General features: G+C 38.6%; 16 protein-coding genes, 1 long non-coding RNA gene, 2 other non-coding genes and 3 pseudogenes across 27 annotated transcripts; 14 read left to right on the top strand and 8 right to left on the bottom strand.

Moving 5' to 3' along the window:
• Positions 1-3,006: 3,006 nt before the first annotated feature.
• LOC147926953 (small nucleolar RNA R71) lies at positions 3,007-3,113 on the top strand. Its single transcript, XR_015583097.1, has one exon. It is a non-coding gene; the product is annotated as a small nucleolar RNA R71 (small nucleolar RNA).
• Positions 3,114-5,667: 2,554 nt separating this feature from the next.
• LOC147926952 (small nucleolar RNA R71) lies at positions 5,668-5,774 on the bottom strand. The gene has a single exon (XR_015583194.1). It is a non-coding gene; the product is annotated as a small nucleolar RNA R71 (small nucleolar RNA).
• Positions 5,775-13,693: 7,919 nt separating this feature from the next.
• On the bottom strand, positions 13,694-14,629 carry LOC109129135 (uncharacterized). Its single transcript, XM_019236778.1, has 2 exons — positions 14,368-14,629; positions 13,694-14,223 (listed from the first exon to the last, which is right to left on the bottom strand). The coding sequence occupies exons 1-2, from the start codon at positions 14,627-14,629 to the stop codon at positions 13,694-13,696; spliced, it is 792 nt and encodes a 263-aa protein (XP_019092323.1).
• Positions 14,630-25,807: 11,178 nt separating this feature from the next.
• Positions 25,808-26,617, top strand: LOC147926951 (uncharacterized). The gene is made up of 2 exons (XR_015581349.1): positions 25,808-26,039; positions 26,171-26,617. It is a non-coding gene; the product is annotated as an uncharacterized LOC147926951 (long non-coding RNA).
• Positions 26,618-38,843: 12,226 nt separating this feature from the next.
• Positions 38,844-44,503, top strand: LOC104748646 (uncharacterized). 3 transcript variants are annotated; one of them, XM_087488736.1, is made up of 13 exons: positions 38,844-39,201; positions 39,293-39,423; positions 39,501-39,592; positions 40,070-40,183; positions 40,425-40,755; positions 40,999-41,178; positions 41,930-42,010; positions 42,346-42,564; positions 42,653-42,795; positions 43,071-43,237; positions 43,532-43,755; positions 43,847-43,939; positions 44,025-44,503. In XM_087488736.1, exons 1-13 carry the CDS (start codon positions 38,997-38,999, stop codon positions 44,220-44,222), a joined length of 2,178 nt encoding a protein of 725 aa, XP_087344862.1. In that variant the 5' UTR covers positions 38,844-38,996; the 3' UTR covers positions 44,223-44,503. The 3 variants fall into 3 exon arrangements, 2 of the variants coding, with proteins under 2 accessions (XP_087344862.1, XP_087344863.1); XR_015582366.1 differs by having other exon boundaries at positions 38,849-39,201; positions 43,031-43,237; XM_087488737.1 differs by lacking the exons at positions 38,844-39,201; positions 39,293-39,423 and having other exon boundaries at positions 39,506-39,592; positions 40,065-40,183.
• On the top strand, positions 44,475-46,425 carry LOC147926950 (pentatricopeptide repeat-containing protein At2g13420, mitochondrial pseudogene; annotated as a pseudogene). The gene has a single exon (XR_015582367.1). The product of XR_015582367.1 is annotated as a pentatricopeptide repeat-containing protein At2g13420, mitochondrial pseudogene (transcript).
• A 7,629-nt stretch (positions 46,426-54,054) lies between these two features.
• On the bottom strand, positions 54,055-54,468 carry LOC147926949 (uncharacterized). Its single transcript, XM_087487248.1, has one exon. The coding sequence runs from the start codon at positions 54,466-54,468 to the stop codon at positions 54,055-54,057; it is 414 nt and encodes a 137-aa protein (XP_087343374.1).
• Positions 54,469-57,120: 2,652 nt separating this feature from the next.
• LOC104748645 (uncharacterized) lies at positions 57,121-58,431 on the bottom strand. Its single transcript, XM_010470253.2, has one exon. It carries the CDS (start codon positions 58,429-58,431, stop codon positions 57,121-57,123), a length of 1,311 nt encoding a protein of 436 aa, XP_010468555.2.
• A 5,857-nt stretch (positions 58,432-64,288) lies between these two features.
• Positions 64,289-76,381, top strand: LOC104748643 (protein CHROMATIN REMODELING 5). 5 transcript variants are annotated; one of them, XR_015582645.1, is made up of 31 exons: positions 64,289-64,661; positions 65,344-66,162; positions 66,306-66,373; positions 66,580-66,999; positions 67,083-67,307; positions 67,416-67,499; positions 67,794-67,853; positions 67,981-68,084; positions 68,249-68,300; positions 68,666-68,729; positions 69,154-69,247; positions 69,333-69,420; positions 69,530-69,664; positions 69,884-70,075; positions 70,163-70,230; positions 70,593-70,686; positions 70,783-70,907; positions 71,001-71,064; positions 71,234-71,440; positions 72,021-72,263; positions 72,347-72,457; positions 72,698-72,784; positions 72,873-73,052; positions 73,365-73,445; positions 73,554-73,795; positions 74,029-74,184; positions 74,290-74,467; positions 74,555-74,736; positions 74,831-75,175; positions 75,276-75,369; positions 75,549-76,381. XR_015582645.1 is itself a non-coding variant. In XM_087489271.1 (31 exons), the coding sequence occupies exons 2-31, from the start codon at positions 65,433-65,435 to the stop codon at positions 75,938-75,940; spliced, it is 5,166 nt and encodes a 1,721-aa protein (XP_087345397.1). In that variant the 5' UTR covers positions 64,289-64,661; positions 65,344-65,432; the 3' UTR covers positions 75,941-76,381. The 5 variants fall into 5 exon arrangements, 4 of the variants coding, with proteins under 4 accessions (XP_087345397.1, XP_087345396.1, XP_087345398.1 ...); XM_087489271.1 differs by having other exon boundaries at positions 66,309-66,373; positions 73,550-73,795; XM_087489270.1 differs by having other exon boundaries at positions 73,550-73,795.
• Positions 76,382-77,557: 1,176 nt separating this feature from the next.
• On the top strand, positions 77,558-80,457 carry LOC104747267 (serine--glyoxylate aminotransferase-like). 2 transcript variants are annotated; one of them, XM_010468876.3, is made up of 5 exons: positions 77,558-78,329; positions 78,691-79,215; positions 79,291-79,657; positions 79,841-80,051; positions 80,136-80,457. In XM_010468876.3, exons 2-5 carry the CDS (start codon positions 78,726-78,728, stop codon positions 80,271-80,273), a joined length of 1,206 nt encoding a protein of 401 aa, XP_010467178.2. In that variant the 5' UTR covers positions 77,558-78,329; positions 78,691-78,725; the 3' UTR covers positions 80,274-80,457. The 2 variants fall into 2 exon arrangements, with proteins under 2 accessions (XP_010467178.2, XP_019092489.2); XM_019236944.2 differs by having other exon boundaries at positions 78,142-78,329; positions 78,696-79,215.
• On the top strand, positions 80,265-83,937 carry LOC147926948 (uncharacterized). The gene is made up of 3 exons (XM_087489269.1): positions 80,265-80,895; positions 81,114-81,200; positions 81,527-83,937. Exons 2-3 carry the CDS (start codon positions 81,195-81,197, stop codon positions 83,852-83,854), a joined length of 2,334 nt encoding a protein of 777 aa, XP_087345395.1. The 5' UTR covers positions 80,265-80,895; positions 81,114-81,194; the 3' UTR covers positions 83,855-83,937.
• Positions 83,938-84,539: 602 nt separating this feature from the next.
• LOC147926947 (uncharacterized) lies at positions 84,540-85,312 on the top strand. Its single transcript, XM_087486817.1, has 2 exons — positions 84,540-84,839; positions 84,910-85,312. Exons 1-2 carry the CDS (start codon positions 84,648-84,650, stop codon positions 85,147-85,149), a joined length of 432 nt encoding a protein of 143 aa, XP_087342943.1. The 5' UTR covers positions 84,540-84,647; the 3' UTR covers positions 85,150-85,312.
• Positions 85,313-85,541: 229 nt separating this feature from the next.
• On the bottom strand, positions 85,542-88,158 carry LOC147926946 (uncharacterized protein At3g43530-like; annotated as a pseudogene).
• An 857-nt stretch (positions 88,159-89,015) lies between these two features.
• Positions 89,016-90,614, top strand: LOC104747266 (uncharacterized). Its single transcript, XM_010468874.2, has one exon. The coding sequence runs from the start codon at positions 89,222-89,224 to the stop codon at positions 90,431-90,433; it is 1,212 nt and encodes a 403-aa protein (XP_010467176.2). The 5' UTR covers positions 89,016-89,221; the 3' UTR covers positions 90,434-90,614.
• Positions 90,615-91,089: 475 nt separating this feature from the next.
• Positions 91,090-91,737, top strand: LOC147926945 (uncharacterized). The gene has a single exon (XM_087487247.1). It carries the CDS (start codon positions 91,090-91,092, stop codon positions 91,735-91,737), a length of 648 nt encoding a protein of 215 aa, XP_087343373.1.
• Positions 91,738-92,420: 683 nt separating this feature from the next.
• Positions 92,421-94,696, top strand: LOC147926944 (uncharacterized). The gene is made up of 2 exons (XM_087487246.1): positions 92,421-92,811; positions 93,240-94,696. The coding sequence occupies exons 1-2, from the start codon at positions 92,421-92,423 to the stop codon at positions 94,694-94,696; spliced, it is 1,848 nt and encodes a 615-aa protein (XP_087343372.1).
• Positions 94,697-96,215: 1,519 nt separating this feature from the next.
• On the top strand, positions 96,216-96,825 carry LOC104748642 (uncharacterized). The gene is made up of 2 exons (XM_010470250.2): positions 96,216-96,565; positions 96,658-96,825. The coding sequence occupies exons 1-2, from the start codon at positions 96,247-96,249 to the stop codon at positions 96,717-96,719; spliced, it is 381 nt and encodes a 126-aa protein (XP_010468552.1). The 5' UTR covers positions 96,216-96,246; the 3' UTR covers positions 96,720-96,825.
• A 452-nt stretch (positions 96,826-97,277) lies between these two features.
• On the bottom strand, positions 97,278-99,003 carry LOC104747265 (uncharacterized). Its single transcript, XM_010468872.3, has 2 exons — positions 98,770-99,003; positions 97,278-98,518 (listed from the first exon to the last, which is right to left on the bottom strand). The coding sequence occupies exon 2, from the start codon at positions 98,455-98,457 to the stop codon at positions 97,369-97,371; it is 1,089 nt and encodes a 362-aa protein (XP_010467174.1). The 5' UTR covers positions 98,458-98,518; positions 98,770-99,003; the 3' UTR covers positions 97,278-97,368.
• Positions 99,004-101,943: 2,940 nt separating this feature from the next.
• On the top strand, positions 101,944-104,314 carry LOC147926943 (uncharacterized). Its single transcript, XM_087487245.1, has 5 exons — positions 101,944-102,297; positions 102,381-102,578; positions 102,727-103,146; positions 103,204-103,749; positions 103,958-104,314. Exons 1-5 carry the CDS (start codon positions 101,944-101,946, stop codon positions 104,312-104,314), a joined length of 1,875 nt encoding a protein of 624 aa, XP_087343371.1.
• Positions 104,315-115,001: 10,687 nt separating this feature from the next.
• Positions 115,002-116,040, top strand: LOC147926942 (uncharacterized; annotated as a pseudogene).
• Positions 116,041-118,458: 2,418 nt separating this feature from the next.
• Positions 118,459-118,821, bottom strand: LOC147926941 (uncharacterized). The gene has a single exon (XM_087487244.1). The coding sequence runs from the start codon at positions 118,819-118,821 to the stop codon at positions 118,459-118,461; it is 363 nt and encodes a 120-aa protein (XP_087343370.1).
• Positions 118,822-118,896: 75 nt separating this feature from the next.
• LOC147926940 (uncharacterized) lies at positions 118,897-119,424 on the bottom strand. Its single transcript, XM_087487243.1, has one exon. It carries the CDS (start codon positions 119,422-119,424, stop codon positions 118,897-118,899), a length of 528 nt encoding a protein of 175 aa, XP_087343369.1.
• Positions 119,425-140,718: the final 21,294 nt, after the last annotated feature.

Raw genomic sequence — 140,718 nt, 5'->3', positions numbered from 1 at the left:
ATTAGAGTTTACTTGCATTGCATTTGCATCTTTTCATGCATAAACAGGTGATTTTGGAGCTTAAGGAGCATGGAAGCAATGCTGAGGAGAAGTGAAGCAATCATGAAGGGAAGCCAAGAGAATTAAGGCTGAAACAACAAGGTCCGGAGTCCAACTCGACCGCACACTCGACCAGACACTCGACCGTGTGCTGAGGAGGACTCCACCGAGTGGAGAATGCACGAGAGAAGCCAGCTCGACCTGCCACTCGATCGAGCACAGGTCGAGTTGACCGAGCCGTTTACTATTTTGTCTTTTAGTATTTTTAGGGCTTCCACTCCCTCTCCTATATAAAGCCTTGTACCTGCAGCCACCAAAAGAGTCCAGCTTTTTTAGATATTCTCTAAACCTAGTTTTTACCCTTTTGGGAATTATTCTTTTTGCACTTTTATTTTTCTTAGATCTTGTACTTGTTTTAAGAGAGAAAAGACTAGATTATTGTATTTTGTTGGTTTCATAACTTTCAAGATATAAAGATTTCGAGTTTTATTTCTTCATCAATATTGTAGATCTCTGGCTCATGGTCCATGCTCATGATCACAAAATCAGTTGGGATTCTAGCTTCTCCTATCTTGACTGGAAAGTTTCCAACATAAACAAGAGCGAAAGCACACAAGTCAGATTGTGAACCAATTTAAACAAAAGAACTTGATCTAGCTAGTGCTGAAATCCTAGACGTAGCAAAATGAAATCAACCAAATGGCAACGGCGCCAAATTGATAGACAGGTTTTCACCCAGGGTATCAATTCCCTATGCAGTTGTAGTACAAAGGGTTATCAATCCAAATGGTTGTTTATTGCTAGCAGGAAGGATATAATCAGAACAGTGAAAATCAAGCCAAGCAAATAGGGTTTTAGACTAACAATCCTAAAGTGATAAAAGAAAAGAAAGTAAACAAAGAACCACACAACCTAAGCACTCGATGCAAGCATTCGAGTACAGGATCGGGTGGAGTGATCGAGTACGCAAATGAAATATGAACAACTCGAGGGGTTACTCGATGCAGGTTATCGTGTACCTGATCGGGTAAGAGATCAAGTGATGAAAGAAAATGCAAGCAATTGAAATACGAAAGCTTCTAAGGATGGGGTAATCGATTCCTAAGTATCCTTGACCAGTACAGATGCCTTACATGCCTCAAGCAAATATTTCCTAGACAATGAATCTCTAAAATCTTGTTAACACACTTCGCACTAGAAACAATCAACCTTGATCACTACCCTACCCAACTCTCGTTGGAGAAACATGACCAAGCAGGCATTAAGATCCGATTCATTATTGTCAGTAAACCCCTTACTCATCTAATCTCTTAGGCTAAGTGAGTAAACCTCTAGCATTCGTTGATTCAAGCATCTCATCTACACCTCTCGGTGGTAAAACGCCCTAGATCTAATCTCAACCTCTCGGTCTGTTGACAGCATTAAGAACACCAATCTAGAAGTAAATCTATTAAACATACACAATCAACTAAGACATCCTAACCGATCAAGAACACAAAATCATCTATCCCATCCCTAGAAACTTTACTACACTACTCGGACATAGTAACAAGAAACAAAACAACAAGTGAGAACGAAAATTGCAGTATAATAAACGGTAGAGTAGAGTAGAGAGAATACAGGATAGAAATCTAAAGAAATGATAAAAATTTATGAAATAAAATCTAAAACAAAAGGGAGAAGTGTTTGAGTCGCTCAGTTCTCTCACAGAAGCTCTCGCTCTCTGGTTTGAGGGTATGCGGCGTCCTCGTTTGTGAGCTACGAGAGGAGGGATTTATATATGGAAACCCCTTTGACCTAGCTTCCCAGACCTGCCCGATAGTCTACTCGATGGCGTACACGAGGGTGAAGTCGGGTTACTCCTCGGGTAGATCTTCGGGTTGTTCTTCCGACTCTTGGATCCTCCTCGATCGTGTTGGGGTTTGGACTTGTTCTTCCAGCTCGATGGCTCCTTCGGGTACATGCTCGGGTTTGTCCTTGTTTTTCCCCATTTTAGGCTCTTTAGCACCTGTTTTCATCCAAAACATGCAAATGCAAAAATGCAACACCCTAAATGGTCTAAAAGTGAATTCCTACAGTTAATGACCTAAAAATGCTAAGTTAAGGGTATGAACAATGCAAAATATGGACAAAAAGGGATGCTAAAAACATGCAAATTAGAGAGTTATCAACTCCCTTGGGCTTTGAACTGCTTTTCCAGGGAGTTGATTAGGCTTTGGAGCTAAAGTAGAAGCAAGGGTGCTCTCCATATACTTCACTCTAGAGTTGAGACCTTCAAACTTCATGTTGAGATCAGTATACTGGGAAGTCAGCTTTTGATTCAGCTCAGAAAACTTCTTTGCATCCTCAATCTGCCCATTGGCTTGCCCAAGCAAAATTTGTTGCATCATAGCTCTCAAATATGGTTCTTGGCCTTGGGAGGCCTGAAACCCTGGAGGGGGACACAATTGAGGCTGGAACCCTTGGTGTTGTTGCTTGGGTGCATAGTTGTTTTTCTGTTGGGGCTGTTGAGGTGGATAGACTTGATCTTGAGGATTGGCTACATTGGTGCTTCTATAGGAGATGTTGTTGTGCTTGAATCCTCCTCCTTGATTGTAACCCTTGAAGCCTTCTTGGTTTTGCATGTAGCACAACTCAGCAAACTCCCTGTCTCCTTTTTGAACTTGAGAGTCTTCTTCACCAATGAAATTAATGGTCTTTTTTTGGCTGAGTAGAATTCTATCTAGCTTCTCATTGACTACTTTCAACTCCTTCTTGTACTTCTCCTCTTGATCATTGGAGACAAACCTTACTGTTCTGTCATAGTCTTTAGTATAATTCCCATCTGATTGAGCTAGATTCTCTACCAACTCCCAGCCTTCTTCCACATTTTTTTTGAGGAAGTTACCATTGGAGGCTGTATCAAGAAGCATCCTTATCTTAGGTAGAACTCCTTTATACAAGGTGCTGAGAAAAGACTCATTGCTGAAGCCATGGTGAGGACATTGAGTTTGGAAGCCCTTGAACCTTTCCCATTCTTCACAAAAGCTCTCATTATTCCTTTGGGCAAAACCAGAAATCTCATTCCTCAACCTTGCAGTTCTAGCATTGGAGAAGAACTTAGCTAGAAAGGCCTTCTTGCAAGCATCCCATGTGGTGATTGCTCCAGTTGGAAGTGTCTTCTCTCAAGGATGAGCTTTGTCTCCAAGTGAGAAAGGAAACAGCCTAAGCTTGAAGCCATCTTCACTAACACCATTGATCTTGGTGAGACCACAAATCCTGTCAAACTCATCAAGGAGGTCTAGGGGATCTTCCATTGGCAAACCATGGAACTTATTTGCTTGAAACATAGAGATCAATCCACTCTTGATCTCATAGTTGTTGTTGGCAACTGCAGGAGGCACAATACCATCTCTTTCGTTATGTGTGTTTGGTGCATCTCCAGCACCAATGTTCCTTGGCCTTTGAGGTTGTTGGAAGGAGAAAAAGTAGAAGTTACCTTGATGATTCGGAGGATTGTACAGAGGATCTAGAGAGAGAGAGGATTCAGAGGTTACTAATAGCCATTGGATTCGATGATTCTTCCCGATCCTCTGTACTATTGGCCATTGGATTCGATCGATTGTAGGAGGTGAAGTTACAGTTTTGAGAGAGAAAGAGATGATGCTTTAGGTTCGTCGGTTGGGTTGTGTTATCTTGTTTTTTTTTTAAAGAAATCCTCAGAAATTCTACCTCATAACATAGGATTTTGGTACTCAAATTTTTCAACTAAAAACAAAACAAAAGTGTTGTAAAATCATTCAAAGTAGTATTTAAAAAAAATGTTGTGATATTTTGAATAACAGTGGATTTCAAATAAGTTTTGTAAATCATTGATTGAATAACAAGAGATTGTAAATTATTTTAAATGATTTTACATAGATTCCAAGTTGAATAACATAGAATTTTAAAAGATTATTGAAAATCATTAACTGAAAACAAGAGATTTTAAGAATATTGTAAAATCTTCTTAAATACAAGTTTAATACCCCCTCTTATTCTACGCTTTCTTTCTGCAACATGAGACTTTTTGTAAGTCACTCTTTTGGGATTCTAGAGATTCATCCTTACTGACAATTTGGAAAAGATTTCTTAACCCTTTCTTATTATTTCCGCAATTTAATCATGTTTTCTTCATATATGATTTTTCTTTTCTCTTTTGCTATGTGTGAGTAGTTCTTCAATTGGGATTTAGGGTTCCAACTAGGATATTCAATGAATTGATGTTTTAATTATTGTTTGGAGTTCTTAATCCTTAGGTTCTTTGATTCACATCATCTTAATGCTAAAGTAGGATTGATCACCTTGTTTTAGACTCTAGGTTTTTCTATGCATCACAAGTTTTCAATAGAATGCCTGAATAAGTGTGAATTGAATGTATTTCTAGACTCCGAAAGTTGATGTTAGGACGCATTGTGAACTTAATGAACTTGATTGTAATGCAAATTTGGCTAGGAGGTTGCAATTGAAAGTTTAGCAAACTAATAGTCAAGTTTAGTTTCTAATGCCTTGAAAGAGGGTTAGTCTTTTCTTGTGTTCATGTTCTAGAATGGTTCTTAATTATTGAATTCAATATTTAATTTTCTCATTAGTCATTGATCTCTGAAATACCCTATGACTCAATGTTTTAATCCCATAAGTTTAATCGTTTTATTTCTTGCATTTTATTTACAATTTTTCAAAACCAAACAAACTATCTTTCGTTCCTTTAGCTATTTACGACTCTTGGAAATCTTTAGTGTACCATTGGTCCTTGTGGATTCGACCCTGTATATACTTCCTTGCGTTTAAGTGTATCGGGTAATTACTCGAGCAATCAAGTCGGTGCCATTACCGAGGACCAATTGCGTTACCTAGAGATTTAGGATTAGTTTATAGTCTAGAGTATTTTTATTTACAGTTGGTAACTAGGGTTTTTTTTTTCTCTTTTTGGTGTTTTCAAGTGTATGACCCGCAGTGGCTCTTTACACCTAGAACAATACCACAAGGACTTGGGTAAGTTTGAGAGAGAGAATAGGAGAAAAAAATACTTGCTGAAATGGCTGATGATTTAGCTGGTCGAAATGTTGGTAATGTGGATGATGAACATCATGAAGATGAACATAATGGAGAGTTTGAGGATTTCCCTTCTGCTGGGAACGTTAATCTGCTGGTGGAGAGGCTGCCCGTGCAGCTACGCAAAGAGAAGCGGTGCGCCGCGAAGCTGCTTGTTTAGCTGCTTTTAATCAAAAACCGGTAAATGTTCGACATACTTTGAGGGAACATGATTCTCCCAACAGTGAGATGTACCGCGGAGGTGTCCAACATCCTCCAATCGCCAGAAATGAATTTGAGATTAAGCCAGCACTGTTAGCTCTTGTAAAGCAAAATCAGTTTCATGATCTACCGTCAGAGAACCCAGTTTATCATTTGGAGTACTTTGAGGATATATGTGGTACGACGAGAATAAATGGAGTGCCTGATGATGCTGTAAAATGCAGATTGTTCTCATTTTCTTTGAGTGATAAAGCTCATTGATGGTTAAAGTCGTTGAAGGGAGATAATGTTTGAACATGGGATGAGTACAAGGCTGCTTTCTTGCTGCAGTATTTCACCTAGGCGAGGACTACTCTTCTCGGGAACAAGATTTCAAGCTTTCAGCAGAGTGCTAATGATTCATTCAATGAGGCTTGGGAAAGGTTCAAAGACTACAAAAGAGAATGTCCTCACCATGGTTTCACTCTATAATCACTCATCAACACTTTCTATAGAGGAGTTGATGAGAGGTATAAGATGGCATTATATACAGCCATCAATGGGGATTTCATGACCAAAACTGAAGGAGAGACTCAGGTTTTAGTCGAGAACCTAGCTGCTAGTAACAGTAATCATTGTGTTGATTATGATAGGACAGTGACACGCAATGGAGGAGGAGAATCAAAACAGATTGCTGAGTTGACTGCAAAAGTGGAGAAGCTTTTAAGAAGAGATCAGAGGAGTTTGAATTTCTGTGATGATTCTGGTAATGGTAAGGTTTATCAGGAAGATGTTGGGGATAGTTCTGAGGAACTACAAGCTGAGCTGAATTACATAAACCAAGGCTATCAGAACAATGGTTTCAACCAGGGCTACAGGAATCACCATAATCTGTCTTACCGAAGCACAAACGTTGAGAACCCGCAGGATAGGGTTTATCCACCATAGCAGTTTCAGCAGAAGAAATTTGCTCCGGGTCAAGGAAACTACAAGCAGCCATTTGTTCCCAACGGACAATGAAATGGGTATAGTCAAGGGGTTTTTCAGCATTGTTATGCTGTAATGATTCAAGAAGAACCTGCAGAAGTTGCTGAGAGAGGTCTTCAAGAAGCTGAAAATGAGAGTATTATTTCAGAGATGGAAGTTCTTGTTGTTGATGTTGCTGTAGATGGTGAGATTGCAGGAGATGCTGAGCCACCATACTGATATCTTGTGTTTTTGTTGGACGTTAAGCCTTGTTTTTGCATAGTTTTGTTGCATAATCTTGTCATTCTAGGTTGTTTTAGGAGCATATGCATCTAGTGTGTTATCTCTCAGGTTCTTGGGGTAATATCATCATATTTTGAGCATTTGGACTTGTTTTGGTACAAAGAAGCAAAGAAGAGTGAAGTTGGAGAAGTGACAAGGAATTAGGAGCTATGAGTGACCAGGCCAATCGGCCAAACCATGGCCGTATGACTTCAATTGGCCATCCCCCATCGGCCAAGTGATGACCGATGACACTCCTCGACGTCAAAGGATCAGGAAGTATATGCAGCCATGCCAATCGGCCAAACGATGGCCGGTTGAACCGATAGGTTGAACCAATCGGTTGAGCTCTAGCCGATGGAGCTCAACATGATAAAGATCAGGAGGTGTAATCGGCCAAGTGATGACCGATGGAGCCACGCAACCTAACCAATCGGCCAAGACGACCCTGTAGCCGAATAAGTTCACACTTGTATTAGCCTTAACCCGGGTTTGACACAGTTTGTTTTGGGATGACCCGGGTTCCCTTCTATTTTCTTATAAATACGTTTACCCTATTAAGGGAAGACTTATCTTTTGTTTAGCAGCTTTTTAGGGTTCTTAAACTTGTTTACTCTTGGTTTGTTGAAGGATTGAGTACTTTTAAGTCTTTAATAGCAATTTCTTCTTCAAATCTCTTAATCTATAATCTCTTATTAGGATTTCACAAAGATCAAACTCTTTCCTTTGTGTGATCATGATGATGAGTTAGTAGATCTTTAGAACTTTGGGCTAGGTAGATTAGGGAGATAGATGATTGATTTTTGATGGATAAGGCTTTATTTATGTGTTTCATATCTTGTTTAGTGTTAATAATGCTAGATAGCCTTGATAAAGCTTAAATCTAGACATTAGGATTTCCATGCCCAGAAGGTGTTTGATAAAATTCCTGAACCAAACTATTCAAGAGCTTTGCATTCCTATCCAATGGAAATTGATGATTAGGGTGCTTAGTGGTATTTAGACTTGTTTATAATGCATGCTTACCTTTTGATTGCCTTTGGAAATTTTTGATTATCACTTGATTAGCATAAGATCTCTATCATGGAAATGGATTGATTTGCATAAGTGTTCTTAGCCTTAGGATTGTTCTTGAATTTTGCTTAGAAATCTAGGATTGGTTAGCTATCTCCCAAGTCAATTACCTTGCCAAGGTTAACTTGTTTAATCTTGATTTTAAATCTGTTTTTAGTTGTGTTCTGTTTCTTTGAGTTTGCATTGCTTTGAGTTATCTAGTTTTCTTTCTTTGAATCAGTTTGTTAGTTAAGATTGTTAAAAAAGAACTGATACCTGTTTAAGTTTAGATTAAGTATCTTGTGCATTCTTAGTGAGTTGATTAATGCAAATTGTAGATTGATAATTTAATTGAAGTAAAAGTACTACACCAATTTGGCGCTATTGCCCGTCTGCATTTAATTTGACCATTAGGATTTCAATTTTGTTTGAGCCTATTCATTTGCTTTACATTGTTATTTACTTTGTTTACTTTGGTTTTTTGAATTCTCTTTTGCAAGGTGTATGAACTTGAGAATTCAAGGCCAAGCAGACTTGATTGAGCGTGTTGATGACATCTACCGTTTGGAGCGAGAGAATTGGCGATTAGCAAGACAAGCTATGGACAACAAACCTCCTTCTGCTGCAGGTCATAATGGAAATGACCAACCCAATGATGATAGAGTTCCAAACCATGTAACAAGACAAGCCCCTTTCATTGGAGCTTATGATGCACCAGATGTCAAAGGACACCACACTGATATTAGAGCTCCACCAGTTGAGAAAAATCACTTTGAGATCAAAGCCAGTCTTATCAACATGGTGCAGGGATCAAAGTTTCATGGTTTGGCAATGGAGGACACCCTTAATCACTTGGATCAGTTTGATGGTTTTTGTGGGACTCTTAAGATCAATGGTATCTCTGAAGATGCTTTCAAGCTACGTGTAAGACCCCGACCCTAGAAACCATACTTGGACTTAACAGGCCGATAAAAAATTTTCTAACGCCGACGAACTCTATGCTCATATTTAACAAGTACAACGACAATTATGAACAACAGGTGACATAACTTAAAGCTTGCAAATTCATTAAGTAAAAGAGGTTCAATTCAGCCTTAAAATAAAAAAGGTCTCATGCATGAAAATAACAAGACTAATAAAGATAAACGCCATGAATATTTCTACCGAAAGCCACACCATCCTTCCTCCTCCCTTGCCTTCGTCACACGAGCTAGTCAGCCACTAAATTCTCGATCATCGGACCTATCTTTTCCTGCGTCCAATAAAAGGAGGCGTAAGTAAACAAAGTTTACTTAGTGGAGCGGTCATCCTGTCTCACTAGGCTCAGTTCAACGATCTAAATCTAACACAGGGAATATTCCAATCAGGTCACGCAAGTCAATCAAATACCATGGATAGTCGCCTAAATCTCTTAGACCAACCATCATTCATATTGGAATAGAAACCATAACCATAAGACAAGCAATCAACAAGACTAAATAAACCACGGGTCAAGAGAATCAACCATGGAACTCGGCCACAGTCATGCACTCACCTTCGGTATCGACCTAAGGTGTTGATCTCTCGGTTTCTATGCTCGGATCTGATCCCCGCTTCTACACGGACAGATCGATACCATTAGTATCCGAGATATATCCCATAACCATAACCATAACCATCGACGGATCAAGGTGGAAGGACACTTACCGTTTCTTTCTCGACTTGGACGTAGGATCTCTCTCTCTCTCTCTCGGGTAAGCTCGATGGAAACTCTCCTCTTTCTCTCTTGCGGCGGCTCTCGGATTCTTATGCGAAACTAGAGAAATTTCTGAGGGTTTTATCCCTTATATAGGATCCACGAACCGCCCTAAGTTGCCTTAGAACGATAAGTCTCACCGCCCATAACTTCCCATAATTCTCGCATCCATCCTTATCCGATCACCTTTCCATTACCGCGAGTTTCCATTTCTCTCGGGTTTCCTTGCCCGTGAGTCGGCTTAAATCTCCGCGAGATTTTCCCGAGTCCTTTAGACCCTCTATCGGCCCTTCGTCCAATCGATCCACTCTCGTCCCTCGGCCCGGTCCATCGATCGCCGATACAACCATTTCCGGATAGTCTACTTCACTATCACTTCATTATCACTATCACTTCACTATACTATCACTATCACTATCACTAGGACTTCCATTCCTATTTTACTCGGATTGTCTCTCGGACTAAGTACCGAAACCTCCCATCCCAATTCTCGGCAATTTACAAACCTGTTCGTCCGAACCAATTTTCATCCAGAAACTTGCAAGCCTGAATGATCTGATCACTGTAAACTTGGGATTCCATTTCCTCAGTTCAAACGTCTGTTCACTACTTCAGTAGTCTCGAACTCTCCATTTCCATCGCCCAATCCCCATAACTTATCGAATTCTATCGTCAGATTCTGTCGACGCCGGCTACCGCATTTTATCGGCAATTCTCGATACCAAGTATTGGCAACTCTCGGCAATCCTTGATACCCATTTCTCGACTTTCTCGACTCTGAGTTCTTGACTTTCTCGACTCTGAGTTCTCGACTTTCTCAACTTTGAGTTCTCGACTATCTCGACTCGGATTTCTCGACTATCTTGACTCGGATTTCTTGACTATCTCGACTCGGATTTCTCGACTATCTCGACTCGGATTTCTCGACTATCTCGACTCGGATTTCTCGACTATCTCGACTCGGATTTCTTGACTATCTCGACTCAGATTTCTCGACTATCTGCTACCGAGGTTCCGGGTCGTTACATTCTTCCCCTACTTAGGACCCCTGTTCTAAAAATCGGTCAAGGCGGCCGATTCCTCGCCGGAAAGGCGTTCGGCGGTGCCCGGCCGCCGGGATTTTGTTCTAATCGGAAGAAAAATTGGAAGTTGAAAAAAAAAATTGCTCTTTAAACTTAAGAAATCAAATGCATTTGAGTAGATCTATTGATTTTAAGTAAAATTTTAAAGAAAAAGAAAGAGAAAAGTGAACAAAATGAAGGAAAAAATTCGGCCACCAGCTAGGGTTGTAGAGAAACAAGGAAGAAGACGATAGTAAAATGACCTTTATACCCTCTATTAAGACTTAAAATAAAAAACCAACCGAAACTATGTATCTTGGACTCGAACTCAAGACCTTTTAAGTCATATCAACAGTCAGAACCACTAGACTAACTCTAGTTTATGTAATTTATATCTAAAAAACTAAGATATATACATAAAATGGAGAAAACCCTAAAACTAGTCTCCGATTAATCCCCGTTTAATCTCCGATTTTCTCGCTAGTCGCTAGGCCCACCCAACCGCCCGACTAGCGCCTAGCGATTTCTAAAACAGGGCTTAGGACTGATAAGTCCTCGAATCTTTGCTCTCCTTACGAGGAATCTCTCTCTTATCGAACCACTTATTGAAGTTCACTTTCATAACTTCTTATGGTTCCCAAGTCGTCTCTTCTATCCCCTCACAATCCCATACGACTTGAATTAACTTCGTCTTCTTGTTCTTATGCGGACCTCTCATCTTTGTACCAGTTATCCGAACTGGCCGACCGATGATGGTCATATTCAAGTGTAGGTCAGGAGGGGGTTCGGAGATCACATTCTCCCGTCCCGTGATGCACTTCCTTAGCATCGACACGTGAAACACTGGATGAAAAGCTGACATAGCCGGAGGTAACTCCAACTTGTAGGCCATCGGACCAATCCTTTCCAGGATTCAGTATGGTCCCATGTATCTAGGCGTCAACTTAGTGTTCAGTGCTACCCGATCCTTACCCTTATAAGTCACGGTTTTGAGATAAACCATATCTCCAACCTGAAACTCCAACTCCCTTCGGCACTTATCCGCATAACTTTTCTATCTATCTTGAGCTTCCTTCATCTCCAGCTTCAAGATTTTGGATCTTCTCGGTCGTTTCGTCCACAAAATCTCGACCGTAAACACTTCGCTCCCCTACTTGTGTCCAGCACAAGGGTGTTCTGCAAGGTCGACCGTATAAAGCCTCGTACGGTGACATGCCTATGCTCGCGTGGTAGCTAGGTGAATTACGCTAACGGTAGACGCCTAACCCAATTTTCATTCCAAACTAGCACGCTGGCTCGCAAAAGATCCTCCAATGTCAGTATGGTACGCTCGGACTGCCCGTCCGTTTGCGGATGGTTGGCCGTACTCATATCCATTCGTGTCCCAAACCGGTTTTGCAAGGCCTTATGTATTCCTGAGGTAAACTTCGAGTCTCTGTCTGATACTATGCTCGCCGGAACACCATGCAACCGTACTATCTCTTGTACGTACACCTCGGCCAATTTCTCGGCCCCGTCCTTTTTATTGATGGCCAAGAAGTGCGCCGACTTGGTCAGTCGATCAACGACGAACCATATAGCATCCTTCTTATCACACGGTGGCAAACTCTTAACGAAGTCCATGGTTATCATGTCCCATTTCCACTCGGGTATCGGTAAATTTTGCAGCAAACCGCCTGGGACCTGATTTTCCGCTTTAACTTTCTGACATGTCGGACAAGCTGCGACACATTCTGCTACTTCTCTCTTCATGCCCGACCAATGGTAGTATCTCTTCAAGTCTTGGTACATTTTGGTGGATCCAGGGTGGATCGCCAACTGTGACTGATGCGCCTCCCTAAGGATTTCAGCACGAAGATCTCTATCCGAAGGAACGCACACTCGTCCCCTAACCAAAATAGTACCGTTATTCGCTGTCTCATACTCGGTTCCGTCCACCTTGGACAATCGTATCAGTTCTGCTTTCTCCTGTGCTAACCGTACCTGTGTTAGCAAATCTGCCTGGTTCGCGGCCCCAAGGCCTAACGGTTTCAACTGTTCTGTCAATGCATTCAACCGCACTGTTCTGATCATACCAACTAAGTTCTCAACTTCTTTCTCCGCACTGATAGCCGACCCTCTCCTACTCAAGGCGTCCGCTACTAGGTTAGCTTTACCCGGATGGTAACTCATCTCTAAGTCGTAGTCTGCGACTAGTTCCATATATTTCCGCTGGCGTAGGTTCAGCTCTGACTGAGTAAAGATGTACTGTAGGCTCTTGTGATCCGTGTATATTTGCACCTTCCCACCATACAGGTAGGACCTCCAAATCTTTAGTGTGAATACTACGGCTGCCATCTCTAGATCATGAGTTGGGTAATTCGCTTCATGCTTCCTCAATTGTCTAGAAGCATAAGCTATCACCTTCCCATTCTGCATAAGTACACATCCCAAACCTCGGCCCGACGCGTCCGTGTACACTACGTACGGCTCGTCCGGATCTGGTTGTGCTAACACAGGTGCACTAGTCAGCATATCCTTAAGTCTTGAGAAACTCTTCTCGCATTCAGCCGACCACACATACAGTTCGTCTTTTCTCGTTAGCTTGGTCAGCGGCTGCGCCATGCTTGCGAACCCTTTCACAAACCGTCGATAGTATCCGGCCAGTCCTAGGAAGCTTCTAATCTCTGAGGCGTTCCACGGTCTAGGCCACTCTGCTATGGATCGAATCTTCTCCTGATCCACGGACACTCCTTTATCCGATACTACATGTGCTAAGATCCCAATCTCGCGCTTTCAAAAGCTACACTTGCTTAGTTTGGCGAAAAGCTTCTGCTCCTTCAACTTCTCTAGCACTATCTCCTCTTTACTCTTCGAGTAAACCAAAATGTCGTCTATGAACACAATCACAAACTCGTCCAGGTGCTCTCGGAAAACATTATTCATGAGCTTCATGAATGCTGCTGGGGCGTTCGTTAACCCAAACGGCATGACCACAAACTCGTAATGTTTGTACCTTGTCCTAAAGGCTGTTTTCCAAATGTCCGACTCCTCTATAGGGATTTATTGATATCCCGAAGCCAAATCAATCTTCGAGAAATATATGGCTCCTCGAAGTTGATCTAACAACTCGTCGATCCTCGGTAAAGGATACCGATTCTTCACCGTAACCTTATTCAGTCCTCGGTAATCGATGCAAAGTCGAAAGGTACCGTCCTTCTTCTTTACAAAGAGTACAGGTGCACCCCATGGTGAGCTACTCGGTCTTACGAATCCCTTCTCCCAACTGTTTCTTTAACTCGGCCATCTCTACCGGTGTCATGCGTTACGGAGCTTTCGATATCGGAGCCGTACCAGGTTCCAACTCGATAGTGAACGGATCTGACCATGATGGTGGTAACTCGGACAAAGGTCCGAACACGCTTTCAAACTCCCATACCACTAGTATCTCTGATAATTCTGCACCCGTGCCTACTTCCTCTATCATGATCGAAGCCAAGTAAGCTTCGTACCCATTACTGATTAACTGCTCGGCCTGCGTCGGTGAGACTAACAAGTTCCCCGGCAATGGCCTGATGCCCTGATATACTACCATTTCCTTCGCAGTTTCAAACAATACTCGCCCGCGGTAGCAGTCCAAGTGAGCTCGGTGTTTACTTAGCCAATCCATACCCAATATCACGTCGTGTGCCTTTACTCGACATTTGACTAAGTCTGCCGGTAAATCCATGCCGCATACCATGACTGAGATGTTACGTACCACTCCATACGTAAACATCACATGACCGCCCGCTGCTTGTACTAAACCAAAATGATCTCCGGGTTCCTTCCGGAAACCACCTTTACCAATCATATCTGGACTCACAAAACAATGCGTAGCCCATGAGTAAAGTCCCTACATAATTCTACTTGCTAAGAACCTATCCACACACAAACAAACACACGAACACACACACAATATTCACGCAAGAAATTCACTAAGGTGAGTATCCAACTTACCAGTGATCTGCTGTGAAGTGCTTGCTTCCACCTGCCCGTACGCAATCGAATACACCCTAGGCGTAATCGCCGGCCGTTTCAGCGGTGGTGGCAACGGCAGCACCTCGCTGGCCCGTTTCTGCCCTTGCGTTCCCAACTGCGGACAATCTGGCTGAATGTGACCCGGTTTTCCACATTGGTAGCACACTCGTGTGTCGCTCCCCTTCTTCGGACAGCTGCTTGCCATGTGACCCTTCTCACCGCAATTGAGACAAGTGCCCATCGACTGTCGGCACTGACCCGAGTGTCTCTTACGGCAAGTCGGAAACAAGCGCACACTGCCCTTACCCGTAGGCTTCCAACTCCCAGTCTACTTACTCCCATTTCCCGGTTCAGATTTCCCCACCGGCGCCTGTTGCACCATGATTCCTCCAGGATGCTACTGAGCCTCCTCAACCAGTCTGTCCTCCAACATGGCCGCATTTTCCACCAGCTCAGCCAGACTCCCGAAATTCCAAATCATACACCGGTTGCGGACATCCACTTCATGCCCCTCAAGAACCGACGAATCTGAATTTGCTCATCCCCCATCTCATTTCCACCGTATCTCCTGAGTCGGCTGAACTCGGTCTCATACTCTCGCATGGTCCGGTTCCCTTGTCTCAAATCTAAAAATTCCGACTCAAGACGGTCGATAGCTTCTTGCGGAAAATATTTCGCAAGAAACAACCCGCGAAAAGTCTCCCATGAACAATTCGGTTGACCATATGGTTTGCCTTGCCTGTCCACCACGCATGGGCTTCCCCGGACAGGTAGTGGGTAGCGATGTCCTTCTGATACTCCATCGGACAACGCACCGAGTCAAAATTCCTCTCGGGGCGACTCTTCCATTGGTCAGCCTCGGTCGGATTCGCTCCTCCACTAAAATACTACGTACCCAACTTAAGCATGTGGTCCATGATAGTCAGGTACGAAGGAGCTGCCACCACTGGCACCACATTAGGTACAGGTGGGTTTGCGGCCTGAGGTGGTGTCATTTGGTTCAGTATTTGGACCAAAGTCTCCAATACTTGCCCCATCCCCACGTTCGCAGTCGCATTAGCGCCCGTACCCCCTACTGGTATCGCTCTCGTACTGACTCCCTAGGTTCCATGCCCTCCGGTTTCCGTCCCGGTCCTCGCCCCCACTTGCTCAAGATTCACCGCAGCAGTATTCGGTGCTTCCTCAGTTTTCCATCCGATTCCTGGTCTAGCCGAGGTATTAGCCGAGTTGCGAGTGTTAGGTGCCATCTGAAATACCATAACCGATTTTAAGTTAGCGTCCAAACCAACTTAGCCTATCACCCTATAATCTATACATGACCAGTCTTACCGTGAGACGTTATTGGTAAGGAAGGGATGGCTTTTTAGTAATAATAACCCATGCACCCATTATATGACATGTCCTAGAACTATAACCGTGCTCTGATACCAAATGTAAGACCCCGACCCTAGAAACCATACTCGGACTTAACAAGCCGATAAATTTTTTTCTAAGGCCGACGAATTCTATGCGCATATTTAACAAGTACAACGACAATTATGAACAACAGGTGACATAACTTAAAGATTGCGAATTCATTAAGTAAAATAGGTTCAATTCAAGCACCTTAAGTCACTCGACCGAGTGGTACCAAGTCACCCAAAATGCCCAGACTTCATCCCCAAGCTTCACCAACAACAAGAGCCAAGAAACCCCTTCTCTGATGGTTTGTCTGAGCTTCAAACTATCAACATTCTACATGATTCAGTGAGGGAATTAACAACTAAGGATGAGGAGATAAGTGGGCAAATCAAAAAGCTTCATGGTAAAGTTAGAAGTTCTTCTCCAAAGAAAGCAAGGGAAGGTCTGAGTATTATCAGCAGACACAACTCTTTAGCATTGACCCAGGAATAAGAGGAGCAATACAATCTTTAAGAACTGAGGGAACTTCATCACCTCTATATGAACCTTCCAAAGCATAAGAAGTATGCAAAGACAAGCTTAGAGACTTTAAACAAGCTCACTTGGGAGGAAGTCCCAAAGGTATCCATGTACATATTGGTTTAAGCTTCTTGTTATTTTGATCTTGCTTTCTTTAGTGTTATGGTTGGGCAGGTAGCATGAAGGTCCTTTAAGCACTTGGTGATATCCCAACAAATGAATCCCACCCTTAGCCCATCCCAAGTAATACTCCAACTCTATCTTTGTGTATACCATTGCATTTCTTGTTCTGAGTTGTTTCTTGATTCTTGAGTCCATTTCCAAATTTTTCTTACACAAGGGTTAATTTAAGTTTGGGGGAGGGTTTGAGATAGCATTTGACATTGTGTTTTGTTTTCTTATTTCAAATTTTTAGCATAATCATGTTAGTATTTGCATATCATCTAAGACATAGAAAAACCCTAAAAATTTGAAAATTTTTTGCAAAAATCTTTATAAAAAAAAAGAGTGTTCATGTAGTTTGCATTGCATATTAGGATCTTCTTTAGCATGTTTCATGTAGGACTGTTAAATATTTGCATTAGGGATCTATGATGAGTTTTGCCTTGTTAGCTTGCTAAATTCACCAAACTAGGATCAATGCCGAAGTTAATAGTACTTTGATGCTAGTTGAGTGGTTAGAAGCATAAGATTGAACCAAGCCTTGAATTCCTGCATTGCATTTGGTCTAAATTAAAGCATGTTGTGATTTGATGCCATTTCTTACTCATAAGAACCTAATATTGACTTTTAATTATCAGTTTGTGCATTGCTTTAAACTCATGGATACCATAAACATATTTGGATCATCTTTCTCCTTTGCACCACTCTTGTTGATCCAAGTAGCTGATTAAAACACTAAAATCAGTTTCCCCTACCCATTAACCAACCCTTATTTCAAGCCATGTTTATTCTTGTGTGTGTGAGGCCTATTTTTGGGATTGAGCTTGGTAGAAAGTGTTAGGTTTGAACTGACAAGAGTAAAGCTTTGTGTAGTTCTAGTTTGCAATTTTCAAACTAGATAGGACTAGGTGGTTTACTTGTTGGGTTTGGGACTTGGTTGTTTTGAAAAGGAAAAGAAAAGAAAAGAGGAAAAGGAGAAAGAAAATGTAAGAGTCTTTAGGAGGGGAATGTGTTTAAGAAAATGTAAGCTCTACTGAAAGAATGGGAAGGGAAAAATTTTGTTGAAGATGGTTCTAGTTAAAGAAAAGAAGAGTCTAGCAAAATGCATGTATGTCTTAAGAATAAGAAAAGAAAACCATAGCAAAATAGTAAGAATCCCCCATCCCACTAGAAAGATCAAATAAGAAACCTCTCCTAAGACTTTAAAATCAAAAGAGAAAAGGGTATAAGAGAAGTGAATAAGATAAAGGGTATAATAGGATCATTTGGGTTTAGAGTGATAGGATAAATACTTTGGGTACCTTTGGGTAGACAAAGTTTTGTTCTCGTATGTGTCTAAGTGTTCTTACCTTTAGCCTTCTTCTAAAGCTCAATCCATTTTTTATGAGAGAACCTTGATATTGATAAGCCCCACTCTAAAGAGAGACCATCATTGTCTCTAAACCTTTTATTACCAAGCCAAATGAGTTTAAGCATTGCATAAGTTGATTCATGTTCTTGTTTAATGAATGTTAAAGGAAATGGTTGATTTGAATGCATGTGGATGTCTAAGGCTTGAATCAGTTAAGGTTGTGATAGGCTTGTCTAAAATCTTTAAGTACAGCTCATTCACCTTGCATCATAGTACTAGTAACTTGGACATTGATTCTAGCTAGTTTATTAACAAGCTTTAGGCTTTGATATCCCATTTTCAAACCTCACTTTCCTCTTTTGTCTTGTTTGTTTGCTTGAGGGCAAGCAAAGACTAAGTTTGGGAGTGTTGATGTTCATATATTTTACCCTATTTAAGGCCTTGTTTAGTTCATGTTTTGCATCATATAGAAGTGATTCCTTAGGTTTTATAGCCATTTATGTCCAAATATGCACTTAGAATGTTTAGAAGCATGGATTGCATACATTTGTGCATTTGGAGTGTTATTAGGTGTTATGGAGCTCTAAAAGGGTAAGGAAGGACTTGGTGTTATTTCTGGAACTAAACGGGAGGATTGGAAGTATCAGGAAGGGAAAAGAAGGCACTCGACCATACCACTCGAGCAGGTACACGGTCGAGTAAATGGTCGGATTCATAATGAGCTTCTCAAAGATCGATCCGAATGTAGATTTTCCGTTGCGATTCAGCTTCGGCGTCTTTCATGAGAGTTGTAGGAAATTGAGTTAACTTTCCAATGCCGGTAGTTGCAAAGCAATCGGAGCTGTCGTTCAAGAGTTATTCCTGTTTTACTGAACCGATATCATTCTTGATCGAAGACTGGAGTTACTTGACGGACCAACTACTCGTCCATGCACTCGACCGAGCATGGTCGAGCACTTGCAGCCAACTCTCTATTTTGTCCTCTAGCTAACTAGGGATTCTCCCTATTTACTATATATATGTGCTGGCACTTGTGGCCGAAAAGAGAGACCCTGTAGACACCTCATAACCTAGTTTTTGCCATTTTTAGCTATTTTTACATTATTGCATCATCTTTTATATTTTTTTCTAGATTTTCATGGATTTGTAACCTTCATAACTTTGAATATATTGAGTATTTTCTTTCACTTCTTTGTATTAAATTGTTCATCTCATTATTATCTATCTATCCATGTCTATATCATCATTTTCTGGGTTTGTGTTCTTCATGATGATTTTTAGATTTGATTAGTGGCTTAGGATCTTAGAGATGGGATAGGTTGGTAAAGAGTTATGTTTATCTATATTGTTTAATCTTGATTGTTTATAGATCCCTTCTAGATTAGATGTGCTTTATGTTGTTCTTATACTGAGAAGGTAAAGATAGATCTTAAGCTTCTTAGCATCACACCAATGTCTAAGTTGTTAGATAAGGCTAATACTAGAGATTATCATGAAGCATGCTCAGAGATTAGATGTTTAATATGATTTTTGACATTGATGATCTGAGTTTATTGCCTGTTTAGTATGGTTTCACCAATGAGAGTTGGGTTAGGATGTTACTAAACTTTATTGCTATTGTCATGAGAATGGATTAGCAATTATTAGAAGATCATTGTCTAGGGATAGCTTTTATGAAGTTTGTTAAACAATCTGGGTAAGCTTAGCTTGTTACCAACCAATTAACCTCATCTCTAGGACCTATTTGCTCATTCTTTATTACTGCTTTCTCTGTTTAATCGTTTTTCATCGTTTATTTCGCATCTCTGCTCTTTATTTTGCTTTTGTTCTTCTGTTATGCATCACTCGGCCAAGTGCTCGACCACCCACTCGACCATGCACTCGACCGAGTGCTAGGTCGAGCTCCTATCTACTTACTTGTTTATGCATTGTTCTGTTTCATTTCAGTTTGCTCTTAGTTGCATATGTTAGTTTTCTATTGCTTAGCATAGTTTATTGCACTTTTCTACTGTTTAATTATGCAATAGTACTGTCTTAAGTTGCCTTAGTTCATTGCATTTCATTATTGTCATTAGGATGTTAGAAACAAATCAACTTGATATTTGGCTTAACTTGAATGCATTGATCACATCTTGACTGCTTACATATAACACTCTTTATGGATTGACATCCTTTATGCTACAACATCATAAGGGTATTGAAACACCTTGCATCCCATTCATCACCATCTCTGCTTATGTCTTTGTTTGCATGTTCTCATACATTCATTGCATAAGTAGAAAACCTACAAAAAGTCCTTGTTTCAAACAATTACCGTAGAGGGTTGACTCCGGTAAATGGAACTAAGTTTTGGGAAGAGATAGGAGGAAGACGAATTTGTGGACCTCCTTACAAGCGCCCTCCAGGGAGACCTAAGGGAAAAGCAAGGATCAAAGGTTTACATGAATCACCAACCAAGAAAAATAAGTTTAAGGTTGGTAGAAAAGGAAGAGTAGCCCATTGTGGTTTATGTGGTGGGGATGGACATAATTCAAGAAAATGTCCTAATGAGGTATTTCCTATCATTAACTGGTGAATACATCATTACCATCTCTATTTTATTTAGGTTTTAACTAAATTTTTGACTTACATGGTAGTCTGACGAGAGCCGAGCAAAGAGAAGGAGGCTTAATGAAGAAGCTCGAAATGCAGCTCAACTTCAAGCACATGATGAAGCAGAAATGGAACTTGCCATGATAGCTCAAGAGGAAGCTGCACTAATGGAAGCTGGAACATCGGCTCAAGGGGAATGATGTTCATATATTTTACCTTGTTTTCTCTTAGTATTTTCACTTTTTTGCAATCATTTACCATCTAGTTTAGTCCTTTTTGCATAGCTTTAGGACTGTTTATGCATTAGTGTGTAGTTGCATTGCATTTGCATATTTTCTTGCATAAACAGGTGATTTTGGAGCCTAAGGAGCATGGAAGCAATGCTAAAGAAGATTGGAGCTAAGAAGAGAAGAAAACAAGGGAGTTAGAGCTGAAGAATCAAGGCCCGGAGTTCCACTCGACCGACTACTCGACCATACACTCGACCGTGTGTGGAGGAGGACTCGACCGAGTGGAGGGAGCAGTCAAGAGGTCAACTCGACTGGTCACTCGACCGAGTACCTGGTCGAGTTGACCGAACCGCCCTTCTATTTTGTCTTTTAGCATTTTTAGGGCTTCCACTCCTTTTCTATATAAAGCCTTGTACCCTCAGCCACCAAAGAGAGCAGACTTTTAGAGAATCCAGAAACCTAGTATTTACCTTTTTGGGAATTATTGCTTTTCACTTTTTTATTCCTTAAAGATCTTTTTCTTTTTCTTTTGAAGGAAAGAGAGATTCTTTGATATTTGTTGGTTCCATAACTTTCAAAATATTAAGAATCCGAGTTTGATTCCTTCTTCAATATTGTAGATCTCTGTTTTATCTATCTAATCATGCAAGTTTCATCATTTTCTGGGTTTATTACTTTGTTGTTCATCATGTGTGACTGTGAGTAGTTTGCTTAGTTCTTAGGCATGATTTAGGCTGGATGATGGTTGTGGTTGTTTGATCTGGTCAAGCTTGATTATTTTAGATTTCTTCTAGGCTAGATATTCTCTATGCTGATCTTATAACCGAGAGGGTAGGGTTTGATCTTAATCTTCTTAGCATCATACCAATGTCTAGGTTGCTAGATAAGGCTAGATCTAGATATTATCATTGAGCATGCTAAGAGATTAGATGTTTATATGGTTTTTTGACATGAATGATCTGTAGTTTAATGCTTGCTTTTATATGTTCTTTGCTATGTGAGAACTAGCCTAGATCTGTATAAGCCTGATTGTTTTTGCCATGAGAGTGGATTAAAATGTTATTTGAGATCATTGTCTAGAGATTAGCTCATGTTGATTGAGGTTTGTTGACCAAGTTAGATAACCACAATCCAGAGTCCAGCCCATTAATCCATCCCTAAGACCTTGCTTTTCCAATTGATTTCCTAGTTTAAATCCTGCTGTTTGTTTGATGTTTGATTCGCTTTTGTATTGCTCTGTTTTATTTGTTCTGCTCTGTTTTCCCGATTTCACCAACTCGACCTAGTACTCGATCTACACTCGATGGAGTGCTTGCTCGAGCTCAACACCAGATTTTCTTATTTCTGCTTTGCATTTGTCCTGTTTCATTCTAGTTATATTTCTATTGCATTCATTTAGTTTCTGTTCATCTTGTTCATCATTTGTCTTGCATTAGTTCATTAGTAATCTGTTATCTCTAGTTTGTTTCTGTTTAGTCTCATCATATTGATCATACTGTTCCATTTGCATTTAGCATCTTGTCCTTTACATTTTACATCTTGCATTTCATACTTGTCATTAGGATCTTAGTTCAAAATCATCCTTACAATTGGCTCAACTTAGATGAATGTGCATGTTCTAATTGCTTGCAACCTACTCAGATTTGGATAGACACCTCTTATACTACAACTGCATAAAAGGAATTGAAACCCTCTGTACTCCATCCATCCATCCATATCATCTTTCATATCATCCATCATTTCACCCCCATATAAAGATGTGTTTCAGGGAAGCAGAAGTCCAAGATGATTCAAGATGTTTCTTCGACTGCACCATAAGGATGCCATTATCTTTGGTGATGAAAACAATGTGAAAATTAGAACTCTATTCTGTGTCACTTGTTGTTTGTCCCTTTTTGGAAGGATTTGTGACAAAGAATAGAGTTTTCGGTTATGTATTTTGGTTGGTGCTTTTGTGATGACAAAACAAACTCGATATGTATTTTGGAACTCGACTAGGTTATGTATTTTGGTTGATGCTTATGTGACTAATATAACAAACTTGGATTAGGTTATGATTTGGGTTGATGATGCCTTTGGTTTTTGCAGGAAACCGTTAATGACTTTAAAAATATGGATTCAAGTTAAAAGTTGGAACCATACCAATACAAACGACCTAACCACATACATACTTCTAAGCACATACAACTGAGCCAAGATGCCCAAATACTAACAATACTTCTAAGGCCTTGATTGGAAGAGCATATCAGGAAGTTTTTTTAATTTTATCATCCAATCAACATTTATTAGGAAAGAATACAAGGGAGCATTTAGAAGCTGCAGATGCTCTCATATGCTCTCTTCCTATATGTTCTCATTTGAAGCATTTCTCAAGCATTTAACCCTAAAATATTAATATATATATAAATAATTTTAAAATAGAAAATTATGATTTTATAAAAGATAAATTTATTTTTTATAAGACAATATATATGAGAAACTACTTATGTTATTATTTAAAATAATATAATAATTTATTTAATACATTAAAATATTAATGTGGATATAACGTTTATAATATATATTATTGTTTTATTTTAGTTTAATGTATTATATTATATATATATATATATTATTGAAATTAAAAATGTAAATATAGATATAAATTTTTTTAAAAATTATAATATATATTAATTATTTGTAATTAATGTGTTACATTATAAATATATACTAGGATCGGAGCCGCGCTACAGCGCGGGGGAATATTTCAATTTATTATATCTGATTACATTTTTTTAAAGTGTTATAGTTTGTATTCATTATAGTGTCGTTGTTCAGAATACACTTTTATTTCTATAATAATTTTGTCTGTAATAATGGTATTAAAAACATTCTAATGGTATTTTTGGAGAAAAACTAAAGTGTGATATTTATGATAATTGTCATAATTTTTTTATGTTTTATAAATTGTTTGTTAGTAAACACAAATCATTAGAACAATTAGAGATCGTTTTTTTAAATTAGTTAGTACTGAGTAAAGTCCATGTTGTATCATTTTGGTTAAATATGTAATATTTAAAATTCTGAATAATTTTTGGTATTATGAAATATAAAAAACATTGGGCAACATTTTTGGCGGAGTTTTTAATCAAATCCATCTCTGATTTTAAGCTGAGTTTTTAATCAAATATGTTTGTTGATCATTCTTGTTAATTGATCTAGTACGACTTGTTATATTTAGATTTCTGTAATTTGATTTATTAGAGTCCATGTATCATATTGTTCTTGCAGTGATTACTGAATAGAATAGTACGACTTGTGGATTAGACTGATCCAATATTTTTGGGTTTTACTACAGCTCCTAGTACTAGCCTCCTATTACAAATAAATTTTCGGAAAAGAAGATAATCAAAGATAAGACTCTGTTATGATTCACATTTCCACAATACGTTTACAAAATTTGTTCATATATCTAAGTTCATAACATTGTATTGTGTTTGCCAACAAAAAAAACACATTGTATTATGTTTCGGAAAATCCTTATTATGAATAAAAAATGGCTATTTAATTTTTGAGCTGGATTTTTTAGAAGTTATATACTGGAAAAGGTTAGTGATTCCTAAGATGTAAGTTTTTGTTCAAGTAGTTTTTTTTTGTGTTTTTCTAATAATGAAATGTATGTTTGAATACGTAAGAATTGAATTTAATCAATCGTGGCTTTTTAATCTGTTCTTCTCCGGTAAAATCCTCTAAGATAGATAGTCCACCTTTTCCCTTTACTTCGTTTTTTAAAAAAAAAAAAATCTGAAAATGCAGTTTAGTTAGAAAATGTGAACGGCATAGTATATACTATACTAGATTTATAACCCGCACATTGTGCGGGACTATAATTCTTTTAATTATTAATACAAACTGTTGAATATAATTATAATTTTTCAATATAAAAATATAAATCTATACAGATGTCAACTTTATTTTATTAAGTGATATATAACTTATCTATTTATTTTAACATGTTTTCACAATTAATTTTTTCTTTATTTTTTGGTATACATTCGTCATATATTGCATCTACTCTTTTTCACATTCTAGAAATATTGATTATGAAGACATATCATAACTATTTTTCATCTTCCAATATTTTTTTTATCGGTTGAGTGATTATTATTTACTAACATAGACATAATTTTTTTAAGATAATATAACCACTCTTTCTTGCAAAGTTTTTTTGAGTGTTATATACTACTACATGTAAGCTTTGCTTCGTAGTAATAAAACTCATAATTGGACTCACTTTTTATCCGTAAACATCATATTATAACATCAAATATTACATTTTACCTTAACTGTTTGACAAAAGAAAAATTATGTTCACATATATAATTTTTTTACTTTAAAGTATGTATAGTCTACGATGGTTTATACAATATTCTTTTATTTTGATTCTCCTAATCTACAAAATCATAAGATTACTCTAACTTTTAAATATGTGTATTTATCCAAATATGTATTTATCCAAATATAGAATTTTTTAAATTTTTAATTAAAATTTTACAATCTACCACTACCATCTTAACTATTTTTTTTTTTTTACAAATAACTTTTTCAAATTCCTTCTTAGTATTTTTCACTATTTTTTTCTGTGTGTGTGATGTTTAGAATAAGTTATATTTAATATGTTTTATTTCAAATAACCTTTTACATTTCTCTTAAATATATACATTATTTTTATTTTTGATCACTTGATTAATATTTTCTCTTTTTTTATATATAATTGTTTAATCATTATTCATTATTCATATTTTACTTTGATATTTTTTTGTTGTATTTTTTTTTAATTTTGTTTTTGGTTTATATTTAAGTTTTGAATTATTTAAAATGATTGTTTTTAATAATAATAAAAATATTACACAATATGTAATCATTATTCATATTTTATTTTGATATTTTTTGTTGTATTTTTTCAATTTGTTTTTGGTTTATATTTTAGTTTTGAATTATTTAAAATGATTATTTTAAATAATAATAAATATATTATACAAATAAGTGAATTAATTGATACATTAACTTTAGATTTAATGTTCTTTGATGGTGAATTAATTTATTAAAAATAAAGTGATGAGGTGGAGGAAGAAGAAGAGAGAAAAGCCAACTTTATATATATAGATACTGAGTGGATGTAGGCATATAGGATGGTATACCTGATAAAGAAGAGTTTTCTTCATATAAAATTGAAATAAATATTTTGAAATACTTCAAACATCACATTAACTGTCTCCTTCTGTTGTTTTGCTTCTTTGCCCAATATCAATACTTTTTAGAGCTTTCTTTGAAGTAACTCTTGAAGCTGTTACATAGAGCTGACCATAATAGGATCAAAAATGATGATAGAAGAGAGAGGTGAGATGGTCTGAAAGGTATGATGATTGTTTGTTCATTACGTATGCCATTAAATTGACTTTTGAACATGTGAGACCCATTAAAGGTTTTAAACGGAAATGATTTTTGCGCTAAGCCCATTAAGTTGATTTTTAACGTACCCACTTAGGTTGCGGACGGAGAAGAGCGGACGTGGGAACTCGGGTGGGGGTGCAGCGTAACTAAGAGAGCCAGATTGCTCGGGGTTGGATAATCTACTAAATGGTGTCCAAAGGACCAAAAGGCCATTCTTCATATACCTCAGCTCCCTTTGTGGAGACGGAGATGGAACTCCTGATGATGCGCACCCGAAGCTTTGAGCGCGAGGACCTCCAGGTCCGTACCTACCAAGTTCGGGATGGATTGGTGTTGTTCCTCTACGCCTAGGTCCGACTTATCTTTTGTTTTGTTATAATCGTTGTAGCAACTATCCAATTACCAATTTCCGGGTTATTGCTAAAATGTAATCCGATTTATTTTTGTTAAATGTCTTATTTAACTTTACTTACATTGTTTTCTTGTTTTTGTCGTTGGGGCATTTTCGTCCAAAATAGAAGTTATACTTTTCTTTTACTAATACAGTAAAACCTCTATAAATTAATAATGTTGGGACCAAGACATTTTATTAATTTATAGTGATATTAATTTACCTATAAAATAATAATTATTAATTTACACTGTAAAATAATAATTATTAATTTATAGATATATTATTAATAGTTTGAATTTTTAAAATTATGAATTGAGACAATTTTAGCAGAATAAAATTATACTTTTGGATTTTGTAAATTTTATGATATTGGAATTGAATTTGTAATATATAGAAAACTTTATTAACAATAAATTACAAATACAATAAACAAACTCACTTATACACATGACATACATAAATTCAAATTTAATGTTATCAATTGTTGTAATTAAACTATCAAAATGTAAAATATCTAGAAATTGAAAACTAAAAAAAAATTAGCTATTTTTATGACATGTTACAGAATATTTTATATCATTATAGTTTGAAAATACAACATAATAATTGTTTTATAGATATGAGCTTTAAGAAAAACATACATTATATATATATATATATGTAAATTTACATGATTATTAATTTATGATATTATTGGGACCATATTTTACTTGGAGATTTCAAAAAAACTTATTATCTTATTATCTTATCGAATTTTGTTATTTTTACACTGGCCCGACTTGGGACTAGCAAAATTTATTAATTTATAGTGTTTATTAATTTATAGAGTATTAATTTATAGAGGTTTTACTGTATAGGGATAATTAAAAATTATTAAATTACACATTTATATATATATAACAATTTATAAAATTTATTAAATGTAAGATAAATTTTTAAAAAATTATATAGTAATGAGTGATAATTAATTTTTTTAATGAAACACATTTAAATTATATTTTTTGATTAATATAATATATTAAATATAAATATAATATATAATACTCCACTGCTATATCAATACACTAAATGTGTTATATTAATCAGAGCATACAGCTTATGCACCTTAATGCTTATGCTGCATAATGCTAATGCTCTAGTATATGTGGTTCCAATCAAGCCCTAAGCAAGCAAACACAAATGTCATTTTAAAGATTTTCCATCAGCCAAAAATAATGGCTCCTACAACACATACAAGCAATCCACTTAAAGCTGTGATGATCAATTGTTGCCTATAGATGACCTTTCCCGAATCTTCTATATGCTTCTCCAGATCATTACAAAGTTCCACAATTGTTATCTGGAGTTGATCTATGACCTTTTCCTTCTCACGATTTTCAGCTACAGCTTGAATTAAAGCGTTTCACGGCCACCCTTTGTCCTCTTCTTGATCGAACCACTTAAAGTATTTGCAGTGCTCAATTCCATCATCCTACAAAGATTATAACCACTCAAAAGTTGCAAATGTTATTCATTTGACATAAATACACACACATAACTTGTATAATTGATATCCGAAAAATCTTCTACCATGATTCTTTTGAGTCTTTGATGTGAAGATCTTTGCTGGCAATCCGCAATCACATTTCTTCAAACTTCCAGAAGATCTACTCAGACTAGATGAAACTGTGCTTAAATCCATCTCTATCCTCAAATCAAGTTTACTCAGAAGAATCCTAAGATAAAGGGGAAAAAAAAATTTAAGTTAACTCGGAAATGAAAGAATCGGTTTTTTCCTTTCGGCTATGTGTTTAAATTTAACTATGTTATGTATAATTTAAAACCGGAAAATTGGGTCTGGTTAGGTAAAAAAAAATCCGGGTCGAAATCTTTTTAATTGGGTCATAATGGAACAAATCACCGGTACCGGATTATGTCGCCCCGTACACCGGATTTTATGGTTATGGTGCTCCACACATAACTTGTGTTAGTTTATTCATGTCTTTATGTAATACCAATAGATCAAGTAGTTTAGAGAACATTTATTTTGTTTGTATGTATGCGCATGTGTTGGACGATAGTTCAAATAGCTGGCAAACATTTTTCCATAAGATACCATCTTTTACTTAGATGAATCAAACAGACACAATATTTTAGGTTTATATATCTTTTTTTTGGGTTTTCATAGCTATGTATCTAAAAGTTATTGGGCCTTTCATTAAGACCGCATAGTATTAATATTAGTCTTTGGGCCAATACATAACTCGGTTAGTAATAAAAGAAAAATATTAGACCTCTCAAGTTCCACTCAACCCGATAACTTTTCGAATTTGCATGAGAGTTACTGGTTGAACTAATAAACTTGTCACTTGATAGTAACTAGGGATTGGACCCGCACATACGTGCGGGGTTAATTTCAAAAAAACTAAGTTTGTTATTAAGTTTGGATTATTCGGAGTTACATTTGTAATTAGAAATGTTATTAACTTTCATGATATAACTTTGTACCAATTTATTTTCAGTTTGGTTTGGAAAAAAAATGATTAGATTTAAGTACATTAAAAAATAGTAAGAAAAAGATAGTATATCTGTTTATGTGTTTCTGGAACCTGTCCCATCCCATATACGGTATGTCCCTTTTTTATCTTATAAACGTACTTTTAATAATATTTTATCAATTTGAGATTGTATATTCTAGTTCAACAAATAAGGAAGTAGGTAAAAGATTCACATCCACATAAACTTATATTGGTTTACCTTCATCAAATTTCTAAACGTTTGAAATAATAACCACTTCACCATAAATTTTGGATTCACATAAAATTTAATTTAACTATTGTAATTTTATAATCTCATCTTGATATATTTATTTCTTGTTCTTTTTTCTTTGAATATAGTTTATATAATGTTTTACTTTTTAAAAAAGATTACCCGCGTCTCGTATCTGATCTTCCCTCTACATTAGATTTTTTTAATTAATTATGTATTAGTAAAACTAAAATTATTTGGGGTTAATTTATGTGAAGTAAACCTATTGCAGGGTTTTTAATTTTTTTAAAATTTGTTTAAATTGTTTATATTAGACAATTTATTTAAAATAGTGAGAAGACCTATAATATATACATTTTGACAGAAAACATAAATTTGTCTAATTTAATTCAACCCAAAGTCTTTAGGAGCCATAATTATAGAAGTTCATTATAATAAGTATTGATAAAATAAAAATGAAGTTAAAAATATTTAAAAACTAATATTATTATTAGTTTGGTAAAAATAAAAGAAAAATAAAAAATAATGAATCAAAACAGTATATGCAATTCAATTTGATCATGTAGAAGTAATAAAAAACTTTTTCAAAGTTGTAAAGGTTGCATTCATAAAAATTACAGATTCAAAATATAACTTTGTAATTAATTATTTTAAATGAAGCTTTCTGATTGTTTGTTTAAATGGTGGATATATGTCATGTTTTTTTGGTTTTTTGTATCCCTAATTAATATTATAGTTATATAATTATTTATTTCTATCTAGTTGTATTAAATTGATATGTTATTTCCGTAAATATCTCACAAATAAAAATTAAATCAAATATGTTTACATATATATATATATATATATAATTTTCTATTTAAATTCTTTGATTTTTATGGAAGCAAACTTTAAACTTTAAACCATTTCCAAAAATATAGGGTAATTTTTATTTTATAATTAATTTCGTAATTATTGTTTCCATAAATATTAGATTTTTGACTAACAGTTTTTGTTTACCATATATTGTTTATTTTTTATTTTTAATTATATGAACCTGTTTGGCAACATGGATATATGTCATGTTTTTTTGTTTTTTTATCTTTAAGTGTGTTCCCCAATTAATAGTATAGATAACTAATAACTATATATTATACTACAGATGATGTTCTGTATATCAAAGAAATAATTTTAAGTATATTAAAATTGAAATTGTGTTATCTATGGTATACACATCATGATACATTTGAAACAATCGTATAATATCAATTTCATATTAGCAAATATACCATTTCTTTAAAGAATTTTCGATTAAATTTGTAATATGTTTATAAGTCTCGAATAATTTGACAGCGAAAAGATGACCATTACAATATAAGATTTCATCTTTTTCTTATATGAAACAAATGAACACATTATTTTACATTTATATTCTTTCGTTTCTAGGATTTTTTTATATGCCTTTTCAAGTTAATTGGATCTTTTACTTAGACCACATAATTGATAATACTAATATTAACGTTTGGGCGCAGTCATGGAGCCGTGCCTAGAGAAATGGAGGCCAAAGGGGATATCCTAAAAAAAACTCGAAATAATAATTACCAAATCTAATTAACAAAAAAGATAGAATACAAGTAAAATCTTATTTTTGAAACATAATTTTCATTTTATATTTAAGATTTAAGAAAGAAAAATCAATATTTCATAACTATTTGTGATTAAACAATCAAAACATCAACTATATACATAATTTTAAACCTATATTTAATAAAGGTTTTGATTGGTTACATGAATTATCATTAAGTTAAATTGAGTAATGGACATAACTTATAAATTGCTCAAAAATTTTACCCATCATAAACTAATTTGAATTATTAAGTGACTTTGTATCACCAAATTGAGGGGGAAGGGTATTGAAACCATGATTTTGAAAATTTTTATGGGATTTGGAAATTTTGAATTTTGATAGATTTTAGGAAAGTTGATATGATTTATGAAAAAATTCTTTCAAATACCACCTAAAACCATGAGATTTGGATTTCTGTATTTTTAATTAAATAAATCATATAAAATCCTGAAAACTTATTAAAATCTAAATCCACAAACTTTTTTGAATAACTATGAATTATAAAGTAGTTTTTTAAATCATCAGTTCAATAACAACGAATTTTAATGAACTTTTTAAAATCCATGATTGGATAACATAGGATTTGTAAATTTTACACAAATCATTTAAAATGTCAAGTTGAATACACCCTCCTGAATTTAGTTCAATTTTTTTTTCCTTTTTTATTACTAATAAAAATTACTAATTTCAAACAAAAAAAATTAGTAACTCAGTTTATAAAACATCACGTTTAAAAGTTAAGGAAGAAAAAAAAAGGAAGATTCTCAAAAATAGCACCAAATTAGGTTTTTCTTCCAAAGTTAGCATACAATCTCATATTTTCTAGCACACATCTTCTAATTTAATATTAAAACACTAAAATTATTAACTAATATAAATAATAAAAGTCTCCATCTTTCTCGATGGCTCTTCGTTATCTCTACATAAACTGGATCTCATTTTCCGATCTGAAACTTTTGAGATCTTGTTTTTACTGGCGATGAGCTCTAATCGGAAAAAGATTAAGCGGTTTCAAAAGCAAATGAGCCAAACTTTTCTGGGCAACTCCGATTTGTCACCGCCTCTTGATGCCATCATCATCGAGATTACAAGACCTAGGCATCTTCAAGACGACGAAGTGAGTGGTTCTTGTGACACATGGACATAGCACGTGGAATGAAGAAGGGAGGATTCAAAGAATCTGATTTCTCTGTTTTGACAAAGAAAGGCGTGTCTCGGGATGAAACTTCTCGCCAAATTCTCATCGATGACTCATTCAATGTCTGCCTCACCTGGTCATGCTTTTTCTTAGGTCTATGGAATCAAATAGGTAGATGAAATAGTGTTGTTGATGTTGGATAATTGAGAGAATTATGTGTGCGGATTTGTTTTGTAAATTAGATGATTGAATTTTATTTTAGATTAATATTTTTCACTGTCTTTTGTGCTCTTAGCTTGATAGTTAGATATCATATTCCTGGGTTCTTTGGAGATTGGTTGCATTTGTGTGTTTAGTCCATTGAAGAGATCCAAGAAAAAAGCTGAAATCATATGGGAAAGTCGAGAAAGTGAGATGATTTTTGACTACTCTTAGAATGATGAATTGTTGTGTCATTCTTATTGGGCTTAATTGGAGGAGTTATATGCTTGATTTGAAAATTTAGGAAGAACTTCATAATTTTGTGGACGACCTCCCTAAATCAAACATTCAGGAAGAATGCCAAAAGTTTTAAGAAGGATTTCTTAAATTTCAGGAAGACTTTTATAAAAAAAAAAAAAAAAAAAAACAAAGCATACAACCCCTAGAAAAATTCAAAAGCATGAGCATTGAGTATTGTATTAGACCAAGGTAAGCTTACAATACTTTATTTAAATTCATTGAGTATTGTATTAGACCAAGGTAAGCTTACAGTACTTTATTTAAATTCATGAAGGATTCCCATTAAACATATAAAAGAGATTATAAGAACATTTATTTAAATTCATGAAGGATTCCCATATCTTTAGGAAAAATTTCTCGAGTTTCAGGAAAACCTTCATGAAAAAAGATTACCCCTTACTAATAATTTAGGAAGAACTCATTGAAATTTTGGAATGCCTTCATAAAGTTAGGACATTGGTGGGTCTTTGATACATTACCCTTTTTAATGGAGTAATATGTGATACATTAAGAAAAAAGATAAATAAAGAGATTTTAAAACATGTTTTTCTAAGTTTAGGAAATATTTCATAATGTTTAGGAAGACGATCTTGAATTTTATGAAGGCCTTCATAAATATATGAAACCAATATTTACTTGAGCAACTTTGGATTTGCAAGTTGTATGTTTAGTGAAAAATTGTAAGCATTAGATGCATAAAGAGTTGAGAAACGAAAGAAAATAAGCTTGAGTGGTCTTAGTCAAATCAATCTTTCTAATCTCCATCTCTTATGGTTAAAAAAAGTTCACATTGCATCCCATAAAACTTTTTTTGTCTGCAACAACAACAAGTCAACACCAATAGCATCATCTTCTGTTTTATTTGCTTAATGAATAATCTGTTCTAGTTAGAAAGAAGAATCAAAGGAAGAGTTGAGATACTAAAGAAGTTGAGCTTGAGAAGTCTTAATCAAATCAATCCTTCTACTCTCCATCTATTTACAAAGCTTCATTGTCTCCATCACATATTTAATCTTCTTCTTCTCCGTTACCATAACTCTCTCAGCAAAAGCTCTAATCTCCGTTGCTATGGCTCTCGCTCATTTCCTCCGTCTCTCACCACCATCTCCATCGCTATTCCTCTTCCTCTTCAATGATCTCCCTTTTTTCAATCTTATGCCTACACTAAGTAGATGACTGGTCAATGTTGAAACGAGCTGAGACGGCGATGGTGGTCTCTTCCCAGTGGGTTGATTTGAGAGGACCACTATCAATTCCATACCCTTTCTCTTTGTATGATTCGATTAGGAGGAGAGTCTCGTCGTGAGTCTGGAGTATATGTCGGGTTATTCTTGCGACGACGGAGGTTGTAGCGGCTAAAGCGGTGGAGTACGGTGAATTGAACAAACAAATTGTTCCGGCACGTCTCTTAGAAATTGATGAGGATGAACTTAGAAATTGAGATCTCAGATCGAAGGACTCAACAAAAAGTTTGCCGGAAAATTTTAAAATCATGAATTAGATTTTTAGGATCATGAATTTTAGTATTTAAGTTAATAAGTTAATACTCAATATCACAAATGCTACATTTGCAAAAATTGAATGTGTGTGCTAAATTTGGAAGAAAAACCTAAATTAGTGTTATTTTAGGGTGTTTCTCAAAAAAAAGTATCAAAGCGTTTATTCAATTTATTCAAATATCACTTGTGCAAATGCCCCTTTACGTTTCTATAGTAAAATGTTCTCTTTTTTTTTTTGGTAGTGTACGGGGAGACAAGATCTCTCCTATATTATTACAACAATAAAGAAAAGATATTACAGAGGATATGCCTTAGAAATGCAGTTTCTCGAACATCATCCCCATCCCCAAGTATCCTTTCTACAACATTTGGAATATAATCCAACAATTGAAAACGCATAATTAGCTAACCTATCAGCCAGACGATTAGCTTCCCTATACACATGCGAAATCCGGACTAACTAATCAGTCCCTTGATAAAAAAGTCATGGCACAAGCATACCAGAAATGACAAAGGATGAGAATCACTAACCCCTGTCAATAGAAACCTGACTACTAACTCCGAGTCCACCTCCACCTCCAGCTTCTGAATGTTCTTCTCCCAAGCTATATATAAACCGTAGTAGACACCCCATAATTCTACTAACAGGGCCAAGCATATCCCAATATTTAGTACAAATCCACCACACCAACACCCTTTAAAGTCTCTTATCACACCACATGTTGTAGCCAACCTCGGATTGTCATGCGATGCCCCGTCTGTGTTTAGTTTCATCCATTCCTGCCCAGGAGGTTTCCAAGCTATCATTCGTTCAACACGCGAAGGTTTCCCAACTCCATCACGAGCCAACATATGCGCTTTACAAACTTTCTGCGCTAGACCTCTCACAAACACTTTAACTCGACATCGACCAACCTCCCCAAAGATAGACCCACCCTGCCATTTCCAAATCCACCACAATCCCATGGCAAACAACATTGACCAAGCACCCTCTGCTGATCCATCATCAAATCTAAATTTTTCATACAACCATTCAAGTACGGAACCTTTGAAGAAAGCTTGCCTTATCCGACTGGATACAACACACATCCAAAGGCCACCAACAGAAGGAAAATCTCTCAGCACATGCATTATGGTCTCTTCACCCCCATTACATATATGACAAACACTCGTATTACTCAGATGACGATGATACCTCTCTGAATTGGTCATAGTTACTTGATTAGCAACCAGCCAGAGGAAAACCTTGACCCTCTCTGGCGCAACAACACGACATACACGATGATAAAACCTTGCCATACTCTGCTTAAAAGAAGGATCTCCAACCAACATGGAATATGCAGATTTGACTGTAAATTCCCTGTCCGAGGTTTCACCCAGGACAACCTATCTCGTGCCCCCGTGAAGTAAGATATTCTCTTAGAATTACACTAAAAGTAATGTAATAAGTTATTGAATGTTTTTCTAAAGATGGGGCCGGAGGCGAAGGCTTCATATTGCCTAACGTAGGCACAAATTTGGACGCAGATGGATAACTCGATTAGTAATAAATATTATGAATTTTATCTTCTTCTTTTTTTTACAACATTATGAATTTTATCTATCTAGTATTTTTGTAAAGTGTTTTGAGAATTAAACATGTTATGGAAACTATCAGTATTGAATGCCATTAATTGTTTAAATCTATATACAAACATCTTTAATTAACTTTCTCTACTATTCTTGTAACCAAACACAATTAAAATATTTTGAATATGCATATATATCTATATAAACATTTTGAACATTGATGTGTGTGGTTTTTCACTTCAAAATCTTTTACCTTAAAAGACCACAGAACTGCTGAAAGTGCACAGCTAATCGGTAGTAGTATTTAAGGATTGATCCCACAGAGAGAGTTGTTGTTTAATGGAATCCGTCGGAAGTAAGTAAGGCTAGGACTCAGTAAAAATGGAGTTTTGGTTGTCACGATCGTAGTAAGCAATACACGTAAATAAAAGTGCAAGTAAATAAATAAAACAATCGTTGCGCATCAAGGGAAATCGCAGAGGTTCAATGATCTATCTATCTAGGAAAGTTTAGGATTGGTTTATTTATCTAAATCTCGGACTACGAAACACGAATGAACCGTTAACTTATAGCTCACAAGCTAACCGTCTAAGATCACTATACTCCGAGACTCAACTATCGCAGGCAACGACGCATAGATCAAAGCATTTAAAACAGTTTCGATTCTAATCCATGAAATTCCATAGGTAAGGGGTATGTGCTTCCTATGACTCCTCACACATCTAAGCTAGGTCAAGCACATGTGCAAACTTTTGGCAAAGCACACACACTTTAGATCACAGTTAGTTCATGAGGCTAACTTAAATCATTAAGCAAAGACTTAAAATTAAAACATAGAATAAACAGAATTTAAATCTAACAAACCCTAAAAATTGCCACCTAAACTAAGATCATTTCCCCCCCCTTTGATTATCTCTTTAAACCCAACTAGAAAACTACTCTAGCATATTTAAGGGAATCATCAAAGCAAGGTTTAATAAACTCATAAACATAAAAGAATAAATACTAAGAATAAGGTTTAAAGATTACTTTTAGAATCAAGTACAAGATGTAAAGACTTCTCCTTTATGAAAACTAGTGTATCAAAAGAACAAGAGGAAGAGAAAGAGTTTGGTGAACTTCAAAGCTTCAAGGAGAGGGACGAGAGAGAGAGCTGCTGGTCGTGGCTGTTCTTCTGGTCATGTCTCTTAGCTGCTTGGTTAAGGCACTTTGAAGGCACACTCTAAACCCTAGGGCTTAGAAGAGTATTTATATGGTTTTGTCTAGGTTTAGGATTTTGTAAGGGTAGAAACGTCTTTTCTTCTTGAGTGCAGAACAAGGGGCAGCATAGGAGGCTTCTAGAACGTGGTGAAGACTTGGACTGGGCCGCCGGGGTGGTCGCTGGTCAGACCTTCAATAAAAGCCCATTGGCTGAATGATTCTCCTTACGTCGGTTTGTAACACGTCTCGGTAAATCGGGCATAACTTCCGGATGATTGAATGGATTGACATGATTCCACTTCGGGGAGAAAGATGACTCTCTCAGCTTTCCATAGACACCAAGTACGTCGAAATGTGAGTTGTAGAAGTTCTTCAAAAGTTACCCGTACTATAAAGTTCTCAATCTTTCCTGAAATCGTATTTTCCTTGTCATTTGGTCCTTTTTGCTATAAAACCTGTAAACACTTCTTGAAAACTAAAATACTTGATAATAGACATTAAAGCATTGAAATCATACTAAATTCTTTCTAAATGCATACTAAAACTATAGCTAAAAGGATAAAACAATAATGTTATCAAACATTATATATAATTAATTAATGATATTTAATTTTTTATTATTATTATTGATTTAAAATCATCCTGTCATATATAGAACTCGTCATGTAATATAACTCGTCTTTGTTATTTAAAAAATTTAATACTTTTAAATATTCATATTTAAACTTTTTATTAAGCTTAGATATATTAGTTATATATTTTAAACTTCTTAAAATGTAAATATTTACTACGGTAAATTTACTATGTGTATACTGAATACACATTTTTATATTAATTGAGTAATATGTGTCCGTTTTTAAAAAAAAAAAAAATCAAATAATATTATATATGCAGTAAAAGATATATTTTTAGTAACTTTATTTATTATATGATGATTCACAACAATGGCAAAGTGTGTTAAACAAATATAATTCTACGGTATATTAAGAGTTTAATTCGGATTTTTAGTTGAACTGTTTAATTTAACTATATGTAGTAAACTAGATATTCACCCGCGGTACACCGCGGGACTATATTTTTTGTTTAGAAATACAAAATAAAATTTCTTTATTATATTAACTATAGATGTATATAATATATTTTGTATTTTTTAATCTACTATAGTTTTACATCAATACATTATGTAGTGTATAATTTTCATTGTCTACATGTAGTGGTTTATTATATACAAGTTAGGATATCATTATTATTCATTAAATTCAATTTAGTCAACAAATATATTTTTTTGTGATTTTTCTTTTTCATTTACAATGTAGAGCTAATAGTATTACATAATATATTCTATTTTTATAATTATATGAGTATACTATAATTTGACTTTGTAATTTTGGTTGTTTTATTTCTATATCATTTAACACTTTTGTATTTATAGTTGTGCAAGTCGATTAAAATGGTGGAGTGTTTTTTTTTTTGTAAAGTTTGATTTATATCAATGGTTTCTTATTAGTATAGATAAAAAATCTATATATTAATATATTAGCTACTGAAAAACATTTCGGTGAAGAAGTAATTTTTTTCAACAATTTGTGTCAGTTCGGGCCCTAAATTTTCAAAAAATTAAAGTTATTATCAACAGTTTAATGACTTGACTTTCAAACACATGAAAATAAGTTATTATCAAAAAAATTTTAGAGAATGGATTAGTTAAATATAAAATATTTAATGTTTATGGGTGTTGGTATGATATTTTTAGAAATTTTAATTAGAGAAAATCTTCTCAAGTTAGATTCTAAATTTAATATTATTTAAAATAAAAAAATAGTTGTAAAATTAATGTTAATGACATGATTGTAAATAAGTTCCAACTCCAGGATTTATTTCATAAATGTCTCCAAAAATATATATATATAAATTTTAAATTGTGAAAAAGTTTAAAATATTATAATTGATAAATATAAAATTAATAGAAATTTTAAAATTATGAATATTTTTTTTTTTTGTCATCACTGAATCGACAAGGCCCGATTTTAAAATTATGAATATTTAAACATATTAAATTTAAAAATAACCAGTGATAGTTTTGTAAATATATCTCTTGAATGTTTTACTAGTTCTTTAATAAAAAGTTAAAATCATTTCTGAAAGAAAAAAAGAAGTTAAATATCAATTTTACCACAAACGTTTTTAACTCTTGAGAAACACCACCACAAACCCCTTTGGTCCGCTCTCTGACACTCGTCCACAAGTCGCAACCTCCGCCTTAAGATGAGAGCCGCCGTCACCGCCTCCGCCTCCGCCTCAGTCAGTCTTCGCCATCTCTACGGCGGCTTCCCTTGTATTGTCCCTTCTCGTTCTTTTTCCTCCTTACCTTTTCGCTCTCCTCGTCTCTGCATCTTCCTCCGCCGCAACATCCGCCCTCGCCAACTCTTCCTTAGCCGTACATACGCCGCAAGCTTCAGTTCTTGTTCAGGTTACAACCACTTCACTCTCATCATCTCCAATTTTTAGGCGAACTTATCCAGTTTTGTACATTTGCTTAGACGGGTGGTAGTAATCTGTAGGTGCTGATTCGACCTACGACGTTATTGTGGTTGGTGCGGGACATGCTGGGTGTGAAGCGGCCCTAGCCTCTGCTCGATTGGGTGCTAGTACTCTGCTTCTCACATTGAACCTCGATCGAATAGCTTGGCAGGTTCGGAATTTTAATCGTAATTGTGTGTACATACACTTGTTAGAATTATGCTGAGATATTGTTTGTTACCTGTGAAGCCTTGTAATCCAGCAGTAGGCGGACCAGCAAAATCACAATTGGTACATGAAGTTGATGCACTTGGTGGTGATATTGGGAAAGTTGCTGATAGGTAATTGTTTCTAATTTCTTTTCTCAGTGATACTCTTGCTCTGTGCGGTGATTGTTGGGCTAATCTTTTGGCAGCATATGTATGGATACGCATATGCTTTATATCGTCCTAGGTGAGGTTTGGGGATTAGCTTTAGAGCTTTGTTTTAATCAAAAGAATTTGTTTGGCTTGTATCCGGGATAGCATGAGGAATCAGAAGGAGATCAAATTGAACGTTTATGACTCTGTCTCAGTGCAATGTCTCTGATGTGGTTTCACTTATCTTCTCGAGCAGTGGTCATGTCTCATTTTCCTATACTATACAGGCCCCTATTGTTTTATACAGTTTAGAAAAAAAGAACACCCACCCTCCTTTAATTTGTTAACTTATAGGTGTAAATTGAATTACAGATACTGTTTCTTATTTGTCACTGTCGCTCAACACCTTATGATATGTGTTCAAATTTTTACCGCTGATGTTGTATCTTAACAGTGCAGATGTTATTTACAGAAGCGTATTCTAAATGTCTCAAGAGGCCCTGCTGTAAGATCGTTACGTGCTCAGACCGACAAAAGAGAATATGCCATGGAGATGAAAAAGATAGTGGAAAGGTTCGCTGAAGTTTTACCTGTTGTTTACAGATCTTTTTGGGGTCACAAATTTGACTATTGGGGTATGCTTTCAAAATTAATTGTTAAGCAGACATAAGATGCCGAAAATTTAGAAGTTACTCATAACAAGTTATGGCAAGAATACAATCTTGAATTTGAAGGTCTATATGTTTCTTCTTCCCAATTATTTATGATTTCTTCTATTCTGCCTAATAACTGTAAAATTTCCTTGGTATGCCAGCACTGAAAATCTCTCTATTAGAGAGGCAATGGTAACAGATATCCTAGTTGGGAAGAATGACAATGTGGCAGGCGTAGCCACATTTTTCGGGATGGACTTTTATGCACCTTCCGTTATTCTCACCACCGGAACCTTTATGAGTGGGAAGATTTGGGTCGGTAAAAAGTCTATGCCAGCTGGAAGAGCTGGCGAGTCAGTTTCACAAGGATTGACAGAGAATTTGCAAAAACTTGGATTTGAAACAGATCGCTTAAAGACTGGTACTCCAGCGCGTGTGGATCGCCGGACTATAGACTTTTCCAATTTGGAGGCTCAACATGGAGACGAAGAGGTATCACTATGCAATTATAAAGTTAGGCTATTCAGGATCAATATTGCATGGTTACATGGTTTGAAGCATCTCAGTCGGCGAGTAGTAGCCAGCACACAAAAGTCTTTTAAACTTTCTTCCGAGATCAGTTTGACCGAATTCATTGGGCGCTTTAAAAATAATTTTCTCACCAGTGGAACAGTATTTTATTTCTTTCTCTCCTTTTTAATTTGAAGATGCTGAACATTATTTTTCTTTTCCCAGGTCAGCTGGTTTAGTTTTGACCCAGAATTTCATGTCGAGAGAGAGCAAATGTGCTGCTACCTAACTCGTACGACAAACTTAACACACCAATTAATCCGAGATAATTTGCATGAGACCCCAACTTATGGTGGATGGGTTGAAGCAAAAGGGCCTAGGTATTGCCCTTCCATTGAGGACAAGGTAAATTCTTTACGTCTTTTGCTTTGTATTATCTCTGTCTTGGACCAAGGGGAAGTTACATAAGACATAGTTGGTAATGTTTGAGCCACATACTAGAATCTAACCGTGAGCAGGACCATGGAAATCCAAATTTGCTACACAAAAGTAATTCTAAGACTTGTTCCTGATCCAACATGCAAACATATATTAGTAAGTCTTTATAAGTAGACGAGAGTTCAGCTGCTACATAATGGATAGCAAAATAGTGAAAGCCTTGGAAGCATGAGTAATCAATAGGGGATGGAACAGATCAGTGGGACTGTTGAATGTTTGGTTGGTTTTGAGGCCTTTGGAAAGACATTGGGAGAGTTTAGGTTCTCTAGAACAAACCCATTGGTTCTTTGGATTTTTTTTTTACTTGGTTCAGTAAATGTAAGTCATTTCTCAAGGAGTAAATAAAGCAGTAATCCAAAAAATTTCTCAGTTCTTTGATATTTCTTTGTTTCTACCGTGGATGATGTCTAGCAAATTACATATGCTGATGTCCTGTAAATTGCTCTACATTTTGTTAATTTTCATTTGCAAAGTCCTGAAGGTCCTTTCTATTCTCTTTTCTTGACGGTGATTCTTCTAATTCCTAAAATCAATCTTGCATTTTCTGTTTCTGCAGTGCACATAGAATTTGTTGAACTCTACCTCGTAAACTGCTTTGGATGAACTTTATAAATTCTTATATGACTTTGCTAGTCCTAAAATTCTTATTTTGTTTCAGATTGTTAGGTTCAAAGACAAAGAGTCCCATCAAATATTCCTCGAACCAGAGGGCCGAGACGTTCCTGAGATCTATGTGCAGGTTGATGCATACCTTAATTATGATTTCTCTAGTTGTTATTGTCTTCGGTAGTGAAGCCTAAGGATGAGACAGGAACCTAGTTTGTCTCTAAATGTTAAATATCTACAACATTTGCTTGTCCAGTAATTTTCTTTACGTATAGTTAGAGCAAGCCTGAAGTTCTTTACTGCTCAGTAGTTTAATGTGAGGTTTTGTAAGTCGAGTTTTCAAGACTAGAGCAAATATATCTTAGCTTGGTTGCTATTTATTAAGTCTTTCAAGGCGTCGTATATATCTTCTTATGGGTGTAATGTCTTTGTTATAACTATCTTTTTCATTGGTTGGTAATTTCATAGGGATTTTCAACTGGCCTGCCAGAAAATCTCCAGCTGCCGCTTCTAAGAAGCTTGCCAGGACTTGAAAATTGCTCCATGCTTAGGCCTGCCTATGCTGTTGAGTATGATTATTTGCCAGCTCATCAGTGTTCCAGGTCCCTTATGACGAAGAAAATTGAAGGTCTTTTTTTCTCTGGTCAGATCAATGGCACAACTGGTTATGAAGAGGCTGCCGCACAGGTGACTGATCTGTACGAGATTTCGATTTCCTTAATGATGGACGTTGTAAATATGGTGGAACCAATCTCTGTTATTTATTTCATATTAGGGTATTTTATCTGGAATCAATGCTGCCAGACACTCGGATGGTAAGAAACACATTGTACTTGAGAGGGAAAGCAGTTATATAGGTACATTGATTGACGATTTAGTCACAAAGGATCTCAGAGAGCCATACCGCATGCTAACAAGGTAAGTTCCATTTCATTTTCTTGCTCATAATCCTAATATCTCCTCCATTCTTTATATGTTTCTGAAGTTTTCATTTAAATTTAATGTCATCTTAACTTTTCTTGATATACTGTTCTATGGGGTTGACTTTTACAACTTCCTTTTTTTATTTGTCTGTTCACATGAACATTTTTAGTCTTGTACTTATAGTCTATTACCACTAAAGTTCTTGATCAGTACATATGTATGTTCACAGTGCAGGATAGTCATATATGTTTTCTTTTTCTCAATGACAGCCGTTCAGAACATCGTCTTCTTCTTCGATTCGATAATGCGGATAGTCGACTCACACCTCTAGGGCGTGAACTAGGATTGATAGATGATAGGCGATGGAAGTTGTACCAAGAGAAGCAAGCAAAGATTTCAGAAGAGAAGAAGAGACTGAAAACTGTTAAGATTTCAGGTTGTCTACCTACTCTACCTATTTTACCTATTCCATTCCCCCAACCAGCTAAGTTTTATTTTTAGAACGAGTTTATGCTGTTGATCCTTGCATCCATTTTAACATGGGATAGTTCTTTAGAAAAGCTATGTGGAATGAGAGTATTTACGCACAAGAAGTTTGACAAAACTCCCTAACTTTTTTGTACCGACTGTACTAACACATGGAGCTGACTATCTCTCTCTTCAAGCAAACGTACTAAGACTTAAAACTGAAGTTTGTACATTGCATAAGTTGATGATGTATTGCTTGCAGTTGCAGGAGGTGATTTGGCTGCTGAAGTTTCTAATGTGTCTTCTCAGCCAGTCAAAGAATCTGCAACACTAGAGAGTCTACTAAAGAAACCTCATGTCCACTACAAGCTTCTTGAGAAGCATGGCTTTGGAAATGAAACATTATCTAGAATGGAGAAAGAGTGTGTAGAGATCGATATAAAATATGAAGGTTTCATTGTGCGCCAGCAAAACCAACTCCAGCAGGTATGTTCTGTCTGCTACATTGCTCCTTTAAATACATACTCCTTGCCTGCTTGGAGATATGGACATGAATTGAAAAATGCATCCTTAATAGATGGTCCACCAACAACATAGACGACTTCCAGCGGATTTGGATTACTATTCGCTGACAACTCTATCTCATGAAGGGCGTGAAAAACTTTCAAAGGTGTGTTTAAAGTAGTTTTTTTAGTATAATGAGTGTGGTTTATATATAGCTTATCTTCTTATGATGTGAACGATTATAAATTCAGGTGAGACCAGAGACAATCGGGCAGGCAAGTAGAGTAGGCGGAGTCAGTCCTGCTGACATAACAGCTTTGCTCATAACACTAGAATCAAACCGAAGGAGAACTCAAGAGGTAAAGAGAGGAAAAATACTAGAGCATGCCTTGGCAGAATCGAGTCCACAATGGGTAGAAGATAGAGAGCATATGGTTAATACTGATTAAGAAGTTGTACAGGTTAGCATCAACAACTCTCCAAGATTGTACAACCTTGATAATGATTTTGATCTACCGCCATTCTCTCGAATGGCCAAGAAAGATTTACTTTTTTTACTTTTGTGTAACCTCATGGCTGATTTTTTTTGTATGATTCTTTCTGCTTATACGGTTCAAACTCCTCATCATTATCATCAACGTACTTATAAAATAAAGGGCACGAAAAAAAGATTAAAGAGGACGATCTTGTATGAAAATTGTTAATGGAAGATGATGAATTAAATTTTAAATTTGAACTCTTTCATTACTTCAGTACTTTTTTCTAATTTTTTGTTTCCCATCTCTAGCCTACACACAACCCTTCTTCACCTTCGATCGAATCATTTTGGGGTTAAATGGGCCAAGCACTGGAGGGTTCAGCCCAGCTCGATAAACCCGACCCGAATCCATAATCTTAAAAATACCCGACCCAACTTGGAAAAAATCTCCCACATGGCATAATCTGCAAATTTTTTGTTAACACAGTCGCCAAAATGATGCTGCTGAAGCAAATATCACCGGCGTTTCAACTTCGCCGCCGTATCTCCACCCTCTCCTCCGACGGTTTCACTCTCAATCTCCCAAAACTCGAACCCTCCTCCGACGCCGAATTAATCTCCCAAATGCTTATAACAAATCACAACCCATTCCACTTGATGGAATCATCTCTACAGCTCAACGGCATCTCACTCTCTCCCGACCTAATCCACCAAACCCTCCTCCGTCTCCGTCACAATTCCAAAATCGCCCTCTCCTTCTTCCAGTATCTACGCTCCTTACCTTGTCCTTCAACACCAACGCCAACCTCCTTCAATCTCATCATCGATATCCTTGGACGCGTTCGTCAATTCGACGTCGTTCGACAACTCATCGTGGAGATGGATCAAACCTCTCCTGAGACGTTTCTAATCCTAACCAAACGGTTAATCGCCGCGGGGCTTACGCGTCAAGCGGTTCGTGCTTTCGACGATGCGCCTTGTTTCCTCGAGAACCGTCGTTTCGGTGTTGTCGAGTTCGGGTTTCTTCTCGATACGCTTTGTAAGTACGGTTACACGAAGATGGCTGTTGGGGTTTTTAATGAAAGGAAAGAAGAGTTTGGGTGTGATGAGAAGATTTATACGATTTTGATTGCTGGTTGGTGTAAGCTTAGGAGGATTGATATGGCGGAGAAGTTTTTAGCGGAGATGATTGAGTCTGGGATTGAACCGAACGTTGTCACGTATAATGTTTTGCTCAATGGGATTTGTCGGACGGCGAGTTTGCATCCGGAAGAAAGGTTCGAGAGGAATGTGAGGACTGCAGAGAAGATGTTCGATGAAATGCGTCAGAGAGGGATTGAGCCTGATGTTACGAGTTTTTCCATCGTGCTTCATATGTATAGCCGAGCTCATAAGTCCGAGCTGACGCTGGACAAGTTGAAGCTGATGAAGGCGAAAGGGATTAGTCCGACGATTGAAACATACACATCGGTTGTTAAATGTCTCTGTTCTTGTGGGAGATTGGAGGAAGCGGAAGAGTTGCTTGAAACAATGGTGGAAACTGGGATAAGCCCGTCTTCTGCGACATACAATTGTTTTTTCAAAGAATACAAAGGGAGGAAAGATGCTAATGGGGCAATGAATCTGTATAGGAAGATGAAGACTGGATTGTGTAAACCAAGCACGCAGACGTATAATGTATTGTTGGGGACGTTTATCAATTTGGGGAAGATGGAGACTGTGAAAGAGATATGGGATGATCTGAAAGCAAGTGAAACTGGTCCGGATTTGGACTCGTATACGTCATTGATTCATGGGTTGTGTAGTAAGGAGAAATGGAAGGAGGCTTGTGGGTATTTTGTGGAGATGATAGAGAAGGGTTACTTGCCGCAAAAGCTAACGTTTGAGACATTGTATAAAGGATTAATACAGTCTAATAAGATGAAGACTTGGAGGAGGTTGAAGAAGAAACTCGACGAGGAATCTATCACATTCGGCTCTGAGTTTCAGAGATATCCTTTTGAGCCTTACAAGAGATGAAGTATACTGGCAAATGTAAAAGACATTGAGTCAAAATCTGATTTCTTGTCTTTCTCATTTGTAGTAAAAAAAAAAAAAAAACAGATTGAGTTTCTTTAGTAGGAGGATGTTACCGTGTAATCTATATTTTGGTGTATTTGCAATTAATTAATTAATAGTAGTTTTGCAAAAAAAAAAAAAAAAAAAATAGGTATGTGTATTTTTAAAAATAAAACGTACTATAATTAAACTCAGAAAGGACTGGGCATTCGGGTTATCCGTTTGGGTTCGGGTATTATCCGTTCGGGTTCGGGTTAATGGGTAATGGAAAATAGAACCCATTCGGGTATTTTACTATGTTTGGGTTCGGTTCGGTTCGGGTAGTACTGGGTTCGGGTCGGTTTGGGTTACAATTTTCAGAACCCAATTAGTACCCGAACTACCGGGTACCCGAAAAAATATAATTAAAATTAATTAAATTTAAATAAATTTAGTTAAAGTTTGACTTATGTGACAATATATTTTAGATATTTTGATTATTTTTGATATTTAGGTATAAAACTAAATGAAATATTCAAAATTATAATCATAACTTTAGGGTAATTGCATTATATTAATGATAAATATTATAAATATGTTTATATGTTCGGGTTTATTGGGTACCCAAACGGGTACCGGGTATTATCCGATCCTAACCCAAACCCACAGGTATTAGAAAATAGAACCCAATAGGGTTTTATAGGCAAACCCGAACCCAACCCGAACCTGGTTTTTCGAGTCGGGTTCCGGATTGAGTATTCGGGTACGGTTTTTATGCCCAGGCCTACTCAGAATTTCTCAAATAATTATATAAATTCCAGAAATTTCTCCGATGTCTAATGGTGTTAATGATTTTTTTGGTCTATGTTCTTGAAGAGAACAAATTGCAAAGACAACGACCTAAGCTACAAATTTCCGGAGCATAGGAGACATGTACGTCTTTCCTCTTCTGGGTCTACTTGATTAATTCATTCCAACTGCTAAAACCACTCGATGTCAACTTTTCAGTCTTTGGAGAGCTAGGTTCCAGATGACAACATTGAAATCACAAGCCAGCAGAAGACGATCTCTTGCTTTTGTAAATTCTTGACACAACGGATAAATCTGTTGGGGCAACTAATCTCGATCGTGTGGGGCAGTCTATCCAGCTGGGAAACCCACAAGTTAAACGCATTTCGAGGTGTTGCACCCTTGAACCAACAAAACGAAGAAGCTTTCTCCACTGTAGAAACTAGGTTTCCACAATGAATTTGTTTAAGAAGGGAAACAAATTCAATAAGATAATCTCTCTAGAAAATAGATCTAAACCTTGAAATTAGAAGTAAAGAAGAAGAACTCAAAGAAGTTAGGGTTTATTGCTAGGAATGAAAAGAGAACTCGGTTATTGTATTAGATTCTAGATGATTTACAATGGAGAAGTCTCCCCTTATTTATACATGTTCGCAGATCACATAATATATTAACTTTCCTTTAACGAACGAAGTGAGATATGGAAAACTGCCTTATTGCTTGAGTCGGCCGCCGCACCGAAGTGGACGTCGGTTCCTTCTTCTCCAAGACTACGCTTCATCCGAACTGATTCCTGGTGACCTAATTGATCCCTTAACCGGATTCCCGGTTAAATAATCAATTAATATTTCTGGTTTAACTCGGTATGTCGGGGGTGCTGAATCCCGCACCAACAATTAGTCCCCCCCCCCAGTTCAGTATATTCGAGATTTAATTCGAATATTTTGAACTATGGAAAGAGAATATCCGATCTAATCCATAAAGACTTAATTGATTTTACTCAGATCTCCAGATCATCTCGCCGCGTATTGTCCGGATGACACGTGTCGCTTGCGTCACATCCGCTAACTCGGAATTCGAAGAGTCGCGTAGGTCATCATTACTTTTCGTAGGGTTGCCGCCCATTCGACTCTATAAATACGCCTCTGCTCTCGTCATTTCTCATTTTTCGCCAACAGCAACAGGTAATCTGCTCCGATCTCTCTTCCATTTCATTTTGTTATTTTTCTTCCACACTCTCCGAACTCAAGATATGGCGAGCACATCATAACCTGCCTCTTCGCCAGAAATTGAAAGCGAGCAATTAATTCGTCGTACTTCCAGACGAAGAACTCTCAATCCTGAACGCTCCGCGCAGATCGGGGAGTCAAGTAGATCGGCCTCCGAAGTCCCGCTACACCTGGTCCGCTGTTCAACAGGAGCCTCTTCTTCACAGGTGGACCCAACCTTGCCGTCATCAGTTCGTCACGAAGAGGAAGATCGGTTCGTACCCTTAGGATTTTTGATCGAGGATATCGACCCCTTGTTTGACCACGAAGGACGGATTGGAGGCGAAAAGAGTTCGAGTTCGACCGAAACTGTGAACGAAATGCTAAACTCGTGTGGTTTATTCAATAGCAACGTTACAATTTTGATTCCTCGAGAAGACCAACGCCCCTGGAGCCCCCCAGAAGGGTATGTATGCTTGTACGAGGGTTACTTTACCAATTGTCGCCTCCTATTCCCAGTCCCGGAGTTGATTTCAATCTATGCCGAAAGACGGAGGCTAGCGATCTCGCAGTTCGTTCCCGGAGCCATTTGTAACTTTATGGCTGCTCTAACCGTAGCAGCCGAAGTTGGAGTCAACATTGGAGTTCAATGTTTTGAACAACTCTCAAATTACAAGCTATCAAAGAGTTCGAATCGGTGGGAAGTGAACATGAGGCCGGCTCATAATTTTCTTGTCGGTAAAAGAGTGAATAAATTCAAGAAGTATACGAACCAGTACTTCTTCGTCCGCGTCGACCAGTACTCATTTGCTAACCCGCTGGGTTTTCACCGGAGAGTGTGGAATGAAAATCCTGGTAGATTTATATTTCTAGTATTTTAATTGACTTCGGCACCTCTGACCAGTTTTAACTTTTTCGTGTCTCTGCTTCCAGATCGTCCGTTTTGTGCAACGCGCCTAGCTCCGAACTATCTCCTTGTCAGAGACGCTCTGCTAACCGGGAACAACCGTCAGTGGGATTCTATCACTCGTATCCGTATCGAAACAGCAATGGGCAAAGCTAGGACAAATTTTCCAAGTTTCGCCAGTTCGCTAGGACGATCTGCCGGATGCCGTGTCATGGAACCCAAAGATGTCCAGATTGTTCGCCGAGACACTCAATCTGCCATTAAAGCCGAGATCGGTCCATCCCAGGGTCTAACCGAAGTTGATCCTACCCCAGACCAGACCGTCGCCGACCCTATTCAGGCACCCGGAGAAGATATCGAGCCATCCAACGTTGCAGAGGGAGAAACCCTTCCCTTGGCTTTAGAGAACGCCGATCCTCCAAACGAAAAACAAGACGTTCCTCAACTTGAAGCTGGATCTAAAAGGAGGAAGAAGAAGAAGAAGAAGCAAACCGGAGATAACCCAGCCACGGAGCCGCAAGCGGTAGTAAACCGCAAGCGCTCGGCCGAAGAAGCTGGACTGGAATATTCTGATCGGTTCCGTCTAGAAAGGAGGAATGATAAGACTGATCGCTTCTCCTATCACTACTTCAGCGACTACCCTCTGGTGACCAATCGTGAGGCTTCAGGCGAGCTCTTCCGAAACTTGAAGACCTCCAGTCGAATCCTTCCGTCAGCAGACGAACTGGAGTTCAAACAGGCGTTCCTTGATGTCGCCGAGTCCCACCTAAGGGTATGCCTTCCTTTTAACTTTCTTAGAATTTTAGCAGGTGAACTGATATACGCTTCTTGAATTTACAGACTGCCGCCAAGATGAACACGCTAACTCAATTATACGATAGGTGTGCCAAGTCCAGCAAAAATTCGGGATTGGAGCTCGAAAAAGTGAAGGAATGCGTAGAGCAGATCCGAGCTGCCAGTGATGCTAAGGACGCGAGGATCAAGGAACTCGAGGCGCTCGTTGCCGAAAAAGATGGCATCATTGCCAACACCGAACTGAGGGTTAGCGAACTGAACTCCCGAGCGCTTACTCTAGAAGAAGAGAAAGTCGAACTGCAAGAATCATGCGACGGGTTGAAGGTTCAGCTTGCTTTCGAAGTTAGAAGACTTCGGACGGATCGATGGGAGAAAGTGGAGCGAACAGCGAAGAAAGCGCAGACACGATTAGACAAGGTCAAGGCCTATCTAGTCGAACAGGTGAAGGTTCGCCCCTTGGAAGATCTGCTGAACCAAGCCACCGCAGTACAGGAAGCTGTACAATATCTGATTGAGAATGGGGCCATCATTCCATGTCCCTGGACCAGCTTAGTTATGGATTTCCCCCCCCCCCCCCGGGGACGACGGCTCCGGAATCCGTTGGACATCCATTCGGCTCGAACGCCGAGAGTTTGCAAGCAAATCTGTCCGGTGCCTTGGACATTGAAAATTGAATTCGTTTTCTTTTTTTTTTATTGTCAACCCTTATGGGTCCGAGTACCTTTGTAAAACATTGCCGATTTGTTTGGCCCATTTTCTTTTTGGGGACTTAATTACCGGAATTTTTCCTTTTTATCACTAAAGGAAAATTGATAAAGTAAGAAAATTTGCATTCTTACCATTTTGCATGGAAAGTTTCCAATTTTCTTAAGGGGTTTACCTCCCAAGACTTGTATAAATCTATCCAGTGCTGCCTGCGGATTAAACATCCAAGAAAACTTTCGATCTGGACAATGTCAGGCTCGATTAGCAGTGTAGAATCCCCGTTGGTTGGCAACGATGTGCCGACGTTTTCGAATGCCGAAGCTATCGAAAGAGGGATGGCGTACTTCCCGAACATCCGAGCTCCCTGGATGTTGATGTTCCGCGTTAAACCGGAAGAAAGGCGCGAACTGGTCGAATTTCTTCACGAGGTGGAAGATCGCCACGCGGAATATTCCAATCGTCTTGCCGCATCAGAACAAGTACAACGAGATCTGTTGCTCAAACTCGAGATGCTGGAGTCTCACCCAAAAGATTGGATTAAGAATGGGTTTGACAAGATAGCTGATTTACCGCCATGTCTTGTTACGTACTGCAATGAATGCCGAAGGGAATCAGATCGGACACCGATTCACATGGATCCTGCCTTGATTGGCGACTTCATTCCGGGCAACGTTAAGCCGTTCTACATTAACCGGCGCGCAACCGATGCCGAGCTTGCTGAGCCTGATGCCTTTTTCCGTCAGGTAGCCATTTTTTTTTTTTTTTTCCTTATGAACGACCGAAATTCGTACTAACCTGTCATTGACTTTGCGTATGCAGATTGAAGGTACGCACCAAGAACTGACTCAAGATCTTCAGTACTTTCATATGAAGAAAGGCAGGATCGATCGACGGCTGAGGACTCTGGAATCCGAAATCGCCATACTCAAGGCAAAAAGGAAAAGAACTACCGAGCTGCTCGATGAATCCGAACAGAAGGCAAGAGCATTGGAGACTCGTTCTGAGGACTGGGAAAAGACTGGGTTGCAACTGCTATGGCCAATGCCGAAACGACTCAAGACGAGCATTCGTGAGATTGCTGCGAATGGCGCACCAGTTTGGAATTAGGATGTTTTATTTGATTATTTAATGAGACCTAGCTGCAATGTAACGGGCGAACTTGAATCTCGCTTAGAATAAAACTTTTATAATAATAAGAGATTTGTTTTGCTGCTCTATTCTGTACTTAGTCATTGTTTTACTACTTAAAAAATGTGTCAGAGGCGAGACGTCTCCCGGCTTACAACAGACAATTTTTATTAATTGATGGTAGAAAACATCGACTCGAGCCTCAAAAGTTGGCGATGAAGTGTTAACAAAGTGTGTTTAATCGGAGAGCGAGATACTGGGCTCGGCTTATCTCCTTTGCTTTAGTTCGGATTCTGGACTGCGAAAATATTCTCTGGGTTCGGCTAACCGTTCTGTCCAAACTAAAGTTTGGGTGCGAAATAAACACTCTGGGTTCGGCTTACCCCAAAAATAGAAAGCGGGTGCGGAATAAATACTCTGGGTCCGGCTTATCCCTACATAGGAAAGTCAGGCGCGAAGTAATAACTCTGGGTTCGGCTTATCCTGAAAAATAGTGGGTAGTTTTATTAGCTGATCACCTGGCAGGGTGTCAACGATGGGTGAGTTCGGTACGGACTAATAAATACGTAGTCCGGGTCGGGCTAAGGTATGTATAGTTTTTTTTTTTTTTTTTTTTTTTTTTTTTTTAAGGAAAATTTCCCCTTTTCTCTTTTGGAAATAGTGAAAGCGCTTTATTAAATGCGTTGCGCGGTCTTTGAGAATTATTCTCGGGACCTCGCGAAAATCACGCTGCATCCTGATTGGTGGATTCAGCGGCGGTTACTTCCCATAATCCTGTATAAATAGGATTGAGGGTTTGAGAGATCATTCTAACAACCTCCACAACTTCCGAAAGTGTTGAGAGAAAGAGATGGTGACTACTCGATCTACGTGGTTGAGACGGGCTCGGGAAAGGTTGGTCGCTTCGTCGAGCGGTTCCAACCAAGCCGAATCGTCGGATAATCCTCCCACCCAGGAAGGCGTGGAGACTTACCGAATTCGCGCACCTGTCCCACATGTTGACATGGCGGGTGCAGAAGGGAGCCTCGTGTGTCAAGAACTCCAAAGGTACCGGGCTCGCCGCTATAGACTGGGGGCTCACCTTATGGCGAGACGCCGCAGATTGGCCGAAGTCTGCCGGCTTTATCGTTTGGACGGGACTATTCGGGTCCTGAACGAAATAATCACCGAAGGCTTCTTGTTGGAGAGGTGGCGTATGACCGGACTGCTTGCCGCGCATGCGGCGTGCCAAGAGCTGGTGGCGAGTATGGAGGTGCCTGTCCTTTTTGAGGACGATTGTCAGCCCCTCGGAGACACCGCGCACCTGTTTACCGTGGATATCAGGGCCTACCGGGCTTCCATAGAAAGGCTAAGGCGGTATGCCAATTTCCTGGAGTCGACCAGCCCGATTTTCCGTGAGAGGCACCTGGTGGAGGGCCCGTGTTCTTTCTTGGAAGACCTGTTGTCAAGAGGCGTCGAAGTGCCGAGGGAGAGACTGGAGACCCTGAGGCAATCTCGTCAATTCTGGCGAACTGAACTAGACAAGATAACAGTGGAAGAACCGTTGGCAGACGATCTGACGGTGATGGCGGTCTTTTTCTTTTCTCATCTAGGACCCTGAGTCGTCGAAGGGATTTTCTCCCTTTGCGTCTCTTTTCTCTTTTTTTCTTTATTATTAGTCAAAACATCCAAAGCATGTAATGGGGATTGACCTGGTTATTGAAACTTTAATTTTATTGGAATTATCAAACCGTGTAAAGGAGATTTAAATGCAAGTGAAATTTTGAATATAGTCGATATGTTGCACACTGGCTTGTCGCCGGTCTGAATGTGTTCAGAAGTCAGAAGAAGTTTTTTAGCCGGAAAAAGCTTTATTAATATATTAGCTGCATTCGCTTAATCTTCTTAAAAGATAAGGAATTGCCTATGTACCCCGAAGTGGGGATCAAGCCAACCGTAGTTCGTATTACAAGTGAGAGATAATGGGAGTTCGGATTCCCGAAAACTCCTAGATAGAGTCGTAACAACGACTTAGCTGTAGTAACGTTTCAAGTGGGCCGCGTTCCACGAGTTTTTGATCCGTTACCCAGCCATGGTTACGAGTTCGTAAACTCCCGGACGAACTGCTCTACACACGAGATATGGACCTTCCCATCGAGCGCCGAGTTTACCGGTGTTTACTTCCTTGGTGTTCTCGAAGACTTCTCGCAGAACCAGATCGCCTTCGTTGAAACGCCGCTGACGAACAGTCTTATTTAGTATCGAGCCGCTGCGTCTTGGTAATGTTGCATCCGAACTAGAGCTTTGTCGCGCAATTCTTCGGCAAGATCGTTGTGGTCGACCAGCATCTCATCGTTAAGTTTGGGATTGTCGACCATCATAGTGCGACGAAGTGTCGGGACTCCTGCTTCAGCCGGGGCAAGTGCTTCGAGACCATATGCGAGGGAGAAAGGGGACTGTCCCGTGCTCCGCCGCGGGGTTGTGCGGTATGACCACAGCACGCCATCCAGGTGATCTGCCCACGCTCCTTTCCTTCGACCGAGTCGTTTCTTGAGCCCATCGACGATCGACTTATTCGTGGCTTCAGCTTGACCATTGCCTTGCGGGTATCGAGGAGTCGAAGTGCTAAGACGGATTTGCCATTTTGTCAGGAAGCGTCTGGTGATCATCGAAGTGAATTGGGTACCGTTGTCGGTGACAATCTCGTATGGGAGTCCGTGGCGACATATGATGTTCTTCCATATGAAATGGTCACGTCTAAGGATTGGATCCTTGTGAAAGATTCTGCCTCCACCCACTTGGTGAAGGAATCGGTCAGCACCAGGACATACTTCTTGGATTTGGATGCCGGCAAAGGTCGTATGGCAACCATGGCCCAGCGCATAAAGGGATAAGGGGCAGTGACGGTGTTTAGTAGTTCGGGCGGGACGTGCCGCATTGGCCCATGGCGCTGACAAGCTTCGCATTTGGCCGTGAAAGTTTCGCAATCGGCCATCATGGTAGGCCAATAATGTCCTTCCTTTTTGATTTTGAGAGCAAGTGCGCGTCCGCCAGAATGGTTGCCACCCTCGCCTTCATGCACTTCCATCATGATGCATTCTGCCTCGTCCCGAGTAACACAGGTAAGAAACACTCCCGACGCACTCCGGCGAAATAGTTCCCCGTCCAACAGGATATACTTGGCACTTCGAGCCTTCAGTCGTCGAGCCGCCCATCGGTCTGCCGGGACGGTGCCATCGGAGATGTAAAGTTTGATCTCGAGTTGCCAATCCTCGGGAGGCTCGACAATGTCCGCCATATCTTATATTGGCTCGTCGACTTCCATCGGGATTGGATCATCGTTGATGAGGGCGATCTGGCTGTCCGGATCAATGCTGGGAGCTTCGATGCATTCAATTGGAATGGTACGCTGTAACTCGGGGTTGGAGCGGTTCGCCAGAGCTGCGAGGGCGTCGGCTGATGCGTTCTCGTTACGTGGGACCTTTGTCAGAGAGAAAGACATAAATTCGCCGGATAACGTGCGGACCAACTGTCGATATGCTCCCATTCGCTTGTTTTTGGCGTCGAATTCACCGCTGAACTGGCTGACTACGAGCTGGGAGTCACAGAAGACCTGCAGGTGTTTGACTCCAAGCCCCTGGGCTAGCCGGATTCCTGCAAGAACGGCCTCGTACTCGGTTTCATTGTTCGACGCTTTGAAATTGAGCTTTAACGCCTGCTCGAGGATTTCTCCGGTAGGGGATCGGAGTATGAGTCCGACCCCGGATCCTTGATTTGTTGACGAACCGTCGACGAACATTGTCCATTGCTCCACCGCGGGGGTGGGGTCGTCAAGCTCGGGCGACAGTTCGGTGATGAAGTCAGCTAGAACTTGTGACTTCAGACTTGGGCGAGAACGGTATTCGATGTCGTACTCGCTGAGCTCGACCGCCCATTTCGCCATGCGTCCGGATTGGAGGGGGCTATGAAGGATGGTTTGGAGTGGTTGATCAGTAAACACGACGACAGAGTGTGACTGAAAATAGGGTCGCAGTTTCCGTGCTGCGACGATCACTGCAAGGGCCAGTTTTTCCAGCGTGGGGTATCGCGATTCCGCGATCGTCTTGGACTAGCACCCCGCTAACTGCCGAACTGGAAACCGAGACATAGAGATATAGTGTTTCGCCGTCCTCCGGTTTGACCAAAACTGGGTGACAGGTCAGATACTCCTACAACTGGCGAAAGGCGATCTCGCATTCCTCGTCCCAATGGAAATCCTTATTCCCGCGAAGAAGTTGGTAAAAGAGGAGGCACTTGTTCGTTGAGCGGGCGATGAAACGGTTAAGAGCAGCGATCCGGCCGGTCAGGCGTTGTACTTCTCGCTTGTTGGTCGGTGACGGGAGTCATAATATAGCTTCGATCTGCTTAGGATTTGCCTCTATTCCTCGTTCAGTGACGATGTACCCCAAGAATTCCTCGGAAGTTACTCTGAATGTACACTTCGTCGGGTTTAGTTTCATCCGGAATTGATCCAAGATGTCGAAACACTCTGCCAGATGTTGGACGTGCTGTTCTGCGATCAGAGATTTGACCAGCATATCGTCTAAATAGATCTCCATGGTTTTGCCGAGCAGATCCGCGAACATCATGTTTACAAAGCGCTGGTAGGTTGCTCCGGCGTTTTTCAATCCGAACGGCATCACTTTGTAGCAGTAGGTCCCCCTATCTGTGATGAACGCCGTTTTCTCGCGGTCGGCTGAACTCATGGCGATCTGGTTGTAGCCTGAGAAAGCATTCATAAATGACAGCAACTGGTTTCCAGCCGTGGCTTCGACGAGACGATCTATGTGCGGCAGAGGAAAGCTGTCCTTAGGGCAAGCTTTGTTGAGATCGGTGAAGTCAACGCAAACTCTCCACTTCCCGTTTTTCTTTTTGACCACCACCGGGTTAGCCAGCCAATCAGGGTACTGGACTTCCATGATTTGATCCGCCTTGAGTAGTCGTTCAACTTCGTCCTGGACCGCCTTGGCTCGATCTGGGCCCAAGCGCATGCGCTTCTGTCTGATCGGCTTGAACGTGGGGTCGATATTGAGCTTGTGGCACATGACTTCGGGGCTTATCCCGACCATGTCCTTTGTTGACCAGGCGAATGTGGAAGCCCGAGATTGCAGGAAAGCGATCAGCTTAGTCTTTATGTTTTCATCGAGTTCGGCCCCGATACCGACAGTTCGCGAGGGGTCGGAGGGGTCAATATTCGCCTGTAGGATCCGACACTCCGGAGACTTGAGGCGATCCCGCTCCGGCTTTCGGGGACCGGTGAGATAGTCCCCGCTTTGTAACTGCTATGTGGCCTCCGTCTTCCTCTGTTTCTTTTCGATAACAGAGCAGACTCTGGCCACCCTCTGGTCGCCGTAAAGAGTGCAAATTCCTGTGGTAGTTGGGAATTTGAGGCAGAGGTGGTAGGTCGATGGTACGGCCTGCATCGCGTATATCCACGGTACCCCCAAAATAGCGTTGTAGATTGGTGGTGCATCAACGACTACAAACTTCGTCTTCCGGGTCACTCCGCCGGCTCGTACTTGTAGCTTTACGTCACCCATTGACATCTTGGCAACCCCATCATAGCCCGTCAGCGTTCGAGTTTCGGGTTTCAGTTGGTCTGGTGTGACGCCTATTTTTTCTAGCGTTTGCCAGCAGAGTACATTGACAGTGCTCCCAGTGTCAATCAGGACTCGTTCGACGTCGAAGTCGCCCATCGAGACTTCGATAACCAAAGGGTCTGAATGGGGGTGTTGGATCCCTTTGGCGTCCTCCGAAGTGAATGATATCGGGTCCAAACAGAGTGAAGGCTCGGTCGGAGCAGTTTGAAGGGCGCAAACTTGTCGTGCCCTCTTCTTCAGTGCGCGAACGGAGTCTGCGCAGTCCTCTGGAGGACCAAGTATCATGGTTATTCGTCCACGAGGAGGGGAATTGACCCGCTCCGGGTTTTGCCCCCTCTGTCGCTTGGGAGGGCCAGGCAGTTCGTCTACCTGGGGTGCCTCTTCCTGGTGATTCACGGGTGCTTGGTTGGCCGGCTGTTGGACTGCGTTGGGTGGTCCATCGTAGCCCCGTCCGCCGCCTGCACCACAGCCTCGGTTAGATCGTCCTCCATGCCATCCCCCTCGGCGACCTCTGCCTCCACGGGCGCTTTTTGGCTGATAGGTAGCTTCGACTTCGCCAGAGAGATACTTGGCGTACAGGTAGTTCTTCAGGTGGACGCACTCATGTGTGGAATGACCGGGGTACATGTGAAAATCGCAGTAGAGTTCCTTCGGGTCGGATGGCTGCTTCTCTTGATCGTCCACCTCGGAGACTGCGTGGATGACGCCCTTTTTGCGATCCTGAGGTTCATGGTGCTTGCGGGGTTCGTGGTGTTCGACCCGGTTTTTAACCTTAGGGGGATGCGATGGTTGTTCGTCATTGGTTTTTGCGGCTATTTGGGCTTCCTCCTCCTCGTCCAGTGCGAATTTGGAGGCTCGATGCAGCGCGTCATCGAGGTCCTTGGGTTCCCGGATGTTGAGGTCCTTTCGTAACGGTGATCCAGGGATCAGGCCCTTTCTGAAGGCTGCCATTGCTGCATCCTCCGGGACGATTACCTTTGTCATGGAAGACATTATTGCAAGGCTTTTTAAGGAGAGTTTCCTAGAGAGTAACTTTTCTAGAGACGATTTGCGTCCCCACAGACGGCGCCAATTGTAGAAACTAGGTTTCCACAATGAATTTGTTTAAGAAGGGAAACAAATTCAATAAGATAATCTCTCTAGAAAATAGATCTAAACCTTGAAATTAGAAGTAAAGAAGAAGAACTCAAAGAAGTTAGGGTTTATTGCTAGGAATGAAAAGAGAACTCGGTTATTGTATTAGATTCTAGATGATTTACAATGGAGAAGTCTCCCCTTATTTATACATGTTCGCAGATCACAATATATATTAACTTTCCTTTAACGAACGAAGTGAGATATGGAAAACTGCCTTATTGCTTGAGTCGGCCGCCGCACCGAAGTGGATGTCGGTTCCTTCTTCTCCAAGACTACGCTTCATCCGAACTGATTCCTGGTGACCTAATTGATCCCTTAATATTTCTGGTTTAGCTCGGTATGTCGGGGGTGCTGAATCCCGCACCAACATCCACGTCTTTATGCCTTAGCACATTCCAAGTATCGAGGACAAGGGGCCCCGTCGCGGTTATAGTTTTATTTCGGTTGCGGCATTGGCAAGGGTTTAGCAACTAGTTTCCACTCTCCCACTTTAGTTCGACAAAGTTTCACCGCATTATGTACTGCACCTAGTCCGTAAAAGTAAATTAAAGCCCGACTGCAACAAAGAGGAAAAGAAATAAGAAAGCTGAGAAACAAAAATACACAAATAATTGGAGGAAGAAGCCACAAACAAACCTTTTGAGAACAAAAACATCAGTGATGATCAGTCCACATGAAGAGAAATGGTTCATCAAAGCGCTCTTGACATCATCATCACGAAGCGAAGGACCTGCCGAAGGTTCATATCCAGTACCGGAAATGCCATGGCTACTGTCATAGTTAAATTGCACAATATATATATATATATATATTATCATCAAATTACAGATGCAAGTCTCCCAAAAAAAAAAGAAAACGAAAGAAAAGAACCAATATAATTTACTCGTGTCTGCGAAAGTGTGCGACCCTAGTAGCAGCCAGTTCATCAATATTTTGCTGAACTAGATTAGGACCCGCGGTACACCGCGGGGCAAGTTTTTTTTTGATTTTTTTATTAATGTATTATTTTAATAATAATTTTGCTAATGTACTCTTTTATTAATTTTAGTGATTTTGTATATAATTCGTGGTATACCGCACAAAATTTTTTGTTTAATATAATTTTAATTAAAACAGTTTGATTCGATATTTTTTGTATTGGTATTGTTAAAATAGTAAAATAAAAATTTAACCCGTATCGAAGTATCATATTAATGATATTTTCTTTTTTAGTATTATTAATTCAATCATGTAATATTATATAACCCGTCATGTAATATAATTCGTTTATGTTATTATAAAAATTTAATATGTTTAAATATTCATAATTATAAACTTATTATTAAGTTAAGATATATCAGTTATAAATTATAAACTTCTTAAAATTCTATAATTTACTATATATGGTAAATTTACTATATATGTATGTTGAACACACAGTTTTATATTAATTGAGTAATATATGTTTGATTTAAAAAATTTAAATCACAATATATGCAGGAAAAATACACATTTTTATTAACTTTATTATTATATGATGATTCACTACATTTACATTTTAAAACAAAAAAAAAAATAGGAGAATATTTTTTTTTTAATATGGAATAAATCTTCTAAATATCTATATTAATTATAGAATATTATATATATGGATATTTAAAATATTTTAATTTTGTTTGGTTATAAGGATAGTAGAGAGAATTAACTAAACTTGTTTGGATATGAATATAAGCATTAAATGGCATTCAATGATAATTGTTTCCATAAACATATTTTTGAGCAAAAACTGTTGTAAAAATACTAGTATAGATTCTCCTGGTAAAACCTTAAGAGCTAATTTTCTTCCTCCCATGTAGGTTAATATTATTTATTAATATTTAACAGGACATATATAACGTTTCATTCACATTTTTTTTCTAAATAGTATTTGGTTGACAAAAAAAAAGTTTCATTCACTTTTTTTTTTAAATCAAATGTAAAACTTGTTGCATATATATTAAAAATAGTATTAGTATTTTCATTGAATTTTGATTTATATAACTAATATATTTTTAAAGATATTGTTATTGTTTAGTTACCATTTATTACTCTGTTCCTTCATCTTTTTCTTTCATTCCACAAAAATTGTTTATTCCGTTCGGTATTGCTCTTTTTATTTATTTTACGTGTAGTACATTTTAGTATTTTTATTTGTGTTGTCAACTTACTCAATTGATGGAAAGTTTATTACAATTGTAAATTCTTTTTTCAGGGATATTACAAAATATAGATCCAAAAAAACCTTAAACCTGCATGACTATTCATTCATTTTACTATTTGAGATGAGTAAGTTGAAAAACTGATGCAACTTGTAATTTATATGGTTAAAATTATGCCTAACAGTGCCAGCCCACCCCTAAAGCAGGCAAAGCAGCTGCTTTAGGCCACATCATATAGTAAATTTTTGGTGACACATATTTGAGAAATTAGGCAGGTTTGTTTGGTCTGCATCATGTTATTATGTGGTAAGTCATGAGTTCAAGCCTTCAACTCTGCAAGTTCGTTTACAATTTTTTTTTCTTTTTCTTTTGCTTTTTATTTACAGGTTTTGTTTTTTTTTTCTTTGGTTGGAATAGTCGAACATTTTTAAAAATTTATTTATTACTTTTTAGTTTCATTTTCATTTTTAACATTAAAATCTACAAAAATTTGAATTAACTTGACTACAAAATATTATAATATTCAAACAAAACTAAAATTTTATATAAAAACATCAAAATTACTTTTTTCTCCTTAATCTTTATTTTTTTATAATAATACATTATTACCAACTACTTTTGATTAGCATGTCTACCGAGTATTTGCTATAATAAAAGTTAGAAAAAATTAAATTTTAGATTGTTATTATATTTTTCCATATTTTTTAATTATATTTTAGCATTGTAGTGAATAAAATATAATTAACAAAATTATTTTTCTATGCTTTAGGCCACCAAACTTCAATGACCGGCCCTGATGCCTAACACAACTCATTCAACTAAAAAATTGGGGACAATGAAGAAATTATAATAAAAACTTGTTCATCTCATATTTTACAAAAGAATGAGTTGAATGCTATTCACTTTTTCTTTGCAACCAAAATTTTTCAATCGTTCATTTGCATGCAGCCATTTGCACCATATATCTATCAATCTACCAAATACTGACCATAAATCCCACTAGAACAAATATTGATTCATCATTATGAACCTCCATTTTGATAATCTTTTTGGCTAATGGTCGAAGCCCATGAACCCATGGTAGTTCGTTTAACCAAAGCAAAACCGACTTGGAGTTTTTGATTGTTTTTCAGTGATCACTAAAATTAATCGATTTGGTTTATTTTAGTTATTGGAATTTTTCTGAACTGAACAATTTTTTAGGTTTTTCCGGTTAAAATCAGTTATATCTGGTTATATAGGGTAAAATAGAATGTACTTTGGATGTAGATTTTAGCTTGCATGCAAAACAAAAATTTTTTAAGAACAATGTATTCCAACGAAACCTTATAACCAAATCAAGATTGCTTATTTCTTTTTGATTCAAACGTATGAAAATAAATTGAATTAAACTCTAGCAAAAACTGCTTCTTTTTAGGTCATGTTCGTTTGTTTGCTGTTCGATCCAACGACAACGGGTAGCAATAACGTATGTTGTTTGTATCCCAGTCGATGTGTTGTTCATTTGTCTATCCTCAAGAAAAATCATAATATTTTTACAAAAATTTATAATTATATTTTTAACAATAATTAATTTAAAATACAGTTTTAAAAATAATTAATTTAAAATTTTTTCTTTTTATTTTATTACTTTATATTTTATAATGTTCATTTGATTATAGTTGATTTATTTGAATCTAAGTTTATTTAATTAGCAATGAATTTAATTTAACTAGATTTCGTTTGTTTTTTATGACTTCATTTACTTAATATTTTTTATTATGTTAAGTAATATTAATTTATATTTATTTTATCTATTTTTAAATTAATGATTCTTCTACCACTAATTTAATCTATTTTTATTCTTTTACATATATTAAGAAAACACATAAAAATTTCATTATAATTGCTTCAATTTTCGTGATTTACAATTTTCTATAACTTTAAATCAATAATATTTAGTTATTTTTCTTGAAATTTACAATTTATCATTAGTAACTATTAAAAAGTGCATTGGTAACTTAAAAGATACATCTTTTTGAAACAATTATTTTTTCTAGCAAAAGGATTAATAAGGAAAAAAGTTAGTATATATTTTTACCGCTATGTTGTTCGTTTGTATGTCGCTAGATCCATCAACCAATCACAGCGACTGATCACTGATAATTACTGATAATTGCGATCGTTGGTCATCGGCGACTGGTCAACAAACATTGTTAGGTCGTTGTCGCTGGTTTATGTCACTAGCGACAGAAAAACGAACAAGACCTTACTTGATTTCGTAGAGTAAATGGAGTCAACACCTTTGATTTAAATTAAATTTATTCTGTGTAGGATGTAATTAATTAAAAAGGCAGAAACACAATTAATAAGTTAAATTGTCTTTTATTTTTTATTGTGGGTTAATAAAATTGTGTTAACCTTGTTTTTTTGTTTTTTTGGATTTAAGTTGGATATTCCATTGAGTTGGATTGTGTTTTCCATTCAACTTAAATCACATTTCTATTTTATATACTTTATTTTTAACCTAAATTCACATGTTAAATTAAACTATTAAACATAATCCTCAAAAAATTACCGAAAATGTATTTTTACTATATATTTTTTGTTTATCTTTCTTGGTGTGACTATATATATGAACATTTCTTTATGGTCGAAGATAGGGAGATCAAGCCTCCCATATGTTATTAAAGAACATAAATTAGGTACAAACTTGTCTGGAAGCACAGCACCCCTGGCATCTTTCGACGAAATTGGAGCAAACACAACTAGAATTCTTTTCTAACAAATGAACTTTAGAGTTAAGAAAAATCACAGTTTGCTAATCCGTCGACCAGACGATTAGCTTCTCTATACACGTGAGAAACACAAATTATTCAGTCCCTTGATATGAAGCTATGGCACAACCATAACGACAACATATGAACGTTACTAATCTCTATCTTAAGAAATCCCACCATTATTTCCGAATCCACTTCCAACTCCAACGCTATATATATGCCATAATAAACACCCCATACTTCTGCTATTGATGTCGAGCATATCCCTAAATTTAGTTTAAAACCTACTCCCCAAACCCAGGAAGCATCCCGAATCACACCCTTACCCGTAGCCATTCCCGAGTTCCGATGGGATGCCCATCCGTGTTAAGTTTCATCCACCCCTGCCTTGTGACAATCCACGATACCATCTATTCCACTCTCACTAGGTTTGACCTCGTTGAGTCAAGTTAGCCTCTAATACTTCTTTGACAAACTGTATTCTATCTTGACATTACCATTCGTACCAAAAACATAACCACATTTCCACTTCTATCTCCACCAAAGCGCCATTCCAAATAGGATAGCTTGAACTTGTTTCTCATCCAACTTCCCATACATCAATTCGAGGAAGGAGGTGTTGAACATATATACATATGTATTCTAATTCATATAATTTAACCTTTTTTTAATTACAATTTTTGCAAATTTAAAAGTTTCAAACCTAACCCTAAATTAGAAAAAAAGAATAAGGAGTAGTCCATATATATATAATTATATATAAAAAGAAAATAAAATGAGGATTGATTAGAGAGAAAACAAAATATTATTAATCGTCCGATAACCCAATCTCTCTTCCCCCAAACACAAATATACGCTTTGTCTCTCTCTCTCACTTCAAATCCTCCCGAGACCTCTCTTCTTCTCGCAGCCGACGATCCATCCAAAAAAAAAAAAAAAAAAACCAAAACTCGGACAACGGTGATCGTCTTTCACCTACCTCGCCGACCTCTCCGTCCTCTCAACTACGATCTACCATCACCACAATCCGTTTTCTCTCGAGTCCGATACAAACTTGCGAAAAATCCCTCGAAACGTTTACGAATAGATTACGAAACTTTTTCTCCAGTTTCTGTATTTGAATTCGGCTTCGAAGAGATTAGATTGTCCGGTGAGATTCCTATAACCGTGCTTGATTTTCAAATCAAGTTGTTTGGTTCTGAAGAAAAACAATATATATACATTTATATTCATTCCGCCTCAGAGTTTATCATCTCTTCTTATGTGACTGTGTGTTTGAAATAGCTTCTTCTCTATAACTCCTTTGTTGTGCTCCTTCTCTGTGAGATATTGGGATACCTAATTCTAGGGTTCATCTACCAATTCTTTTTTTTTTTTTTTTTTTCTTTTCAATTTGACAATTCGAGATTTAGTATTCGATTTCGAGTTTTAATCGTGTTTTGCGTGGTGGATCTGCCTTCGACCTTGCTTTCCTACTGGAGTGATGAGTTTCCCTGATTGCGTAGACATTTTTTTTTTTTTTTTTTTTTTTTTTTTTTTTTTTTTTTTTTTATCCTTGTTCTGTTTCTTCTTCTCGTTGAAGAGGAGGAGAGCAGCATCTTCTTACCTTGTTTATCTGAACATCAGCTTCCATTAGATCTGCTTTTGTTTTGGCATTGATGCAGATGTCATGTCACGTGCTCCTCGGATTCTGGGATATTCTTAGTTTCAGTTTTAACATTGCTTTGCTTCTCTCTGCTGCTCTTATTTTCCTGTTAATTACGACCAAGTGTCGTTTTTATTGTAACCATTTTGCTTAATTACTCATCTGTCTTCCTTTTTTTTCTTTTTAGTTCTATTGAGACGTTAGAAGATTGTCGCCAACTGCAAGCCAGAGAGAGAGAGAGAGAGCTTACTTTAGTTGCTGGATTCATGTGAGAAGATGGCCTTCTTTAGAAACTACTCAAACGATACTGTGTCACATAATGTTGTGGATGAAAATGAGGAGCCGCAAAATGCTGCCACTTTTCAGAGTTCACCTTTGAATGAAGATGTGGATGGTACCTATAGTGAAAGAGGCTTTGACATGAACATGGATGTACGGTATCAAAGTGACCCAGAACCAGGATGTAGTATTAGGCAGCAAAATCAGACAGAAATTGATGATGTAGCTGGTCCTGTGGATTCCCATTATCAACCTTCGGCTAGGAGAATGGGTGTCACAGGGAGGTGGGGTTCCACTTTTTGGAAAGACTGTCAGCCAATGGGACAGAGAGAGGGCTCTGATCCTGCCAAAGATTCACAATCCGGTTACAAAGAAGCATACCATTCTGAAGATAATCTCTCAAATGAACGTAGTGAAAAGTTAGATTCTGAAAATGAAAATGAGGAGGATAATGAAATGAACAAGCATCAAAGTGGTCAAGCTGATGTCCCAGCAGATGAAATGTTGTCTGATGAATATTATGAACAGGATGAAGATAATCAAAGTGACCATGTGCACTACAAAGGTTATAGTAATCCCACAAATTCTAGATCACTGCCGAAGACAGGATCTGCTATACATAGCAACTCGAGGGCCTCAAGAGCAATTCACAGAAACATTCACTATAGTAATAGTAATCATGAACACAATGGTGATGCTGATATAGACTATGAAGAGGAGGAAGATGGTAAACTCTTTTAATTTTTACTCCTAAATAGCTTGACTGCACTGTTTGTTAGAACTTGTGTCTATGCTTTTTCCACTGAGCTCTTCCCCGGCCATGTGCTTGGTCTGAACTTCTGTAACATATTTGATCTTATTTCTCATCAGAAGATGACCCTGAAGATGCTGACTTTGAGCCCTATGATGCTGTGGATGATGGTGGTGCAAGGAAAAAGGTTTGACTTCATACATTTCTTGTGTTAAGATATGTATCCTTCACAATGAAGCTAAAACTGAACAAAAGAATGGAGATACTTTCTGAGCCATTTCTTAACTAAGTATACTATTCGGAAGGAGGGTTTTCATTAATATGTTGTGTTCTAGCCTTTTAACTTGTTATAGTTTTGATGGGAATTCTTACAACTGGGTTGTTTTTTGATAGCATGGCCAAGGTTGGGATGTTTCTGATGAAGATCCTGAGAGTGATGATGATATCGATCTTTCCGACTACGAGGATGACTATGGTACAAAAAAGCCCAAGGTTAGGCAACAGAGTAAAGGTTTCCGGAAATCTAGCTCTGTACTTGAACGAAAATCATCCCATGCTTCTAATCGACAAAAGAGGAAAACGTCATATCAATATGATGGCTCAGAGGAGGACTCTGATAATGACAACGATGAGGGTTTTAGAAGCCTGGCCAGAAGAGGCACAACTCTCCGACAAAACAATGGAAGGTCAACCAATAACATAGGACAGAGTAGTGAAGTTCGCAGCTCCACCCGATCAGTTCGTAAAGTCTCTTATGTGGAGAGTGAAGACAGTGAAGATATAGATGATGGGAGAAATCGTAAAAACCAAAAGGTATGATCTTTGGAATCCTTGCCCAGCTATTTAATGAACTTATATTCTCTGTTTTGCCCTTTTGTCTGATATGTGCTCGTTAGGATGACGTTGAAGAGGAAGATCCTGATGTTATTGAAAAAGTGCTCTGGCATCAGCCGAAGGGTATGGGTGAAGATGCTCCCACAAAGAACAAATCGACAGTTCCTGTTTTAGTTAGCCAACTGTTTGATACTGAGTCAGATTGGAATGAAATGGAATTCCTTATAAAATGGAAAGGCCAATCACACTTGCATTGTCAGTGGAAAACGTTGAGCGATCTCCAAAATGTACATCCTTTCGACACCTTTTTTAATCAATCTTTTGCATTTGTTTGTGATGATACTATTTTCGTTTCTAATTTTTTGCTTTGTTGCGTATGTTGTGTGCTCTTGCAGCTTAGTGGGTATAAGAAGGTTCTTAACTATACGAAGAAAGTGACGGATGAGATTAGGTATAGGACAGCACTCTCACGAGAGGAGGTAATGTTTGAATGTATGGAAGATTTTCTGCTTTTTTTTAATCCTTATATGTACAAGGAAGAATGCCATAAGATGCATCCCTGATGTTCCTCATCATGGTTATATTTCTTATTTCGCTTGTGAAACCATGTTTACCACGATAGATGATACTTTTCAGTTTGTACTTTTGGCATTATCATATTAAACACGTGCTGCCATAGTCTGTATTGGGATATGTCAAATAGATTTGTCAAAAATGTTATCATGGTATATAAATCTGAAATTCTTTCACTTGATATATTTTTCACCTTTTAGATTGAGGTCAATGACGTGAGCAAAGAAATGGATCTGGACATCATTAAGCAGAATAGTCAGGTAGTGTTTTCGATCCATCAGACTTGCAATCTAATTTCACATCTTATCCACTGCTGTTTACAACTATAGCTTTGGCAATTTATATTGGAGTATTACTCATGTGAGCTAATTTATTTGTGTTATTTAGGTAGAAAGAATAATTGCAGATCGAATCAGCAAAGATGGTTTAGGGGATGTTGTGCCAGAGTATCTAGTTAAGTGGCAAGGGCTATCTTATGCTGAAGCAACTTGGTATATTCTCTAACACTCTGGATGGATCTTGTTTCTTGTTTCCTTCTTTTTGTAGTGATTGAGTGTTGTTTCCATAAATTGAGAAGCATGAATGATCTAGAATTTGTAAATTATGTATTCATTTACCCCTCAAGTATCATTGTCTTCCTTTTTATTATTTTTAGGGAGAAGGATGTCGATATAGCATTTGCACAAGCTGCTATTGATGAGTACAAGGTAGAGTTTGATTTTCTATTATAATTCTCCAACTATGTTCTTTTCCCCTCTGGTTAGTAGTAATAAGAATATTGGGTTCAAATTTCGTAGTCACGACGTGACTGCTGTCACTTCTTCAACAAATGCAGTTTACTTCTTGTTTATAGCACACAGATATTCTAGAAGGAAATACAAATGCTTACAAAATATTAAGCAACTTATTTTAGTCAGTTTAATGTGCAGGTTATTTAACAGTGCTATTATACTTGTCAATTCCTAATCTATTATATTTAGACTAGTGTATAGATGGGTCTATTTCTGCAGAGTCAGGTCCATAAAAAATTAAGTTGCTTTAATACTTGAGGTAATTTATATCTATGATTCAGGCTCGTGAAGTTTCAATTGCAGTGCAAGGGAAAATGGTAGAACAGCAGCGTACAAAAGGAAAAGGTTTGTTACATAAAATCATTAGTTTTATACTTTTCCTTTGTTTTTACGTTATATTGAAAACGTATAAAAAAAAAAAATCTTCATTAGAGAAACGCCTTACCTTGTTACCTGGTTCTTTCTAGTTTTGTCTCTGCATTCTTCGTCTCTCCAATCCAAAAGGAATAATCATTTATAATTGATTATAAACTGCAGCGTCTTTGTCTTTTATTTATTCACATAAGAATGTAAATGAGACGGCGTAATAGAAAATTAAACGAAATACTTAAGAGAGACATCACTTTGATTTTTATGCTCTGTCACTTTGTTATGTTTATTTTGAATGTAGTAATTCTCTGTTTTGTATGTGATTCCAAAGTATGCTTCCGTTATAGGGTAGGTGAAAAATCTATTTCTAATGCTTAGTTTTGGTTACTGTTCTGTGTAGCAAGTTTGAGGAAGCTTGACGAGCAGCCTGAGTGGCTAAGTGGAGGTACTCTACGGGACTATCAGCTGGAGGGTTTGAATTTTCTTGTCAACAGGTGTGTCACTTATCTCCCTTCCTAATTGCTGGTGATGCTTTACTTGTCTGCTCGGTCTAATGGTTCGCTTCCTTTCATTTTCCAGCTGGCTTAATGATACTAATGTCATTTTGGCTGATGAAATGGGTCTTGGTAAAACAGTTCAGTCGGTTTCAATGCTTGGGTTTTTGCAGGTGAAAATTCTTTTTTTTTTCAAGCGAGCATTCAAGTTTTCTTTTTCTTAGTATTACCACTTTTCATGCTAAGATTTCTCTTCTTTTTTCTTTTAATTTTTTCTCTCAGAATACCCAACAAATCCCAGGTCCATTTCTTGTTGTTGTGCCTTTGTCAACTCTAGCTAACTGGGCTAAAGAATTTAGAAAGTGGCTTCCTGGCATGAATATAATAGTATATGTTGGCACCCGAGCTAGTCGAGAGGTGAGTAACAAAACATATGATGTTCATGATATAGCTTCTAACAATTTTCAGGGTGTTAAGAGTTCCTCTTGTATGCCCATTGTCTATCTATTTATTTCATTTATTGGCCTACTCAACAGTTTTTCTATAGTAATATATATATATTATTAGCTTATAAACGTCTCTATCCCTCTCTCCCTCTGGTGTAGAATTTTGATTTTGGTAAATTACTGGCTTCAGGTATGTCAGCAATACGAATTTTACAATGAAAAGAAAGTAGGCCGTCCCATAAAGTTCAATGCCCTGTTGACTACTTACGAAGTAGTTCTGAAGGATAAAGCTTTCCTCTCCAAGATTAAGTGGATTTACTTAATGGTGGATGAAGCACATCGACTGAAAAATAGTGAGGCACAGCTCTACACAGCTCTTTTGGTATGTGACTTTCTAAAGAAATTTTATCTATTTTCATGGTTCTGATTTCGGTTGTTCAGAATTAGTGGCGTATCTTATCTTTTTCAGGAATTTAGTACAAAGAACAAGTTGCTAATTACTGGTACTCCACTACAGAATAGTGTCGAAGAGCTTTGGTATGTTGCTTCCCTTTTAAGCGTTTCTCTGAAGATTACCTTTTTTTGTTATTTCGGATTCATATTAATCCTGAAACTTGCAAGTTTATGGTCTTTGTTTACTTATAATCTTTTACAATGTTGATTTTTGTATTCTATGTGGATCCACCCTTTTTAATACAAGCCGTGCTCTTGAAAATTCTGATGATGTGTTTCTAATGTTACTGACAAAGCTTATATTGGGTTTTAAAAAATATATATATATTCTTGACATAATGATTCGTTGCTAACATAAGACATGGACTGCTTTCTTGTATCATATGCTACTATTAATCCTTTGTATTTTGCAACTATGATAAACGACTTATTATATTTTTTTGCAGGGCTCTGCTCCACTTTCTTGATCCTGGCAAGTTTAAGAATAAGGATGAGTTTGTTGAAAACTACAAGAACCTTAGCTCATTTAATGAATCTGAAGTAAGCTTTGTCCGTTGCTTAATAGTATGCTGCCTTAATGAAGTATAGTTTATTTATTATTCAGTCGTCCACTAGCTTATAATTTTTTGGAATTAGCTCGCCAATCTTCATTTAGAATTGAGACCCCATATTCTACGACGAGTGATTAAAGATGTTGAGAAGTCGTTGCCTCCAAAAATCGAACGTATACTAAGAGTTGAGATGTCCCCTCTTCAGAAACAGTAAGCATAACTTCAGCTGACACTTTTGATTGGGTAGCTTTAAATATTGTGACTTATATTCTGTTTTTCTGTTTTTCTGTTTTTCTGTTTTAGGTACTACAAGTGGATACTGGAGCGAAACTTCCGTGATTTAAATAAAGGGGTGCGCGGTAATCAGGTGGGTGACTTTATGATGCACCCAGGTTCTCATATTTATGGTTATGAAATAGTTATTTCCTTTTCCCCTGCACTTTAGGTTGGGTGGATTACTTTAATGATTATTCAACTTCTTAAGTTTGCAGGTATTATAATTGTCAAGCTAACAATCTCTGAGTTACAATCAACAGGTTTCACTTTTAAACATCGTGGTGGAGTTGAAGAAATGCTGCAATCATCCTTTCTTATTTGAGAGTGCAGACCATGGATATGGGGGTGATATAAACGATAACTCTAAGCTGGATAAAATTATTCTAAGCAGCGGAAAGCTAGTTATCCTAGACAAGCTACTGGTTAGACTGCGTGAGACTAAGCATCGTGTGCTCATCTTCTCTCAGGTGCGGTTCAATGACTTCTATTCTTTCTAGTGGATATTTTACTTTATTGAAATGAATGTTGTCATATATCAGTTCCACTATTCTCCTGCTGCTCCCTTGTTAGACTGTGTTATACTGCACCTTGTGCTTATCTTCCCGCAATTGTGGTTCAGTGACATTTACTCTTGATTGACATGTACGTGGTTTTCTTTTCTGTAATGTGTCCTATCATGATTTTTTTAGATAACTTGTTTCAGTTATGCTTATTTCCATATCTCATCAGATGGCTCAAAATAATACCTATGGTCCTTCGTTTGTATATGATTAGTACTTTTCGTTATATTTGGTTGTACTGCTTAGTTTGTTGTATGAATGGCACTTCCAGGAAAACAAATTTGGAACGTATAAGACTCTTTTGTTGCTGTTACACAGATGTTGCTTTCTCTATAACTGTTTAGTGATCAAATTTGTTTAGGAAAACTGGAGCTCTTTGGATTAGAAGCTCTTTCACCTTGTTGTTTGGCTCTTTTGCATTGTTAACTCTTACAAAATATGTCTTGAATTTTATGAATTAATTATTTTTGCACTGTTTGCCTTGCAGATGGTAAGAATGTTAGATATCCTGGCGGAATACCTGTCTCTTAGAGGTTTCCAGTTCCAGAGACTAGATGGTAGTACTAAGGCAGAACTGCGTCAGCAGGCAATGGATCATTTTAACGCACCTGCTAGTGACGACTTTTGCTTTCTTCTTTCGACCCGAGCTGGTGGACTGGGTATCAATCTTGCTACTGCTGATACAGTCGTTATATTTGACTCTGATTGGAATCCACAGAATGACCTGCAGGTTTTGCCTCAAAACAAAATTCGCTACCTTTTGGATTATTACTCTTCATAATTATTAATGGAATCCCAACCCTCATATATCAGGCCATGAGTCGAGCGCACAGAATTGGGCAACAAGAGGTCGTGAACATTTATAGATTTGTCACTAGCAAAAGTGTTGAAGAAGAGATCCTGGAGCGCGCGAAAAGAAAAATGGTACACTAGTTATAGACGGATCCATGCTCAGATTATGTTTGCATAAATTCTTTAGCAGCACCAATGAATTCCTTAGTTCTGCATCCTCTCACCTTCATGAAATGATTTCACTTCAGAGAGCTGTCACCAATTCTTAAGTTCCAATATTTGTTATTTTTGTTTTTTTTTGGGGATGTTCAATAATCTTAGTTTCGGTTTATTATAGCAGGCTGTAACTTGTTTTGGTCCACCATTCTTTAGGTACTTGATCATTTGGTTATTCAAAAATTGAATGCTGAGGGTAGGCTGGAGAAGCGAGAAACTAAAAAGGGAAGTAATTTTGACAAGGTAGAGCATCTTTAAATGTTTATCGTGGCCGTTTTGTTTCCTTCAAAGGTTTCATTTCTGTGAGTCTGACACATGTTTTGTATTCTAGAACGAGCTTTCTGCAATATTGAGATTTGGAGCGGAAGAACTTTTTAAAGAGGAGAAAAATGATGAAGAAAGTAAAAAGCGGTTGTTGAGTATGGATATTGATGAAATCCTAGAGAGGGCAGAGCAAGTTGAGGAAAAGGATACTGGTGAAACAGAACACGAGCTGTTGGGTGCTTTTAAGGCAAGTTCAAATGTTTTTTCCGCTCTTTCTGTCTTTAGTTTGAGGTGAACCTAATAGATGCAAAGCAGCCCGAGACTATTCTTTTGCTTTATGGCTGAATTCTCGGTGCGGCGATTAGGCACCCTTAGACGAAAGAGTGGTCTTTCAGGATTGGTCCTTCTAGGTCTTTATCAAGTTACTAAATCGTGTTTCAAGTGCTGCTTTTAAGTATTTGTTTTGTCCTTCGGGGGTCGTTGAAACCGTTTCTGGGGATAAATCCTTTTTATTTTATTTGTGAAATTCTTTACTCTGCTAACTTCTCTGTGCATTTAGGTTGCCAACTTTTGCAACGCTGAAGATGATGGGTCCTTCTGGAGTCGCTGGATAAAACCTGAATCTGTTGTTACAGCCGAAGTAAAAATGCTAACTTCTACAAGAGTGCCTCCTATGTCATAGGTTTTTTCACATAGTCAGATTAAATATATTTCAGTTTCTAAACTTGTGTTACCTTTGTGTAGGAAGCTCTTGCACCCCGGGCTGCTAGGAGTACAAAGAGTTATGTGGATCCTAGCCATCCTGACAGGACTAGCAAAAGGAAAAAGAAAGGATCTGAGCCTCCGGAGCATACAGAGAGAAGTCAGAAGCGCAGAAAAACTGAATATTTTGTTCCTTCAACCCCAATATTAGAGGGGACTTCAGCTCAAGTGAGAGGCTGGTCTTATGGAAATCTTCCTAAGAGAGATGCGCAGCGATTTTATCGAACTGTACGTCAAAGTTATTCTTATCTAATGTTTCTTTCTGCACATTTTCTAAGTACTGGAAAAATATTTATATTTAAGGCTCTTCAGTTTGTTCAGCCTCAATGATTTCATGATTTCGGTTTAGTTTTTAAGTTAAGTTTGAGTAGTTCCAAGATTGATTGACTGACTGATTTACTTACTTTTACCCCATGATGTTATTGAACTGATGCTTGTTACATATCTGGTGTACAATTCAGGTCATGAAGTTTGGGAACCATAACCAAATTGCATGTATTGCAGAAGAGGTGGGTGGTGTTGTTGAAGCAGCCCCGGAGGAAGCACAAGTTGAGCTGTTTGATGCGTTAATTGATGGTTGTAAGGAATCTGTTGAATCAGGAAATTTTGAACCAAAGGTAAAACCTGAAATAAACCATCTGAATTGGAGGTTCTTTTGTTTTCCACTTTTCCTAGTTGTTCACTTGGATATTTCCAATTTTCCTGTTTTCTATCCTCTGCAGGGTCCTGTGTTGGATTTCTTTGGTGTGCCAGTAAAAGCGAACGAACTATTAAAACGTGTGCAAGGGCTGCAACTCCTATCGAAGCGCATTAGTCGATATGATGATCCAATTTCACAATTCCGGGTGTTGTCATACCTTAAACCTTCAAATTGGTCCAAGGGTTGCGGTTGGAATCAGAGTATGTGTAACCTAATTCAATATTATCATATCAACATCTGTCTTATGTCTTTTCATCCAAATTCTTTTTATTATTTGGTGTTCTCAGTTGATGATGCGAGATTGCTTCTGGGAATACTTTATCATGGTTTTGGGAACTGGGAAAAGATTAGATTAGATGAGAGCCTTGGACTTGCAAAGAAGATTGCTCCTGTTGAACTTCAACACCATGAGACTTTTCTACCTCGTGCTCCAAACTTAAAGGAGCGTGCCACTGCACTTCTAGAAATGGTGCATATTACCTGCTAAGATTTCTCTTAGTTATTAATTTTGTAATAACGTTCCTTGAAGAAGAGATTAACAGTATGAAATTCACTTTTCACAGGAACTGGCTGCAGCTGGAGGGAAAAATACAAACGCAAAAGCATCCCGTAAAAATTCCAAAAAGGTTAAGGATAATCTTATCAATCAATTTAAAGCGCCTGCCAGAGACCGAAGAGGAAAATCGGGTCCTGCCAATGTATCAACAAAAGATGGACCTCAGAAAACCCAAAAAGCTGAGCCGTTGGTAAAGGAAGAAGGAGAGATGTCTGATGATGAGGAAGTTTACGAGCAGTTCAAGGAGCAGAAATGGATGGAATGGTGTGAAGATGTCTTGGCTGATGAAATCAAAACTCTTGGACGTCTACAAAGATTGCAAAGCACGAGTGCAGATCTGCCAAAGGAGAAGGTTTCATTTTTTGTTACTCCTTCCATTGTTGATAGTGGCAGTGGCACTTTGATGTGTCTTTATCTGATCTTTCTCAAAACTTCCTTATGTTACTACACAGGTGCTTTTCAAAATCCGGAGATATTTGGAAATCCTAGGGCGAAGAATAGATGAAATTGTCGTAGAACACGAAGAAGATGTATACAAGCAAGATAGTAAGTAATGCAATCTCTGGTTACTCTGCAGCCAGGTTTCTGTTTTTTGTAAATTTGGGAATCAAAAGTTGATGATAGTTGGATAAACCCTGGTAGCCTCTAAGTGGCAAAATATTCTTTTACTCAGATAACCATTTTAAAGCACACGGTTGTATTATTAACGGGGAATCAAAATGCAGGAATGACAATGAGATTGTGGAACTATGTTTCAACTTTCTCAAATTTGTCGGGGGATCGACTCAATCAGATATACTCCAAACTGAAGCAGGAGAAAGAAGAAGAGGAAGGGGTCGGGCCATCGCACCTAAATGGCTCATCTGCTGGCTTTGGTTCTAGGAACTTCCAGAGGCAACAAAAATACAAAACAGCAGGGAATTCCCAAGGATCGCAGCAGGTATACAAGGGCATTGACACAGCAAAGTTTGAAGCCTGGAAACGGCGAAGAAGAACAGAAAACGATGTGCAGTCTGAGCGACCACCGATAACAAACTCTAACTCCCTGGGAATACTCGGCCCTGGACCATTGGATAGAAGCCATCGGGCACGTCAAACTGGATTTCCCCCGAGATGAGTTTACTCTGTTCTGGTACAATACAATATGCTGTGCATTTGCCGGTTGGACTCTGGTTTTATCATGGATTTAGAAGTTCAACATAGATACGCGGGAGATTCATTTTTCATATAAAAAAAAGTCGGAAACACAGCAGCGATGCTCGGTTTTGGTTGCTAAAATTGGAGATTGGCATGCCTGACTAGCTGATGCTGACGCTGACGGAATGATATATACCAGGTGGTTTGCTTAGGTATAAAATAGTTGTGGATGCAGTCGAGTTGCTGAACTCCATTTCCTTATATCTATATATATGTTACCCATTTGGACTAGAGCAAATTGTACATTACCAGTTTTGTTAATTTTATTTTACTTATAATTTGTGTTTCTTATGCTTTACATTGAGAATACGCCATAGTTTGTATAGTTGTTACTTGTTTGTATACAAGTGATTTATATTCAGATGCCTTTAAGTCGACTCGGAGTTTAAAAACAAGAAAAAGAGAAACACTGGTGGAAAGCAAATACTCGCTTGCGTGATGGAACAATTACTTCACATCTTATGTCAATAATCAGTATCGATTCACCCGCTAACATCATCACCAAAGCTCTTGGATAGAAGGAATTTGAAATTTCCATTCTTAAGTTGGCTGTTCTAATATCATAAAGGGTATCCTACTATATTAATTGGGAAGTACAAATATAAAACTAACCTTAAAATGTGTAAAAAATTACATTCAATTGCCATTAGAAAAACTTAATTAAAATTAATTAAGATTAATTAATTAATTAATTAAATATAATTAATTTTAAAAACGAAAATCAGCGACAAATCAAATAAAATAAATGTATGAGTGAAATTTTATTGCGTAAATGAAGAAGGTTATATTGAAAATGAGCTTCTAAAAAATATAATCATTTTGCTATTCTTGTATATGTAAACAAATATTAGTGCTCTAAATAATTATATTAACCTCCAAAATAATAAACCACATGCATACATAATGAAAATATGAATCAATATGATGTGTTAGATGTCTACATAGAAAGAAAAAACGTATTACAAGGAAAAAAATAATATAGAAAATGGTATGGCTCAAACTAATATAGAAAATTTATTATCAAATGATCACATAAACATAATGTTAGGTGGATAAATCAAGCATCATATAACAGTTAAATGGAAAAAGATCATCTTCAAAAGGAATAGCTAAATTCAATTTGGTCACTCGGCTCAAAAATAGTTTTTTTTTTTTTTTTTTTTTTTTATATGTAGTGAAATTACTCATTCAGATATGAGAGATACGAATATCTCTTCCGTTATGTTGATGCACAAATCATCGAATATTCACTTATTTGTATATCTTTTTCACTAATCCGCTTTTATATAGTAAGCCTCTTAGCCAAATGAATCAATAAAACAAAATTATTCCTTTTTGTTTTTCTTTTTTTATAGTGTTCCAAATTGTTTAAAACTCTATGTTAACAAATCAGATAATTTAATATATTATAAATATGTTAACAATATTTTAACTCCAAATATTTTTTAAAAATGGAAACGAATATTCAAACATCCTAATCGACTGGCCAAGTATAGTTTGTATTTTACAAAATCTCCATATTCTACATTCAATAGCTACTCACCTAAATATAGTTATATATTTTTTTTGTGTGTGTCATATAGTGGCAATAATCCTAAATCATAAAACAAGAGAGCGAGAGATAGTGAAGAAGTGCCCGAGGATTCGGCGTTCGGTCGTGTGGTCTTTGTTGCAAAACCAACTTGTGTGGCTCTCTCCCTTTTATCTCCTTATCTCCCCCTCTCCCCTTTTCCACCTCTTATCTTACGCACTTTTTCTTATTGCAATTGCCCTCCTTAATGTTTTAACAACTTTTGTTCTATATCCCCAAATTATTTTTTTAGTTGACTTAGTCTTTTATTGTAATTTTCTTCACTACGTTTTCTTTCAATCCAAATTTTTCCGGGACAAATCTTAATCTCAGTGAGCTTAGAAGTATTTTTTTTAGTATTATTTCTTTTGAAAACATCACTCAAACTAGAGTTTTCATCTTTCAAATAAACTACTAAGCTAGACCAAAATAAACTAAAGGGGGAAAACTAAAAAAGAAAGAAAGAAGAAGGGCAAATATGCAAAGATAGTTTGTACAAATGCATTGTGAGCCATACGTAAGTAAGCGCAAAGATTTTTCACGTTGCTCTTATCCGCCACGCGTCTAAGATTCCAATAAGGCAAAGCTACTTGATTGGGATACAGAAAGCTACAAAACAATATACGTACACACATGTAAAAGAAATAAACAAATAATAAATTTAAGAAGATATATTAAAGAGGTTTGAGAAGACGAAGGAGTCCAAAAGGCCCCTCAGGAGCTTCCGCCTTATTCAGCGGTTAACTTTGCTCTCTCTCTTTCTCTTTCCGATTTTGCAAACTTACTACTTAGTTTTCTCCGCTTGTTACTCTTTTTTTTTTTTTTTTTGTGTTATATGTATGATCTTGCCCATGAAACTTCCTAGAACTCTTTGTAACACGCATACACATATTTGTTGGCTTAAATGAGATATGATCGGTGTATTTTATATATGTATCGATTATTGTGTTATTGTTTGTTGGAGTTGATAGTAGCAAATTTGCAATAGTCCATATGGTCATATATGCTGCGTATACCACATGCTTTGGTTCTATCTTATTTTTTTTGGGTCAAAGATGAGATTGTGTATATTTATTTAGAAGATTGTAAACTTTTGACAGTGTAGAGAAGGAGGATTCAAAAGAAAAGGGGAAAAATGGACTATATGTATGGACCAGGAAGGCACCATCTGTTTGTACCAGGACCAGTGAACATACCGGAACCGGTAATCCGGGCGATGAACCGGAACAACGAGGATTACCGGTCACCGGCCATTCCGGCACTTACAAAAACCCTGTTGGAGGACGTGAAGAAGATATTCAAGACCACATCTGGGACGCCGTTTCTGTTTCCCACCACAGGGACTGGTGCTTGGGAGAGTGCCTTGACCAACACGTTATCTCCTGGTGACAGGATCGTTTCGTTTCTGATTGGACAATTTAGCTTGCTCTGGATTGACCAGCAGAAGAGGCTAAATTTCAATGTTGATGTGGTTGAGAGTGAGTGGGGACAAGGTGCTAATCTCCAAGTCTTAGCCTCAAAGCTCTCACAAGACGAGAACCATTCCATCAAAGCCATTTGCATTGTCCACAACGAGACAGCTACCGGAGTCACCAATGACATCTCTGCTGTCCGAACCCTCCTTGGTTATTCACAAACCATCTCTTTTTTGTTTTGTGTTTTCTCTGTTTTAAATCTCACTAACTCAAGCGTATACACAGATCACTACAAGCACCCGGCTTTGCTGCTTGTGGACGGTGTCTCGTCCATTTGTGCGCTTGATTTCCGAATGGATGAGTGGGGAGTGGACGTGGCCTTGACCGGCTCTCAGAAAGCCTTATCTCTTCCAACAGGACTTGGTATTGTGTGCGCCAGTCCCAAAGCCTTGGAAGCTACCAAAACTTCTAAATCCCTCAAAGTATTCTTTGACTGGAATGACTACCTCAAGTTTTACAAGCTGGGAACCTATTGGCCTTACACACCTTCCATTCAACTCCTCTACGGTCTTAGAGCTGCTCTTGATCTTATCTTTGAGGAAGGACTTGAGAATATAATCGCCCGTCATGCTCGTCTTGGAAAGGCCACCAGGTAAAGTTTAGCTATGTAACACGCTTTTGATCCATAAATTCTTCACGCCAGGGGTTAGAACATATGTATATATATACATCCTCTTCCCATGCAATGCAAGTATTCGAATTGCTGATCTCTAATAGTTTACTTATACATACATTATAACTAGAGTTTGGTTGCTTAATATGGTCATGTACATAGGCTGGCGGTGGAAGCATGGGGGCTGAAGAACTGCACACAGAAGGAGGAGTGGATAAGTAACACAGTGACAGCAGTTATGGTGCCCCCACATATAGACGGTTCGGAGATTGTGAGAAGGGCATGGCAGAGGTACAACCTAAGTCTTGGTCTTGGTCTCAACAAAATTGCTGGAAAGGTTTTCAGAATTGGACACCTTGGAAACGTGAATGAGGTACACACTACGAGCTATAGCTTAGTGTAATCCACTTTTCATTGATCAAACTCTAATGAAACATGTCTACATAATCAAATGCAGTTACAACTTTTGGGATGTCTTGCTGGAGTGGAGATGATACTGAAGGATGTTGGGTACCCAATTGTAATGGGAAGTGGGGTTGCAGCTGCTTCTACTTATCTTCAGAACCACATCCCTCTCATTCCCTCTAGAATCTAATCCACCACTCCTCTCTCTCTCTCTCTCTCTCTCTCTCTCTCTCTCTCTTTCTCTTCCTCTCAATGTAAACAACTCTCATGTTTTCTCTTTTCTCCTTCTATATTTTTATTACATTATCTATGTTTTTTTAATTTGCTATCACCAAAACTTATTAAACAAAAGGTCAAATTATTTATTACTCACATTTAACTTTGCCTCATTACGTTCATTTTATGGGTATGAGATGAGGGATTGATGCTCTTACGATGTTATGGAACCGAAAATAAGTCTTTAAATGTCTTGGAAGATAGTATTCGTCTAGTTAAAAACATTTTGTGATTTCTCTACCATATCATCGGAAAAAGGTGTTCGGTTTGGGGGTATGGAGGTTCTTTTTACGAGACGCGACATTCCTGCAAGATGCCGCATTCATAATCATCTAGACAAGAAGAGAAAAAAATCGAGCTAGAGTTTGATTTATGTCTACCAATAAGTCGTATCTTCTTAACTATTAAAACAGAGGAATTTGTTCAAGTTGATGTGTGTGTAGGAGTAACTTGGCGATCCAACATGCGACATCTTTGTTTCTGAAGATTAACTGTGATGCATTTTCTCCCATCCATATACCTTCTCTTCAAACGAGGTAACGTCTCAAAACTCCCTAAAATAATTTCACAAATCTCTTATCTCCCTCTCTATTCTTCATACCCCCACCTTATTCAATAATACTCGATGAGACAATTTTACCCTTTATGAATTCTCGAATTAGATTAAATTTTTTAAATAAAAAAACAAAAAACTCGGGCTCTCAAACCCAGCTTCTTTCGACCCGAGAAACTCACCCGACCTCTCTCAACCCAGCCGCCGGCGATTCTTCCGTCGTCGGAGCTCCTACCGCTGTCGTTCTTCACCAAATCAAGTTGAATCAAGTTGTTCTTCAAAATGCAGGTGCGTTACTTCACTTTAGAGTTGCTTTTGGTTGAATTTGTTTTTGATTTGTAAATATAGAAATTCAATTGGATTTAGATCGAAGAAAGCTTAGCACATTGGGTGTTTTACAAAGGTTTATGGGTCGATTGAGCTATCTATTAGATAAGAAAGGGATTTGGCTTTCGATTTCAGTGAATTAACTCGATTAGAACTCGTGTACCATTCGATTCGATTTTGATAGGAGAGAGAAGGTGGTGAAACTGGTAATACTGATATTTTTAGTAAAACTAGTAAAACTAGTAGTAGTACTAATTATGATTTTTTTATATTGGTTGGTTTGGCAGGATACAATATGCGAGAACGTCAGCCTACATTTTAAATATGAAGGACGCATGTATAGCATAATGTTTAAGAGGAATATAACATTGTTGATGTTAAAAGCAAGGATACAGAGGAAGCTTGGGTTTGTTGAAAGTAACGTTCAGTTGCAGCTGAGCTACAAGCCACTACTGGTAGAAACATTGGAGCATTGTGAGCTTAATGATGATGAGGATGTTAATGTTTATCTAGACTCCGTTAATTATGAGAAGCGAAGATGTATGTTGTTTGTGAATGTCATCCCTTCTGAGCCTCAGCCTGAGCAAGTTCCCATAGTGCCCATAGTGCCCACAGTGCCCACAGTGCCCATAGGGGACCAAAGTTCTGTTGGTATGAACTATGAAAACCAACATGCGAAGGATGGTGAAATCGGACCTAACGCCATTGTTGTCTACGTAGGCAAAGAAAAGGCTGTAGAGGGTGATTCTAATAAAGAGGGTGAAGCTGAATCACGTGATGAAGGTGATGAATATACTGAGCCACGCCCTGTGGTAGAACCGTGTAAGTATATTGAACCATGGGATGACGGTTTGGATCTGACTAAACTTCAAGAATTTCCAAACAAGAAGGCATTGCAAGATGTGGTGGATAGAGCTTCATTCGCTAACTGTTTTAGTTTTGAAATAGTAAAGTCGGACAAGGTGCGTTATGTGGTCAAATGTCCTAAAGAAGGATGTAACTGGGGTTTACGAGGTGGTAGGATTCGAGGTACAGATATTTTCTCGATTAGAAGGCACAACAAGATGCATACATGCTCTCGGGCTAGTCAAAGTTCAAGCAATAGTAAGAGGCAAGGCACTCCACAATTAGTTGCTTCTCTTTTACATGGTGATTATCCAGGGCAAATGGAAACTCCACCTCCGAAAATTATCATGGATCTTGTCAAGACAAAATTAGGTGTTGATATATCATATTCCACGGCGTTGAGAGGGAAAAATCAAGCTGTTACTGATTTGAAAGGTAGCCCAGAAGAAAGCTACAAGATGCTGCGATGTTATCTGCACATGTTAGAGAAGGTTAATCATGGTACAAGATCATATGTGCATTGCGATGAGAATAATAAATTCATGTACTTGTTCATAGCTTTGGGAGCTAGCATTGAAGGATTTAAAGTCATGAGGAAAGTTATAACTATGGATGCAACTTTTCTAAAGAACGGATATAAGGGTGTTCTTGTTTTTGCGTCGGCTCAAGATCCTAACCGTCACCATTATCCCTTGGCGTTTGGTGTTCTTGATGGTGAGAATGATGCAAGTTGGAATTGGTTTTTGGAGATGTTGAAAACCGTTGTTGGGGATTCTTCTGAAATAGTATTTATGACTGACAGAAATACAAGTCTCATAAAAGCTATAGCTAATGTGTATCCTCTGGCTCATCATGGTTTTTGTATATGGCATTTATCCCAAAATGTGAAAGGTTATGCTCGTAACGTGAACAAGGACGTTGTTGCATGGAGATTCATGGAGTGTAGTAGGTTTTACACAGTGGCTGAGTTCAACATTGCTTACGCATCTTTTACGACAAGATATCCTTCTGCTGCCAAGTATCTTGAAGAATCTACCCAGAAAGAAAGATGGGCACGATGTGTTTTTCCAGGAGATAGATACAACCTAGACACAAGAACCTGTGTTGAATCGTTGAACAGTCTATTCAAAGATGCAAGGAGGTACTCCTTGATACCCATGCTTGATGCAATAATTAAAAAATTCTCTGAATGGTTTAATGAACATCGAAAAGATGCTGTGTCTGGATCAGTCGCAAATAAATTGGTGCCTTTAGTGGAGAACTACTTACATGATTTATGGGCAACTGCTGAGAAACTAAAGGTGATAGAGCTAAATGGTTTCGAGCTTGAATACAATGTCATTGACAGTGACGGAAAGCCTTATTTGGTGAAGTTGCGATTGAGAAGTTGCAGTTGTAGGTTTTTCGATATACAAAAGTATCCTTGTGTGCATGCATTGGCGTCTTTCATTACATACCAAAAATATGGAGGTAAGGATTTCGAGTTACATGAGTTGTGTTCTAAGTATTATTGGACGGAGCTGTGGGCAATTGCATATTGCAGGACAATTTATTTAGTACCTGATAAGTCTCGATGGGATGTCCTAGATGACGTCCAAGATATGGAGATCATACCTCCGAATCGGAAAATAAGAGGGGGAAGAAAGAAAACAAAAAGGTATGCATCTGCTGGGGAAAAACGACCAAAAACTCGACCTAGGACGCAGAATAAAAGGCGCCGGAGACAAGGACTCCAATGGTTGTTATTTGGAGATAATGTTCATGTTTGATTCACCTCTTCATGTATCAATTGTGTTTGGTTTGATACTTAATGTAAAACTTGGTTTGAAACTTAATTTGAAGTCTATTAATATTTTCTTCTTTCAAAATATGTGTATATGAGAGAGTATAACTGGCAGAACTGGCAGAACTAAGATAAAACTGGTAAAAATAATAAAATTGGTACTACCTAAAATCAATACATATTGTATAATACATATTGTATAGTATAAATGTTCTACATAGGTTTCTACTATAAATGAATAATTTTCGAAAATATACCAATTTTAATTTATTTATTGAAGAATCTCAACAAGTGTTTCCTTACACTTTTAATGTCACTTTGTAAATAATTACCAAGTAAGCATGAAAAAAGTTATAGAATTATAAGTTTTAACTTATGAAGTTGCAAAAAGCTTGTAATTGTATGTTAGTTAAGTTTAATCAACTGTAAAACTAAAAAAAGTAATGCTAAGGTTTAGTAAAACTAATTAAACTGAGAAACCTCTAAAGTACAACTATTTGCAAGTTTAGTGCAACCGCATTACTCGGTAAAACTGTGTGTGAACACACAGTGTGAACGCACACATCTTTTACACGTGGCCAGAATTGCGTTTTTTCTTTCTTTTTTGACGATAGCATTGCGTTTTTCTTTCTTTCTTTCTTATTTTATCTTCACTCCAGCTCATTCTCCATTCTCAGCCATTCATTCATTTTCTTCTTCGAAACCTAAAGTACACCGAGTCCTCCTTCTCTCATCTTCAAAGTCGAAGATCCTAGATCTATTTCTCTCCTTCTCAAACTATGGAACAATTTGAGGCCGACCCATACTATGCTGATCAGAAGAAGGCGAGGAAGTTACAAGCATGGCGAGAAGCCATAGCCGATGGTGATTTTGGCATGCCTCGAATTTGCCCATGTGGCAAACGAATCGTCAATGAGATCTCTCCAACAGAAACAGAGAAAAAGAGATGGTTTACTTGCGTTAAGTATAAGGTAAATTAAATTGAATCAAATACAATTGAGATACCTGATTTTGTTAACTGTTCGTTGATATAATTTGCAGGATGATGGATTGCACAGGCGGAAAAATTGGGCTGATGCAATTGAAGAAGAAACCCAAACCTTAAGGAAAGATGTTGATAACCATTGGGAGAGATTGAAGGAATTTGAACCCCATCATACTAAGATCTATAATTTGCAGATGGAGCTTAAGGAGAAGAGTGACGAGATTGCCAAACTAAAGGAGGAGTTGGCGTTGCTTACCACTCGAGTCGATCTCCTGGATAGGTTGTGTTTCGATTGATATTATCTGAGTCGATCTCATTCTATGTTGGTTTAAAACTTGTTGAATCAGATTCTGTTTCTTATCTTTTCCTTCAATTCTCTTGTTGAATCAGTTTCTTATCTTTCATGTGACTTCTCTTGTTTAATCATGATGTTCTATGTGACTTCTAGGATTATGCCTCCTTCTTGAATTGAATCATGTTCTATATTTTTCTTATATGAATTCTCTAGTTTTTGTTTAGTTTTACGTAGTTTTACCAAAAATACGAACGAAAAATCCAAGAAAATAACGTAGTTTTACATAGTTTAACTAGTAATACCAGTACCAATCGCAAATCCAACAAAATAACGAAGTTTTACATAGTTTTACTAGTACTACGATGACAAATCAAAGAAAATAACATAGTTTTACTACTTCTTAGACCTTTTCCTCTTCGTCCCTCTCCCTCCTTCTTGCGAAGTACTCGGTTGCTCATCAGCTACAGGCGCCTGACATGAAACCAAATTTTGTTAACACCTTCTAGTATTATCAAGTATTACTATAGTATTACGAAGTATTACCTTTGGTTTCTCTTGCTCTTTCACATATACTTCCAACGGTTCGATCTTTTTTTCAAGCCCATCAATCTTCGCCGAAATGTTATCGAACTGGGTTTTCATATCCTGCTTCATGGTCCTTAGAAGATCCACCAACTCAACAGTATCTTCTCTCGGTTGTTCATTGGCGACTATTTCCTCATTCGCATCGTTTTGTCCTGAACGAGTAGCCACATCGGCTGTGTACATCTCCTCCAAAAGTACAGGTAGTCCTCTACGAAGGCGCCACATCCAATTGGCAACAACGACATCATGGGTATCCTCTTCCTCAGCTTCTTCCATGATTAAATCGAGAAGAGGAATTTCTTCATCATTATGAGGGATCACACTAGCAATTGCCTGTGTAAACGACCTACTTTAGATACATTACAAACCAATTTATTCAAATGATTAATAATGGCAATTGCTAGGATAACTAACCGTTGTTGTACCAAGTGTATCACCAATATTCTTTAGAGGAAAACCTTTCTGACCGGTCCTCTTAAATTTCCTCCTGCACATCCTAGGACAACTTGCATCCGCCTCAGGAATTTGGTCAACGTAAGTGTTCGCCAAAATTGGAACTGCCTCAAATAGTAAAAACTACACAACACAAGGAAAAAAACTAAAATTAGCTTCACTTATAAGAAATATCAACAATGAGAAAACTTCAAATTTTAAACTAACTAACCTCCAATGGAATACAGAAACCTGGAACAGGCCATAATGCATTCTCTTTAACCACGACCCCATTAAAATGACTCATTGTATGGGAAATCTCTTCTAGCATGTTCTCGAATGATAATCTCCCCCAAGGAAAAGACACACAAAAACCTAGATCATTCACTGCGCTTACAACAAAATCATCGATACCCATTGCATCTCTCCCCGAGTCTTTTGTATAGCCTGCAATGATGCTTCCTAAAAAGTAGAGAACCGCCATCTTCAACCTATCACGAGTACGATCTGGTTGCATTACCAATAGGTGTCTCCTCACATCTTCAAGTGTAATCTTTTTTTTTTCGTAAAAAATATTTCCTTCGAAACACGGTACCGCCGGCTTCCTTGTAATCAAGTGGATAGCACCGACAATCTAATCCAGACATCAAAGCATGTTCTCTCAGACCATACCGGATTGGAACACCATTCACAACAAACCATGCTTCCTTCTTTTTTTCGATTTTAGCCGTTCGAAGTAAGAGCATCCACATTCCCATAAGCTTGTGGTTTGGTTCCCTTGGCATGTGAAAAATGTGCTTAAATTGTGGATGATTCTCAAACCAATCCCTCTCAGAACTAGTTAGTGGATGCTCTAATTTATCCAGCGTTTTCAAAGTTTCAAAAATATGACACCTAGTCGATAGCTTGATTTTCTTGTTGTACTGGCTAGGCTCGAAGTGCATTCCTAAAGGTTTCATCGCTTCTGTTTCCTCCGATTCCTGCAACAATATCAGTTTTATATAAGTTATACCAATTATACAACAACTAGTTCTACCAGTTCTACTAGTTCTACACCACCTAGTTGTACCAGTTCTACTAGTTCTACACCCAATAGTCGCACAAGTTCTACTAGTTCTACACCAATAGTTGCACCAGTTCTACTTGATCAATTTCAAATTCCAATGAGTTTTCAAATTCCGAACGAATGACACAGACTTGTTGTACTTACACTTGCATCGTTGTCCTCCTCGTGCTCCATCTCACTTTCGCTTGTACTCCTTCTCGAGTTACCTGCCGAGTTCGAACTTCCCTCCTTATCTTCTTCTTCTTCTTCTTCTTCTCCTTCATCGTCTTTTTCTTCCGATTCTTCTCCTTCATCGTTTTCTTCTTCCCCTTCATCGTCTTTTTCTTCCCCTTCTTCACAATCTTCTCCTTCATCGTCTTTTTCTTCCGATTCTTCTCCTTCATCGTTTTCTTCTTCCCCTTCATCGTCTTTTTCTTCCTCTTCTTCACCTTCTTCTCCTTCGTCGTTTTCTTCTTCCCCTTCATCGTCTTTTTCTACCCCTTCTTCACATTCTTCTCCTTCATCGTTTTCTTCTTCCACTTCATCTTTTTCTTCTTCCCCTTCATCGTTTCCTTCTTCCCCTTCATCGTTTCCTTCTTCTTCTCCATCGCTTGATTCCACAGAAGTAGATCTCTCGGTATCTCCTCCTTCTTCATCATCTTCTTCTCCATTACTTGATTCCGGAGTAGCGGATTTTGCTTTCTCTACTTCGTTCGCATTTTCTCTTCCGACCACCGGATTGGGTTCCTCCAAAACTCGACTTTCACTTTCTTCCGCCACCGTACTCAAAGCTCTCTCTCCTCCTACTGTCGCCGGACTCAAACCCGACACACCTACTTCCGGCGAATCGGATTTTGCTTTCGAACCACCATCTCCTTCTGAGATCTTCTTCTCTTTCAAACGCTCACTCCTCCTCCTCACAAGACCCCCCCCCCTTGTTTTCACCATCTTCTTACTCTATTTTTGGTTGATTGAATGAAAACGAGAAAACCCTAGTTCTACAGTTTTACCCAAATCGATTCGAATTTCCCGAAGAAAGAGAAGAGTGACGAGAGAGAGAGCAGTTTTGTTTTTTAAAAAAAACCGATTCAGTTTTTTTTTCGGGTTTTAGATCCGATTCAGTTTTGGTGGATACTACTCAGGTATTTTTTGTAAATATCTAATTTTTCTATGGACAAGAGTGTAAAACAACACATTCTCGATTAAAAAAAAAATCAAAAATAAATGCCAAAAAAGAGAGGGACTTTTGAGATTGTCAGAACATAGAAAGGGACTTTTGAGACGAAAACTCACTCCTCTTCAAACTACTCCACTGCGCAGACATTTTCTCTACAAAAATTGGGTTACTAATTTGATTTTACCTTGTGAATTTAAAACAAATTCAACGTCGTTGTTATCCCTAATAGCCTTATATATACTAAAAGAGAAAAAAAAATCCATAGCCAAACCAACGGTAATCATTTCGATGTGCTAGTACACTCTCACTCAATCATACCGTATGCTTTTTTTTATATATAATTACTTACAATCGTTTACTTTCTAAGAACACACCAAAGAGAACCACACAGATAGCTTCTATTTTGTCTAATAAGTACATCTCTAATTGTAACAATTACAAATGTCTACAAATTCCAGAATTATTGAGAAAAATAACAGAAATTAACCAGATTTAAGAGAATAGGGACAGAGAGATCTAAAAATAACGGTAGAAGATTATTGAAAGAAAATAGTAGTCAACGGAAAGTAATGCAAATGACTCGGTGTTCTAAAATAACAAAAACCAAAACAAGAAATTAATAAACGAAAAAAAAATATTCTTTTTTTGCTTGTTATTATTTTTGGGTGTCTTTGTTAATTTGCTTTTCCATTTTCATCTTCATGCATTGCTTTCCTTCGTCGTCCCCTCCAAGGACGACGACGGAACTGTCTTTGTATCCACCACGAAAATAAATTTCATCCTCTCCATTTGCTTTGGTTTCTCTCAGATTTAGTTTTGGCAAGAAAGAACAAAATGTCTTTTCTTGCACCATGTCAAATCTTGGAGCTGAATATTATTTCGGCCCAAGAATTAGCGCCTGTGGCACGGTGTATGAAGACATATGCTATCGCTTGGATTGATCCAGAGCGTAAATTGACGACTCGAGTCGACAATACGGGTGGAACAAGCCCTACATGGAACGACAAGTTTGTGTTTCGTCTTGATGAGGAAGCACTCTACGATGCCACATCAATAGTTGTTATAGAGATCTATGCATTACATTGGTTCAAAGACATTCATGTTGGCACGGTACAAGCCTTAATAAGTGACCTTGTCAGCCCTTCTTCAGCTATGAGATTTGTTACCCTAGAGGTTCTTCGTGCCTCGGGCCGCCCTCACGGCCTCCTAAACATTGCGGTGGGGCTTATCGATAACTCGGGCCAAAGCATGCCTCTTTTGTTTGAAGAAGATTTGTTGTTTCACAAGAAAAACATATCTTCAAAACCTGTAGGGCTTCGACGGTCGAAAAGCGATACAAGCTCAATGGTGGATTCGCCAAGGAAGGTGACACAATCCCGTGTGAGTTCTACTACAAACTCAGGTTTTGAGAAAGATGAGTTTTCATCTGACTCTCAGATGGTTGTGTACGAGCCCCAGAGGAAAACACCAAATACATTGTTGAGGCAAAAAAAGCAACAAATCGTGTATGGGACACCGATGAGGCCAAGGAACAAGACAGCATATACTCCCAAAAGAAACAATATCGAATATGGAACACCAATGAGGTCAAGACCGATCATTATTACAGAGTCTGATTTGGGTCCTTCAGCCTCAGTGGTTGCTGCCCAAATTGCAAAGGAGAAGGCTCTTACAGGGAAAGATGCGGAAAGTACTGTGATAAGTGTTGGTGAACGAAGCGTTGAGGGTCTTCGTTCTAAGCTAGAAAGGTGGCAAGCCAATCTACCAGTGGTTGTAGACGTCGGTTCAAGTTATCAACCAAGTTCTGACTACAAAACAAACTCTAACTTCAACCCTAAATCAAGTTACAAGCCCAATGAAATCGTCCCAAGAAATACTCAGATGGTTGGAGCTCCGCTCGCGAAGCAAGGTGGGAGGAACAACAAGAAAGGAGGAGATAATGGATTGTTTTCTTGTTTTGGTAACATTTGTGGCATTGAGTGTTCCATTGTTTGTGGTGGCTCTAGTGGACAAAAAGCATCCAAGAAGAAGAAGAAAAAGAAGTGAATAAAACTTCAAACCCTATTCCTTCAATTCTAAATGATTTATTTCTCATTATGTTTCTCTATTTTTCAACCTTGTCGATTTTGCTACTGAATCATGAAATTTATACTAGTAAGCCAGGGAAAAAGGTACTTTTATTGATCTCATTACATTTTATAGTAAACATGAAAAAATTTGGTTCAAACCGCTATGATTTCAAGAATATTAAATACTTATGTAAATCATTTTTCATTAAGAAAAAAGGTGTGCATGTAGATTCTTTTTTTTTTTTTTTTTTTTTTTTTTTTTTTTTTTTTCTTTTTTAATGAAACGATATTGGTCATTTTGGTTATTCAAATTTAAAAACAGTTGATCCTATTGGATGTAGTGGCGGTTTGGCCCTATTTTATAATAATACTTTTGATGTTTCAATTTTATTTGAGTCCAATCGATTGATTGATTTGGAACTTACTTATAAAGGACATGTTATTTATTTTACTTTTGTTTATGGTGATCCGGTTCCAACGAAACGAGATCTAGTATGGGAAAGATTAACGCGGATTGGCTTATCTCGTGATGCCCCTTGGTTCCTTATAGGTGATTTTAATGAAGTCAAAGGTAACCACGAAAAACGGGGCGGAAGGCTCCGCCACGCCTCTTCTTTTGTGAATTTTAACACAATGATCCGGCATTGTGGATTATTAGAGTTTCCAGCGGTTGGGGATAGCTTGTCTTGGCGTGGTTGGCGGGATAAAAAGCCAATTAGGTGTCGTCTTGACCGCGCCCTAGCCAATGAGAAACTCCATGACTTATTTCGGAATGCGTTCACAGATTATCTACCAATGATAGCCTCGGATCATAAACCGGTGTTAGCCTCTTTAGAAGATACGGTAAAAAGAGGGAGGAGCGTTTTTCGCTTTGACCGCCGATGGCTGGAGAAAGAGGGTTTCTTTGGAGCTATCTCAGAGGGCTGGGATTCAGGGGAGACAGGGGAACATGGGAATTTAATGGACAAAATAATAAAGTGCCGCCAAGCCATTTCCCGCTGGAGGAAATCTCAGGCCCCGTTTGGCCGGGAAACAATTGAGGATTTAAAATCCCAGTTAGCAAATGCTCAGGAGGATGACTCTAGTTCTGTTGAGGTTATTTCGGAATTGAATTGGAAATTGCGTGAAGCTTATTGGGATGAGGAAATTTACTGGTATCAGAAGAGCCGAAGCAAGTGGATGCGTTTCGGAGACCAAAATACCAGTTATTTTCATGCCCAAACGAAATTAAGAAGAGCTAATAATCAGATTGTTGGAATGCATGATGAGTTCGGCCACTAGACTACAGAGGAGCCTCAGATCCAGAATATCGCAACCTCATATTTCCAGGAGATGTTCATGTCCACTGAACCCTCAGAAATAGATGACTCGTTGGGTGAAATAAGCACCTCTATAACGGACGATATTAATGAGAAATTGACTAAGCCAGTCACAGAAAAGGAAATTAAAGAGGCTCTATTTATGATGCATCCTGATAAGCCCCGGGACCGGACGGCATGACGGCCCTGTTTTATCAGCGCGCTTGGGATACGGTTAAAGCTGACTTAAAGCTTTCGGTGGAATCTTTCTTTCAGGGGGGGAGCTTTGAAAAACGCCTCAATAGGACTAACATTTGTCTTATCCCGAAAGTAGAGAAACCGACCCGGATGACTGAATGGCGCCCCATTAGCCTATGTAATGTCGGGTACAAGATTATTTCAAAAATCTTATGTCAGCGGTTGCGAACGTTTCTACCAGCTTTAATTTCTGAGACACAATCGGCGTTTGTCGAAGGCCGTTTAATCACGGATAATATTTTGATTGCTCAGGAAATATTTCACGGTCTTCGAACTATTCCCTCTTGTAAGGGCAAGTTCATGGCCATCAAAACAGATATGAGTAAGGCATATTATCGGGTAGAATGGTCCTTTATTGATTCCTTACTACGGAAATTTGGTTTTTGTGAAAAATGGATTTCCTGGATCATGTGGTGCGTGACATCAGTGGAATATAGTGTCTTATTAAATGGTCAACCCCATGGATCCATAATTCCGTCAAGAGGGCTCCGTCAAGGAGACCCCTTGTCACCTTATCTCTCTATCCTCTGTACTGAGGTCCTTATTGCAAATTTACAGAAAGCGGAACGATTTAAGCTTATTACGGGTATCAAGGTTTCCACTGCATGTCCGGCGATTTCACATTTATTGTTTGCAGATGATAGTCTGTTTTTCTGTCGGGCAACAAAAGAACAGTGTGAAGTTATTTTGGGGATTCTTAGGCAATATGAGAGGATTTCTAGACAGAGGATAAACTTCCAGAAATCTTCCGTTCAATTTGGACATACAGTAGATGCGGATGTGCGTGAAGATTTAAAAGGTATCCTGGGGATTACCACTTTAGGTGGTATGAATTCTTATTTGGGAATCCCGGAAAGTCTTGGTGGATCGAAAACCAAAATTTTCTCTTTCGTCCAAGATCGGTTACAAAAACGGGCTGGGGGCTGGCCTGCCAGGCTACTATCTCGGGGGGGGGGGGGGGGGGGGAAGAAGTCATGATCAAATCGGTCGCGACCGCTGTCCCTAACTTTGTTATGTCCTGCTTCAGAATTCCCAAGACAGTTACACGGAAACTGACGAGTGCCATCTCCAACTTCTGGTGGAGTTCCTCGGGAGAAACTCGGGGTTTACATTGGATCGCCTGGGACAGATTGTGTGTCGATAAAATGGAGGGAGGCTTGGGGTTTAGGTGCCTGGACGATTTTAATACCGCACTGTTGGCTAAACAACTTTGGCGGTTGATTTCAGTTCCAGATTCACTATTTGTAAAGGTTTTCAAAGGACGATATTATAGGCATTCGGATCCATTAGATCCTATTAAATCATACTCTCCATCCTATGGATGGCGAAGTATGATTTCTGCTCGCTCTCTGGTGAATAAAGGACTCATTAAACGGGTAGGAACGGGGGCCTCCATTTTAGTATGGTCAGACCCTTGGATACCTGCTCAATCCCCGAGACCAGCATTGCGTTCAGGATCGCCTGTCGATCCAACGCTTAGAGTTGAAAATTTCATTGACAGGACTTCACGTTCCTGGGATCTGGCATTACTTTCGGCTGCTTTCGAGCCGGAGGATGTAGCCCTTATTTCTGCTTTACCTCTTGGTAATCTTTCCACACCGGATAGCTTGGGATGGCATTTAACTAAAACTGGTAGCTATACTGCTAAATCCGGATATCAGGCATTGCGGCAAAAACCAGAGAGTGGTCTTCCCATTTCTGGTCCCAATATTATCCCACTTCAGGTATTTGTCTGGCAGATTAGGTGTCCACCAAAACTCAGACATTTCTTATGGCAAGCAATTACGGGTTGCATGGCGACAACAGCTAATTTACGACGTCGTGGATTAAGCTGTGGTATGGATTGCGAAATTTGTGGGGAGACAGAGGAGACAGTCAACCACGCTCTTTTCTTATGCCCTCCGGCTAGGCAGGTGTGGGGATTGTCCCAATTTCCGACTTCTACTGGTTGCTTCCCATCGGAGTCTATATATACTAATATGGATTCCTTAGTTTGGAGGCTTCAAGATATTCCTTCGGTGGAAATATTTCCGTGGGTTTTATGGTATATCTGGAAGGCTCGGAATGATAAACTATTTAGCAACTTGGATTCCAATCCGGTAGCAATTTTACGGATAGCAAAGGAGGAATCCAGGCTTTGGTCTTCAGCTCAAGAAGACCTACCCCGATCCCTTTCTACTGATGTCCCTCGGCCTCTACCCAGATCTATGACTCAGACTTGTAACGCGGCTCATGGTTATGAGTCTAGTTATCAATGCTTTGTAGATGGATCTTCGAAGGCGACTGATCAGTTTATGGGTAGAGGATGGTATTGTATTTCTCCTGCTGGAGAATCTCCCACCATGGGTGCATCTAATTCTCGCTGTAGCTTGTCACCGCTTCACGCAGAGGTAGAAGCTCTTATCTGGGCAATGAGGTGTATGATTGGTGCTGACAACGAGAAAGTCGTCTTTCTCACAGACTGTTCTGATTTGGTGAAGATGGTGTCTTCACCTTCCGAGTGGCCTGCTTTCAAGACATATCTGGACGCTATTGATGAAGATAAAGGTGAATTCCTTTCATTCTCTCTCATCCAGATACCAAGATCACAGAATGGTAGAGCGGACAAACTGGTGCGTCGTGCTAGAGTGGAATCGCTTCCAATTACCCTTGTGAACAACTTTCCGTCTAATTGGCTCGTTTGAGTCAATTTTGTAACCTGCTGGGAAAAAAAAAAAAAAAAAAAAAGAAACGATATTGGATTACTATGTTCAAAACTTGTATGGTCGATGCGCCAGTAATAGTAGACATGGGCCTTTCTGACGATTGACATAAAGAAATAAATGAGTTTGAAAGTTCTCTCCAGAATATGTCATAGTTGTTCTATTTTGTTTCGGGAGATGAAACGCCTAGCTTGATTTATTCCCCAGTGGTTAAATTTCCTACCTCACATTCGCGTACGTGCAACCTATCATCACCAATATCTCATACGAGTACGACAAATAAATTCAATTGTGTAGTGAATGTCCTAAATCTTTGTTTCAAAATTGTTTTTTTACTTGATTATAAGAGTAAAAGATAAAAGTTCACTAGAATGCTTTGCCTTAGGTACATATGTTGAACCATATTTAATTCTAAGTTGCTAATGTGCAACATTATAATCGATTTGGTTATTTTTTATGTTATTGTAAATCTTACTCCTTACATTAAATGTCAAGTTTATGTTGACTTTACCAAAACGATAAATGAGTAAGTAATTTTATGGATTGTATTTTTTGTTCTCTAACTTTCAAGTTTCAACATAAATTCAATGATATTGAATTCTCAATATGGTACTTTATGAAAAAAGGTAAATGAGTAAATAATTATTTTCTAATGATTGACCATATTTGTTTCCTCATAATTGTGAGATTTAATATTCCTTACATTGGGTTTACAGACTTACAGTATACTAGGTATTAACCCGCGGAGAACCGCGGGCTGAACTTTTTTTAATAAAAATTTGTGATAATTTATTTTATTATTATGTTATTTATAATAGTTTGTGATTAAAAATTTGGTTTACTTATATTATAATTTTTGTATTTTAAAAATGTTTATTGAAAACCTGTCAATAAAACATTTGCATGTAATGAATAAAACTGTTTAAACAATTGTCGACTAAACACAATCCTTACTAACATATAAAAAAGAGCAACTAAATATAGCTAGTAAAAGTTCTAAAAAGCCTCTTTGAAAACAACATTCATTGTTTTTACTTTTCTATAATTTATTTTATATGATGTGTCCCAATTTTCATTTTTTAATTAATTAATTAATTTTAATTAAGTTTTTAATGGCAATTGAATGTAATTTTTACACATTTTAAGATTAGTTTCATATTTGTACTTTCCAATTAATATAGTAGGATAAAATTTGTAGTTGTAGATTTTACTCGATTAGATTTTTAAAATCTTAGCTGTTAATTTTTTTTAATACGGATTAGTTTTGATTCTAATAGATTTTTTTTTTTACTTTTCTACAATTTATTTTATTTAATGTGTCCCCCATTTTCGTTTTTTAATTAATTATATTTGTTTAATTAATTAATTAATTAATTTTAATTATGTTTTTTTAATGGCAATTGAATGTAATTTTTAACACATTTAAGGTTAGTTTCATATTTGTACTTCCCAATTAATATAGTAGGATATTTATCAAAGCATCGATAAATCTTCCAAAGACAAATGCACATACGAGAATAAAAATAGAGAAAATGATGAGAGCTTATACTATAGTCTTTATGCTCACGGTAACATTGTTGGTAACTAGAATAACATCCTCGCAGGTTGATGATGCTTCGTGTACTGAGACAGAGATTTCTGAAGAATATGATTATTGTGGCGATTCTCTCATGCTTGGTGTTCCTTGGGTTTTTCCATTAAAAGTATGTTGTGATAGTATACAAAGGAACAAGATGAAATGCATATGCCGAACCGTCACAAAACTGATTTTGAAAAACTTTGACGTAAATAAGATCTCCAAACTCTCTCATGCATGTGGCGATCTCTTAGTCCCTGGATCTTACTGCGGAAGTAAGTATCATTATATATATATACACTACTCAAACACTCACTTCTTACAAGTTTTTTTCATCATCTAATTCATATTTATTTTGATAATTCAGTTTACAAAGTCCCGAAGGTACATCAGAAGATTCAGAGCAGAGAAACACAATGGGATACTTAAGACTCTTTCTCTTCATTTTTATACCTTGTTGTAAGGAGAGTTTAATGATAAATCATGTTCAAAATCTGATATGTATTTGGTTAAGAAAAATTGACAAATTACAAAATATGTGGACATTTTACATTTAAAACAACATTTTACAACAGTCTATGCAAAGCATTTTCTTACAAAACACAAGGAAAGGGTATTACAATAAAGAAACACAAGTTTCCGTATCATGTGTTAATTTTTGTTATTCGATTTATTTTTAACAATATTGAGATTGTTACCGTTTATGTGATTACTATATATTATATTATTATTCCTAACGGAATCAAATCTTTTTAGGTCCGCACAGTTCAACATTAACTCTCAGCCATGGGAAAAGGGTCATATTGCGTTCTTGATTCTGATTTTGACGATCATAATGAGTCTCCCAATATAAGCTATGAGACCTACCTCCTCCTATGTCTCCAGTGCGTTATTTCAGAATTGCTTATCTTTAAATTGCTACAAGAGTGGGACTGATGATGGTGGTGCAAACATAAAAAAAAAAAAAAAAAAAAAAATGACACGAGATGGGATAAAGATGTATTTCTTATTTATCCGTTAAGTTGGTGTGTGACAAGAAACTAGTGCATCTCTATATTTGGTACATTATCTTCTTCAGCTAGGGTTCTCGGATACAGCCTCCCGGGAGAAGAAACCGAAAGCGAGCAGCGTTCTGAATCAAAAAGGCAGGTAGATGTACCGCAGATGCAGAACGCTGGATGGGTCCGATATTGCTAATCAACTCTTTGAAACTGTATTTTTCAGGAAGCATGTCAAAGAGATCATAACCTTTACAGATATGTCTCTGTATCCTCGGATAATCCAAAAACTCCTTGCGCCTGACTCTGTCTGCATGACTGTAACCTTTCATCTTAAAAACGAAATCGCTGAGTCGTCTGAAACAGAAGCTGCAATGCCACCCTGCGTCGGATAGTATCAAGTCTGTTTGTCGGGAGTGGCGGTACTGAGTCCACTTCCTAGTATATAGATGGACAGAGGCTCTCCAGCTGCTGTAATCAACGGGGAACTCGAAGGAGTACATGTATTCCCTCATCTCTAGATGCATTGCATCTGGTAATCCGTCGCACCACTGTAGAAACTTGACAGTGTGAGGGCTTGGAATCTCGTCAGCATCTGACATGATGACCGCATCTCCATCAGAAATTCCAGCTTCTCTGAGCAACCAGTTCATCGCAACCCGCTGTTGCCCCTCCAGCAAAAAAGGGTCCTCGTAAGGCTGCCCCTTGGAACGCTTTTTCCCAGGAAACACTCCGTGTACTATCTTACCTTGTGCAAACGAGAATCTCTCCCTATTGGAATCGAAGAAAAGCGGCTTCGGGATCCCTGTAAAAGTAGTGTTTGACTCCAAGATCACAAACTTTGAAACGTAAGGCTCCAGTTCCCGCCATCTGAGTTCGAGAAGGTCAAGCTCGTTGCTGAAAATGATGGCGTCAAAGACTTGCGTCGGCTCTGACCGAGGTGTCCACCCATGGAGTTCACAAAGATGTCCCATGGAAACATTCTCTGCGTAGTAATGCGGTATCCGTTTGAAAGGTGGCGGCGGTTTATCCCAAAGCGGACGGAAAAGATACGATATGGTTTGCAAATTTGTCAAGATACAAAACAAACATGTCAAGAAAAGTATGATCAGAGTTGGAAACACAAGTTTAATTGAAGGTCGTTTACGCAACGATCGAATCGTCGTCATCTATGCTTCTGAAACTCACCAACTCATAATCTTTTTTTTTATTTTTTTTTTAATTTCCCCCCTACAAGAACACAAAAGCTTAAAAGATCAAAATTAAACAAATCTGACTCATCATCATCATCATCCCCTAAACTCTTATCAATCTCAACATAAGATGATCCTAAACAACAAATTCTAAAGCAGAGGTCCAAACTTTAGCATTCAAAATTATCTAATTACTAAACCCTTTAACGCAATACAGAATCTCAAACAACGAAAAGAAGAAAAAACAAAACCCACAAAACGGAGATAACAATGTGACAAAAATGATACCTTTTCTTTTTTTATCGAGATTCCTGGAGATTCAGATTTCGAAATTTCAAGAGTATCAGATAAGAAAAGGAGAACCCAAGAAGCGTGATCTCTATCTGCTCTCAATTCGATTTCGATTTGTGTCACAGCTCCTCTCTTCTCTCACGCTATAAAAGAGAGACACACCTTTGGGAGAATGTAAAACGACCGCTAAACCCCTCTAATCTACGCCACAGATATTATCGAAATAAAAACAAAAGGTAAAGGGAACCAAAAAAAAAAACTTAAAATATATCAAAGCTAATAATAGAACATTTACTAATGAGGATTCGTAATTAAAAAAAAACAAAAAACACCAAAATAATGTCAAATTTTGAAAAAAAAAAAATTATGTAAAGCTTTTATAAAATTCTCTAATATTTTATTATATAAAATTTGCGTTATTAAAATTAGTCACTAACATGTTAACGTTTTGGCCATATTTATACAAATTTAAAATTCTTTAACCAATTAAATTTACATATTCTGTTAACCGAAATACGAGAAATTCTAAATCCATAAAATATATATATTTAGAATTTTTAAAAAGAAGGATAATAAATATCTATATTATTCACTAATTACATTAAGGAAGTTAGGTAATCACTTATTGATTACATGATGATTTTTATATTAGAGCTTTACTAACTGGGTAAATACTAAAAAAAAAATAAGAACTCTCTCTAAGGTGACGGCGATGATTAAGGCTCTAGGTTTTTAACCCTACTATGAGTTTCTCTTGTCTGGTTGAGATTTGGGTTTCGATTGGTTTTAATGGGGTCTCTTTGACTACTCTTTTGGGTTTGATTGTGTTGTGGCGATGGGGATTAATACGTTTATTACCCAAGATTTGTTTAGCTATTGGACAGCGGATTTGGCGAGGGAAGATCCCGGTGAGGGATTTTGTTGCGATTTGTTTCAAGATTGGACAGCGGTTAGTGCGGTGGTCTCGGATCTGTGATTTGTGTTTATGGGGATTATTTGGTGTTGATTTTCTAAAAGGAAAGCAAATTGATTGGTATCTGTTTCGGATTTGGTCGACGATATCTTTGAAGGTTGTAAAGCATCATGTTCGCCGGACTTTTTGCCTATTGAGTCTCTGGTTTTTGACAACTGCTTGGAGCTTCCGATACTGGCGAGTATTTCTGATTTTGTGCTTTAATGGCTGCGATAGGGGTGCAATTCGATGCTCTCTCTTGGGTTGAGTATAAGATCCTCTCATGCCCCAGGAAGCTGACTCAACTCATTTCTCTTTCGGTTTTCTCTCTTGGTGTGTGTTTTTCTCTTTTCCGTTTTCTTGTGTCTTTTTTCACGGAGAGGGTTGCAATGTCGCAGAGTGTAGTTCTTGGGCACGGTTTGAGTTCAAAGGGGGCTGCTCCTTCGGTGGTGAAACACAAGGTGAAGACCCCCTTCTTCGATAACACTGCACTTATCGAGGGCTATTCCAAAACGGTTGTGGGTCGGTGCTTGAACCCGCGTGCTCAGGATATGAAGTCCCTTCTTGTGATGTTTCCACGGTTTTGGCATCTCGAAGGCAAAGTGGTGGGTGCAGACCTTGGGATGGGAAAGTTTCAATTTGATTTCGACGAAGAGGAGGATATCTCTGAGGTTATGAAGATGGCTCCGTTCCACTTTGATAACTCGATGGTCTCGATGGTCTGTTGGATCCCCACGGTGGATCCGTCTTATCCTTCTACTGTCACTTTCTGGGTTCGTGTTATGGGAGTGCCGTTCCAGTTCTGGGCTGCTCCAACTTTTAGAAGCATCGGTGAAGCTTTGGGGTCTGTTGTGGAGGTAGACATTGATGGTGGCAGAGTTCAAGTGACGGTGAATGGTCTCAAACCTCTGTGTTTTGAGACGGAGATTGAGTTCTTTAACGGCGAGGAAACCACAGTTTCACTTCGTTATGAGCGTCTCTTTGGGGTTTGTAGGAAGTGTTCTAGTATGTGCCATGATGAGAAGCATTTTCCACCTTTGGAGGATAGTGATGTTGTACCGAGTGTTCTCCCACAGAATGGGGCTGATCGAAAGTTTCAGAGCTACAAAGGTGCTGTTAAGGCTGATAGACAGCGTGGTTCTGGGCAGGAGGGGAGTTCTCGTGGGGGAAACAGCCATAGGTCCAGGGGCGAGAGTTCTCATGGGGATGGTAAGCGACCTTTTGAGGGAAAGGTTGGTCGGGGTTCTGAGGTTGCTATGGGGGAAGTTGATCATGATGATAGCTCTCTTTCTGGTGAGGATCTTTCCATTACGGAAGAAGATATGAGTAAGCAGGAATCGGGCCCTTCACTTGTGGGTGACGAGGGCTCTGCTTTGGTGGAGAAAGTGCGTAAAGGGAAGGGTGCTTTGGGTCTCCAAGGCATGGGATCGAAGAAGCTGAATGTTTATGTCCGTACTCCACGTAAATGACCAGCTCCGAAGGGTAATGCTAGCACTGGGCAGTCTACTCTCCCAAAGCCACAGGAGGTGGAGAAGGGGGTCGCTGGTGGGACTAAACCACCAATTCCGAGGGTTGCCAAATGAAGGTTCTAAGTTGGAATTGTCAAGGGCTTGGTAATAAAGCCACAATTGGGTATCTCAGGGACTTATCGATCAGAGTTCTTGTTTCTCTCTGAAACTAAGCAATCTTTTTCTCATTTAGAGTCTTTTGTTGGTTATTTTGGTTATTCTCATTTAAAAACTGTTGAACCTGTTGGTTGTAGTGGCGGACTTGCCTTTTTTATCATAATAATAATAATAATGTTTCAGTTTTATTTGCATCTAATAGACTTATTGATGTGGGAATCGTGTACAAAGGAAAATTAATTTACCTTACTTTTGTTTATGGTGATCCGGTTCCCAAGAACCGAGATTTGGTTTGGGAACGGTTGACACGAATTGGTCTGACTAGGGATGCTCCTTGGTTTTTAATTGGGGATTTTAATGAACTAAAAGGTAATCATGAAAAGCGGGGTGGTAAATTACGCCATGCTTCTTCCTTTGTGCCTTTTAATACTATGATTCGAAACTGTGGTTTGCTTGAATTCCTTTCTCTTGGGGATAGTTCTTGGAAAGGTTGGCGGGATAAGAAACCGATACGCTGTCGGTTAGATCAGGCTTTAGCGAATGAGGGGGGGGGGGCATGATTTGTTTAAGAATTCCTTCACTGAGTAATTAACAATGATTGCCTCGGATCACAAACCTCTGGTCGCTGTTCTTGAGGATAGGGTCCGGGGTGGTAGCAGTGGTTTCCGATTCGATCGCCGGTGGCTTGATAAAGACAGTTTCTTTGATGCGGTTGCTGAGGGTTGGGCCTCTTCAACGGGTCCTGACTCCTCTACCACGGTTGTGGATAAAATCACTACATGTCGTCGGGCTATTTCTCGCTGGCGGAAAGCGCAACTTCCTTATGGAAGAGAAACAATTGAGGATTTGAAATCCAAATTGGCGGTGGCGAAGGAGAATGATGGTACCTCGGTGGATGAACTTGCTGAGCTTACTTGGCGGTTGCGGGAGGCATATAGGGACGAGGAGGTATATTGGTATAAAAAAATAGGAGCCGGTGGATGAGGCTTGATGATCATAACACCGGCTATTTCCATGCTCAAACAAAACAGCGACGGGTTCGGAATCGCATTGTCGGTCTTCACGACCAGAGAGATAATTGGTTGACGGAGGAAAGTGATATCCAGAATATTGCGGTCTCCTATTTTGAGGATTTATTTACTTCTTCGGATCCCTCTGATTTTGGGGAGATACTGGCGGAGGTTCATCCATCGGTTTCGCAGGAGTGTAATGAATTTTTAACTCGGGAGGTATCCGAACAGGAGATCAAACATGCACTATTTATGATGCATCCGGATAAGGCTCCTGGGCCGGATGGAATGACGGCACTTTTTTTATCAAAAAGCATGGAATACGGTTAAAGCGGATCTGGTAGTTTTGGTGAACTCCTTTCTGCAGGACGGGAGTTTTGATAAAAGGTTGAATGTGACGAATGTATGTCTTATTCTGAAGGTGGACAAGCCGACCAGGATGACTGAATTACGGCCGATCAGTCTGTGTAATGTTGGGTATAAAATCATTTCCAAGGTCATGTGTCAGCGGTTACGTACTATCTTGCCGTCCCTAATATCGGAAACGCAGTCGGCCTTTGTGGCAGGTCGTCTAATTTCGGACAACATTTTGATAGCTCGGGAAATATTCCACGGTCTCCGAACCAATCCTTCTTGTAAGGACAAGTTCATGGCCATCAAAACGGATATGAGTAAGGCATATGATCGGGTCAAATGGTCTTTTGTTGATCTTCTTCTCCGGCAGCTCGGTTTCTGTGATAAATGGGTGGCTTGGATTATGAGTTGTGTTACGACGGTCCAATATAAGGTTTTGACTAATGGTCAAGCCCATTGATCCATTACCCCTTGTCGGGGATTACGACAGGGTGATCCTCTTTCGTCCTACCTTTTTATCCTCTGTACGGAAGCTTTAATTGCACAATTCCGCAAAGCTGATAAGATGAAGCTTATTAATGGTATCAAGGTTTCTACCGCTAGTACTGCTATTTCTCATCTTTTATTTGCGGATGACAGTTTATTCTTTTGCCGAGCAACAAAGGAGCAATGTGAGGTTGTGCTTCGGATTCACAGGAAGTACGAGCGGGTTTCAGGCCAGCAAATTAACTTTCAGAAGTCCTCAGTCCAATGTGGTCATACTGTGGACTATGGTCTCCTAGAGAAGTTAAAAGGGGTCTTAGGGATTACAAATCTAGGTGGTATGGGCTCTTATCTAGGTATTCCGGAAAGTCTAGGTGGAGCTAAGACGCAAATCTTTTCTTATGTTCAGGATCGCTTACAGTCACGGGCTAGTGGTTGGCCAGCTCGTCTCCTCTCAAAAGGAGGCAAGGAGGTAATGATTAAGTCGGTGACCACGGCAGTTCCTACCTTTGTGATGTCGTGCTTTCGGTTACCCAAGACAGTTACAAGGAAGGTAACTAGTGCGATTTCCAACTTTTGGTGGAGTTCATCTGGACAATCGCGGGGATTACATTGGGTGGCTTGGGACAAGCTATGCCAGGATAAAAATGAGGGAAACTTGGGTTTTCGTGGTTTGGATGATTTTAACACCGCTCTGCCTGCGAAGCAGCTGTGGTGTTTGATTTCCGTTCCGGACTCGCTTTTTGCACGGGTAATATAAGGGTCGGTATTATAGGCATTCTGATCCTTTGGATCCGATTAAATCTTACTCACCATCCTATGGATGGAGAAGTATTATTTCAGCTCGCTCTCTAGTTAACAAAGGACTTATTAAACGGGTAGGATCTGGTGCCTCCATTTCTGTATGGAATGATCCGTGGATCCCTGCCCAATTCCCGAGACCAGCTATAGACACAGGGTTGTTGTCTGACCCTCTACTTTCCGTTCAAAACCTTATTGACAAGAACTCTATCTCCTGGGACATGGTTCTACTTTTGGCTACTTTTGTACCGGAAGATGTTGCTTTGATTTCTGCTTTACCGCTGCGGTTACCAGATAAACCGAATTCGTTAGGTTGACATTTTACTAAGTCAGGAAAATATATGGTTAAGTCAGGGTACCATCTCCTTCGGTCTAACATCGTGGCTTCGGCTGCTCCGTCGGTGGTTGGGCCGAACTATGTACCTCTTCAGGCTTTTGTGTGGATAATCCGGTGCCCGCCAAAACTTCATCATTTTATGTGGCAAGTAATTTCGGGTTGTGTGGCGGTTATAAATAATTTACGGAAACGTGGAATTAATTGTGATTCAGCGTGTGGTCTTTGTGGATATGAAGAGGAGACGATAAACCATACTCTTTTTGAATGCTGCCAGCCAGACAGGTCTGGGCTCTATCACAGTTTCCGACGGTCCAGGGTGTCTTTCCGTCGGCATCGGTTTTCACAAACATGGATTTTATTTTTTGGCGGTTTAAGGATGTTCCTTCCCAGGATAGATTCCCATGGATTTTGTGGTATATTTGGAAAGCACGTAATGATAAACTTTTTAGTAATCTGGACTCCAACCCAGTAGCAATACTGCAGTTAGCGGAGGATGAGGCTAAAGCTTGGTTTCTCGCTCAGATAGAGGTTGTAGGGCCAGAGGCGGGTCACCCTCTTATGGGTATATCTTCTGATGGAGGCATCGAAGTTCCAAGGTTCTCTAGGCCTCCTGATAACACTCTAATTTACATGTTTTTAGCATCCTTTTTTTGTCCATATTTTACATTGTTCATACCTCTAACTTAGCATTTTTAGACCATTTACTGTAGGAATCAAGTTTTAGAGCATTTAAGGTGTTGCATTTCTGCATTTGCATATATTGGATGAAAACAGGTGCTAAAGAGCCAAAAATGGGAGAAAACAAGGACAACTCGAGCATGTACCCGAAGGAGCCATCGAGCTACAAGAACAAGTCTGAACCCCAACACGATTGAAGAGGATCCAAGAGCGCGAAGAACAACCCGAAGATCCACCCGAGAAGTTACCCGACTTCACCCTCGTGTACACCATCGAGTAGACCATCGGGCAGGTCTGGGAAGCTAGGTCAAATGGGTTTCCATATATAAACCCCCTCTTTTCCTAGCTCGCAAACGAGCACGCCGCAGACCCTCAAACCAGAGAGCGAGAGCTTCTGTGAGAGAACTGAGCGACTCAACATTTTTTCTTGTTTTTGTACTTTTAATTTGTAGTTTTTCATAGATCTTTTATCCCTACTCTTTTCTACTCTACTCTATCTTTTTAATAATGTCATTTTCGTTTATTTCTATGGCTTTATCATTCGTTTCTATGTACGAGTAGTGTAGCAAAGTTTCTAGGGATGGGATAGATGATTAGGTGTTCTTGATTGGTTAGGATGCTTTAGTTGATTGTTATGATAGATAAATTTCCTTCTAGGTTGATGTTCTTAATGCGGTCAATAGACCGACAGGTTGAGATTAGATCTAGGGCGTTTATAATGCTACAGGCCAAAAAGAGTAGATAAAATGCTTGATTAGGTCAATGCTAGAGGTATACTTAACTTTGAGTGACAAAATCAGATGAGTCTAAGTATATTGACAAAAGTGAATTGTTCTTAATGCCTGCTTGTTCATATTGCTAGTGCGACAGTGTGGTAGTATGTTCAAGGTTGATTGTTACTAGTGCGACAGTGTGGTGACAAGGTTTTAGAGGTTCATTGTCTAGGAAATAATTGCTTGAGGCATGTAAGGCATCCATATCGGTCTAGAACACTTAGGATTCGATTACCCCCATCCTTAGGAACTTTCGTATTTCATTTCTTGAATTTTCCTTACTTACTCGACCACTTACCCGATCAGGTACACGATAACCTGCATCCAGTAATACCTCGAGCTGTTCATAGTTCACTTGCATACTCGATCACCCCACTCGATCCTGTACTCGATTGCTTGCATCGAGTGCTTAGGTCGTGTGGTTTACTTGTTTATATTCTTTTACTTTGTTTATATTAGGACTGTTAGAACCAAACCCCCTATTACTTGGCTTGACTTGCTTGATTCTAATTGCATCCTATTTGTTAGCATAACAACCATTTGGATTGATAACCCTTTGTACTACAACTGCATAGGGAATTGATACCCTTGTTGAAAACTAGTCTATCACCTCCCTCGAGTTTTCTATGCTTTGTGGATGGTTCATGGAAAGCGACGGATCAGTATGCCGGTAGAGGATGGTTCTGTGTTTTGCCCAGGGGGACGAAACCACCATGGGAGCTTCCAATCTTTGTCGAAGTCTCTCCCCTCTTCATGCGGAGATCGAGGTCCTTCTGTGGGCAATGCGATGCATGATTGGAGCAGATAACCAATCCGTCGTTTTTCTTACTGATTGCTATGACCTGGTGAAGATGGTGTCTTTGCCTTCCGAGTAGCCAGCTTTCACACCTTATCTGGAGGACATACAGGCGGATAGAGAGGAGTTTACTTCATTTTCTTTAGTCTATGTCTCTCGCACTCAGAATGGTAAAGCGGATAATTTGGCTCGACGTGTTCGTTCAGTTCCGCATTTAGTTACCTTTGTAAACAATTTTCTTTCGTATTGGCTCGTTTGAGTCAATCTTGTAAAAAAAAAAAAAAGCTTTACTGACTGAAAGATGAATAAATATGTTATTCTCCTTCTTCAAATCAATCTCAATCTAATGAGATCGTCATTCTTCGCTATATAAATATCTCTAATCATCTATAGTTTTGGATGATACTCGGTATCGTTTTTTTTACTGATTTATTACAAAGCCGTAAATCTGATTCTCTCATGTTCATAGAGTAAAACACCAAAATATTTCTATTGCATCATCGTCAGATATAACATGTTGCCTCCACCATGGTAGTTTTCATGAATGTTGTTTGCAAAGCAAAATGGTTAGGACAAAAACGTTGTTCTTCTTTATGGACCACGTTTGGCATAATGGAAATCATGGCTAGGTTCAGTGCATCAAACATCTGCTCAATTTCGGCGTTAATTATTGTCGTCCTTAGAAAAAGGAGAAGATACATGGTCAAATTTGGTATGTCTAATTGATATGGCAGGCCAACGTGGCTGTATTGATATGGGAATATCTTTACACCCACTGTGGCCGAGGCTGTTACTCATCGACGACGAAGACACCGGGTGGCCTATTTTGATCAAATAGAGTCTGCTCTGGATGAGATACGCTCTGTTGGGTTGGTTGAAGCAGAGGATATAGGTGTTTGGAAAGGGAAAGGAGGTCGACTCACTACAACTTTCTCTACCAAAGAGACATGGGACAACAGACGAGAGACTAGGGGACAAAAATCATGGGCAAGAGGGGTTTGGTTTTCTCAGGCAACACCAAAATACTCTTTTTTTGTATGGCTAGCAGCTCTGAACAAGCTTTCAACAGGAGACCGAATGCAGCATTGGGGTGGTAACTATCAAGCGACATGTGTTCTTTGTTCGGGCCCGTTGGAAATGCAAGACCATTTATTTTTCGCTTGCCATTTTTCAACAGAAGTATGGTCAGGCCTAACTCTCAAGCTCCTATCTAGCAGATTCTTGACGGTGTGGGATGATAACTTAGCTCTTCTTACTGATACGACGCTGAGCTCTGTCACTTTTTACCTACTGCACTATGTTCTTCAGAATACAGTCCCCACTCTCTGGAGAAAACGAAACGGTAGGCGATAGGGAGATACCCCCACTCCAGCTCCTCAACTCCTCAAAACACTCGACCAGCACATCAGGGACAGATTGCTAAGCATCAACACTCAACCAAATGGAAAATCCTCACCGGCGATGGCAGCGTGGCTGGCAGCAAGATAATCTTTACTATGTAAACTTATTTTAGATGTTTTAATGCTCATTTAAACACTCAAAACACAATTTAACTAAGGCTGATGTAAAACATTTTTCGAATAAATTTTACATATTATTTTAAAAAAAGGAGAAGATACATATGATATTTAGAAACCATAAGTGAATCGTCTCCCTCTTCTCTGTCTTACAATAAAGAAACTAGAAACAAAAACATTTATAGTTTTCAATTATTCAATTTTTTTTTTTACAACAAAAGATCAGCTCATATGAGCCAATTAGATAGAAAAATGTTTACAAATAGAACATGATGTAGAGAGATGTACACGCTTGGCGTGCCAAAGAATCCGCATTACATGTGCATTCCGAGAAACAACAGATAAAGAGAACGAAGAAAACTTCTCCCTAGCCTGTCAATCTTGATGTCGTCTACGTATATCAAAAACGATGGCCAGTCTAGAGGAGAAAACACCATATTCACCAAGTCTGAACAACCTGTAAAAAACGCCACGTCCGGATAATCATGTTCGATCATTCACCGCATAGCCCATTTGAAGGCTTCTACTTCTGTATGTAGTGGAGAGAGACTACGACAAAAATTGGTGGATCTCATAGTTGGTGACGAACTTTGTAATAGAGTGCAATACCATCCTGCACCTGCAAAAGCATCACTATCTTTCCAAGCTCCATCAACAAAGCATCAATAACCTGAATACAAAGTCAGAAGAGGAGTAATGCCCGCCCTTAGCCGAGGAGATGAAGCGAAAGGGGGTGGTTGGGAATCCTCATCATCGGCCTCAAATTCAAGTTCCTCTTTGTATTAAAAATTTAATTGATTTAGTACAACTTATATCACATTGTGATGTGTTTTATAACAACAACAAAACGTTGATAAAAAAAACCAAAAAAAAACAAAAGAAAAGAAAAAAAAAATATATTTAAATATACTTTTGATTACTTTGAGAATGTGAATATATATATTTTATATAAAATTAGTATAGCATATAGTAAAATTATTATTTATGAAATTACGACATATGTAATTAATATATTTCTATTAATATTACTTCTCCAATTTTTGATCATATTAGTTTACATTTTTTTATTTTTTAGTAATTGTGTTTTATCAAATCTTTATTACTTTTAAAATATTAAATAAGACATAAATTTGATATGGCGAACATATTGTTTTTATATGAAAATTGTGTTCTTATCCATTGACGTGAGTGCATTAAACCCTTCATCTCTATGTAACATACGCGAATCAAAACTCTATGTTTTGGGGATGGGTGTCGATCGACACTAAGGGTAGTGTCGATCGACACCATTAATGTCTGGTTCGATCAGTTCGATTTAATTATTAATTTGGGTTGGTTTGGTTTAAGGAAAACTATTGAACCAAGATATTTAAAGGATTTGTCGACAGAAGGGTTTTGGCAAGTTTTGTTTGTCGCCATTTCATGGTTTTGAGAGAAAAAGAGAGAAAAGAAGGGTTCTTGAGTTTTTGGGAGGATTGGTGAGATTTCTTGGCTGTTCTTAAGAGATCTGAAGCTAGGAAGGTGCTAGAATCTTGCTAGGAGGGTTGGATTCATTGTTGTTGGTCAGAATCTTTATGCAAAGAGGTGAGTGCATGACCATGGCTGATCTAAGCCTGAGATTTCCTTTATCTCGCTTGTTTGGTGTTGTTTGTGGTGTTTTTCTTGCTTGTTATGGCTGCTATAGGGTTCCTATGGATTCATATGGCCTTGGGATTGAGTGTTGGACGGATTGGAGGTGATGGGAAGCGAGATTCGACTCTCGGCTTCGAGCGAAACGCGTTTGCAGAGTCAGTATCGATCGACACTGTGGGGTAGTGTCGGTCGACACCAAGAGCCAGTGTCGGTCGACACTTGGCTGGTGTCGGTCGACACCTCCCTTCCAGCGAAGCGATGTTTGTTTCCTGGTTTGTATGATTTGTTTGTTGATTGTTGTGGACATTGATATCTGAGTTGCTTGTGTGTATAGCGCAGTAGATGGGAGGATTGCCTTACTGAGTGTTTATCAAATATTCATGCATCTCAATTTGTGTTTGTGGTGCAGGTAAAGGCAAAGTGTGATCGTGGAATCAAGGCAATAAAGAGGAGGATGTTCTAGGGACTCGATTGGTTGTTGTCTGGCATTGCTAGATTGCTAGAGTTGGGTCATTAGAATATTGCTAGGTTGCTAGTTCTATGTTTCCTGTTGTTTGAGTATTGGATAATTGTTATGTTTTACATATTGGTTATTTATTATTAGATATTTATTAGATATTATATGATTTATTTTATACTGTTTGGTTTGGTTGTGGTTAGGTGGCTAGTGGGTATAAGACCACTAATTTAATTTATTATTATTATTACTATTATTATTATCTATTATTAAAAAACCGGTCGGATCTTTTCAAAACTAAAATCTAGTTTTATTATGATTAGTTTTATTAGGATGTAATGTACAGTTAAATTGTAATGCAAGATGGATTACGTAAAATTTAGATCCGGATTTAAAACAACTACCTAATAATATCTATAAACAATATGCAGAATACAACTTTTTTTGTTTTTTTTCAATATAAACACTCAAAAGCTTCATTATCTACACCTATTCATAATATCATTATAGTTCATTGAAACCCTTCCAAATTAAAGTTTAGATAAAAAAAATTACACAAGCCCACTTTTTGTTTTTAATCCGCCAAGCTTCAAATCCTATGCGTTTGAAGCTGTAACAGCCTTGAATAAGCTCCCTCTGGTCGACTTACCAGCTCGGAATGGCTGCCTTGCTCCACACAGAATACAACTTTAATTGCTACTATATTCAATACTTTGCATATATTTTTTAGACTCACTGTAATGCTCCGGTACGCTACGTCCCGAAGGTTTTAAAAGCTGAAATAATCCCAAATAAAAGCCGAAATAAGCCACTGAAAACGCCATTAAATGCCATGGACACAAAACTCTCACTTGGTGGTGCCATGCTTAACCAACGCTTTAAACCTGAGAAGGCAACACTGAATGGCAAAAAGAACAGCTACTATGACCAGAATTTGATAAGTGACATTTCTTAGGCTAGAACAGTAAAAATGGTAACCAGACTGATGTCTATTATACCGTATCTGTACATAGTACCGGATAAATACTAGTAAGTAGTAACTAGTAAGTTTAATAAAACAACTGATTTAATTAAATAGAAAAGTTGAGAAAACATGAGTTTGACATGTTCTCCATTCATGTCTTTCTTTCAATATATAGATGTATATAACTTACAAGTTGATTTTGAGTAAAAAAATATAATTTACTTAAATTAAATTAATAGAAGTTATAAAAGTTGCTAATGAATTATCATAGAGAAATTAATAAAGTTACATATGCTTAATTATTGACCTAAAAACACACACATAGCTTCACTGGAAAAACATAACTAGATATAACAAAAATAAAAACAAAAAAGGTCATACTGTTTGAAACCTCACGGTTACAATCATTAAATCTATCTATCATTATGAGCAGAGCCGGCTCAAGACACAAGCTGATGAAACATCAGTTTGCGGCCGCGAATAATATAGCTCTGAAATCGGCTCTTTGTTACAGATAGTTAGTTTGGCCTAGTGGTATAAGCAGTGGTATGGAGTATATATGATGTCATGAGTTGGAGTCCCAACACTAATTTTTTGGTCTTTTCAATTAATTTTATTTTTAACATGCCAAAAAATTAGTGTTGGAGTTATACATATATTGAGGGTCATGATGAGAGTCATATATTGATGGTGAGTTGCTGCAACAAGTTTGGGTCAATTTGATAGCCGTCGTTATGCATCACTTCACCTATTAATTGCCATCTTTAGCCGCTGGACTTCTACAGTACTCAATTGTTCATTCGATGCTAATACTTCCTTCAGCCGTTGTGCTTCCACACTCAATTGTTCGTTCAACGTTGTCGTCGCCTTTGGGCTTTTGATTTCTGCATGCAACCGAATTATTTTGCTTACACATAACAACAAATATTAGGTCTAAATGGTATTCAATGGTATAGCGGAGAATAATAAATGTATCTCACAGTTAAGGATCTAATAAAATCCCGCCTAAATGCATGAAAATCTTAAATGTGTTTTTATGCATGAAAATATCAAATATGATTTAAAATTACTATACGAGTGAGGTCATAAACAAAGATCACGCAGTTACAACCGTTTATGTTCGAAAATTTTAAATTTACTATAGATTTCAAAACAAAGAACTTGCTTAAGTATCACTGGAAATTAGTTAGATGATGTGTAATTGTGTACCGTCATGAAGTTTTGCTTGTTGCTCCAATCAAGTCGTATCCTGAATTCCTTCCTCTCATCAATCAGCATGTTTTTATCATTCTGCATGCAACAACAATATAAATTCACTAAGTTCCTTACATGAATCATTTTTATACGGAGTTTAGATATGACAATTTCATAGTTGCTAATATGATGTCTCACCTCCAAAAGCGTCTCTTTTTCTTTTATCAAAGTGATATCCTTCTCAAGAAACATTACGTTGTGTTCCAAGTCAAGAAGGTACCGTGACTTCCTCTTCTTTGAACGTGCAGCTGCTTCTCTGTTTACCAAGATTCTGAAAGACCATACACGTGGATAAATGCAGGGCCGGCGCAAATTAACTAGATGCCTAAAGAACAAAATAAATTTATTCACCGTTAAACAAAAAAAAAAATATATATATATATATATATATATTCAAAACATGCATTTCCCAGGTTCAAACTCATCAAACACTGCAAGTATGTGAAGGGCGATGACCACTGTACCTCAACAACTTTTCTATTATGATACCCATAATATATTATCTGATGCTTAAAGCCTGTGTTTTACCAGCTTTAGCTACTAGCCGGACCTGGATAAATGTATGATAAAAATGAAACAAAAAGCTATCTCAAAACTTACCGTCTGACTTTCTTAGGATCAGATTTCATTTCGGTAAGTTTGGTACATTTTGAAATCTTTTTCAATTCATACAGCAGTATACTCATCTTTCCGAAACTTGAGGTCCAAAGTATTCTGGTAGTCAGTGCCGGCCCAACCAATTTTGCTGCCTAAAGCAAAAAATTTTTTTTTGCCCATTAATAAACATTAGAAAAAAAAGTTACAAAAAACTGGTGCAGACAGGTTCGAACTCGTAACACTGAAGGAGTATACAGGCGTACCCAACCACTGTACCACTACAACTTTTTGAAAATTGATGCCCCTTAAATCACTAATATATTCTGGCGCCTAAAGCCCTTGCTTTACAGGCTTTAGGTCAGGGCCGGCACTGCTGGTAGTCTCCATCAGCCGAACTAGTAGAGGAAACAACACCCGGAGAAAGAGGTAGCTCCAAGAAGTTAGTGAAACAACTATTCACTGAAACACTCCTGTAGTGTCTGCTTAAAGGTTCAATGTTTTTGCCTGCTCTTCTCTTTACACCCGAAGGAGGCGATGAAGGTTTTTTGTTATCCTCCACATGAGCCGATGACAAAGAACCACATAACAACGGTGGAGAAAGGTTCATCGATCTAAGTGATGATGATGTAATGACGACGGAGAAGGGCTTAAAGGAGGCAAGGATGAGTCGACACCCAACTGCTGAGTTCTCGACTGTGGTTCGGAAGGAGTGATATTGTCGCGTCCATTCATCGGTGAGGATTAAAGAAAACAATGGAGTATCTACATCATATACAATAAAACCTCTATAAACTGATAATCACTATAAATTAATAAATTCTTCCGGTCCTAAGTTGGATGGATGTAAAAAATGACACAATGCGATAAAAATTTACATAATAATTATTTTGAATTTATTTTTGTAAACATATGGTCTCATCAACGTTATAAATTAACAATTATATAAATTATTAATTGTTGTAAATCACTAAGGATGGATCTCCATAACCAGCCCACATACATGTCCAAGTCCACAAGGCCTATCGGCCACCTTCTCTTATTCTAAGTCGGTTTAGGAATCCTATTGTGTTAGGGCTTTTTCCATTACTATATATATGTACTCTTACCGATTGAATCAATAATAGAAGAGAATACAACCTCTAGTATCTCTACTTTCACAACACATTATCAGCACGAGTTTGCTCTAGACTCCACTGAGAAAATTTCCTAACCCTAAAACCGCCACACATTATCCCTTGTTCATTCAAGCTCGCGACCGGTTCTAGTTCGTGATCAATCCGTGGTGGTCAGCTCCTGTTCGTGATCAGTTCGTGTTTGTGACCAGTCCGAGGTTCGTTGCTTGTTCGTGATCAAGCTCAAGGTATATCTGAGGGCTTTAGCTCACAGATCAATTCCATTCAACCCCAAACGGTGTTAAGGTAAATAAATCGAACCTATCGGACATATACATATCAAACCTGATCTTAAATATATTAGAACCCTAAAATCTACAATTACACAATCAACAAACAATGCCCTAAGTTCTAAATCCCGATTTTTGAAACCCTAAATCCTAAAACTTTAAAATCTGATTGCTTGAGGTTAAGGATTGCTTAGGATAGATTGTTTGCTATTAAAATGATTGTGCCATGTTTAAAATCCGATTGTTATTGACTGCTTGTTTGAAAATCGACTGTATGAAACCTTAAAATCGGAACCCTAGAAAAAACAAATTTCCCTAAAAAACTTTTGTCTTAATCCTAACTAGAAAAGGAAACCCTATATAGAGAAAAGGAAAACTTGAAAACTTAAAATTATTTGCATTTTTACTTGTTCATACTAGATTATAATTTTGTCTAGGATTGTTTCATGCATATATTAACTATGTAATTAAGGACAAGAAATTATTTACTAAAATTGCCATGGTTCGGTCTTAAATACCGCATGGCCTAAAACGATTGCATGGTTTGGTCTTAAATACCGCATGAAATAATCGGGTGCATGTTTTTGTATTTTATAGATGTCAAAGATCAACAATCTCCAATATGCTGCACTTAATGTCTCTGGAGACAACTATTTACAATGGGCATTAGATACTAAGATTACCCTAAAATCAAAGGATCTATGCGAATGCATTGAGGATGATAATGATTGCACTGAAAAGAGTAGGTATAAGGCGATCTTGCTAATACGCCACCACCTTGCTGAGAGTCCCAAGAACCAGTACCTTACCATTGAGAATCCTCTTGACTTTTGGACAGAGTTGAAAAACAGATATGGACACCAAAAGACAGTGCTCCTACGAAAGGCTCAATTCAATTGGAAAATCTAAGGATCCAGAATTTTAATTTCGTGGATGAGTATAACTCAGAGCTATTTAAGATAGGCTCGATCTTGAAATTATGTGTTAAGGAGGTTACTGAGAAAGACTTGCTAGAGAAAACATTCTCAATCTTTCACACCAATAACATACTGCTTCAGCAACACTATCGTGAAAAGGGCTTTAAGACATATGAAGTCTCATCGCTTGTTTGCTACTTGCTGAGCAAAAAAATGAGCTATTGTTGATGAACAGTGCAATGAGACCTCCTGGTTCTGTTCCATTACCAGAAGCCCACAAGATTGATATGACCAAGAAAGAGCCTAAAGAGCCTAAAGAGCCTAAAGAGACTAAAGAGTCTAACTACGTCCATAGAGATAAGTATCACGGCCGTGGACGTGGTGGAAGAGGACTTGGTGGTCGTGGCAATTACCATGGAAATAATTATGATGGTCATGGCCGTGGAAATCGATCAGACTTCGGTCGTGGTCAAGGAAGAGGCCGCGGAATTTTCAAACCGCAACATAAGACCAAATCCATTTGCCATAGATGTGGTATGGAGAACCATTGGGTAAAGACATGCAGAACACCTAAGCACCTTGCTGATCTCTATCAAGAGAGTTTGAAAAAGAATCCAGAAGCTAACCTGGTTCATCTCGATGGTGAAGGAGATTTTGACCATGAGAAAGATGATCAATTGGATTGTGAGACTTCAGATTGTCTAAGAGAGGATAATTAAACTTAAATATTGTCTTAATTTAATTTCCATGTTTTATGCATTGAATTTTATTGGATTACGATTTTGGATTATAATTTTGGTTTAAATTCAGTTATTTTATTTCCTTCAAATATATATTTGTTTGTTTTATTCTTTTATGTCTAAAACATAATTCTTGTCCATATTAAGAAATGGATGAGGACAAGAACATACTTTTGGTGGATAGTGGATCAAGCCACACAATTTTGAAGGACAAGAGATATTTTGTTAATCTCACTTTGAAAAATGCCAATATTAGCACAATAGCGGGTATAGCAAGTCTAATTGAAGGCTACGGCCAGGCCCATATTCTTTTACCTAATGGCACACATCATGAAATAAGTGATGCTTTATATTCACCCAGCTCAAAAAGGAGCTTATTGAGTTTCAAAGATATTCGTTTGAATGGGTTCCATGTTGAAATTAAGGGTGAAGGGAACCAAGAGTTCCTACATATTACTGAAATCACCCAATGCCATAAGAAACTCCTAGAGACTATACCCGTATTATCTACTGGTCTTTACCATGCTAAAATTTATATAATAGAAGCTAATTTGGCAATGAACAATTCGCTTTATGGCATGACCGGCTTGGCCATCAGGGTTCTAACATGATGCGTAAGCTGATATTAAATTCAAATGGGCACACTCTTAAAGAGAGACGAGTTACCCTAAGAATCTCACGTGTGTAGCATGTGCACAAGGGAAACTCATTATAAGGCCATCACCAGTAAAAGTTGATAACATCATTATTTTACTCATATTAGCTATAGTTTTCATATGCATTTAGGAAGATTTTGATGAGATTCTAGGTATAAAATGTATGTTATCAAGTATTTCAAGTTTCAACAAGGTTTTACAGGTTTTAGGAAAGTTTCAGAGCTTTACAGTACGGGCAACTTTTGGAGAGCTTCAAGAACTTAAAATATATCATGTTAGGCGTGTGCTTTTGCTTGTGGTTTGCTTTTGCAGGGGGTTGCTGTTAAATATTGGGAGCGGGAAGGGTTGATTTTGCGTATTGAAGCTCGACTTATACCCTGCCTAGGATCGAAGAGATTGCGTGCAGGCGGCGGCTTATTTTGCTCGTCGACCTCAGCCTGTTTGCGGGCATTGTTTGGAACCCGGCTTTTACCTACACTTTGCGTGGAGTGTGGCTTTTGTTTGTTTTTTTTAGTCGGACAACTGGCCAAATTGCCGACCTTATTTACTTATCTTGTTTTTTTTTTTTTTTGTATGACGCTTGTCAATTTTGTAAGACGGTATGCTTAAATAAAAGAAATGCCGAAGTTATTCACAAAGAAAAATTTATAAGTAGTGGCTGCACCTTTTCAGGTTGCCTACATACCTCTTTTTTTTTTTAGAGGATAAAGCCGATCGTAGTTCAAGTTACATAGATATTAGATACTCTTAGACAGAAATAAATATCCCCGTTTGTTTTTTTTTTTTTTTTTTTTTTTTTTTTTTTTTAGTAGAAATAACGCTTAAGGTTGCCAGCGTTTCAGGATCGCGGGATTGCTTTGCCGGTAATGGTAATTAGCTCTTAGACTCCTAGGCGGACGACCTTGGACACTTGGTATGGACCTTCCCATTTTGCGCCGAGTTTCCCAGCATTGAGTTCGGCGGTATTCTCGAACACTTTGCGTAAGACGAGATCTCCCTCACTGAAATATCGCAGGTTGACCTTTTTGTTATAGTGACGGGCTGCCGCTTGTTGGTAATTCTGAATTCGGAGTAGAACATGGTCCTGCAATTCTTCGATCTCGTCTAGGGTGTTGTAAAGCATTTCGTTGTTTAGCTATGGGTTTTTGACTAGCATGGTTTAGCGTAAACTGTTGACGCTGACTTCGGCTTGTGCCATTGCTTCCAAACCGTAAGCTAGTGAAAATGGAGTTTGTCCTGACGCTCTTCGCGGGGTTGTTCGGTGTGACCATAGCACACCATCTAGCTCGTTGGCCCAGAGTCCTTTCTTTTCTTCAAGTCACTTTTTCAGGCCATTTATGATTGTCTTGTTGGTTGCTTCTGCCTGGCCGTTACCTTGGGGGTACCTCGGAGTTGACTTGCTAAGGCGGATACGCCAAATTGCGCAGAAGTCATCGAATTTCTTGGATATAAATTGCGACCCATTATCAGTTACGATCTAGTATGGTAATCCGTGTCGGCATATTATGTTTTTCCAAACAAAATTCTGGACCTCATTCGCTTGGATTTTCTTATAGGACTCAGCCTCGACCCACTTGGTGAAGTAGTCAGTTAATATAAGAAGGAATTTTTTGTCGTGCGAAGCAGGCAGTAGTCCGACAATATCCATCGCCCATCTCATGAACGGGTACAGCGCTGTTGTTGTGGAGAGTAATTCCGCCGGGGCGTGTATATCAGATGCGTGCCTTTGACATTTTTCGCATTACACGGCAAATTGCTCGCAATCATTGATCATAGTTGGCCAGTATATTCCATGCTTTCTGTTTTTTAGCGCTAGAGCATGTCTGCCTGAGTGGTTTCCACCGGCTCCTTCGTGTGTTTCTTGCATTACCCGGTGGGCCTCCTCTGCCGAGATGCAATGCAATAAAATGCCGGCCGCACTCCATCGGTAGAGGCGTCCCTCAATTATGGCGTATTGTGCCGCTTTCTTTTTTAGACGTCGGGCCTGCCACTTGTCCGCGGGGACTGTTCCTTCATTGATAAACTGAAGTATCTGCTGTCGCCAATCAGCTGACTCGGCATCATTACTAGGCCGCATATCTTCATCTAGGTCGGCAGGTTCCATCGGGTCGGGAGATATTACATTGATGTGAGCCCCAGTGTCGATACTGCTTGTCGAAATGCTTTCGACCGGGATCACTCAACGCAAATCCGGGTCTGAGGTTGACGCTAAAACAGCCAGAGCGTCCGCGGGAGCGTTAGCACTTCGGGGTATCTTGTCAATCACGAAATGATCAAACCCTTTTGCGAGCTCCGTAACTATCTTCAAGTAGGCGTCCATGCGACCGCATTTGGTTCCATACTCACCATTGTATTGGTTGGCAACGAGCTGGGAATCGCAGTAGGCGTGAATTCGTTTCACGCCGATCCCTGCTGCAAGTCGCCTCCCGGCAAATAATGCTTCATATTCTGACTCATTGTTTGTTGCGGTGAAGTTGAGACAGAACGATTGCTCGACGACCTCTCCGGTAGGCGATGTTAGGCGAATCCCGATCCCTGGACCATGCTGCGACGATGCTCCGTCGACGTATAAATACCAGTTTTCTTCAGTCGAAGTGAAATGCTGCGGCAGCTCGACGGTGAAATCTGCCAATACTTGAGACTTCATGCATGTTCGGCCGAGGTATTCAATGTCATGCTCACTTAATTCGACTGCCCATTTTGCCATGCGGCCGGATTGTCTCGGGCTGTGAAGAATTTGCCGTAAAGGTTGGTTTGTCAGGATCGCGATTGTGTGCGACTGGAAAAAGGGCCTGAGTTTGCGAGCCGAGATGACCACAGCGTAGGCTATTTTTTCTAAGTTCGGATAACGTAGCTCGGCCCCGTGTAGAGTCTTGCTGACGTAGAAAATAGGCTTTTGCTCGCCTCAGTCGTGTCTGACTAGTACCCTGCTAACTGCCGATCCAGAAACAGCGATATATAGGTAGAGCTTTTCTCCCTCCTCGGACTTCGAAAGTATGGGTGGAGTGGTCAAATAAGTTTTTAACTCGACGAACGCCTGTTCGCACTCGGCGGTCCATTCGTACTCCTTGTTCGTTGACCGCAGCAACTGGTAGAACGGCAAGCTCTTGTCAGTCGATCGTGAAATGAATCGGTTTAGGGCTGCTATTCTACCAGTCAGACGCTGGACTTTGCGCTTGTTTCACGGCGAGGGCATATCGAGTATAGCCTTGATTTGCTTCGGGTTCGCCTCTATTCCCCTTTTTGTGACGATGTACCCTAGGAATTCACCAGACGTCACGCCGAATGAGCATTTTGCCGGGTTGACTTTCATGTTATACTTATTCAGGGTTTGAAAACATTTTCGCAAATGCTCGACATGATCGCTTCCGCTTGTTGACTTGACTAGCATATCATCGATGTACACCTCCATAGTTATCTCCAGCTGGTCGGCGAACAATTTATTGATGAGGCGCTGATAGGTGGCTCCCGCGTTCTTTAGGCCGAACGGCATGACCTTGTAGCAGAATGTGCCTTGATCAGTAATAAAGGCAGTCTTTTCGCGGTCATCGGTGTGCATCAAGATTTGGTTGTATCCTAAGAAGGCGTCCATGAAGGAAAGCAGTGCATTCCCTGACGTGGCCTCGACGAGCCTCTCTATATGCAGTAACGGGTAGCTATCCTTGGGGCAGGTTTTATTTAGATCTGTAAAGTCGATGCAGACTCTATTCTTCCCGTTTTTCTTTTTTACTACCACCGGGTTTGCTAGCCATTCGGGGTACTTGACCTCCATGATAGATGATGTTCATATATTTAACCTTATTTTCCCTTAGTATATTCACATCTTTTGCATCTTTTGTTATCCATTTTGATCATTATTGCATAGCTTTAGGACCAATCATGCATTAGAGTTTAGTTGCATTGCATTTGCATCTTTTCATGCATAAACAGGTGATTTTGGAGCTTAAGGAGCATGGAAGCAATGCTGAGGAGAAGTGAAGCAATCATGAAGGAAAAGCAAGAGAGTTAAGGCTGAAGAACCAAGGTCCGGAGTCCAACTCGACTGCACACTCGACCAGACACTCGACCGTGTGCTGAGGAGGACTCGACTGAGTGGAGGATGCACGAGAGAAGCCAGCTCGACCTGCCACTCGACCGAGCACAGGTCAAGTTGACCGAGCCGTTGACTATTTTGTCTTATAGTATTTTTAGGGCTTCCACTCCCTCTCCTATATAAAGCCTTGTACCTGCAGCCACCAAAACAGTCCAGCTTTTTAGATGTTCTCTAGACCTAGTATTTACCCTTTTGGGAATTATTCCTTTTGCACTTTTATTTTTCTTAGATCTTGTACTTGTTTTAAGAGAAAAAGACTAAATTCTTCAATATTGTTGGTTTCATAACTTTCTTAATATTGAGAATTTGAGTTTGATTCTTTCTCCAATATTGTAGATCTTTGCTTTATCTTTCTAATGATGCAAGTTTCGTATTTTTCTGGGTTTTTGACTTTGTTCATCATGTGTTCTTGTGAGTAGTTCTCTAGGATCTTGAGGATGGGTTAGGCTGGATTGATCTTGTGGTTTGTTTGATTTGGTCAAGCTTGATTGTTGTAGATCTCTTCTAGGCTAGATGTTCTTAATGCTGATCCTATATCTAAGAAGGTAGGGTTTGATTTCAAGCATCTTAGCATCACACCAATGTTTAAGGAGCATAGATAAGGATAGATCTAGAGCTTACCATTAGGCTTGCTAAGAGATTAGAGGTCTTGTTTGGTTTGAGATGTATTGCTTAATGCATGCTTGTGTAGATTCTTTTCTTTGTGAGAACAAGTCTAGAGATGCATAGGTTTGATTGTTTCTTGCCATGAGAGTGGATGAAACTTGTCTTAGATTTATATGTCTAGAGATTAGCTCAAAGTTGTTTGAGGTTTCTTGACCAAGTTAGATAACCACAATGATTGGTTCAGCCCATGAATCCCTCCTCAAGGCCTTCTTTGTTTATTGATTTTTAAGTCTTAATCCTACTGCTTGCTTGTTGTTTGATTCGTTTTTGCATTGCTCTGTTTTTATTGTGTTGCTTGTTTTTTGTGTTTAGTCCAGCTCGACCCTGCACTCGATCTACACTCGATCAAGTGCTTGCTCGAGTTCTTCCCCAGAATTCTTGTTTATGCTTTGTAGTTGTTCTGTTTCATCCTAATTTCATTTCTGTTGCATTCATTTAGCTTCCTATTCATTACTTGCCTTGCATTAGTTCATTTCTTGCATTACAATAGTTTCTATTTCTGTTCTTGTTTCATAACTGCTATAATTATTCTGTTTCATTTGCATTTAGCTCTTAGTTCTTGTAGTTTTACTTTCTGCATTTTACATTTTCATCATAGGATTGTTAGTGACAAACATTCTTCACATTTGGTTTGACTTAGTCTCATATGCATGTCTTAATTGTTCACAAAAACTCAAATAGGATTGACACCTCTTATACTGCAACTGCATAAGGGGAATTGAAACACCTTACCATCCATTCATTCATATCTCACCATTGCATACATTCATCTCTCACCACCACCAAACAAAGTGAGTTTCAATTTGGCGCTGTTGTCCATTTGAGTGTGTTTTTGTGACATTTAGGATCCATATTAGTCTAAGATTAAGTTCGTTTATACACTTGTGAAGTTGCTGCACTCGAATCTTCTGTTGCTGGGTTGTCTTGAGTTTCAGGTACCCACTCGACCAACAACTCGACAACCACTCGACCGAGCAGTGATCAAGCACCTGCTCGAGTCAGAAGCCATATCTATTTAGACACCACTTCCCAGTCGACTCGACCTTCCATTCGAGCTGGTGCTCGACCGAGTGTCAGTTCGAGTCAGTAATCATGTTTGAAAGCAGTATGTTCCATTATGTACCCATGCACCAGCAACCAGAGTTCCAGGCTCAATGGTGTCACCCTCCAATGTTTCAGACCTGCCAAGCCCAAGAACTTGACTTAAGAGCTATGATGCAACAATTGTTGCTTGGGCAAGCCAATAAGCAGACTGAGGAGGCAAGGCAGTTTGAAGAGCAGACCCAAAAATTGAATTCTTATTCTCATGACCTGAGTAACCATCTTGAGAGTCTGACCTCTTTATTCCAGTACATGGAGAGCTCCATTGCTTCTACTTCAGCTCCTAAGCCACACCAACTTCTTGAACAAGCCATTCAAAACCCAAGGGAGATCACTGTTAAAGCAATCCATCTCCATGAGGAAAATATCACTGAGGACAGTGAGGTTCAAGTTGGGGAGGATTTGTCACTTATGGAAGCCCAGAGTGAAGGTTTTTCAAAGCAGACTGAAGCAGGGAAACCACTCGAACAGGTGCTCGAGCTAGCACTCGACCGAGTGCATGATCGAGTGGCCGATCGAGTTGAAGACACAAAAGCTGTCAAGCCTGCTAAGTACATTCCTCCAGCTTACAAACCACCTCTGCCATTCCCTGGGCGTTTCAAGGCACAAAAGCTAAAGGAACTAAGGAAAATTATTGAGAAAAAAGAAATGATGGCTTTGCAACAAGAGGAAGTGAAGGCTTTTAAAGAAGGGGTTGTCATTGAGAAGAAAGAGGAAGTGATGGCTTTGAAGGAAGAAGTAGTCATTGAAAAGAAGGAAGTAATGGCCATACAACAAGAGGTTGTCATTGAGAAGAAGGAGGAAGTGATGGCCTTGCAACAAGAGGAAGTGAAAGTCTTGAAGGAAGTAATGGTTATACAAGAGATTACCATTGCCTACAAGGAAGAGGAGAGAGGGCCTGACTTGAACAAATTTGTTCAAAATCCTTCCTACAAGGACATGCTGCTTGAATTATCCAAGATGAAAGCTCAGGAACAAGACATGAAGGATCTAAAAGAGATTGGGGAAGCTGTTATACCAAACAAACTTGAAGACCCAGGATCATTTAATCTGCCTTGCTCCATTAGTTACATGCACTTCAACAAATGTTTGTGTGATCTGGGAGCTTCAGTGAGTTTAATGCCATACTCAGTGGCTGAAAAGTTGGGGTATGAACACTTTAAGCCTTGCAACCTCTATATTGGCATGGTAGATGGATCCAAGAGGGATGTGCTTGGGATAATTGAAAACTTTCCAGTCAAGATAGGAAAGGCAAGAATCCCAACTGACTTTGTGATCATGAACATGGACCAAGAGCCAGAAGACCCTCTCATCTTGGGGAGACCATTCTTAGCCACAGTTGGGGCTGTAATAGATGTTAAGATGGGAACCATCAAGCTTCACCTTGCTAAGGACTTCACTCTGAAGTTTGACATCAAGAATACTACTCATCAGCCTACTATTGAAGGTCAGTACTTTATGATAGGAAAAAAGGCTAGTTGTGAAGTTTTTGAGGAAGGAGGAAATCCTGGGCTTAAAAGTTCAGCCCAAGACAGGACTATCCAGAAGCTCAAGGGTTCAGTTTAAAGGTTGGCTTGTCTAGTGATGAATTTTCAAGAGAAATTCAACAAGAGGTTTTTGAAGGAGGCAAGACCAAGACTCAAGTTTAAGAAGAAACATGGTTCAAGTGCTAAGGAAGTAGTGATCAAGAAGGAACACAAAGGTTATCAAGTAGAACCAGGAGGGATTTCATCACCTCCTTGGTCTCTAACTCAAGCCTGAAAAAGGCATCAAAGTGAAGCTTAGAGACTTTAAACAAGCTCACTAGGGAGGAAGTCCCTAAGGTATCTCTGTATATATTGCTTAGGATTTTGGTATTTTGATTTTTGCTTTAGTGTTTTCATGATCAGGGAAGCAAAAGAGTCTGAATAGAAGAGGAAGGGACAGGTAATGGACACACGCGGTCCAGCTCGACTCCCCCACTCGGACACGCACTCGACCGAGTCACGGTCGATCGCCATTATCGAGCTGCCCCAATCTCCATCTCCAAGTCACCAACAAGACCCCAACTACTCCTATGACAGCATGCAGATGGATGTGGACAACTTCTTCCACAATCCCTAAGGTACCACTATCACCTTTACTTGTAAATATCATTGCATTTCATATTTTGTTTAGTTTTGTTTTTAGTCTTGAATCCTCCTACAAATTTCTTTCACACAGGGGACTGTGTGATTTAAGTTTGGAAGAGGGTTTGAGATAGCATTTGACATTGTGTTTTGTGATCTTATTTCAAAATTTTAGCATCCTCATATTAGTATTTGCATAGCATCTAAGGCATAGAAAAACCCTAAAAATTTGAAATTTTTTTGCAAAAATCTTTATAAAAAAGAGTGTTCATGTAGTTTGCATTGCATATTAGGATCTTGTTTAGCATGTTTCATATAGGATTGTATAATATTTGCATTAGGGATCTATGATGAGTTTTGCCTTGTTAGCTTGCTTAATTCACTAGACTAGGATCAATGCCCAAGTTAATAGTACTTTGATGCTAGTTGAGTGGTTAGAAGCATAAGATTGAACCAAGCCTTGAATTCCTGCATTGTATTTGGTCTAAATTGAAGCATGTTGTGATTTGAAGCCATTTCCTACTTATAAGAACCTAATATTGACTTTCAATTATCAATGTGTGCATTGCTTTAAACTCATGGATACCATATACATATTTGGATCATCTTTCTCCTTTTTACCACTCTTGTTGATCCAAGTAGCTGATTAAACCATTGAAATCAGTTTCCCTACCCCTAAACCAACCCTTCTTTCAAGCCATGTTTATTCTTGTGTGTGAGGCCTATTTTTAGGATTGAGCTTGGTAGAAAGTGTTAGGTTTGAACTGACAAGAGTAAGACCTTGTGTAGTTCTAGTTTGCATTTTTCAAACTAGATAGGACTAGGTGGTTCACTTGTTGGGTTTGGGTCTTGGATGTTATGAAAAGAAAAGAGAGAAAAGAGAAAGAAAAAGGGTAGAGTCTTTAAGAGGAGAATGTGTTTAAACAAAGTCTAGTGAAAGGATGGGAAGTAAAAAAATTGATAATGTTGGTTCTAATTAAAGAAAAGAAAAGAAAGAAGAGAAAAGTTTAGCAAAAAGCTTGTATGTCTTAAGAATAAGAAGAAAATAGAACCATAGCAAATAAGTAAGAATCCCCTATCCCACTAGAAAGATCAATTAAGAAACCTCTCCTAAGACTTGAAAACCAAAAGAAAAAAGGGTGAAAAGGAAAAGAAGAAGTTAAAGGGTAGCACTAGGATCATTTGGGTTTAGATTGCTAGGATAAACACTTTGGGTACCTTTGGGTAGACAAGGTTTTATTCTTGTATGTGTCTAGGTGTTCTTACCTTTAGCATTCTTCTAAAGCTCAATCCATTTTCATGAGAGAACCTTAATATTGAAAAGCCCCACTCTAAAAAGAGACTATCATTGTCTCAAAAGCTTTACCTCCAAGCCAAATGAGTTTAAGCATTGCATAGAATTGATTCATGTTCTTGATTAATGAATGTTAAAGGAATTGGTAGATTTGAATGCATGTGGATATCTAAGGCTCCAATCAGTAAAGGTTGTGATATGCTTGTCTAAAGTCTTTAAGTACAGCTCATTCAACTTGCATCATAGTATTAGTAACTTGGACATTGATTCTAGATGGTCTATTTGCAAGCTTTAGGAGCTGAGATCCCACTTTCAAACCTCACCTACCTTCTTATGTCTTGATTATTTGCTTGAGGTTTAAGCAAAGACTAAGTTTTGGGGTGTTGATGTTCATATATTTTACCTTGTTTTCCCTTAGTATATTCACATCTTTTGCATCTTTTGTTATCCATTTTGATCATTATTGCATAGCTTTAGGACCAATCATGCATTAGAGTTTAGTTGCATTGCATTTGCATTTTTTCATGCATAAACAGGTGATTTTGGAGCTTAAAGAGCATGGAAGCAATGCTGAGGAGAAGTGAAGCAATCATGAAGGAAAAGCAAGAGAGTTAAGGCTGAAGAACCAAGGTCCGGAGTCCAACTCGACTGCACACTCGACCTGACACTCGACCGTGTGCTGAGGAGGACTCGACCGAGTGGAGGATGCACGAGAGAAGCCAGCTCGACCTGCCACTCGACCGAGCACAGGTCAAGTTGACCGAGCCGTTGACTATTTTGTCTTATAGTATTTTTAGGGCTTCCACTCCCTCTCCTATATAAAGCCTTGTACCTGCAGCCACCAAAACAGTCCAGCTTTTTAGATATTCTCTAGACCTAGTATTTACCCTTTTGGGAATTATTCCTTTTGCACTTTTATTTTTCTTAGATCTTGTACTTGTTTTAAGAGAAAAAGACTAAATTCTTCAATATTGTTGGTTCCATAACTTTCTTAATATTGAGAATTTGAGTTTGATTCTTTCTCCAATATTGTAGATCTTTGCTTTATCTTTCTAATGATGCAAGTTTCATATTTTTCTGGGTTTTTGACTTTGTTCATCATGTGTTCTTGTGAGTAGTTCTCTAGGATCTTGAGGATGGGTTAGGCTGGATTGATCTTGTGGTTTGTTTGATTTGGTCAAGCTTGATTGTTGTAGATCTCTTCTAGGCTAGATGTTATTAATGCTGATCCTATATCTGAGAAGGTAGGGTTTGATTTCAAGCATCTTAGCATCACACCAATGTTTAAGGAGCATAAATAAGGCTAGATCTAGAGCTTACCATTAGGCTTGCTAAGAGATTAGAGGTCTTGTTTTGTTTGAGATGTATTGCTTAATGCCTGCTTGTGTAGATTCTTTACTTTGTGAGAACAAGTGTAGAGATGCATAGGTTTGATTGTTTCTTGCCATGAGAGTGGATAAAACTTGTCTTAGAGTTATATGTCTAGAGATTAGCTCAAAGTAGTTTGAGGTTTGTTGACCAAGTTAGATAACCACAATGATTAGTTCAGCCCATGAATCCCTCCTCAAGGCCTTCTTTGTTTATTGATTTTTTTGTCTTAATCCTGCTGCTTGCTTGTTGTTTGATTCGTTTTTGCATTGCTCTGTTTTTATTGTGTTGCTCTGTTTTTGCGTTTAGTGCTTGCTCGAGTGCTTGCTCGAGTTCTTCCCCAGAATTCTTGTTTATGCTTTGTAGTTGTTCTGTTTGATCCTAGTTTCATTTCTGTTGCATTCATTTAGCTTCCTATTCATTACTTGCCTTGCATTAGTTCATTTCTTGCATTACAATAGTTTCTATTTCTGTTCTTCTTTCATAACTGCTATAATTATTCTGTTTCATTTGCATTTAGCTCTTAGTTCTTGTAGTTTTACTTTCTGCATTTTACATACTCATCATAGGATTGTTAGTGACAAACATCCTCTACATTTGGCTTGACTTAGTCTCATATGCATGTCTTAATTGTTCACAAACACTCAGATAGGATTGACACCTCTTATACTGCAACTGCATAAGGGGAATTGAAACACCTTACCATCCATTCATTCATATCTCACCATTGCATACATTCATCATCCACACCACCAAATAAATACTTGTTTCAATAGACCCGGCTGCGAGCAATTTTTTGACCTCGTCATTTACCGTCTTGGATCGTTCGGGGCCGATCTTACACCTCTTTTGCTTAACGGGTTTGTAGGTTGGGTCGACGTTTAGCTCGTGGCTCGTGACGTCCATGCTAATTCCGATTATTTCGTCAAAAGACCAGGCAAAGGTGGAGGCATTGTCTTTCAAGAATTGAATTAAGTCTGCTCTTATTGCTGGGTCAAGGTCTGTGCCAATCCCGACGCACCGCTTTGGGTTGCTCTCGTCGGTATTGATTTCGTCGATCAGATGATGACTCAAAATTTCTTCAGGACTAGGAGCTGGTAACTCGTCCAGCTCTTTCTTTGATTGCTATAAATTGATGGCTTTTCGTAGTTTGCATTCAATAACGAAGCAGTTCCTGGCGTTTGCCTGATGGCCGGACAGAGGGAACTTGACACATTGATGGTAAGTTGACGGGACGGCCTGCATGTCATGGATCTAGGGGGATCCTAGAATGATGTTATAGACTGCCGGTTTATCAACCACGACAAACTTATGCCACGAAGGTACGCCGGACACATAGATCGGCAACTTGATTGTGCCAGACGACATCATGTAATTTCCGTCGAATCCTGTGAGCGGCCTGATCGACGGTTTGATTTCTCTGTTGTTGACTACCATTTTGTCAAGGACGTCTCTGAAGATAACATTGACGGAGCTCCCCGTGTCGATCATGATCCTTGTCACTTCGGTTTAACCAACGTGCAATTCGATGATGAGAGGATCATTGTGTGGAAAGTTGACTCCAGCCAGGTCGTCTGTTGTGAACGTGATCGGTGGTACGAAAGGTGGAACTTTAATTGGCTATATTATGGTTGTGCCGGTTTTTACGTAGTCACGGATTGATCGTACGGAATCTCTGCAAGCTGTTAGTCCTCCCATTATCATATCGACATGGCGGCGAGGTGGCCATTGGGTCGCCGTTGGGTCGGCATAGAGGGTGTAAGTGCCGAACTCTGTTGGAAATTTAACGCATTGGTGGTATGTTGAGACCACGACCTTCATTTTATGGAGCCAGGGCGTTCCGAGGATGACATTATATGCAGTTGACTTGTCAACGACGGCAAAATCGAAGAGGTGAATCATTCCACCAACGTATATTGGGAGCATGACTGTGCCTAGGGAGGTGAGGGAGCATCCATCGAAACCGGTCAAGGTTTGTACTTCTGGCATGGCGAGGTGCAGGTCGACTTTTATCTGGGGAAGCGCCGATATTCATTTTGACGACGACCGGTCCTGTGGGCAAAATTTGCAACCCGGTAGTATCTTCCTCTCTGAACATGATTGGAAAGTACGATCGGCACATAGGCATACTACCTGGTAATCAATCTCGTTCGGCTCTTTCGACATCGTGGATGGGATACACGACGCGGCGAATTAGGATCGTATGGGAGACTTCCCCTTATGACATTGATTCTGCGACGGGCCGGAGGTGGTGGCGCGTCAGCCGGCTGGTTTTCCTGTCCGCCTGCCTGGTTACCAGCTTCGGGCTGGTTATTAGGTACTGGCCGGTTATTGGGACGGCCTTGTTGCCCTAGGCGTCCTCTTGCGTTACCTCGTCCTCGTGGGTAGGGGTGTCAATCAGGCTGGCCCGGCCCAGCCTGAAACCCGTAAAGCCCGCATATGTTTGAGCCCGGCCCGGCCCGGTCCGAAATATTTCCGAGCCTATATTTCAAAGCCCGAGCCCGGCCCTAACAGGACTACAGGGCTTCTTGGGCTTTTTCGGGCTTATCTTAAGGATCAAAAAGTCAAACTTATAAGCCTTAAAAACAGTGTTTCAAGGTGCACTATAAAAAAAAAGCAATCAAAAATTTAATAACTCATCTATATTCATTACAACCAACTTAATTTAATATAAAAAGTTTAAGACTAAACAAAATTTTGATACTTTAACCAAATAAACTAATATATAATTCATATAAAATATCATAGATAAACATTTTCAAAGTATTAAATATGGTTATTAAATACATATAAAAACTAGGATTAGAGTTTAAAACTTTAATTACAATAAATATTAATCAAATATTGCAATCAAACAAAAATGTTAACAAAAAAGTACAAATATTTTTGTTAAAGGGCTTTTCGGGCTGGCCCGAGCCCGATCGGGCTAAGCCCGAAAAACCCTATAGCCCAAACGGACTGAGCCCGAAAGGCTCGATTTTTTCTGGACATATATACTTAAGCCCGAGCCTGCTATTTTTCAGGGCCGGGCCGGGCCAGCCCACGGGCTTTGGCCCTAATTGACATGCCTACTCGCGGGGCGTTGCTTTTGTACTAACGCAGCTGCACCATGAACTCGCTGTTGAGATACTTTCCCAACAACGCATTCTGTAGGTGTCTGCAAGACTGTGTTGAGTGCCCGGTGTATTCGTGTAATTCTCAGTATAGGTTATGGTCGGGCTTCTCTCTCGCGCCCTTTGGCGGGGTCGTCGGTACCAGAGCTGGCGAGCTTGCAGCTAGGGGTGGTGGAGCGTCATTGACAAGGTACGTCGCACCGCGTTTCTTGCTGTCCGCGAGGTACTCTTTGTCGAGATGCTGGCGAGACTCGTGGTATACCTCTTTTGCCTTGCCGATCGACAGTTGGGCTTTGGTGGAGGAGCGCTTTTTATCGAAGACGACCTTCTCTTCCTCCATTTCGATATGGACTCCTGCTCGATGGAGGGCATCTTGGAAAGTGGGGAATCTGTTCAACCTGAGATCTTCGCGGAACTTGGACTCATACCACAGAGCCTTTTGGAGGGCGGCGAACGAAACGCTATGGGGGGCATTCACCTGTGTGGCAATCTTTTTAAACCTATCCATGAACTTTCACAACGGCTCATGCTCTCCTTGCTCGATATTGTGGAGGTCGGCGATTGTCGCGGTGGGGATAGCCAGAATCGAGTATTGTTTCAAAAGGGTCAACGAAAGTGTGCGGAAGCTGTCGATTGAGTCAGGCGGCAAAGAAGAAAACCAGCCTAGGGCGTCACCACTCAAGTTTTCTATAAACAGCTGGCACTTCCGTGCGTCGAGCTCTTCCGGGGGAAATTCGCATCGATGGATTGCGATCTCAAAGGACATCAAATGATGAGTTGGGTCTAGGGTTGTAAATTGGTCTGTCCATAACCAAATGGGCATGTCCATTTGGACACATACATTTATGGTCATTTATGTGTCAAGACCCAAATACACCCACACCCAAATATGTCCAAACCAAATAGGACCATGACCAATTGGTCTGTCCATTGGTTGCAGATTGAACCAAAATTCATAATCTCATAAACTCATAATTATAAAGCTAAAGGTTTATAAACTCATAATTATAAAGCTAAAGATTTATAAATTCATAATACACTCATAATACACTCATAATACACTTATAATACTCATAAATACACGAAGAAAGAGAGAAGCGGCGAAAAAAAAAAAAAAATCCCCCAAATAGTAAAAACCCTAATTTTTTAGGATTATTGGACAGCCCACGTCCAAACTAGTTTAGACCATATATAAATGGGCTAAATTGGTTTTAGGCCCATTTGACCGTTTTAAATTTGGTAATAACCAAAACCAGTCCAAATTAATTTGGACCGGACAGCCCATGGTTTTAGAGACCAATTGACATCTCTAGTTGGGTCAGGTGCTTGATTTTGCAATCCGGACGAACGACGACCCGGCGAATTCGTGCAGTGAACGGAGTCTTCTGGGATTGCTCTAGCATGTGGTCTACATCAGGTGCCGCACTGGTAGCCTGATGGAACTTGCTTTTGACATCTTTAAACTGACTTTTGAGCTCGACCAATTCTCCGTTCTGGTTCTTCTGGCTCTTATGGTGACTTCAGGCTGATCGGCATTTTCCTGCAATTTTGTGCAGAAATTGGAGAGGGAAGCGAAACGTTCCTCCGTTTTCTTGTCCTGGGCTTCCATCTTTTAGAGTATGCTTCTCATTAACGCGCCTACGTCGAGGGCGCTTGTTCCTTCTCCTACCGATCTGTTCGGCGTTGTCGGGGCTCGGGTCGGCGGTATTGGAAGCTTCTCCTGGGCTTGCTGAATGCGGTCCGGCGTAACCGCTACGTACCCGTCGCTTCTGTGGTATCTTCTTCTCTCATCTCTTAAAACGTACTTTCTTGATGTTGGGCTTTCTTGAAAAGTTCCCCTTGCTTCTTTTCCCTGGATGCGCACCAAATGTTGAACGAGTAATGCTACTAGCTCGGGAGTAATAATTAAGGAGGGCGAAACAAAGGACTTTATTAAGATTGTCAAAGATCGTCGAATTACAATGTATGCGTTATAAGCCGATCGACCTATTACAGAGAATTGTATTCTCAAATTGACTAATAAAACTGAAGGCTAGAATTCGACTGACTCCAGATTCCTGCCCTCTGATACTTGATGCCTTCTATGTACTGCTCCCTCGGTATTTATAGTTGATGGGACGCTTCATCTTTCTACCTTGGGATCGATGTGGGATTGTCTTCGTACAAAGGCGGCGATCGTTTCTTGGCGGGCCGTCACTAACTGGGCTGTCCATCTCAAATGGGCCTTCTAGAAGCTTTGTCGGCCCAATAAAAGAGATTCGGTCAGTCAAGGCTAGTGGAGGTTATGATGACTATTTCGATAACGGGCCTGAGGGAAAGCCTGTTAAGGTTGGGTGAAACCCATATCCAACATTTCTGATTTTGAAAATTACTTATAATATATAGTTTTATTGAAAAGATCTGATTCTAAACATACCCAACCACCACAGTCCACACCCTTAATTTAGTGAAAAAAACCCACCACAAATAAGAATGATTAGTTGTAAAGCTTCTTTAACAAATTGAACCAGATTTGAACGCTTTTAGCCGCGTGATTACATGCGCGAGAGCTGTATAATTAGGTTATCTAGACATAGAAAATTAAGTAAGCACTCCAAATCTAAACGTCTGCGAGAACACTTGTTACAATAAGTACTAATCGATGTCTCCTGATATAGGAACATTACCAATAAGTAAGTGAGACATGCCTTAATGACTCATTGCTCCACTTCGCCTATAACTCATCTAATACCCTTAATTAGTGCCCATTTTGTGCTTTGGAGTCTTGGACAATAATATAGAGAAAAAGCAAGAGTTAGAGTAAAAGAGTGAAACTGTGAGCGTTTAGGTACATTCGGTGATACTGTTAATATCGATTCATACCGTTAGGACATATAAAGAGTCAAGATGGTCAGTAAGCTTTTTGATAAGAAAGAAAGTGTAATATCTTTACAGTGCCAGCTCGAAGATATATGATGCCTAAAGCGAACTAAGAAGTGATGCCCCAAAAATATTTTTAGCATGGTAAAATGACATAATGCTTAATATGTTTACTAAAATTGAATATAAACATATGTTGACAAGCGTGTATTATGGCTTGTATATATGCGTGGGGGATACGGGTTCAGTGAATTGAGCTGGAGGTGGATTCGGAGACAGTCGTGGGTTTTCTGAAACAAGAGACAGGCGAGTCTCATCCCATGTCGTTCTTGGTGCGGATGTACCATGGCTTTCTTGTAAGGGACAGGATAGTCCGTGTTAAACATGTATATAGAGAAGCTAACCGCTTAGCAGATGGTTTAGCTAACTATGCATTCTCTCTACCTCTTGGTTGGCATGTTTTTACGACAGCTCCTATTGTAGTTGAGTCTTTGTTAAATGACGATGTTAATGGCACTAGGTGCCGTAGACGGGTTTGTGTATAAGGGTTTTAGTTCTTTTTCAATAAATCATGGGGGTTTTAACCGCTGTGTTTCACCAAAAAAAACATATGTTGACAAGCAAAACAGACAGATACAACTATACACCAATTACTTTATCTAAAATTTCCACTTTTATCATTTATAAGAATAAAAATAAACCATAGATATTATTGGCAAACTTGAGAAAAAAAAGAGAAATAGAAGAAGACAAAAAAAATATTAGTTATATTATTAAGTAAACAATTATTTAAGTTTAAGCAATCTAACAAAAGAATATTAGTAAAATCGTTTTTTTTAAGAATAATGAAAAAATTTATTTTTTGGGGGAAAAGAAGAAAAAATGGGATTATTGGATGGGAATTTAGCCACAAATGCCATTTTTAAAACAAAAGTTGTTAGAAATGCCAGTTTTTATTTTTCTTATGAGAAGTGCCACTTTTCACCTTTGTGGCATAAATAAAAAGACAAATTTACCCTTGTAAGAAAAAAGGAGAAATAAGCTAGTGATTAATTGTTTGGTATGAGATATTACAGTTTATACGGTGGACAACATTAACTATGGACATGTTTTCTCATATATATTTTTAGTCCACAATTTGATGTCCTGTATTTTTAGTCCACAATTTGGCCTTTATTGTTGTCCTTTGTTGTTGGCCTGTATTTATAGTCCATGAATCGTGAGACCAAACATTGACTATGGTCAACTCAAGATACGAAGGACATAATAGTGGTGGACAAAAACTTTGGCTGATAGATGTGGTCCTTTGGATTTATAGACCTGCAGTGTAGACACATTTTTTGTTAGCGATGGACAAAAAACGCATGATCAAACGGATATGATCCAACTCAAGAGAACAAAGGACATGATAGTGGTGGACAAAAACCTGTTAGACTGGACATGGTCCATCGGACAGCGGATCCTGCAGTGTGGACAAATTTGATATTGGTGGACAAAAACGTGGTTGGCTGGATTTGGTCCCCCGGACACGGGATCTGCAGACCTGTAGTGTGGACAAGATCTATTGTTATCATGACCAAACAGATATAGTCTACTCAAGAGAACAAAATACATAATAGGGATAGACAAAAACCTGGGCGGCTAGATCTGGTCCACCGGATCTGGGCAGCTGGATTTGGTCCACCGGATCTGCAGACCTACGATTTTGCTTGCCTATTATTAGATAGAAGAACTCTGGAACTAGACCTAGCGGTTTTGACTGTTATGGAGGAGGCAAGCGGACAAGACGAAGGTTTCAACTTAGGAACTCGTCTCAGATGTTTCGCGGGCCATGACGGACGGAGGTGGAGCAGTCGAAGGATTCAAACATAGTAGAATTGACTGCATGACTGCAGGAGAACTCAGAGAAATGGGAGATTCAGATGACAGTTTAATATTGAAGAAGAAGAAGATGAAAAGTTGGTAAAAAGAGAAAAATCGAGAGTTATGAGGAGAGAGACTTTGTTCTAGATACAAAGAAAAAAATAATAATTTTGAATAAAAAAAATGAGATAAGGGGTATAATGGTTATTTGATAATAGCTATGTGGCAGACGGGAAAAGAGTGAAGAGAAAATGGCATTGGTGACAATGTTTGTCACTGTACATGGCAGATCTGATAATTTTCTCTTATTGGATTACAATCGAGGGGATCCAAAGCCGGGTACATCACTTGAACAGTTGAACCACTAGACTACAGACTATTCTTTACATTGATTCCCCTAAAATTATATATAAACTCTGCTTCCTGAAACCCTTGCTTGTTGAGTTTCAGCTATGGTCCGGGCCTGTATCTTTATTATCGATAACAGAATGATTCAATCAGTAACGGTAACTGTAAGAATCCCTAGATGCAGCTAGAGCAATACTCTCACTCCACAAAAGTTACACGCGACTATGTTTTCACACCACTACAACAAATATCTACATTGATAGCAGTAGAGGATAGCACATTTTCATGAACTGCTATAAAAGATGATTATCTTTTTGGGTCACTTTCTAATAGTTCAATATAAACGCTATGCTATAAAATCCTTAAGCTGGAATCTAAAAAATCTTATTCCACAAGCCGTGAGCCGAATTATTTCACATAAGCGCCTAACATTGTCGAACAAAACAACATTTGTTCACTCAACCTAACACTGTCGAACAAAACAACACTCCCGAGCAAAACCTAACACTCTCGAGCAAAACAGCAAAACAACACACGCCTAATTTCTCTGTGATTCTCTTCTATTTTTACGACGAATCCCTAATACTGTCGCCGGCCATAGATTTGTGCTCCTCTGCAGACAGATTCTCCAGCCCAGCTGTCAGTGAGTTTGAATCGAAGGCATGTCTTTCTTCTTTACTCTAATTTCCTTCTTTCTTCTTACTCTCACGGATTGAAATTATCGATTTTAGGGTTTATCATCGATCTGAGATTTGATCCAAACTAGGAATTTTGGGAATTTTCAAATTAGGGATTTGACTCAAATTTCGGATTATGAGAACTAGGGATTTGATTCAAATTTCAGATTATGAGAGTTAGGGATTTGATTCAAATTAGGGATTTTAAGAATTTTCAAATTTCAAAGCTTATCGAAACATGCATATCTAATTGGATATGTTTTGCTATTTGTCAAGTGTTTGTGGTTGCTGCCATTGGGGAACTGTAGCTTACTTTTGTTGTACTCAACAGTGCAGGTTAGTCCCTTCGACCAAATATTATGGTTATTCTTTGGTTGTGATTGTTGTTGTTTTGTTTTGGTTTTTTTGTTTTTGTTTTGTGGCTGTAATTGTTTTCTGGCGTATTTGCAGTGGTATGAGATTGAGTTATTTATTTATGTGGAACACTTTTTTATGTTGCTTTGGTTTGAAATGTTGTTATAAGGTTTTAATTAAGATTAGAACATATAATGTTGGACAAGGCATGGGTGCATCTATGCATGTAAGGAATTAATTTATATAGGTTAGGTTTCAGTTGGGGTTTGGATACTTTCCCCAGTTCTTTATTCTGTCCCATTTCTTACTCATTGAAGAGCCGATCCTATTTATGAGAGAGGCGCTCGGAAATTTGTACGGGATGTGACTGCAGCGTTAGGGGACATTGATATGATGAAATGTCCCTGCAAAGACTGTCGTAATGTAGAACGCAAATCAGGCAGTGACGTGGTTGATCATCTTGTAACTAGGGCGATGGATGAGGGTTACAAGCTGCAAAACGATTGGTATCATCATGGAGACGTGAACTTAGTGGTCGATAGTGATAGCAAACTAAATCAGTGGAATGAGGAAATTTTTAGTTATATAAAGCAGCTGAATATACTGATAAAGAGTTGGCGAGTAAGGGTAAGGGTGACTCAGGTAAGATTGTAGATGGTGACTTAGTTGAGATTGCAGAGGGTGAGGACAAGAGAGAAGATGAGTTCCTTGCAAAGCTTGCAATTTCTAGAACGCTATTATATCAAAGATGTTCAAACAACAACAAGCTATCGGCTATTGTGTCTTTGTTCAGGCTTAAGACACATAATGGCTGGTCTGACAAGAGCTTCAGTGAACTGCTGGAGACATTGCCAAACATGTTGCCCAAGGATAATGTGCTTCACACATCATTTTATGATGTTAAAAAAATTCTTAAGAGCTTTGATATGAGGTATAAAAATATGTATGCATGTGTTAATGACTGCTGTCTGTTTAGAAAGAAGTACAAGAAGCTAGACAATTGTCCCAATTGCAATGCTTCACGGTGGACGATAAATACGCACACTAGTGAATTAAAGAAAGGTGTACCACAGAAAGTATTACGGTACTTTCCGATAATCCCAATGCTGAAGAGAATGTTCAGGTCTGAGGAAATGGCCAAGGATTTAAGGTGGCATTTTAGTAACAAGAGCAGTGATGGCAAACTCCGGCATCCTGTGGATTCTGTTACATGAGATAGATGAATGACAAGTATCCTTCATCTGCAGCCGAAGAGAGGAACTTACGGCTTGGACTATCCACTGATGGTTTTAATCCGTTCAACATGCAGAATACTAAGTATAGTTGCTGGCCTGTTCTGTTAGTGAACTATAATATGCCTCCTCACCTATGTATGAAGAGAGAGAACATAATGCTAACCTTGCTGAAAATGGGCTGTCCCATTTGTGGTAAAAACACAGATAGTAAGTGGTTGAAGTTCAGCAGAAAGCATGTGTATATGTGTCACATAAAGGGTCTGACACCAACACATATATATAGGGAGAAGAAGACTTGGTTTGATGGAAAAATTGAACATGGGAGGAAGGCAAGAATTTTAACAGGTCGTGAGATATCTCAGAATCTGAAAAACTTCAAAAACGAGTTTGGAAATGTGAAAGACTCTGGGAGGAAGAGAAAAAGGTCTAACTGTATGGAATCAGTATCTGATAATGAGAATGTATCCAGTGAATCTGAGGAAGATGAGGAAGTAGAAGTAGACCAGGAGAAGTTGTCAAGATGGAAGAAAATATCAATGTTTTTTAAACTGGCTTATTTGGAGGTATGTTTATTAATTTTTTTTTTTTGATTAATTAAGCTATGTTTAAGTTGAGATTTTTATGAACTGTAACTGTGTTGTGTAAGATCTTCCGGTAAGGCATAATTTGGATGTAATGCATGTAGAGAAAAATGTGGCTGCAAGCATTGTCTCTACATTGTTGCATTGTGGTAAATCTAAGGACGGTCTCAATGCTCGTAAAGATCTGGAAGATATCGGTATAAGGAAGGAATTGCATCCTAACATCCAAGGAAAGAGAACCTACCTTCCCGCAGCACCTTGGTCTTTGTCCAAGATAGAGAAGAAATTTTTTTGCAAGCGTCTATTTGACTTTAAAGATCCAGACAGGTACTTTTGGATAAAGAGGTCCAAATAGAAGACATTGCGCCGAGGGTAAAATTTATTGTCCTTTCCAGACAATTTATTGTCATTTACTATATTCTTATTGGAATTGTGTTTTTGTGAATGTGTATGACAGGACCTAAATGGAAGTTCCCTGAACAAATGTCAACTACTGGATTTGTCTATGGATGAATTGATTGTTGTTGAGAGTCTTTGGCACACACAAGAACCATCTGCATTAGTTAATGGTCTTCCTATTGGGCCAAAAGCTGTTCAAGTATTCGCGGATTCAGTATGTCAACCTGACACGTTCATATGGAGGCTTACAATGGACACGACATACCTGGAGGATGCCTTTGGCACAGTCATTGCATGGCCAGAGGAAAAAGTGATCATCATGTCTTAAATTAACCATGACTTACATTCTTTCTTATGGATTTGCTTTTTATCTTCAGACTTGTCTTGTTCCTTATGGATTGAAAACTTGTCTTTGTATTATGCATTATGTTGGATTGGGAATTATCACATGGTGAATTAGGGGATTTAATAATACAGGTTTCGGGTCAATTTCAAGATAACAAGAAACCAATGTTCTCAAAACACTTATAATCGCATCTAAAATCCTGCTATATTAGAATCATTCATCTATCATAACAGTCATAATGAGTGATCACATAATTCTTAAAAAAAAAAACCCGCTATAACATAATATATTATAGCATAAACAGATTGCTAACGAGAGATGGCAGCCATGGTATTCGCGTTAAGGATATGGAGATCACACCTATACGGAGAAGCAGTTCAGGTATTTACGGATCACCAAAGTCTTAAATACTTGTTCACGCAACCAGACCTCAATTTGCGCCAGTGAAGATGGATGGAGTTCATTGCCGATTACGACTTGAAGATCCAGTACCATCCAGGTAAAGCGAATGTAGTGGCAGATGCATTAAGCCGCCGGAAAGTAGAGGTCGATGTCGAGAGAGACGTAGAGTCTCTAGCCGACGAGTTGAAGAAGGTAAGGCTTTTAGCCTTAGAAGGAGAATCTAGTGAACCATTGGGTTTCACAAGCCGTAACTCAAGCATGTCTAGTTTAACGAATCCGCGAAGAGCTGCCCAAGCATGAGAACCTAAAAAAGATTGTTGAAGAATTGAGAAGTTTAGACGGACCGAATGCTAGTGGTTATCACTTAGCAGATGACGGCACCTTACTTCATAGTGGGAGAATCACCGTACCTGACCGGATCGGACTGCGACAGGAGATCCTAAGAGCAGCCCACAGTTCAGCATTAAGTATCCACCCTGGTAGTACCAAGATGTACAAAGACGTGCGCAGGTATTACCATAGGCCTGGATTGAAGCGATCAGTAGCAAATTGGGTGAACCAGTGTGATTCATGTCAAAGAGTCAAGGTGGAGCACCAAGTACCAGCAGGATTACTTTGCAACCTGCCCATACCAACGTGGATGTGGAAGTCTATCTTGATGGATTTCTTCACCGGACTACCAACAAGACCAGGACGAATCAACGACGCAGTATGGGCAGTGGTCGATTTCTTAACAAAGGTCGCCCACCTAGTTTCAGTAAGGAGTACAGATCAAGCACCAATTCTAGCAGAGAAGTACATTGATGAAATCCTAAAACTACATGGAGTGCCAGCCAATATCGTCTCAGACTGTGATGCAAAGTTTGAAGCAATATTTTGGCGGGATCTGCATAGAGCGCTAGGAACAGATGTTCATATTAGCACCTCATTCCACCCGGAGACCGATGGTCAGACAGAAAGGACTATCCGAACCATAGAAGATACGATTCGACTATGCGGATTGGAGTGGTCTTCAGATTGGGAGAAGAATCTACCGGTTGTTGAATTCGCCTATAACAATAGCTATCACTCAAGCATTGGCATGTCATCATTCGAAGCAATGTACGGAAGACCTTGTCGAACGCCCTTATGTTGGACAGAAGTTGGAGAGATGACGAGTTTCAACCACAAGCTGATCGATGAGACAATAGAAGA

This window comes from Camelina sativa, chromosome 15 (genome assembly GCF_030686135.1).
Source record: "Camelina sativa cultivar CO46 ecotype springtype chromosome 15, ASM3068613v1".
Taxonomy (NCBI): Eukaryota; Viridiplantae; Streptophyta; class Magnoliopsida; order Brassicales; family Brassicaceae; genus Camelina; species Camelina sativa.
Note: the sequence above shows the minus strand (reverse complement) of the source record. Positions and strands in the feature narration are given on the sequence as shown.

What these genes read in the sequence shown, in the direction of transcription:
- LOC104748643 (XM_087489270.1), top strand. Translation starts at nt 65,433, where the DNA reads ATGGCCTTCTTTAGAAACTACTCAAACGATACTGTGTCACATAATGTT. An exon ending in AATAGTGTCGAAGAGCTTTG is followed by an intron (nt 70,231 to 70,592) that starts GTATGTTGCTTC and finishes ATTTTTTTGCAG; the next exon opens with GGCTCTGCTCCACTTTCTTG. An exon ending in AGCGCGCGAAAAGAAAAATG is followed by an intron (nt 72,458 to 72,697) that starts GTACACTAGTTA and finishes ACCATTCTTTAG; the next exon opens with GTACTTGATCATTTGGTTAT.
- LOC147926943 (XM_087487245.1), top strand. Translation starts at nt 101,944, where the DNA reads ATGATTGCCTCGGATCACAAACCTCTGGTCGCTGTTCTTGAGGATAGG. An exon ending in TTACGACGGTCCAATATAAG is followed by an intron (nt 103,147 to 103,203) that starts GTTTTGACTAAT and finishes GGATTACGACAG; the next exon opens with GGTGATCCTCTTTCGTCCTA. An exon ending in CCAAGACAGTTACAAGGAAG is followed by an intron (nt 103,750 to 103,957) that starts GTAACTAGTGCG and finishes GGGTAATATAAG; the next exon opens with GGTCGGTATTATAGGCATTC.
- LOC109129135 (XM_019236778.1), bottom strand. Translation starts at nt 14,629, where the DNA reads ATGGGCACTTGTCTCAATTGCGGTGAGAAGGGTCACATGGCAAGCAGC. An exon ending in CACTTCACAGCAGATCACTG is followed by an intron (nt 14,224 to 14,367) that starts GTAAGTTGGATA and finishes TTGTGAGTCCAG; the next exon opens with ATATGATTGGTAAAGGTGGT.
- LOC104748646 (XM_087488736.1), top strand. Translation starts at nt 38,997, where the DNA reads ATGAGAGCCGCCGTCACCGCCTCCGCCTCCGCCTCAGTCAGTCTTCGC. An exon ending in ATTGGGAAAGTTGCTGATAG is followed by an intron (nt 39,593 to 40,069) that starts GTAATTGTTTCT and finishes TTAACAGTGCAG; the next exon opens with ATGTTATTTACAGAAGCGTA. An exon ending in AGCAAAACCAACTCCAGCAG is followed by an intron (nt 43,756 to 43,846) that starts GTATGTTCTGTC and finishes CATCCTTAATAG; the next exon opens with ATGGTCCACCAACAACATAG.
- LOC147926944 (XM_087487246.1), top strand. Translation starts at nt 92,421, where the DNA reads ATGTGGTGCGTGACATCAGTGGAATATAGTGTCTTATTAAATGGTCAA. An exon ending in TGTGCGTGAAGATTTAAAAG is followed by an intron (nt 92,812 to 93,239) that starts GTATCCTGGGGA and finishes GGTTGATTTCAG; the next exon opens with TTCCAGATTCACTATTTGTA.
- LOC147926947 (XM_087486817.1), top strand. Translation starts at nt 84,648, where the DNA reads ATGGAACAATTTGAGGCCGACCCATACTATGCTGATCAGAAGAAGGCG. An exon ending in TTACTTGCGTTAAGTATAAG is followed by an intron (nt 84,840 to 84,909) that starts GTAAATTAAATT and finishes TATAATTTGCAG; the next exon opens with GATGATGGATTGCACAGGCG.
- LOC147926945 (XM_087487247.1), top strand. Translation starts at nt 91,090, where the DNA reads ATGATCCGGCATTGTGGATTATTAGAGTTTCCAGCGGTTGGGGATAGC.
- LOC104747265 (XM_010468872.3), bottom strand. Translation starts at nt 98,457, where the DNA reads ATGACGACGATTCGATCGTTGCGTAAACGACCTTCAATTAAACTTGTG.
- LOC104747266 (XM_010468874.2), top strand. Translation starts at nt 89,222, where the DNA reads ATGTCTTTTCTTGCACCATGTCAAATCTTGGAGCTGAATATTATTTCG.
- LOC104748645 (XM_010470253.2), bottom strand. Translation starts at nt 58,431, where the DNA reads ATGTCTTCCATGACAAAGGTAATCGTCCCGGAGGATGCAGCAATGGCA.
- LOC104748642 (XM_010470250.2), top strand. Translation starts at nt 96,247, where the DNA reads ATGATGAGAGCTTATACTATAGTCTTTATGCTCACGGTAACATTGTTG. An exon ending in CCCTGGATCTTACTGCGGAA is followed by an intron (nt 96,566 to 96,657) that starts GTAAGTATCATT and finishes TTGATAATTCAG; the next exon opens with TTTACAAAGTCCCGAAGGTA.
- LOC104747267 (XM_010468876.3), top strand. Translation starts at nt 78,726, where the DNA reads ATGGACTATATGTATGGACCAGGAAGGCACCATCTGTTTGTACCAGGA. An exon ending in CGTCTTGGAAAGGCCACCAG is followed by an intron (nt 79,658 to 79,840) that starts GTAAAGTTTAGC and finishes TCATGTACATAG; the next exon opens with GCTGGCGGTGGAAGCATGGG. An exon ending in ACCTTGGAAACGTGAATGAG is followed by an intron (nt 80,052 to 80,135) that starts GTACACACTACG and finishes AATCAAATGCAG; the next exon opens with TTACAACTTTTGGGATGTCT.
- LOC147926949 (XM_087487248.1), bottom strand. Translation starts at nt 54,468, where the DNA reads ATGATCACCAGACGCTTCCTGACAAAATGGCAAATCCGTCTTAGCACT.
- LOC147926940 (XM_087487243.1), bottom strand. Translation starts at nt 119,424, where the DNA reads ATGGCAAAATGGGCAGTCGAATTAAGTGAGCATGACATTGAATACCTC.
- LOC147926941 (XM_087487244.1), bottom strand. Translation starts at nt 118,821, where the DNA reads ATGGAACCTGCCGACCTAGATGAAGATATGCGGCCTAGTAATGATGCC.